This window comes from Jaculus jaculus, chromosome 3 (assembly GCF_020740685.1).
Source record: "Jaculus jaculus isolate mJacJac1 chromosome 3, mJacJac1.mat.Y.cur, whole genome shotgun sequence".
Taxonomy (NCBI): Eukaryota; Metazoa; Chordata; class Mammalia; order Rodentia; family Dipodidae; genus Jaculus; species Jaculus jaculus.
Genome location: NC_059104.1, coordinates 88,537,425 through 88,681,603, shown reverse-complemented (window position 1 = coordinate 88,681,603; position 144,179 = coordinate 88,537,425). Strand labels below are relative to the sequence as shown.

The 144,179-nt window shown below is 41.2% G+C and overlaps 4 protein-coding genes across 5 annotated transcripts; 3 read left to right on the top strand and 1 right to left on the bottom strand.

Annotated features, from left to right (window-relative positions):
- Positions 1-6,325: 6,325 nt before the first annotated feature.
- Panx3 (pannexin 3) lies at positions 6,326-18,094 on the top strand. Its single transcript, XM_004670603.2, has 4 exons — positions 6,326-6,701; positions 8,345-8,487; positions 14,425-14,639; positions 16,977-18,094. The coding sequence occupies exons 1-4, from the start codon at positions 6,521-6,523 to the stop codon at positions 17,614-17,616; spliced, it is 1,179 nt and encodes a 392-aa protein (XP_004670660.1). The 5' UTR covers positions 6,326-6,520; the 3' UTR covers positions 17,617-18,094.
- Positions 18,095-34,426: 16,332 nt separating this feature from the next.
- Positions 34,427-47,744, top strand: Tbrg1 (transforming growth factor beta regulator 1). The gene is made up of 9 exons (XM_004670604.3): positions 34,427-34,646; positions 36,899-36,969; positions 38,475-38,695; positions 39,537-39,673; positions 39,959-40,105; positions 41,136-41,233; positions 41,436-41,546; positions 46,322-46,464; positions 47,413-47,744. Exons 1-9 carry the CDS (start codon positions 34,500-34,502, stop codon positions 47,556-47,558), a joined length of 1,221 nt encoding a protein of 406 aa, XP_004670661.1. The 5' UTR covers positions 34,427-34,499; the 3' UTR covers positions 47,559-47,744.
- A 1,813-nt stretch (positions 47,745-49,557) lies between these two features.
- Positions 49,558-108,660, bottom strand: Siae (sialic acid acetylesterase). 2 transcript variants are annotated; one of them, XM_045146195.1, is made up of 10 exons: positions 108,537-108,660; positions 98,016-98,177; positions 81,220-81,395; positions 76,514-76,652; positions 68,348-68,525; positions 66,647-66,825; positions 65,954-66,087; positions 54,684-54,841; positions 53,433-53,625; positions 49,558-51,246 (listed from the first exon to the last, which is right to left on the bottom strand). In XM_045146195.1, exons 1-10 carry the CDS (start codon positions 108,598-108,600, stop codon positions 51,013-51,015), a joined length of 1,617 nt encoding a protein of 538 aa, XP_045002130.1. In that variant the 5' UTR covers positions 108,601-108,660; the 3' UTR covers positions 49,558-51,012. The 2 variants fall into 2 exon arrangements, with proteins under 2 accessions (XP_045002130.1, XP_045002131.1); XM_045146196.1 differs by having other exon boundaries at positions 66,647-66,756.
- Positions 108,661-108,751: 91 nt separating this feature from the next.
- Positions 108,752-125,645, top strand: Spa17 (sperm autoantigenic protein 17). The gene is made up of 5 exons (XM_004670570.2): positions 108,752-108,879; positions 110,013-110,193; positions 116,344-116,414; positions 121,088-121,171; positions 124,713-125,645. The coding sequence occupies exons 2-5, from the start codon at positions 110,040-110,042 to the stop codon at positions 124,860-124,862; spliced, it is 459 nt and encodes a 152-aa protein (XP_004670627.1). The 5' UTR covers positions 108,752-108,879; positions 110,013-110,039; the 3' UTR covers positions 124,863-125,645.
- Positions 125,646-144,179: the final 18,534 nt, after the last annotated feature.

Here is a 144,179-nt window from a genome sequence, read left to right as displayed (position 1 = left end):
GCAGTGGTGGTTTGATTCAGATGTCCCCCATAAACTTAGGTGTTCTGGATGCTAGGTTCCCCAGCTGATGGCAATTGGAAATTAAAGGCACTTGGAGGTGTGTTGTTGGGGGCGGGCTTATGGGTATTAAAGCCAGCTCCTCCTTGCTAGTATTTGGCACACTCTCCTGTTCCTGTTGCCTACCTGATGTTGGCTAGGGGGTGATGTCCACCCTCTGCACATGTCATCATTTTCCCCTGCCATAGTGGAGCTTCCCCTCAAGTCTGTAAGCCAAAATAAACCTCTTTTTCCCACAAGCTGAATTTGGCTGGGTGATTTCTGCCAGCAATGCAAACCTGACTATAACAAGTGCCATGGTATTCTGTTCATTCCTAAGCCATTTAAGCTATGTTCCTTTGCAGTCTGGAAGCTGGTTTGCAGGGGCAAGAAATCCTGTCTCAGAGAAGGTAGAGCAGGGCTTGGTGGCCAACACGTTTAATCCCAGCACTCTGGAGGCGGAGGTTGAAAGGTCATTGTGAGTTCAAGTCTAGCAGTGAAGTCTATGTCAGCCTGAGCTAGAGTAAAACCCCATCTCAAAAAGAAAAGAAGGAAGAAAGGAAGAAAGATGGTGCACAGACACCTTGAAGTTGCTCTCTGACCTATACATGTGTACCATTGTATGTGTGCCCGTACACCCAGAGAAAATAATAAATAAATAAAAATTTTAAAATACAGTGCACTACTTTTCCACACATTCATAAATAACTTTAATGGCTGGAGGGGTGGCTTAGCTGTTAAGGTGCTTGCCTGCAAAGCCAAAGGACTGAGGTTTGATTCCCCTGTTCCCACATAAGCCAGATGCACAAGGTGGTGCATGTGTCTGGAGTTCATTTGTAGTGGCTAGAGGCTCTGGTGTGCCCATTCTCTCTCTCTCTCTTTCTCTCAAATAAATAAACAAAATATTTTTAAATGACTTTAAACTTCAATTAGAAAAAAGTAATGGCAACAATGTGAGGCAACTAACCTTGTCATCAACTGTTGGTGAAGGAGATAGTGATATGTCCACTTAGGAAACCACACAGATGAACATATGCATGGTGTTATGCCTCAGGAATTCCCTGGGTACACATCCAGCACAAATGTATACATATAAAGACACATATTAGAATGTTAATAGCAACATTATTTTATTATAAATAAAAACTAAAAGCCAAATATCGATTTATTTGTGAAAAGGTTACACAAATTATTACATATCTCTGCAATTAAATAGAGTAGATGTCTGATTTAGATAATAGTACAGTTGAATCTCAAAAGTATTTTGAATTGAAAATCCAAACACATGAGAATACATGCTTATAATCCCATGTATATAAAGTACAAAAACACAGAACAAACTGGATAATTTTCATAAAAATAATGTACAGCCATAGAAGCTAGACACAAAAGAGTTCATACAGGCTATTCCATTTTTACAAAGTGGTTTTTAAAAAAAAAAAAAAAAAAAAAAAAAAGGCATAGCCAGGCCTTTAATCTCAGCACTTAAGACAGAGGTAGGAGGATTGCTGTATGTTCGAGGCCACCCTGAGACTACAGAGTGAATTCCAGGTCAGCCTGGGGCCAGAGTGAGACCCTACCTCAAAAAAACAAAAAACGTAGGGCTGGAGATATGGCTTAGCAGTTAAGGCACTTGCCTGCAAAGCCTAAGGACCCAGGTTCGATTCCCCAGGACCTATATAAACCAGATGCACAAGTGGCACATGCTTCTGGAGTTTGTTTGCAGTAGCTAGAGGCCTGGTGTGCCCATTTTCTCTCTCCTCCCTCTGCCTCTTTCTATCTCTGTCAAATAAATAGTTTTTTTTTTTAAGAAGGCAAAAATAGTCAACACTATTTGAATACAATACTATTAGAAGTTGAGGGGACAAATGCCAGTGGTGAAATGATAATTACTAGCAAGAAATTGAGATGGTTTCTGGGGAGCCAATAATGTTGTTTCTTGAGCCAATGAAGACTGAGCTGCCCACTTACCTATATTACGCTGCTTATGTATATTATACTGCAAAAATGTAGAGGGCTGGAGAGATAGGCTCAGCAGTAAAAGGTGCTCGCCTGCAAGCCTGCAAACTATAATCAGTAATCCCCAGCTCCCATGTAAAGACAGACACAAAATAAGACTACAGCTGTCATCCTGATGTACCTATAGCAATAGCAGGCAGAGCCAAGAGAATCCAGAAGCTCATGGGCCAGCTAGACTGGCCTATCCAGTAGCAAAACAACAAGAGAGACTCTGCCTCAGTAGAAGGTGGAAGGAGAGGCCTACTACCTCAAGATTGTCCTCTGACCTCCACATACACAATGCCCTTACACACACAAACACATATATATCCATACACATACAAATACACATAAAAAATAAATATATAAGCATTTTAAGAAACAATAAATGGGGGCTAGAGAGATGGTTTAGTAATTACGGCACTTGTCTGTGATGTCTAAGGATACAAGTTCAACTCCCCAGTACCCTGTGGTGGTTTGATTCAGGTGTCCCCCATAAACTTAGGTGATCTGAGTGCTAGGTCCCCAGCTCATGGAAATTTGAGAATTAAAGCCTCCTGAAGGCAGTGTATTGTCAGGGGGAGGCTTATGGGTGTTATAGCCAGCTTCTTCTTGCCAGTGTTTGGCACACTCTCCTGTTACTGTTGTCCACCTATGTCAGCCAGGAGGTGATGTCCACCCTCTGCTCATGCCATCATTTTCACCTGCCATCATGGAGCTTCCCTTTGAGTCTATAAGCCAAAACAAGCCTTTTTTTCCCCACCAGCTGCTCATAGTCAAGTGTTTTCTGCCAGCAATGTGAACCTGACTGCAACAGGATCTCAAATCATATATCTAAAAAATGGAAAATTAGAAACCAAGCTAAACAAATTGTTGTATAAAATATGTTCTTACACATACATACACACACCATAAGGATCAGAAATATCAGACTCCAATTTAACATCTTCACAGGATCCCAGAGCCCTGACAATTCCCTTCTCTTCCCAATCCAGCTAAGTCCCACATTGGAAAAAGAAAAAGAAAAAATAAATAAAACACTTCACAGTTGTTCATGTATACATTTCAGAACTTTTAAGTTTCATCCCAACCCTTATGCCCAGCCATTCCTTGGGTCCTGAGGTACATAACAGCAACACAATCTTCCCTTAAGAGGATATACATAAGGAAAAGGTGTGGCCATTCGAACAGGAATTTCAGATATTAGAATGCTACAAGAGCCACTTAGAATGCACAGGTTCTGCATAGGCTCAGAGTGAGTACATTCCATTGGCCCATAGACTCTTTTCTCTATGGGAAGAACAGGCAAAGGAAACCAAAGTGAAAGCCAAGCATGGACCTTTATTTCAAAATTGAAGGCCAGCACTAGAGACAAGACTACCTTACAATCCCACCCAACCCCACCAAATTGAACTAACCTGATACTTGCTGTGTTAGTCTTTCTTTTACTATGCCCAAATACCAGAGATAATCAACATAAAGCAAGGTAAAGTGGGGTTAGGTATTATAGCTCAGTGGTAGAGTACTTCACTAGTATACTTAAGGCCACAGCACAGCAAAAAAAAGGGAAAATGAAAAAAGATTATTTTGGATCATGGTTTCAGAGTCCATAATCACTTGGCCCTGTTGCTTTGGACATGTGGCAGCACAGAGCACTATCACTATCGTAGGATATGGAAAGATAGTTCTCATGCCAGGCATGGAAGCGCATGCCTTTAATCTCAGCACTCGGGAGGCAGAGGTAGGAGGATCACCATGTGTTTGAGGCCACCCTGAGACTCCATAGTGAAACCCTACCTCAATAATAATAATAATAATAATACACTCACCTCATAGCAGCCAGGAAGCAAAAAGTATAGACAGAGGGGAAGGAGTTATATTCCCTTCAAGGACATGCCCCCAGTGACCTAGCTTCCCCTCACTAGGACCCATCTCATAAATGTTTCACCACACCACCTCCCAACAATATCATAGGCATGCACAAGGCCTTTAAACACATAGGCCTTTGAGAACACATTCAAACTATAAGAATTGTCCTGTTCTTTATGTCTGTAGAGCTTGTTCTCTTGCAATGCATTCAATCCCCACAGTCTTGTAAGATTCTAACATACTACCACTTAGAAGATGAGAACAATGAGACAATGTGTCTTTCCTAAATCATACCATTGAAAAATGAGCAATAAACTGGGAGTGGTGTGTACACCTTTAATCACAGCACTCTGAGGGTAAGATAGGAGGATCTATGAGTTCAAGGCCAGCCTAGGGTTACAGGGTGTTGCAATCATGTTTGCATTACTGGCAGAAATCACTCAACCAAGAGCAGCTTGGGGGGGGGGGAGCTTATTTTGGCTTACAGGCTCAAGGGGGAATCTCCATGATGTCAGGGAAAATGATGGCATGAGCAGAGGGTGGACATCACCCCCTGGCCCACATAAGGTGGTTAATAGCAACAAGAGAGTGTGCCACCGCAAAGGACACAGTGAAAAAAGCAAAGAGGCAACCTACAGAATGGGAAAAAATCTTCGCCAGCTATATATCTGATAGAGGATTAATATCTAGGATATACAAAGAACTCAAAAAGTTAAATAATAAGGAATCAAACAAGCCAATCAAAAAATGGGCTATGGAGCTAAATAGAGAGTTCTCAAAGGAAGAAATACGAATGGCATATAAGCATCTAAAAAAATGTTCTACGTCACTAGTCATCAGGGAAATGCAGATTAAAACTACATTGAGATTCCATCTCACTCCTGTCAGATTGGCCACCATCATGAAAACAAATGATCATAAATGTTGGCAGGGATGTGGAAAAAAAGGAACCCTTCTTCACTGCTGGTGGGAATGCAATCTGGTCCAGCCATTGTGGAAAACAGTGTGGAGGTTCCTAAAACAGCTAGAGATTGATTTACCATATGACCCAGCTATAGCGCTCCTAGGCATATATCCAAAGGACTCATCTCATTTCCTTAGAAGTACATGCTCAACCATGTTTATTGCTGCTCAATTTATAATAGCTGGGAAATGGAACCAGCCTAGATGTCCCTCAACAGATGAGTGGATAATGAAGATGTGGTACATTTATACAATGGAGTTCTACTCAGCGGTAAGGAAAAATGAAGTTATGAAATTTGCAGAAAAATGGATGGACCTGGAAAGTATTATACTAAGTCAGGTAACCCAGGCCCAGAAAGCCAAGTGCCACATGTTCTCTCTCATATGTGGATCCTAGCTACAGATGACTGGGCTTCTGCGTGAGAATGAAAATACTTAGTAGCAGAGGCCAGTAAGTTGAAAAGGAGACATAAAGGGTGGAGAAAGGAAGAGAGGAGGATACTTAATAGGTTGATATTGTATATATGTAATTACAATGATTGTAATGGGGAGGTAATATGATGGAGAATGGAATTTCAAATGGGAAAGTGTGGGGGTGGGGAGGGAGGGAATTACCATGGGATATATTTTATAATCATGAAAAATGTTAATAAAAATTTAAAAAAAAAAAAGAGAGTGTGCCAAACACTGGCAAGGGGACACTGGCTATAACATCCATAAGCCAACCCCCAACAATACACTCCCTCCAGAAGGCTTCGATTTCCAATTCCCATCAGCTGGGGAACCTAGAATCCAGAACACCTAGGTTTATGGGGCCACCTGACTCAAACCACAAACCACCACATAGGGTGAGTTTCAAGTCATCCTGGGTGACAGTGAGACCCTACTTCAGGAGAGAAAAAAGGAGCACTGCCAAGTCTCCAGAAGACTCTTTCTTCCAAAGCTCAAAGACCATGCTCTTTCCTCTACTCAACACGGCCATACATTCCCTAGCTTTCTGTAGAAAGGACAGGGCTAAAAAGGATTTGGAAATTTTAAACATGTGGTTGAAATGTTTTGGAAGAAAACCAGAGTCAGGGAAGAAATCAAATATAGAGCAATTTCTGGGAAAGAGTTTAGACCCAAAGCAAATCTGCTCCCTGAGACAAAGCCTGCTTTATAGCAGTAGCAATTCTCCCTGAGGCCTAGGGGATCCATTCCCACTCTGGACCACAAAATGAGGACCTTCAACACATTTAAGCAAACTCCACCCAAATTCCACACCAATTATATGGGGAGGGGGCTGGCTCCACAACCCTCCTTCTCTCTACCACCCTGCTGAAAATACTGTATTAATGAAAGGGCAGCATAAAGCCACAGGACTTCATCTGTCCAGAGGTAATCCAGCCTTAAAGCTTGGCATCAGCCACACTTGAAGCCTAACCCTCCTTCAGCAAGGAACCACTGGGCCTACGCCTTCCTCTAATTACCAGGGGGCTTGGCTCAGGGCCTGTGCATTTATTTGTAGAACACGCCTGCTCCTATCACTATCCTGTATCCATGAGGCTGGAGCTGCAGTCCTCTCTGCACTAAACCAGCTGCCTGAAGCTGTCATCATCCTCACTTCACTGCCACTGGGCAACTGCAGTCCCCTCTGCACCCCCAGCACAGCATCATGTCGCTTGCACACACAGCTGCAGAGTACATGCTGTCCGATGCCCTGCTGCCTGATCGCAGGGGCTCCCGCCTCAAAGGACTGCGTCTAGAACTGCCCTTGGACCGGATGGTCAAGTTCACTGCTGTGGGCTTCCCCTTGTTGCTGATGTCGCTGGCATTTGCCCAGGAGTTCTCCTCAGGTAAGTTGCTTTGGAGATGTGGTGAGAAACTTCACTTAACTCTGTGTGGGCTCTAAAGTGAGATGGCTCCCACATTATGGTGGTTTCATGGCTGTGAGCTGGGCAGGATTACCAAGGAGCAGAGCATGCATGAGTTTCAGGCACTAGCAAAACAGAGGCACCAAAATCTTGTAAAAGTCACCTCTGACATTTTACAATAAAAAATAATTAGCTGTAACTTCAGTATTCATACATGTCAATTCATTAATTAACTTTTATTCTGGCTTCTGTACCTAAGAAAGGTTGGGAACCCCATAACCTTGTCGAAATTTGAAACCTCTTCCTTTCCCACTGTGAACAAGTTCCTTGTTTTTCCTGAGCACTCTTTTCAAGCCTGCCTAACCTATCCTTGTAGATGCCCATTAACCCCCACCCCCCACCCCACGCTTCACTCTCCACAAACTCCAGTAGTCAGCAGGCATTAACACATGTATGGATCCAGAGGTTTGGGCTAGGTCTGTTGAAGAGCAGGTGGACTTCCTGAGAGTGGGTGCTAAGGCTTTCTTCTCTATGATCATTAGCTTACCACGTTTCTTTTTAGTTTTTTTTTTTTTATTTGAGAGCAACAGACAGAGAGAGAAAGAGGCAGATAGATAGAGAATGGGCGCACCAGGGCCTCCAGCCACTGCAAACGAACTCCAGATGCACTTGCCACCCTGTGCATCTGGCTTACGTGGGTGCTGGGGAATTGAGCCTTGAACCGAGGTCCTGAGGCTTCACAGGCAAGCACTTAACCACAAAGCCATCTCTCCACCGGCCCAGATTATTACATTTCTTAATGGGGTGTCCAACATTCTTCTGCCTCTTCACAATTCTGTAAGAAGTAGAACCGCATTGGTTCCTAGGAACTCTGCCTATTTCTGGATACTGATGGGAAACAAAAAATCTAGACTCTCCTACAAGCCTGCTTTTCTTCCCAAATGAAAAGTCCAGGCTACTGGTCCTCTACATGTTGCAACTTAAAAACAGTTATACTCAACCTCAGGAGGCTGAGGCAAGAGGATCACAAGCCCAAGGCCAGCCTGAGCTAGTGAGAGTCTATCTCAAAAGAGAGAGAGAGAGAGAGAAAGAGAGAGAGAGAGCCAAACCTGGTGGCCTTTAATTTCAGCACTCAGGAGGCAGAGGTAGTAGGATTGCCCTGAGCTTGAGGCCAGCCTGAGACTACAAAGTGAATTCCAGGCCAGCCTGGGCTAAAGTGAGACCCACCTCAAAAAGAAAAAAAAATAATGTCATCTTCATTTCTTTCAGAAAGAAGAGACATCAAGGTAAAACTTTAAGTCCTCTGGTACCAAACCATGGACTACAGGGGTTCCTTCTGGTTCCCCATGTGGGAATTTGGGGGTACTCCTGGAAAGAAAGATCCCTGGACTCAAAATACATCAGGCGCCTGAGCCAAACACTGGGTGCTGTCCTGACATGCCCTGTCCTCCCATGACAGCTGTGCCCATTCCAAGAAACAGGCACAGAAAGAAGGCAGGGCCAGTCAGACACAAAAATTTGTCAATTATGAGGGCAATCTTGGAAAACTCTTGAATGAGCACTTGGGGTTTCAACCCTCCTCAGGGGATGCCTTGGAGCTTCCTCAAAGCCTATTCCTATTGCAGGCTCTCCCATCAGCTGTTTCTCTCCCAGTAACTTCAGCGTCCGCCAGGCTGCATATGTGGACAGCTCCTGCTGGGACTCACTGGTTCACCACGAGCAGGATGAGGCTGGCCAGTACAAAGTGAAATCTCTCTGGCCCCACAAGGTAAAGTAAACAGGGGCCCTTTCAGGCTGGCTTCTAAACTGAATGGGGTGGGGCAGAAGGATGTCACATGACTCCCTCTAACATCACTCTCACACTTGCCCGGTTCATTTTGGTCCCTGACTTTCATATTCAAGGAGTTCTTCAAATGACTGCCAATCTTTGGTTGCCACTTTTGTCTCATTGGAAGCTTTATACCTGAGGGTGGGTGGGGTAAGGCCTGTCTATAGGCAGCCTTTAGTAGGAGGTTATCCATATGGTGTATTTAATTGGAGGAAACTTTAAATATCATTACCTGAGATCCTTTCTATGGCTGATCTATCTTCTCAGAGAAGAATTATTCTATCCTTAAGTTGCAGGGAGGTGCTGGAATGAAGCCTAGCTGCTAGCCCTCTAGGAACACAGCCATGGATGTCACCATTTAGGATTTTTTCAGTTAACATATTTCCTTTCTGCCTCCACTTACCATCTTTGGATGCTTCCTCTTCTTACAGTGTACTCAAGTGCAGAGTTTAACCTGGCTGAGTCTCTCCAGAGATTAAACTTCAAGCCTCCATCAAGAGAAGGAAAAGGTTGTCACTTGAATACAGCAGAAAGACCTGAAAGTCTGCCTCTCACAAAGACTTTCCAGTATTCCTGTTTTCAACCCAGACTACCCTCTTGTTTTCTGAGGTCCTGCATACCCAACTCCTGAAGGTTCCTGGTTTGATGTGCAAATAGTTTTCTTGCTCCTGCCTCAGCCTTCCCCCATCCACATGCCTTCTTTACCTGCCAGTGTCTTCTCTCAGCTGCCCCTCCACTTTTAACCTTCATTGCTCTGGCCTCCTCTTGGTTCTCTTTGTCTTTAGAATACTCTTTTGCTCTTTATTGTCATCCTACTGTGGATTCTGGGGAAACAGTGATAGCACGCCTGTTCAGTTCACCTTTTCTTATGAGAAGGTACTCATGGCATCTTCTAGGGATAACCATTCACCAGCCTCAAAATACCCAAGTTCTAGGACTGAGACAAAACCAGAAATAATGGGAAAAGCCAAGGTGAGCTCTGTCACCAGCAGATCCAGCAGGACCTGCATAGTGACTAGTTCAAGAGAATCTCCTAAAGGAGATTCACAAGTTAGAAAAGGTAAAAGTGCCTGACCATCAAAGTAACCAGGAAGCTCTTGAAATCCAGATTATCTGGCTCCAACTAAAATGATAAAAAAAAAAAAAAAAAAACACTCTGTGGAAGTGAAGAAATATTTTTTCTTGAACAAGAGTCAAGGGTTTAATTTTCACTTGAAGTTTAGTTTACTTTCAGGAAACACACAAACACAGATAAATACACACACACACACACACACACACACACACAAGCTTTTGTCTTGAAGGTTACACAGATCAGATATACTGAAATATGTATCCTCCCTCTTTTCCTCCAAACTGTCCTTTCAGGAACAAAGAAGTTTTGTTTTAGGAGAAGCCACCAGTGAAGTAGTCATTAAGGGAATGCACTAAGTGCTACTTTTCTCACTGCAGTGATGAATTGCCTGACAAAGCAACTTAAGGGAGAAAGGGCTTATTTTGGCTTACAGTTCGAGGATGTACAGCTCATCATGATGGGAAAGGCATGAAACAGATGGTGGCATTGCATCAAATCAGGAAGCAGAGAGTCAACAAGAAGTGGAGCTTGTCTATTAAGCCATGGCCTTCCCACAGTAACAGTTCCTGCAGCAAGGTTCCGCCCCCACCCCTCCCAATGGTTCCACAACTTTTCAAAACAGCACCACCAGACACATGGACCAATGGGGGAACATTTCACATTCAAACCACATTAGAGAAAAAGTTCACAGATCCCCCCATTCCAGCTCCAAATTCCAGTTCTTCCACCTACCCAATGTGTAACCCTGTGAGGTTCTTAATTTTCTCATGCTTTAGCTATCTGTGAAATAGAGGCACTAATTGTATCTCACCAATAGAATCCTTCTGAAAATCAAATGAAATAATGCAGGTTATATGTCTAGCAAAAAATATACATTCAGGGCTGGAGAGATGGCTTAGCGGTTAAGCGCTTGCCTGTGAAGCCTAAGGACCCTGGTTCGAGGCTCGGTTCCCCAGGTCCCATGTTAGCCAGATGCACAAGGGGGCGCACGCGTCTGGAGTTCGTTTGCAGAGGCTGGAAGCCCTGGCACGCACATTCTCTCTCTCTCCCTCTATCTGTCTTTCTCTATGTCTGTCGCTCTCAAATAAATAAATAAATAATTTAAAAATATATTTATATATACATTCAAAAAGCCTGCACATATAGAGATTTTTACAGTTAACAAGATAATGCCCCCCATATGGGTTTGGAATGATAAGTCCAACAAGTCTACAACCATACCACCCTGAACACATTTGATCTCTCAGAAGCTAAACAGGGTCTGGCTTGGTTACTGCTTGGATGGGAGGAAGTTCAAGAAAAAGCACCTACATTACTTTGCTGGGGTTACCATAACAAGGTACCACAAACTGAGTGGATTAAATAGCAGAAACATATCATCTCACAGTTATAAAAGCAGAAGTCCCAAGATCAAGGTGTCAGTAGGGCTGGTTCCTATTTGGCTAACATCTACTGTATTCTGTATGTATGCATTTCTACCTCTTCATGTGTGTTTACTTAACATTTTATTGACATTTTTAATACATGAATGTACTTTAATTTGGTCATATTCCCATCCTTCCTAATGCCCTCCTTTGTCCCCAACCACCCATATTCCACTGAGTACCAAGTCATCCTTCTGTTTTGATGTCTTATTCTTTTTGTCCTCTATATCAAAATTGTGTGTGTGTGTGTGTGTGTGTGTGTGTGTGTGTGTGTTTAAGGGTACCAACTGTAATAGATTAGGGCCTAACCAATTCTGATCTAACCTTGTTCTAAATTACTAATAATTAGCTGTTTGGACTCTATTTCTATGTATGGTGGATCAGTTACTCTCTGAGGGCTGAGACTGAATATCGGACCAGGATTTATATTTGGCTTACATTTTAAATATTTTATTTATTTGAGAGAGAACAAATGAATAAGGCACCAGGGCCTACAAATGAACTCCAGACTCATGTGTGACTTTGTACATTTGGCTTTACATGGGTAATGGAGATTTGAACAAGGGACTGCAGGTTTTGCAGGCAAACACCATTAACTACTGAACTATCTCCCTGGCCCCTTAGCTTACAATTTGTTTCACTTTTTTATTTTATATATTGTATAACAGGTTATACTCTTTGTCCCCTCATCCCTGCTCATATTACCCTGGGGGCCCTCCTCAGTGGGGTTATGGTATTCACTGTGGGATCATGAAGGCCTTAGTTGGTCTCTGAGGGGCAGCAGGAGGATTATACCCCAGGATATTCCTACCTACTCTGTGGCTCTTACAATCTTCCCCAGCCCTTTTCTGCAATGTCCCTTGAGGCATGGAATGCCTGTTGCCAGTCTTATTTAGTGTTGAGTTCTCTGTACCCTCTGGATTTCTGGTTTGATAGGTTTTGATTGATCACCATGTCTGTCACTATCACATTGGAACTGGATGTCAGGCTAACAGTGTTCATGTCACTACTTCCTTTACAACTTCTCCTGGGCCCTGGCAGATGTAGTGGAGGTGGCACATCTCATGATAGGCAGTTGGCAATCTTCTGCATTATTGGTGAATCTTAGTTCTCCTCCATTTTATCTGCCATCTGTAAAATAAAGCAGATTCTCCAACCAAGAGTGAGAGCAGGTTGGGTTAAAAAGGGTGTGCAAAGTTATTTAAAAGGTTTTATTGGTGTGCAAGCCCATTCTTTGTCCCCAGAGAGCAGTGGGGGCTTCTTTCTGAAGTCTAAGTTTCCTGACCATGGGATTCTGACTTGGATTCCAGTACCAGATATAAGTTATCCCCTACTGAACAGACCTCATGTCCAATCAGAGAACAGTCGTTTACCTGCACAGGCTGTGTGCCACTCTTGCATAAGTGTGTACTTTTTCTTCATCTGGTTGATTTTGTAGTCTGTGGGATTTACTGCTTATTCATACTGTTGGTGGCCACTGCCCTCCAGCAACTCCCACAGGGCTCTCCATGTCTTTCATTTTTGAGGGGAAGTCAGTCATGGTGGGAAAAGCATGGCAGAAGCAAGAATCACAGTATCACATCAGCAGGGAGGAAACAGAAATGAATACTGAATGCTCAGCTAGCTTCCTGCTTCTTATATAGTTCAGGAATCCTACCCATGAGATGGTGCTGTCCACAGGTAGGGTAGGTCCTCCCACCTCAACTAAACTAATCTAGAAAATTCTTCACAGACATGACCAGAGATTTGTTTCCATGGTGATTCTAAATGCTGTCAAGTTGACAACCAAAGATTAACCATCACTTATGGTTTCATTCTAAGGTGCTGAGAATTAATGCTTCCGCATAGTGGGTGAGTGTGGGAAATATAAGCAATAATTCAGTTATCTCAATCTCTTATCTCCAATAGCTAGTAGTGTTGCTAATGAAACAATGCTTACATATTCCTACAAGTCAGCTCATTTAGCTCATTTGTCCATATACTTGAAATAACCCCCCCCCCAAAAAAAAGTCCAAAACAGTGTCTGGTGGTGAAACATGGTACTACTAAGAATTAAATACTAGAGAAGACAAGTGTATGCCACAGAAGTATGGGGAAGGCTACATGGAAGAAATGATGTTTTCTTTCCCCTAGGATGTCAAGGTCATTGTTGGCCATAGTCCTGGAATAACTATTCTTCTCTTTTCTCTTTCTGTCTATCTGTCTGTCTCTCTCTCTCTCTCTCTTTTTACTCTCCCACTTTTTTACTCTTGCTGTCATCTCCTTGGGGCCCCAAACAAATTATAGGTCAGAAAAACCACAGATGATGGATCTGGGGAATATGAACATTGTTGCAGTCAGGTCTACATTGCTGGTAGAAATCACCCAACCAAGAGCAGCCTGTGGGAAAAAGAGGTTTATTTTGTCTTACAGGCTCAAGGGGAAGCTCCACGATGACAGGGGAAAATGATGGCATGAGCAGAGGGTGGACATCACCCCCTGGCCAACATAAGGTAGACAATAGCAACAGAAGAATGTGCCAAACACTGGCAAGGGGAAACTGGCTACAATAGCCATAAACCTGCCACCAACAATACACTGCCTCCAGGAGGCATGAATTCCCAAATCTTCTTCAGCTGGGAACCTAGCATTCAAAGCACCTAAGTTTATGGGGGATACCTGAATCAAACAACCACAAACATCTTCCATACCTTTTCTACCAACCATACTCACATGTGTTCTTCCACATGAGCAGAAAACTTTAGGTGGCCTACTTCCCACACCAAGAGTCTTTTCTTCTAAGGTAGGTATAACAGGAGTGGTGAGCCCCTCTCTTAGCTTTCTCTTGAACCCCATGTATTAGTCAGGGTTCTCTAGAGGAACAGAACTGATAGAATGAATGTGTATTATAAGGGGAATTTATTTATTACCTTACAGGATATGAGGTGGGCAGCCCAATAATGGCTGTCTAAAGGCTTCAGTGTCAAAGAACCCAGTAGCTGCTCAGTCCACAAAGCTGAATGCCTCAGTATTCCCAATCTGGCACTGAAGGCCTGTACGATTCCTGGAGAGCCACTTGTCTTCAGTTCATGCTGGAAGGATGATGAAACTCAGTTCCAATGCCCATTAGGGATAGCTGAATCAGGGTAGGTGCACTCATAAGTGAGTGGCAAAAGCAGCCAGGCAAATGAGTTCCCTTGGAACTTCTTTATATATCTAGTCTACCACTGGAAGAGCTGCCCACTAAGGGAGAAGGTCATCCTCAATTAGTTAACCCTTTCTGGAAATAGCCTCACAGACCCACTCTTACTTGATTCCAAATCTGATCAATTTGACAACAAACTTCACCATAACAGTCCTTCACCCTGGGCTCCCTCCTCAGCCTGCTCTCCCCTACAGGCCCTCCCTTACTCCCTGCTGGCCCTGGCTGTGGCCATGTACCTGCCAGTGCTGCTGTGGCAGTATGCAGCTGTTCCAGCCCTCAGCTCAGACCTGCTGTTCATCATCAGTGAACTGGACAAGTCCTATAATCGCTCCATCCGCCTGGTGCAGCACATGCTTAAGATCCGGCAGAAGAGCTCAGACCCCCACATCTTCTGGGATGAGCTTGAGAAGTGAGTTGTATAGTCTACCTTTTCTTAAAGGCCTCTGTTGAGTATTAAAATGGTATCTGTGATAAACACCTTGAAATTTTTCTGTACCATCCTTCTCAAGACAGCAAAGTGCTCAATGCACTTTGTAAATGGAGAGGAGAAGGAACCCTAACCTCTAGTTTATGGATAAGTGCACTGAGCCACAGGGGATTGCGCTCTGCAGAACACCGCTGTGAACACCATGCTTCTGCTCAGAAAGTTCCATTGGCTCCTTTCTTGCTTACCAAAAATGCTGACATTCTCACATATTTATCTAAGACTTCAACATGTTTCCCACTACTTTTGCAAACTTCTAGCTATAGGTTGAGTATCCCTAATCTGAATGTCCAAAATGAACAATGTGCCAAAAAGTTCTCATTTATTTTCACATGTGCCAGGACCTGTTGCCACTGCACACAAGTGCCAGATATTTGAACCACTTTTTGCATCTGGCTTACATGAATGGCTTGGGAATGGAACCCAGGGGCAGTTGGCTTTCCAAGAAAATACCTTAACTGCTAAGATGTCTTCTCAACCCCCAAAATCCAAAAATTGTTAATGTCTTTATTAAGGTCTATACAGATATTCCACAATCAAATAAAAAACCCTCCAAAATGTGAAATTTCACATTTAAGTATTCAAGTATGGAATTTCAGGATTCAAGTATTTTAGATAAGGGACACATAACTACATGACTGAACACTTATGCTATGTCTGAGCAATTCTTTTCCTCTGAACAAATCAGTAATTAACTCAGTCATTTGTCCAGCTCAGTAACGGGCACTGCCGGGTGCTTGAGATGCATCATTGTTTGTGTGCTGGGGACAGAGAGCAACAAAGCTAGACCTTCCCAAGTAGAGTTTCTGTTGAGGGAAAACATGCATAATACACAAGTAAAATATATGTTAGATGATGAACTGTATGAAAAAGATAAAGTAGCAGAAGGAAAGGTTTTCTTGAACAATAGCAGATACAGAGTTGTGCCATTTTATATGGGGATAGGGAACAAGGGACCCCTTCCCCACAGACCCCACAATGAGAAGATAGTTGAGCTAAAATTTGAAATTGTACTCTGTCTCATGTTTATGTGCACACTATATACTCTCAAAAAGTCCCTCTCTGCCTTTTTGAAACCCAAATTAAAGCCCATTTCCAGAAAGGTTGTTGAACATTTCAGCCCACACTATTACTTCATCTTCTAGAGTTTGTACATCCTATGGCTTATATACATGAATTTAGCAATAAGTGTTCATTTTATTTCATATGTGCATATCTTATCTGTCACTGTCCCACAAACTGGACATTAAGCTTCTTCAGAACAAAGACTTGTTTACTTGTACCTCAGTCACAAAGACTTGTTAGCACATTTATTTATATAAAATTAAGAAATAGACCTCCAAATCCTACTTAGAACACAGAATGCACTTATTTAGATTACTAGTTTATTACTGTGTCAGGGTCCTACTTCCACTTGAGCTTTAGTCTGCCTTTCTGGACAGAAATCTAGTGCAACCAGGACCATTCACTATTTATTGGTCATACCCTGGGTATATCACAGTACATTCAGTATTTGGAGAACTGAGGTGTACTTACATACCTCCTTTTGAGGGAGGACAGTGATTATACTTGGAGAAGGCAAGTATTCATACATATTAAAAATGTCATGTTAGATGTACAGATCTGCTTGTTTCCCTCATGACTATAGGGGTATAATGAACACCCATAATTAAGAAAGGTGCTTACCTGTGAAGTGTAAGGTCCCAGGTTCGATTCTCCAGTACCCACATAAGCCAAATGCACATGGTGATGCATGCATCTGGAATTCATCTGCAGTGGCTAGAAGCCCTGGTGCACCTATACTTTCTCTCCCTTTCTCTTATGTCTCTGATTGCAAATAAATAAATAAAAATTTAAAGTAAGTTGCCATTTACAGTGGGGGTGTTCCTGTTTAAAAAAGTAAAAGAGAGCCGGGTGTGGTGGCGCACGCCTTTAATCCCAGCACTTGGGAGGCAGAGGTAGGAGGATTGCTGTGAGTTTGAGGCCACCCTGAGACTCCATAGTGAATTCCAGGTCAGCCTGGGCTAGAGTGAGACCCTCCTCGAAAAACCAAAAAATAAAAAAATAAATAAATAAATAAATAAATAAATAAATAAAAGAAACCATGGAGAGATTTATAGAAAGTATCTTGCCTTCTCCAGAAGCCACACAGAGTGTTAGACAAATGCCCACTTTGGAATGGCTAAACTTGGATTCAGCTGATTTATATATCATATATTTGAATGGTCCTTCCTAACCTTGCCTTCCTTCTTCCCCTGCCAGGGCACGGAAAGAACGATACTTTGAATTCCCTTTGCTAGAGCGGTACCTGGCATGCAAGCAGCGCTCACATTCACTAGTGGCCATCTACCTGCTGAGGAATTCCCTCTTGCTCCTCTTCACCTCAGCCACTTACCTATACCTTGGCCACTTCCATCTGGGTGTCTTCTTCCAAGAAGAATTCAGCTGCTCCATCAAAACAGGGCTGCTACATGATGAGCTCCATGTCCCTGATCTGATCACATGCAGGCTGACCTCCCTATCTGTTTTCCAGATCATTAGTCTCTCCAGTGTAGCAATATATAGCCTACTGGTTCCAGTGATAATATACAACCTTACACGGCTATGTCAGTGGGATAAACGACTCTTGTCCATCTATGAGATGCTCCCAGCTTTCGATCTCCTCAGTAGAAAGATGCTTGGGTGCCCCATCAATGATCTCAATGTGATCCTTCTTTTCCTCCGAGCTAACATCTCGGAACTCATCTCTTTTAGCTGGTTGAGTGTCTTGTGTGTATTGAAGGACACAACCACCCAGAAGCACACCATTGACACAGTGGTAGATTTCATGACTTTATTGGCTGGCTTAGAACCCTCAAAACCAAAACATCTCTCCCAACAGGTGTGTGATGAACACCCATAATTGAGAAAGAAATTATAAAGTGAGAGACTTGTGGAAAGTAAGTTTCTTGCCTCCTCCACAAGCCATGGAATACTAGACAAAATGTCTACTTTAGGATGGGTAAACTTAGATTCATCAGAGTTATGTAACTTATATTTGAAGAAAGATATAATCAAGACATAAAAATAAATACGAAATATGGAACTAAAGAGTCAAAGAACTCAAAAACTAGGTCTAGAGCATTCTAAAGATAATAAAATTAAAGCATAAATAGAAATAAAATGTAGACATTCTATAGTCTTTAGACTGTAAATAGACTTCAGCAAGTCTATTTAAACTTTAACTTATTTAGACTTTAAAAAGACTTTAATAGCTATTTATGGAACAACTTCTCATTAAGTTCATTTCATGTTCCATTTAGAATGGATACCTGGTTTACTCCAAAGAGTAAGTACAGCAATTTGATAAGAAATTAATAAAGATTTGAAAGCCCAGGAAACACTGTAGTGTGGCCTTAAATTCTGGAAATTTGCCCAGTTTACTTTATAGAAGTCATTAGTCTCACCAAGGTCTGCAAGGATATTGACGGCTTTAATTTGTAATCTGCTCTTGGGATCTAATGACAGATCCAAGGGCCATGGACAGCCATGAGTAGATTCTTGAGGTGTGTGATATACCTTTTATCATATAAATTAAGGATCCAATAAGGGCTCAAATTATGGGCTACAAAATCCTTCAATACTCTTAATGGGTCCAGATATGCTTGAAGTACCTCAGTGTTAGATCAGGACAAAATGGAGTCACCAAAGACAGCAAGAGGTTGACAGAGACATAAGGAAGGGTCATCCATATTCCTCAAGGAACCGCCCAGCCATTACCCCTTCCTTGCCCAACAATCCTCCAGGTCATGATTTCCTGCCCCCTTATCTCCCATGTTACCTAGTCACTCCTGGTCTCACACCCTAGCTATCTGAAATGTCTAGTAAAGAACAAAGGAGTTATTTTCCCTTCCTTACCTTCCCCCAACTGAAGAGCTCTACATAGCCCACTATCTGTAATCTCAAAGTTGATTTTGAGAGTCAGTCCTGGCAGCTCATGTTTTTCCCAAATAAAAGCTTTCATCTTTGCCTCAGAGTGCTCTCAGTAGTCTTGGTCACTCCCAAACCTTATACTCAGGGAATACTATGCCTTCACTTACAGCCAGCAATTAAAGATCACCCACTAATCAATAAACAGGATAAAGAGAAAGTACTACTGAACTCTTCTCCCTTTTCTCTGATTCACGACCCCATCCTTGCCTCTAACTCCCAAAGCCTTTATCTGTTTCTTAACATTATGCACAACCCACAACACCATGCTATCTTTCATTGCATATTTTTAAAGATGTGCATTATGTATTTCTTGAGAGTTTTGCACAGGCCATTTAGACTTCTCTTCATCTAGATAAGTAAAAAGGCCATGTTATGTCTGACAAATGCAGGTAAGTTTCCCTAAAACAAGCAAAGGAGAGGACATAAAGGTGCTCATCAATGACTTCCTACATCATTAATAAAAGCCCAACTCTTTAGTCAGGATACACCCTTTCAGGAACGAAACCTTGCCTACTACTTCAGTCTCCTCTTGCTTCCCTCTGCTAGGCATAAGACATACATGAAGGGTAGAGCTGGGAGAAGGGGTCCTTGAAGACATTCCAAGCCTGGTACTATTTGTACAACCTTACAACTTTCTGTGAAACCCTGGCCTCTGTTCTCATGATGAAGCCTCAATTTTAAAATTAACAGAATGGTTTAATCCTAGAAAAATAAATCTGTCTTAATGGACTGACAGTCATGAGATGAATCATGGTACCGATATACACTACAGAAAAAAAAAAAGATTTAAATATAAGTGAACCAGGAAAATGAGCATCTTCTGAAAGGCAGAATGCCCTTCTGTGATTAAACATCCTTGAGACTACAGATGGGTCATTCCTGCTACATCAAAAACTAAGACACCTCCAGGCATGGTGCCGCACCACCTTTAATCCCAGCACTCAGGAGACAGAGGTAGGAGGATCTAGTGAGTTCCAAGCCACCCTGAGACTACATAGTGAATTCCAGGTCAGCCTGGGGCATAGTGAGACCCTACCTCAAAAAAGCAAAAAAATTAAGACACCAGGGCACTCTTCCACACATGTACTATAGCAAAGGGCCTGTATCATCAAATGACCCCAGCTTCATTTTAATAAAATTTACATTGTGGTTTTGCCCCCCCCCTTGTGAGGTTTTCTGGAGGATCAAGGGAAGAAATATCGTAGAAGAAAGATATAGACCACCATGATTTGGGAGGGGAAAGAGGGTCACTTTATCCCATGAGTATCTCACCAATCTTATAAATATTCATAAAAACTTCTTTTTAAAAAAAAAAAAGTCCTTTTAGAGTTGGGCATGGTGGCACATGCCTTTAATCCCAGCACTTGGGAGGCAGAGGTAAGTGGATCGCTGTGAGTTCAAGGCCACCCTGAGACTACTAAGTGAGGTCCAGGTCAGCTTGAACTAGAGTGAGACCTTACCTCGAAAAAAAAAAAAAAAAAATTCTTTTAATCACCACAATGGGCAGCTCATTCTGATCTCTTTGAGGTGCTGGCTTCACTTTGTTTTGCTTTGCTTTGCATTGCTAAATAAACTACTGCTTAAACTGTTTGTCCCTTGACTGAATTGTTTCCTTCAAGAAAGTAAGACTCAAGAGGACCCCAATACCCATTCACAGATTTACACTTTAATCAACTACTTGCAGTTCCTGTGCTTCTCATGAAGTTGAGTCTCTTGAACATGCTGCCTCTACTGCCAGACTGCCCTCCTCAGTTCTTCACTGGACCAACAACTTCCTCACCTTCAAGTATGCTGGAATATTTCCTTCAGGAAGCCTAATTGTTATGTTTTCACATCTGGTTGCTGACATTCCAAATAAAACCTACCTCTGAAAAAAATTTAGTATACTGTACCAATATTGCCAATTTATATGTCTTCTCTCTTGAATTAAGTTTCCTAAAGGTTGTGTTATAGTAGACACTAACTTTTCTTCTGAAAATTAGTGAAAGAGCAAGTTGATCAGTAACATCACATGAGTTGGAACATGCAAAAAGACAATACAGGTGATGGGGAAATGGCTCAGTGCCTAAAGAGGTTTGTTTGCAAAGCCTGCCATCCCAGGTTCAATTCCCAAGAACCCATGTAGAGTTAGATGCACAAAGTGGCATATGCAGTTGGAGTTTGTAGCAACAAGAGGCCCTGGAACAACCATATTCATTCATTCATTCTCATTCATATTCTCTCTCTCTCTTTCTCCTTGAAAATAAATTTAAAGCCGGGAGTGGTGGCACACGCCTTTAATCCCAGCACTCGGGAGGCAGAGGTAGGAGGATCGCTGAGAGTTCGAGGCCACCCTGAGACTACATAGTGAATTCCAGGTCAGCCTGAGCCAGAGTGAGACCCTAACTCGAAAAACCAAAAAAAAAAAAAAAAAAAAAAAAAAAAGAAAGAAAATAAATTTAAGAATTTTTGTTTTAATTTTTTTTTAGGCAAGTCCAACAGACTGGCCTTTTTTATGTGAGAGAGTAAGAATGAGACCAAGAGAGAGAGAGAGAGAGAATTGGCACAACAGGGCCTCCAGCCACTGCAATAGAACTCCAGATGTGTGTGCAACCTTGTGCACATGTGCAACCTTCCTCACTTGCATCACCTTGCATGTCTGGCTTATGTGGGATCTGGAGAGTTGAGCATGGGTCCTTAGGCTTCACAGGTAAGTGCTTTAACCACTAAACTATCTCTCCAGACCCTAAATAAAAATACTTTTCTGTAGACAATATAGGATAGGAACATGGAATGTAGCTCAGTGACAATACATTTACCTAGCAAAGCTCTGGATTCAATCAGTTTGATGAGTCACGGTACCTTAACTCAAAAAGGATTTTTTTTTTATATTAAAAGGGAATTTATTGGGTTAGCAGTTATTTGCTGGGAGAATCAAGAAACCTAGTAACTGCTCAGTCCACATGGCTAGATGCCTCAGCAGTCCCAATCCAGCACTGAAGGTCTGTGGGCTTCCTAAGGAGCCACTGATCTTCAGTATGCACTGATCTTCAGTCCACTCTGGAAGGTAGCAAGCAGCTCAGGCAGCCAATCAAGAAGGATTTAAAACAGCATCTCTTGACAATCAGAATGCCCTTCTGCAGTTAGACATCCTTTAGACTGCAAATGGGTACTTCCTGATTTCTCAGATATATAAGAATACATTTGATATATCATCAAAAAATACATTGAAAAAACTATAGCCCCAGGGAGACCCAAGACCTATCAATATGACCAGAAAAGAAAGCCAACTGCCTAGCATGAGATGAGTCATCTCTATCATACCTGCCAGGACCCAGGATACATTACACAAGAAGTGGAGGATTAGATGTGGGTGTTGCTCTCTCTGCTAGCATGAGAACTTCCTCCAGGGAACACCAAGGAGACTCAAAATTCATTAAAGCAGAAAATCAGAGGATGCTGAGAGCTCAACACTAAAAGGAGACTAATAACATGCCAACCACAGCTCAGGGAACATTGCAGAAGAAAGTACAAAAAGAATGTAAGAGCCACTGGATGAGAAGGTGCATTCTGAGGCATTGTCCCCTTTTCCCCAACGAAGATTGACTAGTGCATTCATGACCCCATGGTGATTGTGGATGATCCCACTGAGGAGGCCCTCAGTGGAATTAGGGCAAGGAGAGGGAATATGAGAGTACAACCTAATGGAAATATGATCAATTTGCAATGTATTCATCAAATAAAGTTCTCAAAAAAAAAAAAACAAAAAAAAAACATATAGCCATCACTGTAATAGTAACAAAGCATTTAAAATTATGCTTTCAGGTTAAAGTGCCTGCCCAAAAAGCTAAAGGACTCAGGTTTGATTCCCCAGGACTCATATAAGCCAGTTGCACAAGGTGGCACACACTTCTGGAGTTTGTTTGCAATGGTCAGAGGCCTGGCATGCCCATTCTCTCCCTCTCTCTCTCTAAAATAAATAAATGAAAATAAGAATATATTAAAATTATGCCTACAAAGAAGTCACAAGACCATAAAATAAATAACAATGGTAAATGAACAAAAGGAAATATTATATGCAGTATGATCTAAACTATGTAAAAATACATGAAAATATCAAACATACACATGTATATATAAAATAAAGTGGTTCAAAGTGGCAGCATTGTGGGGTTTTTTTCTGGTATAATAAAAAAAAATTTTAACCAGAACATAATCAAGCCTCCTACAAAATGATGCAGGAAGGGGTGTTGTTGTTGTTTTCTTATTTATTCATGTATTTAGTGGTTCTTGGAATCAAACCCAAGGCTAACTCAGCGAGTATTCTATGACTGTACAATCATTAGCCCCATGGATTTGTTTGATGTTTTTAAACCTTTTATTGGCATTGTTCATACATATACATAAGTTTTTGGTTTTTTAAAATATTTACATGGGAAGAGCCAGATAGAAAAAGAGAGAATGGGCACACCAGGGTCTCTATCCATGGAAAAGGAACATCAGACACATGTGCCACCTTCTGCATCTGGCTTTAAGTGGGTACTAGAAAATCCAGTCCAGGTCCTTAGGCTTTTCAAGCAAATGCCTTAACCACTGAGCAATCTCCCCAGCCTGCATAATGTATTTGGATCATAATCCCCTTCCGTACTTTGTCTTCACCCTTCCCACCATCCCTCTTCCACTGAATCCCTTCTTTCCAACTAGTCCCTCATCTACTTTGACTTTTTCTCTCACTTCCTCCTGACATTGACAGAATTTTGATGGACCCAGTATAGTGAAGGTCTCATGAAGGTAACATAAGGGTTAGTAGACTTTTCTGATAACTAGAGGGAGGACTGAAAAGATAGCTTAGTGGTTAAGGTGTTTGCCTGCAAAGCCAAAGGACCCTGGTTTAATCCCCCAGGACCCACATTAGCCAGATGCACAAGGGGGCACACACATCTGGAGTTCATTTGCAATGGCTGGAGGCCCTGGCATGCCCATTCTCCCCCCCACCCTTTCTCTGTCAAATAAATAAATTAAATTAAAAAACAATAACTAGTCTTCTGGTTAAGATGGTGGTATAGGAACCACACCAAAGCAGCCAAGGAGAGAAAAAGCCAAAAAAAAAAAAAAAAAAAAAAAGCAGAATACACTCTTCTAGTAAAAAAGGAAGTGTATAAGAAATTGCCAATGGTAGGAGAGATCCAGAGCATCCACAGCCCATATAGGCAGGCAGAAGCAGCTCCAGCAGCAGCAGCCACACCAAGTCCAAAGGGCCACAGCTACAAGGCTCAGCTTGAGCCACAGGAAAAGCCAGGTGAGAGGATTTTCCACTCACACTAGAGGTGTTCGCAAACTCAGGAAAAGTGAAGGGAGAACCACAGCGAACAACAGAGGAGCAGAACATGAGGTAGAGGATCACGTGGACCAGCAGGAGAACTAGAGCCACCATCCACAGCCACCCCTCCCCCACTGCCAGCTCAAGCACCAGAGACCAGAGGAAGGAAGCTCACAGCACCCAACACCAGCAACCAGAGCATCGATCCAATGACCCAGCCAGCCTATGTGAACCCACAGTGCACCAAAGAGGAACCCAAGCAGGAGCACAGCATAACTGAGACCATAATCATCCCAAAAGGTAACTGGGATTACACCAGGTCAGTACCAGCCAAATAAGCGTGGTATATAGCCCTGAATCAGAAGTGCTAACTGCACCTTCCATATCAGGATAAATTATATGTTAAATCTGATGGTCAGATTTGCCATTCTTAAATAAGCTTTATTTTGGGCTTCTTATTTGTTGCTTCTTGATTTATAGTGGCTTTTTCCCCTCTTCTGTTATATATTAGGGAAGGGTCTCACTTGGTCACAAGCTAACTTGGAACCCTCAACAGACCAGAAATCTTCTCAACCTACTAGTTGACAGGATTAAGAGTGTGGAGCACCACACACCCTAAGGAACAGTGACTTTGTTAGAGGATCTGGTTGTCATGATACCTGCTCTTGCATAAATACTCTGTGCTGTTTTTCATTGAATGTGGACATTGTTTAGTTAAATTTTAGAATCTGCCTGTAGTATGTTCCACTCACTCTACACCGAAGTTCACTTTTGTAGCTATTCTGAGAGTTTTAAGAGTTTTAAGAGCCACACCTAGCAACTTAAGCTCCTACACTGAAGAGATATAATATCACATTGATTGATACATCTAATAATACTGCAGGTAACTAGAAAATCCAAGCATTAAGTTAATCCAAGATGCAAAAATATGTACATGATAATACAAGGAACACCAAAAATCAAGACAATGTAAATCCACCAAAAACTTAATGCATCAGAAATGGCTTCCAGTGAGAATGAGTTAGAGGAAATGCCTGAGAAAGATTTCAAAAGAATGATTATAAATATTCTCAAACAAGTCAAAGAGGAAATCAAACAAATCAAAAAAAGAAACAGGACACCAATTTAATGAAATAAAGAGGTCAATACAAGACATAAATAAGGGAATAGAAATAATAAATAAAAACTAGTCAGAATTACTAGCAATGAAGAACACAGTTAATGAAATAAAAAAAAACTCTGTAGAAAATCTCACCAGTAGAATGGATGAAGGAGAGGACAGAATATCTAAGCTAGAAGATCAGATGGCAGATCTAATACAGCCCAACAAAGAGCAAGACAAAGTAATAGGAAAGTATGAATGGGAATTTCAAGATATTTGGAACACTATGAAAAGACCAAACATAAGAATTCAGGGTATAGTAGGAGAAGGATTTCACTCCAAAGGCATAGTAGGTGTTTTCAACAAAATCACAGAAGAAAACTTACCACAAATTGTGAAAGAGGTGCCAATGCAGATACAGGAAGCCTTTAGAACACAAACCAGACAAGACCTGCAAAGAACCTCTCCTCATCATATTAGAAATAAACTACCAAACAAACCAAAGAAAATATATTGAAAGTAGTTAGACAGAAAAATCAAGTTACCTACAAAGGTAAGCCTATCAGGATCACAGCAGATTACTCAATACAAACTTTCAAAGCCAGAAGGGCTTGGAGTGATGTATTCCAAGTTCTGAAAGATAACAACTGTCAACCAAGGTTAATTTGTCCTACAAAGCTATCCATTCAAATAGACGGAGAAATAAGAACATTCTACAACAAAAACAGGCTAAAGGAATATTTGAAGACAAAACCAGCTCTACAGAAATACTTGAAAGAATCATCCATGCTGATGAGAAAGAAAAGCACACATAGAAGGAACCTGGAAAAAAAACAAATAATAGTCAAATACTAGTTAACACAAGAGAGCAAAGGTAAAACTGGAAGAACTACAAAAAAATGGCAAAAATAAATACACACCTTTCAATTTCTCTTAATATCAACAGCCTCAATGCCCCAATCAAAAGACATAGGTTTGCAGACTGGGTTAAAAAGCAGGATCCTTCAATTTATTGCCTCCAAGAAACTCACCTTTCTACAAATGATGGACACTATCTTAGGGTAGAAAGTTGGAAAACAGTGTTTTAAGCAAATGGGCCTAGAAAACAAGCAGGGATTGCTATCCTAGTATCTGACAAGGTAGACTTCACTCCAACATTAGTTAGGAAAGATAAGAAAGGTCACTTTATATTGATTACGGGCACACTCCAACAGGAAGACATTACAAGCCTAAACATATATACACCTAACAGGGTGCTCCCAACTTATCCAGCAAATGCTATTAGAACTGAGGTCACAGACAACACCAAACACAGTGGTAGTGGGTGACTTCAACACCCCACTCTCATCAATTGACAGGTCATCCTGGCAAAAAATAAACAGAGAGGCATCTAAATTATATGAGGTCATAGAAGGAATGGACCTAACAGATATCTACAGGACATTTCATCCAAATGCTGCAGAATACACATTCTATACAACAGCACATGGAATATTCTCTAAAATAGACCATACATAAGGACACAAAGCAAATCTTAACAATTACAGGAAAATTTAAAGAATTCTTTGCATTTTATCTGACCACAATGGAATTAAACTACAAATCAATAGCAAGAAAAGCTATACAGCATATACAAAGTCATGGAAACTAAACAATACACTATTAAATGATGAATGGATCAATGAAGAAATCAAGAAGGAAATCTGAAAATTCATAGAGTTAAATGATAATGAGAACACAACATACCAAAACCCTTGGGACACAATGAAGGCAGTCCTAAGAGAGAAATTTATAACTTTAACTGCCTATATTAAGAAATTATAAAGGTCAAAAGTAATTGACCTAATGCTTCACCTTAAAGCCGTAGAAAAAGAACAAGGCAAACTGAAAATCAGTAGATGGGAAGAAATAAGAAAGGTTAGGGCAGAAAATAATGAAATAGAAACCAAAAAAAAAAAACAATTCAAAGAATCAATGAAACAAAGAGTTTGTTCTTTGAAAGGATAAACAAGATTTATAAACCCTTAGCAAATCTGAACAAAAGAAAGAGAGAAGACACACAAACTAATAAAATTAGAGATAAAAAAGGCAACATCACAACAGATACCAAAGAAATTCAAAAAATTACAGGGACATACTCCACTAAGTATGAAAATCTGAAAGAAATGGATGCTTTCTTGATTTACATGACCTACCTAAATTAAATCAAGATGAGATTAATCATTTAAATAGACCTATAACAAGTATGGAGATCCAAGCAGTTATCAAAAATCTCCCAACTAAAAAAAAGTCAAGGCTCAGATGGATACTGTGGTAGTTTGATTCAGGTGTCCCCCATAAACTTAGGTGTTCTACATGCTAGGTTCCCTGCTGATGGATATTTGGGAATTAATGTATCCTGGAGGGAGTATATTGTTAGGGGCAGGCATATGGGTATTATAGCCAGTTTCCCCTTGCCAATGTTTGACACACCCTCCTGTTGCTATGGCCCACCTTATGTTGGCCAGGGGGTGATGTCCACTCTCTGCTCATGCCAGCATTTCCCCCTGCCATCGTGGAGCTTCCCCTTGAGTCTGTAAACCAAAATAAATCTCTTTTTCCCAGAAGTTGCTCTTGGTTGGGTGATTTCTACCAGCAATGCAAACCGGACTGCAACAGATACACTGTTGAATTTTACCAGACCTGCAGGGAAGAACTAACACCATTGCTTCTTAAGCTTTTCCATAAAATAGAAAAAGAAGGGGGACTGGAGAGATGGCTTAGCAGTTAAGCGCTTGCCTTAATTCTCCAGGACCCATGTTAGCCAGATGCACAGGGGGGCACATGTGTCTGGAGTTTGATTGCAGCAGCTGGAGGCTCTCGTGTGCCCATTCTCTCACTCTGTCTATCTGCCTCTTTCTCTCTGTGTCTGTCACTCTAAAATAAATAAATTAAAATAAACAAAAAAAAATTTAAAAAGAAGGAATCCTACCAAACTCCTTCTATGAAGCTAGCATCACCTTGATACCAAAACCAGGCAAAGATAGCACAAAATAAGAAAATTACAGGCCAATCTCCCTCATGAACATAGACACAAAAATTCTCAACAAAATTCTGGCAAACAGAATACAGGAAGATATCAGAAATATCATTCCTCCCTACCAAGTAGGTTTTATCCAGAGGGACAGGGATGGTTCAATATACACAAATCGATAAATGTAATACATTATATAAATGGACTGAAGGACAAAATTCAGCTGATCATCTTATTAGATGCACAGAAAGCATTTGACAAAATCCAACATCTTTCATGATAAAAGTCCACAGACACTGAGAAGAAAAGGAACATATCTCAATATAATAAAAGCTTGTTATGACAAGCCTACAGCCAACATATTAATACATGGGGGAAAACTGGAAGCTTTTTCACTAAAATCAGGAACAAGACAAGGGTGTCCACTGTCCCCTCTTTTATTTAATATAGTACTGGAAGTCTTAGCCATAGCAATAAGGCAAGAGATGCACATAAAGGGGATATAAATTGGAAAGGAAGAGATCAAGTTATCATTATTTGCAGATGACATGATTCTATACATAAAGGACCCTAAAGACTCTACCAGCAAACTGTTAGAGCTGATAAACATTACAGCCATGTAGCAGGATAAAAAATAAACACACAGAAATCAGTAGCCTTCATATATGCTAATAACAAACACACAGAGGATGAAATCAGACAATGACTCCCATTCACAATTGCATCAAAAAAAATAAAGTTCCTTGGAATAAACCTAACCAAGGAAGTGAAGGATCTCTACAATACAAACTTTAAAACACTCAAGCAAGAAATTGCAGAAACACTAGGAAATGGAAAAACATACCTTGTTCTTGGATTGGAAGAATCAATATTGTGAAAATGCTGATCTTATCAAAGCAAGCTACACAATGCAATTTCCATCAAAATTCCAATGGCATTCTTCATGGAAATAGAAAAACAATCCAAAAATTCATTTGGAATCACAAAAATCTGGAATATCTAAAACAATACTGAGCAACAAAAATAAGGCTGATGATATATTTTAAGCTATACTGCAGAGCCATAGTTAAAATAACAGCATGGTACTGGCACACAGCAGACATGTAGATCAATGGAACAGAATAGAAGACCCACATGTAAGTCTGGGTATCTATAGCCACCTGATATTTGATAAAAATGCCCAAAATACTCATTGGAGAAAAGATAGCCTCTTCAGCAAATGGTGCTGGGAAAACTGGATATGTATCTGTAGAAGGATGAAAATAGATTTTTCTCTCTCTCCATACACAAGAATTAAGTCCAAATGGATTAAACATCAGACCTGAAATTCTGAAACTGCTAGAGGAAAAACTAGGGAAAACTCTGCAATATATTGGTTTTGGCAAAGAATTTCTGAATATAACCCCAATTGTTCAGGCAATAAATCCACACATTTACTGCTGGGACCTCAAGAAATTATCAAGATTTTGTATGGCAAAGGACACTGTGAATAAAGCAAAGAGGCAACCTACAGAATGGAAAAAAATCTTTGCCAGCTATACATCTGATAGAGGATTAATATCTAAGATATACAAAGAACTCAAAAAAATTAAATAATAAGAAATCAAACAAGCCAATTATTTTATTTTATTTTTAATTTTTATTAACATTTTCCATGAATATAAAAGAATATCCAATGTAATTCCCACCCTCCCCACACCCACACTTTCCCCTTTGAAATTCCATTCTCTATCATATTACCTCCCCATTACAATCATTGTAATTACATATATACAATATCAACCTATTAAGTATCCTCCTCCCTTCCTTTCTCTTCCCTTTATGTCTCCTTTTTAACTTAATGGCCTCTGCTACTAAGTATTTTCCTTCTCATGCAGAAGCCCAATCATCTGTATCCACATATGAGAGAGAACATGTGGCACTTGGCTTTCTGGGCCTGGGTTACCTCACTTAGTAGAATCCTTTCCAGATCCATCCATTTTTCTGCAAATTTCATAACTTCATTTTTCCTTACCACTGAGTAGAACTCCATTGTATAAATGTGCCACATCTTCATTATCCACTCATCAGTTGAGGGACATCTAGGCTGGTTCCATTTCCCAGCTATTATAAATTGAGCAGCAATAAACGTGGTAGAGCCCATACTTCTAAGAAATGAGATGAGTCCTTTGGATATATGCATAAGAGTGCTATAGCTGGGTCATATGGTAGATCAATCTTTAGCTGTTTTAGGAACCTCCACACTGTTTTCCACAGTGGCTGGACCAGATTGCATTCCCACCAGCAGTGTAGAAGGATTCCTCTTTTTCCACATCCCCGCCAACATTTATGATCATTCAAACAAGCCAATTTTATGGAACTAAATAGAGAGTTCTAAAAGAAGAAATGCAAATGGCATATAAGCATCTTAAAAAATGTTCTACATCCCTAGTTATCAGGGAAATGCAGATTAAAACTACATTGAGATATCATTTTACTCCTGTCAGATTAGCTACCATCATGAAAACAAATGACCATAAATGCTGGCGAAGATGTGGAAAAAGAGTAATCCTTCTGCACTGTTGGTGGGAATGCATTCTGGTCCAGCCATTGTAGAAATCAATGTGGAGGTTCCTAAAATAGCTAAAAATAGATCTACCAATGACCCAGCTATAGCACTCATAGGCATATATCCTAAGAACTCATCTCATTACCTTAGAGATACTTGCTCCACCATGTTTATTGCCACTAAATTCACAATAGCTGAGAAATGGAACCAGCCTAGATGTCCCTCAACTGATGAGTGGATAATGAAGATGAGGTACATTTATGCAACGGAGTTCTACTTAGCACTAAAGAAAAATGAAGTTAGGAAATTTGCAGGGAAATGGATGGATCTGGAAAGGATTATACTAAGTGAGGTTACCCAGGCCCAGAAATCCCAACATCACATTTTCTCTCTCATGTGTGGATCCTAGCTACAGATGACTGGACTTCTGTGTGAGTTGGAAGAAAACTCAGTAGTAAAGGCCAGTAAGTCAGAAAAGAGATATAAAGGGAATAGAAAGAAGGGAGGGGGCACTTAAATGGATGGTATTGTATATATGTAAGCAGAAGAATAGATTAATGGGGGTGAAAAGGTCCAAGTGAGGTCAGGGGAAGAGAATGAGTAAAGGAAATGTTGGGGGAGGATCAAAATCTAAGAGGATTTAAATAAATCATATGGAAACCTGCTTTTTTAGACAATGGAAGACTCAGGAGCCATAGATTGTTGCTAGAAAATTTTCAATGCCAGGGGTGGGATACCTTCCAGTGAGTTGTTGGCCAGGGAGGTTCCTGATGCCCCCAAAACATTATAGGCCATTGGTTTCCCACCAGGAATCAATGGTAAGACCCTACTGCTGAAGACTCCACATACTTGGGCAGCAAGGCCACTGAGAAATCCTGCTGGAACTGAGCTGATAACCTCCTCCATGTAGACCAGCTGACAGAAAACTGGAAGAAGCCAGTCTGCATGCAGTTCAATGGGAGTGAGAAAAATCACCAGTGAAGGTACTGAACAGTGGACACTGCAAGCTTTATATTTGGCCAGCGAGGCCAAATGAGCCAACAGGTGCAATAGTGGCACGTCTACCATGGTGGAAACCAATTGCCTCCTAATTGGATTGGTAGACCACTCCATGGCAGGGAATACATCCCTGATACTGAAAACTTAAAACAAGGGTAGTCATGAGCCCTAGCAGTAATAATGTCTGCTGCTGTCTACCTAAATGTATATGCCATGCTTATCAAACTGCCCAGTAAGTGCTTCTCTTCATGTTCATACCCTTACATTAATGCTACTCTCGCTTTTGGTAGAGAATCTTCTCTTTTCAGATGGCAGTGACCTTGGGATGACTCAGAAAGCATCATGGTGCTGGAAAGAAGTGATAGGAGTGCTCAGCACTGCAATATCTCTATCACACCTTCCAAGGCTCAGGGTCTACTGTGGAAGAGGTGGAAGAATCAATGCAAGAGCCAAAGGAAGGGTAGGACTCCTTACAACGTGCTCCCTCCAGATACAAAATGGCCTGGATATCCATGACCTCACAGTGCCTGACACTACCTACACCAGACCATCATAATAGGAGGATATCAAAATAAGAGAGACTGATTGAGAGGGGGACCGGGATATGATGGAGAATGGAGTTTCAAAGGGGAAAGTGGATGGAGGGAGGGCATTACCATGGGATAGTGATTATAATCACAGAAGTTGTTAATTCAAAAAATTGAAAAGAAAAAAGAAACTAGAGGTAACTAAACAGTTAATAACTATCCCTAAGACCAGTAATTGGCCTTGACGGGCCTGTCTACTCCCAAATGATAAACTAAACTGCCCTTAGCTCAGAAAACCTTCAGGGTACAAAAACCGTCTGGTGGGTTATCCTCCCTAGACAATTTGGCTAAAAAAGCTTATTCTAAGCAAGGACACAAATAACTACAGTTCCTTATCTACTTCCTGTCGCGAGCACTCTCAAAGATGATTGGTTGAGAGGATTCCGCCGGAGAAGGTCAATGATACTCAGACACTGGTATACTCGCAAAGGAGTTTACTGGAATGAAAGTCACACACAAGCAAGTCCAAACTATCACAAATAATATTATAGCTAATATAATATATAACCAAGGTATATTCATCGCTACTAGCACAGGAATATTTCTAACGAGTCTAACATGTATACGACCTGACAACACGAGATTTGAGCTGCGACGCTTTATGATGTTTTACGGCCTGACAACGCGAAGTTCGAGCTGCGACGTTTTTCCGGTTCGCTGCACTTCCAGCCGAGTCGCGGTCCGCTGGTGTAAGCTAGTGCTTTAGCTTACGGATGATCATTTGGACAGCTTTCGGACAGAGTGTCAGGCTGATGAATTCGGATCGGTGATGTACTCACGGGGGTCTCAGTCAGGACTGCTGAGTAGCCTTTCAGTCAGTCATAGTGTCGGGAAGACTGAGATAATGGTTGTTGAGTAGCTGGGGCTTTTATACCTTTTAATGCTTATCTAATAGTCTCACACACACATGTTAATCTCTACTATGTACTGCACACAGAGTTTAGCTTACAAGGTTTGACTTTGCATTTTTACTCTCACAAAAAAAAACTTATTTATCTAAACTGGCTGGTCCTTACATGCTCATAACACTTCCCTTAGACCCGCAGCTGGTACAGTCTATTTTTGTTAGGATTGCTTTATATGCTTGCTCCCCAGCCTAACCCAGTGCTTCAGCCTTCAACCCGCTGGAAAGTTGAGGCCCCTTGCTATTTCTCTCAATAAACAGTCTATAGAATCAAGTCCCATGTTTTCTTTTGCTTTTCTCTTACACTTTTTTTTACAGTAATGACAAATGCTGTGAATGCAATGGCCACTTGCTGTCCGAAAGTCAGTATTTCATAGCACTCTTGCCCATCTTTTCATTCTGACCTTCCTTCCATTCCTCTTTCCACAATGTTCCCAGAACCTTGGAGGGTTAGAAATGTCTCATTTAGCAGAATAAGTCAACAGTCACTTATTCCCAGAACCTTTACGAGATTTGAGTCTCCCAGTACCACCAACTATCGTGATTTTTTTTTAAATAATGAACTTGGTTTTAAAGTTAAAACTACTACAAAGCATGGCTATGTGGACAGAAACACATAATTGATTTCACTGGAAAGATGGCCTACTTTGTAGTAGCTCTTTATTAAAACTGCTTGCTTTAAGACGCAAGGCTTTTTTTTTTTTTTTTGGTTTTTCAAGGTAAGGTCTCACTCTAGTTCAGGCTGACCTGGAATTCACTATGTAGTCTGGAACTCTTGGCAATCCTCCTACCTCTGATTCCCAAATGCTTGGATTAAAGGCATGCGCCACCACGTCCGGCCACAAGGCCCTGTTTCCTATTTATTGCAGTCCCAGCTCCAAGAAAGTACAGGTCACAGCATAATAAACGAATTGCACAAAAGGGAGGCAGAGTCCCAGCACCTGTATTCAAGGATCGCCCACAAACCAGAAAGGCCTGGACCAGTATGAAATGCAGGTTCTGAAACGCCCTGCCCCCCGCAGCCAGAGGAGCTCCCAGGGAAGCGTAGCCTTAGCCTGGGTTGGGGGCTGTCCTTCTCGGCCTCCGTCCCTCTCGGTGTCCCAGATCCACACCCACACCCAGCATCGCTCCTCCCAGGCCTCTTCCAAACCCTCTGCTCAGCAGCTCCCAGCCCACCGTGCCTTCCAAAACCGGAAGTTACACGTTGCGTACGTAACTTCCGGCGTCACTTACTTCCGCAGCAGACGCGGAAGCGTGGGGCAGCGCCTGTCGGACTCCGGCGGCGGCGAAAGTAGCTTCCACCGGCCGCGTCCGCCGCCCATGCGGGCTGCGTCCACGAGCCCCCGCCGAGGGGCCGCACCATGAGCCAGCCCGGCGGCCTGGCCTCGCCGCGGACCCCGCCGTCGTCCAGCAAGGCCAGGATGAAAAGGCTCCCGAAGAAGAACCAGAACGAGAAGTACCGGCTGAAGTACTTGCGGCTGCGCAAAGCGGCCAAGGCCACGGTGTTTGTGAGTCTCACGGTCCTGTGGCCGCTCTCCGCTTGGAGACGGCGTCCTCGCGAGATCTTTCCCCTCCTGTAACCCACCCCACAGCGACACTGTCCACCGAGTGTACATCACCTGTTAGCCGCGGGTCCTTGGATACATTACAGTTTCTCTAAACCTGTTTCCTCCTCTGTAATGGAGAGAGAGCAAAGTACTTGGCCAGTGAAATTCAGTCATGACCGTTATTACTGAGTTTGATTTTTTGTTTTTAGTTAATTTGAGAATTAGGATGATTTTCCCAAGAGAACAGTGTCAGAGCCCTGGCGGCAATTTATTATTTTTTTTAATTTTATTTATTTTTGGTTTTTCGAGGTAGGGTCTCACACTAGTCCTGGCTGACCTGGAATTCATTCTGTTGTCTCAGGGTGGCCTTGAACTCACGGCGATCCTCCTACCTCTGCCTCCCGAGTGCTGGGATTAAAGGCGTGTGCCACCAGGCCTGGCTCCTGGCGGCAATTTAAAAGGCACTCTAATTTCAGTTTATTTCCCAAGCACAGCCCAACCCTCATGGCTGACCCCTTGTTTAAACAGGTAAATACATCTTTAAATAATGTCACCTTTTAGCTCCCTTTGATGAGGCTTCCAAGTGTACTGGGATGAATCCAGAGCCTGTATCATCTAGGGAGTGTCCTGCCACTGAGATGTCCTCCAGTTCCTGCCTTAATTGTTGGGATGTTAGAATAATCCTGGCTTAATCAAAATTGTCCCAGTGCTTAGAAATAGGGTTCCAGTCCTCAAATGTCACCCCTCCGCACACACATCTGAATCAATTTTCTTCCCAAAGCACAAACATATCTTGGCCTTTGTAGATGCATAAAAGACGACTTTGGCATTAAATTATTCCTAAAGCATTCAACACTTGGTATGTGTGGAATTAAGAGGACTTGGCACCTGATTTACTGTTTTCTTTTATCACCTATCTAAGGTACCTAGCACTTAGAATCTGTGTTAAGGATGTTGGCTCCTTTAAATACAGGGAAAGCTTCCTGAAGAAAAGGGAGATGTTTTTAAACATTATGTTGGAAGTTCCAACTCTGGAACATCATTCAGGATTGGTGTTTAAGAGGTAGATTAAGCTGGGCATGGTGGTGCACGCCTTTAATCCCAGCACTCGGGAGGCAGAGGTAGGAGGAACGCCATGAGTTTTAGGCCACCCTGAGACTACATAGTAAATTCCAGGTCAGCCGGGGGCTAGAGCCAGACTCTACCTCAAAAGCAAAAAAAAAAAAAAAAAAAAAAAAAAGGTAGGTTGAGTTATCACTAAAGAACAGTGGTTCTTTATGTAGATAGATATGATTAAATGACATTTAAGAAATTTTTTTGTTTGTTTTTCGAGTTAGGGTCTTACTGTAGCCCAAGCTGACCTGGAATTCACTATGTAGTGTCAGGGTGGCCTTAAACTCAGTGATCCTCCTACTTCTGCCTCCCCTGTGTTGGGATTAAAGGTGGGCACCACCATACCTGGTGATCTTTCTTTGGGGGGGGGGGTCCTATGTAGGGTCTCACTCAGCAGGCTGACCTAGAATTAATTCACTATGTAGTCTCAGGGTGACCTCACACTCTCAGCAATCCTACCTGTGGCTCCGAATTGCCGGGATTAAAGATATGTGCCACCCCAGCCTGCTTAAATTTGTAGCCCAGGCTGGCTTCGAATTCCTGATCCTCCTGCCTCCACCTCTTTAGCAGTATCGTACCAGAATGGGCCACCACAATCAGCCCTGGAGACATTTAAAGATTTTTACACAGTTGACTTAATTTAGTTTGCTTCCATACAGTGTTTCTGTATAAGATACTTTGGATTAGTTGCTGTTTTTTTTTTTTTTTTGGTCAATAGTCAAGGTTCTTGAGTATAGGTAGAACTATGTAGCAGTGTGCACTTAAGTTCAAGTACTATGCCATTTCCTCTGCCAGTGGCTACCCTAATTGGGATATTCTTGCACCTTAATTTTTCCAGACAATCCTGGAAACCCTGTTGCTTCTGACATAATCATTGAGAATGCTGCCATGTCACCCAAAGATTTTCCATATTGGATAAGAAATTATAGAATACCCTGCCTGTGTTATTCCCTGACCATCCTTCCCCTCAGCTTTATTGATGGCAGGTTCTTATCCAGCAGCACTGATGTTCTTTAATCTCAAATATGGACCCTCTTCCAGATCACTATCTTGATCTTTTATACACTGTTTGTGATTTTGCTCAACCTTTTTTTCTTAAGGAAAGTGCTGCTATTTGTGATGAAATTGCTCGTCTTGAGGAAAAATTTCTTAAAGCAAAAGAAGAAAGAAGGTGAGCAAGCTTCATTTTGTGTTCAGAATCAAATTTGTATGTGTGGTGATTAATAATGGTGTTGCTGCTCTGGATATTTTTTCTCCAGTGAGTTTTATGTATTGCTTAGCCCTTGTGGCCACTTGAGCAAGTACAGAGAAACTCAAAACCTATAGTATTGTTTCCCACACTTTCAAGTCATGTTGTTGGCTATGATGACAAGATAGTTCTTCTAATTACCTTTTTAACAAGGCATTCTTGTCACATCTAATAAGTCTTCTCTATTTTTCTTTTTTGATACAAGGTTTCGTGTATCTCAAGTTGGTCAAGCATGATCTTGATCTTCAGATCCTCCAGCCTCCACCTCCCCAGTACTGAGATTATGGGCTTGCACCATTATGCTCAATTTATGCAATGTTGGGGGTTGAACCCAGGGCTTCATGCATATTAACCAAGCACTCTACCAACTAAGCCATATCCCAAGGCCCCTAAGCTATATAATCTTACTATACAACACCCCAGTTATGAAACCAAGAGATAATAGAAACTGCTTCCTATTGTACAAATACTCAGTTTGTACAGTTAACACAAAGCATGGCAGGTATATCTATCCCTCTCATTCATAATGTATACTCTTCAGACACCTAACGCTTTCCAATGTCAAGGTAGAAGAGCCTTCCATATGCAAGAGAGACAAGCTATATTGACTAGTTAAAGTGTTTATTATCCTCTAGGACTTGCTTCATTGTCCTCAGGGTCCCACAAGAACCTTGTTATTTTTTACATTTTTTTAACATTTTTTAAAAATTTTTATTAACATTTTCCATGATTACAAAATATATCCCACGGTAATTCCCTCCCTCCCCACCCCACACTTTCCCATTTGAAATTCCATTCTCCATCATATTACCTCCCCATTACAATCATTGTAATTACATATATACAATATCAACCTATTAAGTATCCTCCTCCCTTCCTTTCTCTTCCCTTTATGTCTCCTTTTTAACTTAATGGCCTCTGCTACTAAGTATTTTCATTTTCACACAGAAGCCCAGTCATCTGTAGCTAGGATCCACATATGAGGGAGAACATGTGGCACTTGGCTTTCTGGGCCTGGGTTACCTCACTTAGTATAATCCATTCCAGGTCCATCCATTTTTCTGCAAATTTCATAACTTCATTTTTCCTTACCACTGAGTAGAACTCCATTGTATAAATGTGCCACATCTTCATTATCCACTCATCAGTTGAGGGACATCTAGGCTGGTTCCATTTCCCGGCTATTATAAATTGAGCAGCAATAAACATGGTTGAGCACGTACTTCTAAGGAAATGAGATGAGTCCTTTGGATATATGCGTAGGAGTGCTATAGCTGGGTCATATGGTAGATCAATCTTTAGCTAAGAACCTTATTTTTGTGAGTCTAATCTGTATTAACCTGGCTTTTCCAAGCACTTGAGTAAAGATACTGAATTGAGACAAGAATGGAAATTCATACCTCTGCTCCTTTTTCCTTCCAACCTAGGTACTTGCTAAAGAAGCTCCTCCAACTTCAGGCTCTGACTGAAGGGGAACTACCCCCTGCAGCTCCTTCCCACAGCTCCACTTTGCCCTTGGCTTATGGTGTGGCCAGCTCTGTAGGAGCTATACAGGGAGCTGGGTCCAGCACTGGGCCCGAGGAACCATTTGGGAAAAAATCCAAGAAGGAGAAGAAAGAAAAAGGCAAAGAGAACAACAAGCTGGAAGGTACTTTGAGAACACAGTATATCAGTTGCTTCATTGGCTCAGCTCCTGATGAAAAAGACCTGTTACTAACTAGTAGACCCATGTGGCTACATGTGCTCCACAAAGTCCCTTGAGAAGCAGGTGTCTTATTGAAGCCACTTTGGGTGGAGAGAGTCTATTTAGACCGGGCAAATAGGAAGGGAGCCCATTGAGACTGTCCTGTTCCTCTTGTCCCTACACTCTGGGAGGCATTCATTTTTGTCTTTCCTAGAGGCAAGGAAAGGACTCAGTGGCCTTTTGAGCACACTACTAGCTTGGGAAATCCCCAGTGGTACAGTTGAAGAGGACCTTAAAGTATAAGACTTTTAGCAAATAAGTGCTAATACTAAAATTGGTTACTACTGGTAGGCAAGTGAAAAAGATCCTCAGGGCTCTGGATAAAAGCCCCATGCATATAGTTCATCATCTGTAGATGGTACTTGGCCTACAATGTTTCCACTGAGTGATTTTTCAACTTTAAAGTTGTGTGAAAACAGTATGCATTCAGGAGAAAATGCTTTAAATTTTGATCCTTTTCTGGTATAATGATATGCAGAATAATACTTTTATCAATACTTGATGATGGAAACACAGCACCATTCCTAGTCACAGTCAGTGTACTGTGTTGCTAACCTGTGTTGATGGTAGGTTAGGAATAGGTATAGTATAGGCATTTTTACTTATAGTATAATGGTGCACTTATCTGCATATGACCCCACTGTAAATCAAGCATCTGTATATAAAACCAAGATTGGCTTTCTGCCCTTGGCATTGGGGGCGGGGGAGGGGTCCTAAAGTGGGTGACCCCAGATTTGCGTTTCAGTTCTGAAGAAAACATCCAAGAAAAAGAAAATGGAGGGAGGTGCACGCAAGCTGGTCCAGCCCATTACCCTGGATCCCTCAGGATGGCCTGTGTTCCCCATCGGACTAGGGGGTCTAACAGTATATAGCCTAGGGGAGGTGAGTGAGACCAGCGGCATAGAGAAGAGAATCAGAAATATGGGAATGGGGTTGAGCCTTCCCTCCCTGTTCCCATTGACAATAGCCCCTTGCTGATTTATACCAAGCCCAGAAAAATGGGCAGTCCATACAAAACTAGGTCAGTTTTGTCTGCTCCATAGCCAGCACTCTTTCTATATGCTTGGTCACTTTGCAATTCTAAAGTGGTTCTGAAATCTACCACAATAAGCTGGCCTTCTACATCCTTCAGGGACCTCAACTCCAGGGTGGGGAATATCTTTGTAGATCATCACCGACCGGCCTGGCTTCCATGATGAGAGTGCCATCTACCCTGTGGGCTACTGCAGTACTCGGGTGTATGCGAGTATGAAGTGTCCAGACCAGAAATGTCTCTATACCTGTCAGATCAAGGATGGTGGTGTGCAACCTCAGGTACCAACTCCAAGCCACTGGAAATTTCTTCCTTTTTTTTTTGTTTCTGATTTGTCTTGTTTTGAGAAACTCCTCTATCCCAGGCATTTTAAATATCCTGCCTGTTGTGACACCTTACAAGATAGAAACTGTGTAACTACCATTTGGGCAACTCGTAAGTCACACTGTACTTAGAGATTGAGCTGGGATATAAACCTATATTTACTACTTCAACTGATGCCCTTCTCTTGAACCATCTCCTTCTACAGTCCACATTGTAACTGTGTGAGGTTTGGTTAAGCCAGCTTGTGTTAAACTCAGGCCTATACACAGATCAGTTTGATATATTTCATTTCATGTGAGACTAAAATATAGGTAGCAAGACGTTACATATTCATTGCTGGCTGCATATACTCAAGGACTTGGCAGGGTCTTAGGAGTAAGAGTAATCTTGCTCTTATTAAATATCTTTCTTCCTCCTCCTTGAAGCTAAGGGTCCTGAGAAATTGAACCTGGGTCCCCATAGGCTTTGAAAGCAAGTACCTTAACTACTAAACCATCTCTCCAGCCCCTGTCTCATTTAAAAAAAAAAAAAACTTTTTGTATTTATACTTCAGGACATAAGTAGATGAAAGGTATAGAAGTTGTTAAATGATGACCTCTGAAGAGCAGATAACCAAGAAGTAAAGATTTGAAAGTTAGAAAATTTCCTCTGTTTATGTAGATTTGAATTTTTTAACAGCACTCTAGGAATTTTACTTTTTTTTTTTCCTTTGGTTTTCCAAGATAGCCTCACTCTAGCCCAGGCTGACCTGGGATTCAATATGTAGTCTTAGGGTGGCCTTGAACTCATGGTGATCCTCCTGCCTCTGCCTTCCAAGTACCGGGATTAAAGGTGTACACCACCACACCTGGCTTCTAGGAAACTTTCACTCCCATCTTCTAGTGTGGTGTCCAGCAGCTTCAGTTCTAAAGACAAGTAATGCTTATGAGAGTATGGCTACTTCCCCCTTGCAGTTAGTTGATCTGACTGTTCCTCTGTCATTCTCAGTTTGAAATTGTTCCTGAAGAAGACCCCCAGAATACCATCATCAGTTCCTCAGCAGACGCTTGTCATGCTGAACTGCTCCGGCTCATCAGTGCCACAGCGTGAGTTAGTCACCATTAGTACACTTGAGGCCTTTTTCTTTTAGTGAGTGGAGATCCCCTGCTTTGTAGAAACCTGTGGTAGGTCCTTCAGACTTTTGGCTGTTTTCCAGTGGATTTGAGGTTAAGAAAGTTTCCATGTTGTGTATGTTCATACAGTCATCTCCTTCAAAACTCAAAAGCTAAAGTTCTCCCTCTCTTTTAGGGGGAAATTGATGCCTAACCTGCTTTTATCTGGAGCTGACTTTTTTGGATTTTCTCATCCAACCATCCAAAACCTGATCCAGAGTTGTCCAGAAGCTCAAAAATGCATCCAGTAAGTGTGGGCAAAACTGTCCATTGGTGGAAGCTCGGTGGCCGGTGAATCCTCAGCTGGCAGTTACTATTTTGATCACTCATGCATTTATTGAGCTACTCTGTCAAAGTCATGCTTGCTTCTTGTGGTAGACAGCTTCAGGTTCACTGAGAGGAACTCCAGCTAGGAACACTTTGCATATCTTTAGATTGAAATCTGAAACCCGCCACCACACCTTAAGTGATACTGCCTCCAGCCATGTGGCTACAGATGAAAACTACAAACAATAAAAAACTGAATATATTGGGAGGCCATCTATTCAAACTACCACACTTCTCCACCTGTATACTGCAGTATTGACCCTATTGGCCATCTAGACAGGTGAACAGCAGCCAGTAACCCAGTGTACTACATAATAACTTGAGTACCTCACATCCAAAATGCTTGGGACTAGAAGTGCTTCAGATTTGGAATTTTTGTTTAAATATTTAGAGACACATAATCAGGTACCTTGGGGATAAGACACAAGTCAAAGTAGTAAATTCATGTATGTTTCATATATACTTTATATATATATTATACATGTATCCTAAAGTTTTGTGTATACAATATTTTTAGTGCTCTCACATTTTAACTGGCCCACCATGAGGTGTGGCATTTCTCATATGTGGCATTATATGGATGCTAAAACGGTTTGGATTTTGGACTATTTTGAATTTTCAGACTAAAGTTGCTCAACCTGTACCATTTTCTGTGTGTGCCATAATAGCAAACCATGAATAAAAGGGTTAAGAAGGGCTGGAAAGATGGCTTAGTGGTTAAGGCACTTGCCTGCGAAGCCTAAGGACCCAGGTTCGATTCCCCAGTCCCAACAGAAGCCAGCTGCACAAAGGGGCACATGCATCTGGAGTTGATTTGCAGTGGCTAGAGGCCCTGGTGTGCCCATTCTCTCTCCCTTTCATAGTCTCTCTCTCTCTCTCTCTCTCTCTCTCTCTGTCTCTCTCACTCACTTGCTCAAAATAAGTAAGTAAATTTTTTTAAAGTGTTAAAAAGTCCAGCAGAATATGTCACTGAAGAGATTTGCCTTGTTTTAGTTTGGTTTTTGGTTCTGTTTTGTTTTATTCTTATCCAATGGTTGTTTTTGTTGGTTGGTTGGTTTTCAGCCTGACAGTGTTCTGTTTATTATTTATTATTTTTGACTCTGATACATGTATACAATGCATTTTGATCCTCCTCCTACACACTAAAATCCTTGTTCTTCCCTTTAGATTCCTATCTTGTTTTCATGCATTGCTCCCTTGTTTGTTGTTGGCCTACTGAGTTAAGTAGGGCTCACTTGCATGATTATGGGTGATAAGTTGTTTAGTGCCTTAACTGCTAAGCCATTTCTCCAGCCCAATCCCCATAGTTTTCATCAATCCCAGCAATGTTCAAACATCCCCATGGTCCAAGGGCTTTTAACTGAACTGTGATACCAAAAAAAAAACAAAAACAAAAAAAAAAAAAAACCAAACCATAATGACACAGAACAGAGTGTCACACTACAAAAGATAGCATTAGATAGCATTGGGTATAGCAAAGAAATACTCCAGCAATACAAGATTTAAACAGAACAAACATCAAACTATAGCTCCACATACAACAACTAACCAGTGGCGAGTCTCTGGAGTTGGAATTCAGCCCCTCCACCTAGGCCACTCATAGTCCTGGAAAACTTCATCCAGTGCTAGTAGCTTTCCTTGGCTATCCCATAGTCCTGGCATCTCCATTGGGTTTCTACTGCAACCCACAGTTCATGGCTCCACTGGGCCTCCATACAGGTAATCCAACAAACCTGCTTCACACAGCCAATGGCCATTTCAAAAATACAAAACCATGTTGCACATTCAACGGCCCTCCCCTTTCTGCATTTGTTATACTCCATAAAACCAGATGGGCTATCAGTTTGTTCATCCAGGGGGGAATAAAGCCAGCTCTGAAGATAGGACACTCCGTCAGCATTCACACCCCTTCAGAAGACTGCATTCTTCCCATTGTCCCAGTGCACATCAGCTGGCCCAATCTCAGTTGTTGTAGTCTCTCAAACATTGGAGATGAACTGGCAGCAGTTTGGGCCCAGAGATTTATTCTTTTTCTGTGCCATATCCCTCTGCTCACACCAGTCCATTTCTATACAATACAACACTGCACAAGTACCCAGGACACAGGCAAGCAGAACACAGCAAACCTCACACAAACTGCTTCTAACCTAGTCCAGGCAAAGCTCTTTCTCACCCTCACAACCAAACCTCACAGCATTCAGTCTTTCACCTCAGATCAGAATGGTCCATCTAGCTATATTTACAGCACAGCAAGGCATCTCTTAGGCCAAGGTTTCAAATTCGTCCACATTCCTACTACAAGTCAGTTTCAAAAAGCCAAAGGCCACACACAGTGATCCCACTTCTCAGCACCAGTTTTACTGTTGCAGTCAGCTTCTCATTGCTAGTAGAAAACACCTGATCAAAATCAGCCTGTGGGAGGAAAGGGTTTTTAGTTTTGGCTAACCAACTCAAGGGGATGATCCATGATGGCAGGAGAAAGTGATGGCATGCATAGAGAGTCAACATCACCTCCTGGCCAAAATCAGATGAACAGCAACAGGAGAGTGTAACAAATACTAGCAAGAGGAAGCTGGTTATAACACCCCTAAGCCCATCCCCAACAATACATTGCCTCAAGGAGGTTTTAATTGTCAAATTGCCACCAGCTGGAGACCTAAGCATTCAGAACACCTAAGTTTAGGGGTAACATCTGAATCAAACCACCACAGTTGGGATCCATTGTAATGTCACCCTTTCATTTCTAATTTTATTAATTTTGGCCTTCTCTTTTTTTGTTTGGTTACTTTGGCTAAGGGTTTGTCAGTCTTGTTTATTTTTCTAAAGAACCAATTCCTCATTTCATTGATTTTATTTTTGTATTTCTAGTTCATTAATTTCTGCCCTAATTCTTTTTAGAATTGGTTTACTGTTTTCCAAGGCCTTCAGGTATATCATTGTAGGCACTAAAGCTATGCAGTGTTCCCTCTTGAACTACCTTCAGTATATCCCATAGAAATTGATAAGTTGTATGCTTGTTTTCATTCAGTTCTATGTGTTTTGCTGTTTCCTTTTTGATTTTTTTTTTTTTAGTGACCTACTCATTTTCATTAGTGTAGTGTTTAGTCCACAGAAGTTCATAAAACTTCTGTAGGGTTTTTTGTTGTTGTTAATTTCTAGCTTTATTGCATTGTTGAATAAAATACATGGCATTATTTCTGTTTTCCTAAATTTGTTGAAACTTGCTTTGCATCCAAATGAGTGATTTATTTCAGAGTAAGTTCCGTGGACTGCTGAGAATGTGTTTTCTGTAGTTTTGGCGTGGGGTGTTCTGTATACATCTGTTGAGTCCATTTGCTATACAATATCATTTAGCACCAGAATTTTTCTGTTTATGTCTGGTTGACCTATTAGAGACAGTATGCATTGCAGTCACCTACTATAACTATGTTGAAGTTAATCTGAGACTTGTGTCTAGTAAGAGTTTTTTATGAAGTTGAGTGCCCCTGTGTTCAGTGCATATATAAGGCTATAATGTCCTCTTGGTGGATTGTCCTCTTGATCAATATGAAGGGTTCTTCTTTATCTCTTCTGACTAGTTTTGGTTTTAAGTATATTTTGTCAGATACTAGAACAGCAACACCACTTTTTTTTTGGTTCCATTTTCTTGGAATACCTATTTCCATCCTATCCCCTTTAAGGTAGTGTCTGGTTTTGAGGGTAAGGTGAGTTTCTTGAAGACAGCAAAAAGATGGATCCTGCTGGGCATGTGGCACACCTTTAATCCTAGTACTTGAGAGGCAGAGGTAGAGGAATTGCCATGAGTTCAGGGCCACACTGAAACTGCATAGTGAATTCTAGGTCAGCCTAGGCTACCTTGAGACCCTACCATGAGGTAGGGTTTCAATTCTCCAACCAAAAAGCATAGAGTAGCAGACTAGATCAGAAGCAAGAAAGGGAAAGAGGCAGAGTATGGTGAGACTGGGCCAGCAAAAGACATGAGATAGGCGCTGGGCAATGTTCAGCGTGGCAGGGAACTTAACCTACATCAATGTGACATACAGCCGTGTGGATTGACTGGGGTAGTGGGAAAGACTTAGTAGGCACTGGAGAGGTTTGCCAGGTTGTGAGGGCAAAGTAGCAGACTCATCCACAGCAAACGGAAGACTCTCGGAACCAGCAGTAAGGAAGGTACCCAGGGTTGTGGTGGACTCAGCCGCAGTGGTGTGATGTGAGTAGGCCAGTAGGAAGCAATGTTTTATACATATGCGCTTATATATTAATAAGATCTAATGAAAAGCCGGGCGTGGTGGCGCATGCCTTTAATCCCAGCATTTGGGAGGCAGAGGTAGGAGGATCGCCGAGAATTCGAGGCCACTCTGAGACTACATCGTTAATTCCAGCTCAGCCCGGACCAGAGTGAGACCCTACCTCGAAAAACCAAAAAAAAAACAAACTAATGAAATTAACTTAATTCTTTTTTTGGGAGGGTGGGTTTATGAGGTAGGGTCTCACTTTAGCTCAGGCTGACCTGGTATTCTCTATGCAGTCTCAGGGTGGCCTCGAACTCACAGCAATCCTCCTACCTCTGTCTCCTGAGTGCTGGGATCAAAGGCCTGCGCCACCACGCCCGACTTAACTTAATTCTTTACAGCTACGAATGGGTTACTGTGGTCCAGCAGACATGTTCACAAATAATTCCCTTTGGTCCTGTAGTTATCAATGGGTGGAATTTGATGCATGCAAGCCTGAAACGGGGCAGCTGCCCAACGAGCTGCCAGAGAATGATGCAGCTATGAATTTGGAAGCCTTTCAGAGACAGACCTTTGATGAAGAACACAGTGATCCCATTCTTCCAGGTACCTTTTAACTTTGCCTCTCTGGTTTGAAAATTACCATTTTTGGCTACTGTATCTCTTCACATATTGATGATCACTAACTACAAGGCTCACTGATCAGCTGTGGGCAGTGCTGAGTCAGGGCAGAGGAGGGCAGGGTAGTCTGTGTGGGGTGCCCATAATACTCACAGAAGTTAGGGGAGCACCTGAAGCACCAAAAAGCCACAGTATTTCAATTTTTTTGAGAGAATGGGGACACCAGGGCCTTCAGCTGCTGTGAACAAACTCCAGATGTATGCACACCCTTGTAGTGCATGTGCAACATTGCACACTTGTCACTGTGACTGGCTACATGAGACCTGGAGATTCGAACCTTAGTTCTTAGGCTTTGCAGGCAAGCACCTTAACTGCTAAAAGCCATCTCCTCAGCCCTCAATTTCTAACTTAAGTAAGATCTGGCTAGAAAACTGGGAAGGGCAGGAGGCTTACTATGCAGGGAGTAGGACTTCTAGGGAAGTCAGAGATCAAGTGGCAACCATGTCCCACAAATGGGAAGAGGAATAGAGGCTCAGGTTCATAAAGGGGTATGTACTATATTGTATAGTATAGTATATAACCATAAATAAATCATTGTAAAAAAAAAGTCTTTATGTTACCTATCAAGGGCAAAATTGGTTGACATAAGGAATTAAAACACTACTGAGAGGCTGGAGAAATAGCTTAGCAGTTAGTACTTGCCTGCAAAGCCAAAGGACCCAGGTTTGAATCCTCAGTATCCATGTAAGCCAGGTGCACAAGGTGGCACATATGTCTGGAGTTCGTTTGCAATAGCTAGCAGCCCTGGAACATCCATTCTGTCTATTTGCCTCTTTCCCTTTCTCTCTCTGAAATAAATAAATAAAAATGTATTTTAACAAAATACTAATGAGTCCCAAATAATAGTGAAACTTAAGGAATTGTTTTCTATAGGATCCTTGGACCTTCCTGAGCTTCAGCCTGCAGCCTTTGTGTCTTCTTACCAGCCTGAGTTCCTGACACATGAACCCTTGATAGACACTCACCTGGAGCACCTAAAGTCTCCATCACAATGTAGCCCAGTTCAGTCTTCAGACTGAAAAGAAGGGATCAGAACTCACTTCATTTTCATCTGAACTTTTTAACTTAAACTAAATCTCAATACATGTGGAAGGCAGCATTCAGAAGCAAAGATGATAGTGGCATTTAATTGTTGAGGTTCCTATGGTGACAGAAAAAAACACTAGAGTTGCTTTATTTTTCACAATAAATATCTCTTGACAATTCTTATTTTCCTCTTCTTACATGTAGTCAGGATATAATCATTGTTGCTTAGCTCTGCCTGAGGTAAAATTCAATCTTTTATAAGCCTGCTTAGTGTGTTTGGGCTACTGTACCCATATGCCATATAGCTTACAAACAAATTTGTTTCCATTTGGGAGGCTGGGAAGTCCAAGTTCAAGAAACTCTCAATGTCTTAAGGCCTGCTTCCTGTTTCTTAGGCAGCTGCCTTGTTACAACCACGTGGTAGAAGGGAACTCTAGATTTCCTTGAATAAGGACACTAAATTCCATGCAGAACCATTATGACTTAATCACCTCCCATGACCTTCAACCCATACCATCAAAGTTGCGGTTAGGATGTAATTTAAAAGTTTAAAACATTGATGCTGTATAGTTGGTAATTTATGATAGAGTAAGAGTATTATAACTGAATACACTTGATTTTGCAACCCAGGCGTTTGCTCTTATAACTCCTACACTGTTATTTTCTTCCACATTTTGCCCACCCTTCAAAGAGATTAAAAAAAAAAGTCCTCTTTACCCATTTCCTATTAGATGTATTATAATACTGTTTTAACCCAATGTGTTGAAACTACATGTTAATAACAAATTCAGATAGAGCATAGTTGAGGATTAGTTCTCCATAACAGACTTACCCTGTCATTTCATTTAACCAAGTAATAAAATCTCACATCCTATACAGGCTTGCTGCATCACCAAGTCTCCATCAGTATAGTGCCATGCCTGGTTCCCTATCCAACAAGTTCCCTCCGCTGGCCCGAGTGGGGTTAGTGTCTGACAGTATGACTCTGACCTGCAGAGGAAGGGACCAAAACGAGCAGTGATTTATGGAGACAAGTGTTGCCATGAGCCCAGACAAGCCTGGAACTCATGACTTTCGGACCTCAGCCTTTAGAATACTAGAATTACAACCATGCCCTTCCCAGCTTTTAATTATTCTTAACTATAGTCTGTAAATTTGTATAACTTTTATAGTGTAAAAGTAGCAACGTAAAAACTCAGATAATAGGTCTGGTGGGAAAGAGATCACCCAGTGCTGTTGGCATTAAATTGCTAGAGCACACTCCTTTTATCATAGAAAAATTCCATTCTGTTACAGCCTGAGTGGAAGTTTAGGCTAGAAAGACATTTTCAAGAATTTTACTGAGTTAGTACAAGTTCACTAGAATCTGAATTATAAATTTTAACCCATTGAATGCATAAACTGAAGGACTTGACACCTACATCATTTTAGAGTAAATGATTAGAATATAGTACATCACACTACAATATATCACATACAGAAATGTTGTAACTTTGGTCTTACTACTGTGTGCATATATGTATTATGGTATATAGTTGATTATATAACCCACACCAAGGAATATGGTGAGAGGGGTGTGTCTTGCTTAGTTTTCACTTTTCACATTGAAGATGACATTTGTGGGCTGGAGCAATGGCTTAGCAGTTAAGGCATTTGCCTGCAAAGCCTAGCACCGACATAAGCCAAATGCACAAGGTGGCACATGCATCTAGAGTTCACTTGCAGCATCTGGAGGCCCTGCCACACCCATTCTATTAAAGATGACATTTGTGTTCCTTTCCCATGTTCTAAGAAGAATTTGTTTTGTTTTTGAGGTAGGGTCTCACTCTAACCCAGGCTGACCTGGAATTCATTATGTAGTCTCAGGCTGGCCTCAAACTGACAGCAGTCCTTCTACCTCAGCCTCCCAGGTACTGGGCCTAAAGGTGCAAGCCATCACACCCAGCAGAGAGAGAATGGACATGCAAGGGCCTCTAGCCACTGCAAACAAACTCCAGATACATGTGCCACTTTGTGCACCTAGCTTTACATGGGTACTAGGGAAATGAACTTGGCTTGTTAGGCTTTGCAGACAAATGTCTTGGCCACTGAACCATCTCCCCAGCCCCCAAGGAGAATTTTAAGTCTGATGTGAATATAATTTTAACTAGTGTGATGGTCAGTACTGATTGTCAACAGGATCTAGAATCAGGAGACAAACCTCTAGGCATATCTAAGGGGGAGTCTCTAGGTAATTGAGGTGGTAAGGCCTGCTCTAAATGTGGGTAGGTGGCACAGTTTCATGGGCTGGGGTCTCAGACTGAATACAACAGGAGAAAATGAGCTGAACATCAGCATCCATCCCTCTCAACTTGATGAGTACAATCAATGTGACCAGCTGCCTCAGCTCCTTCCCACATGACTTGCCAGAAACAATGGCCTGTACTCTCAAACTCTGAAGCAAAATAAACCCTTTTCCTCCTTGAATCATTCTTGTCAGGTGTTTTGTCGCAACAACAAAAGTAACACAATTTGTAATAGAATTTTCAAGAGCTGTCAGCTATTTCTGATCAGCCAATAAGCTGCATTATGGTTCTTAAAAGTATACATAAAAACCCATTTCGCCTTTGTTCTGTAAGCTTATCATGTGGCCTCACTGTCTTTTTTTCTGTAGGGATTAACCTTAGTTAGACCCTTTGTCTCTAAACAGCCTAAGACTTCTGTCTGAAGACTTGTTTGCCTCAGTTACTTCTGTTTGCTTTCATGTGTTGTATGCCTGTGATTTCCCCACCCCTCACCTGAATGTGTGCCCTAGCTCCTGTGTCTTTATTCCCTAAGGCAGGTCTTTAGCACCCCAAATATGCCTGAATATGAGGCTGATATGTAATATGTTTGCCTTAAACATTCAAATTATCATTCAGTAGACTGAAATAACAATTGTTTGGGACTTAATGAGAATACAAATAAATCTGTCTTCAGTTGCCTGAGAGACTGTCATAAAGTAGTAAGGTTTCCTGAGGGAAAAAAAAATCAGTTCCATATAATGAAAGACTTGGAAACTTCATATAGAAACCACCAGGAGTTTGCGAAGGATACCATGAAATACCAGCCTCCACTGCCTTTGAAATTGCTTCCAGGCCTGAGATTCCACAGTTCTAGGGGAAAAGTGGGGGAAATAGGCACTTCACTCCCAGTGACACAAGGGGAGTGGCACTGGTACCCAATTTCATTGTAGTTCAGAGGCTTAGACTAAGGGACAAAGATGAGCATTTCAAGTTCCTGCAAGCCCTGGCTCATCTCATAACATTGGCACAATCACAAGCTATCTGGGAGTTGTGCAATGACACTTTCTGTTAATTTCCTTTAAAAGCAACAGTTATCATTTTAACTCTCAAGTGCACAATCTAAAGGACCCTCCCTTGTAGTTAAGATTGTACAATGCTGCAAATGCTATCTGGCAACCCTGGTCTAATGTCCAGGAGCCTGATCTGTAATGAAGGCAATGAAGGGAGGAGCTGGCAGGGTACTGCTGGAGTGGTAAACTGGGCACTTCTTGTATTCACAAGGCCATGTGGTCCAGGCATAACGAAGAGCAGCCACAGTGCCAGGACAAGAACTGATATCCAAGGTCAGAATGTGGATGGAGAACGTGTTCATGGGAGATGGCAGCCACTTGCACTGATGGTCACTGCAACAGGAGATCTAATAAGAGTCAGAACAAAAGGATGGTCAGTTCAGTAGAAGGGTACATTAAAAAGCTGGGAATTGCTCCTTCAGACACTAGGAGGGATGGAAGGGGGTCATTTTCAGCCAAGGACTCATTTCTGACAGTAACTAGGATCTGGGCCAGATTAGGTTTAATTGACAAAGCCACAAGTTGATAATGAATGCTCATGTTAGGTTGAGGGTAGAGTTCAGTGGCAGAGCACTTGCTTAGCAAGCATAAGGCCCTGGGTTTAATTTCGGCACCAAAACTAAAAAGCATGTTCAAGGAATTAAATTAAATTGCTAAGTAAAACATTAACTTACTGAGGGGATCCAGGAAATATAGTCATGCCAAGCATTCAGGAAAGGCCCCTGTAAGCATCCTCTGGTGGTCCCTCCCACAAGATGGCAAAGCTAAACAGCCACTCGCAATAGAGTGGGAAGAGAACAAAGAGAAACTGCTATGCCTTTCAGAGAAGACAAATCACCCAGAACCCAAAGTTAAATTCTGTCCTGACCCCAACTTTGATTCCAGGGCCAGATAATGGGCCAGCAGCCAATTAAGAGTTCAGAGTCTCCTTAAGTTCATCTGCATCCCATATGGGAAGAAGCAGAGTGGGCACTGACTGAGCATCTGAGGTGGACGGATACTATAGTGGAAATTTTTGAGAAGGTGCAGCTCTAAATCCTGTGCAGTCTGTCTTTATTATCCTCATCTCCATGCCCTTTTTTTATTATGTATTTGTTCTCTGAATTTTCAAGGTAGGGTTTTACTCTAGCTCAGGCTGACCTGGAATTCACTATGTAGTCTCAGGGTAGCCTCGAACTCATGGTGATCCTCCTGCCCCTGCCTCCCAAATGCTGGGATTAAAGGCATGCACCACTACACTCAGCTTCCATGCCCTCTTTTAAAATATTTTTTTTATGAATTTGAGAGAGAGAATGGGTGTGCCAGGCCTCTAGCCACTGCACATGAGCTCCAGACACTTGTGCCACCTTGTGGTTCAGCTTACATGGTGTGGTAATTTGAATGGATGTCCCCCAATATATTCAAGATTTTATTAAAGCTTGTAACTTAGATCTCCAACTGCTTGGCTGGAGATGTCACTAGGAAGATCCTAGGTTGAGCCCTTAGGTGTGGAGGTAGATTAGAATGCCAGTCTGAAATAGGCAAAGTGCCTGACCTTTGCCTGGAGTTCCTAAGTGTGCTTACCTGTGCTAATGGTGGTTGCTTTTCTTTCTGCTTAGAATTGTAAAAGGGGGCTAACTTCTCCTGCCATTAGGGAACTTCCCTTCTGTCTATAAGCTTCACTAAATTTCTTCCTCCTATAACTGTGTGGTTTGAAAGTTCATCCTCAGTGACCTGAAACTGCTACATGTGGATTCTGGGGAATTGAACCTGGGTCCTTAGGCTTTGCAGGCAAGTGCCTTAACCACTAAGCCATCTCTCCTGCTCCCATGCCCTCTCCCTACCTGGTGGCCTCAGAATTCCCAAAAACATGTCTTTAAACACTCTAGGAAAGCCTCTGCCCTCAACTATAAGAGACTCCTAATTAACCTCCTTAATCAGTGGCTCCAACTGCACAGGAATAATTACTGCTGAGTATTAGAAGAAAGTGACCTTGTTAAATTGATTTATGCACAGTTATAAATCATCAAGCTTGAGTCATTCAAAGGAGACACTAAACTCAGTATCAGATTTTAGCATAGTGTTTTTAAAAGGCACCCAAGCCAGGTGTGGCTGTGCACACCTTGAATCCCAGCACTCAGGAGGCACAGGTAGGAGGATCGCTGTGAGCTCCCTGGGGACTACATAATGAATTCCAGATCAGCCTGGGCTAGAGTGAGACCCCACCTTGAAAAACCAAAAAATATGAATAAAAAGAACTCAAGGTTGAGGGGTATAGCCTAGGCGATACTCTTTCAACTGGGAGCCTACAAACACAACCCTTCCCAGAGCAATGATGGGAATCCTAGCAGGAAAAATTCAAAAGGAATATTTAATGGCAGTTCATCTTCCCTTCTTTGCCTCAAACTTGTCTCTAATGAGGCTTACTTGTCCCTCTAGACAAGCTCACCCTACCCCCCTACTTCCTCATAACATCACAATGACTGAAGGGCTTAAGTGGGGATGAATTCCAACTCCTGCCCTGGGATGAAACCCCCCCCTTTTTTTTTCTCACCTCAAATATATTATCCTGCCCCTGCACCTGGATTTGCTGGTCATATGTAAGGTTGAGCAGCCCACTGGAAGTCAAGAGCTCTATCTTCTTAGGCAATGGTCCTTGGAAGGTCAAGTTCTTCTCACCATAAGCCACAGCACGGGCCCCCAAGTGCAGACGATAAGCCACAGTCTGTTTATCTCGAGGGTGAATGCTACCAGACAGAAACAAGTAGAGAACAATGGGTTCTAGCTCAAGAGCACCCACATGTTTTAAAGGTAAGGACAGTCATTAAGGAAAAGCTAGCTGGACATGGTGGCCCAGGCTGGTAAATACCAGAACTCAGAAGGAAGAGGTGGAAGGATTATGACAAGTTCAAGGCCAGGGAACATGACAAGTATCTAATGTACATGGTGAGACCCTATCTAAAAAAGAAAAAAGTGGGGTGGGCAAGGTTAAAGTTGCCTGACTTCTAATTACCTTGAAAGAAATGTGGTGGCCACAGATAGAGCTCTGGGCCTTTGATAAGTTTGGACTCAAAAAGCAACAGAGCTAGAAAGAAGAAATGATGGGAGAGAGAGAGCAAAGACATTAGAACAACCCTAAGACAGCTAACAAGTAAGACTATTCCCAACCACTAAAAGTCATGTTGCATCTGGGTCAGAGTTCACATATGTGTCTACCTAATTTTTGTTTGTTTATTCAATATTAACAAATTCCTCCTGCAATCTAAACTTCATGTGTTGGGTTCCATTTCATATTTGAAATATTGAGTCCTATAGTAAGTATGTGGTATTCACTGGCCCTCTTCATAAAAAGTCCCTGCTAGAATTCCATGGCCTGCACTCACTTGAAGGTGATGATGGCCACACGACTTGGTCTGGCTAATACAGGGTGAGCAGAAGTGACTTGTATTGCTTCCAGATGGAAGCACTTGCCTGACAGTATGAGGCTTTAAGGTCATCAGGAAAGGAAGATCATCGTAGAGACTTGTTCTGGGTCTGTGAATGACTATAATGAGCAAAGTCTCTGTTGACCTGCTTTGACAAAAGGTGAGTGAGCATGAAATTAGTTTGTGTTGTATCAAAGCACTGAGATACTGAAGGCTGTTTTTTGGTTGGTTGGTTGTTTTAACTTTTTATTATTGTAACTCACCCAGCAGAGACTGATATACAGTACAATTAACTCCAGCCCTTAGTCCAACCCACCCTGTAGGAAGGACTTCAGACAAGAACATGCACAGGTCAAGCAATGTCCATGAAGCAACCATACCTGCCAAAAGGTGAGTCCCTGTCACAGAGATCCATAGCAACGGCCATGAAAGCACCAGGCATCATCAGGTTGGGGACAGAGCCAAAGTCTGCTGTCTGATGCCAGCGGATCTCAGGAAACCCATAGTCAGACATGCTTACAGGCAAGTATGACGATAGCTAGAAAGGAAAGGTGATTTTTTTTTGTTTTTTTTTTTTGTTTGTTTGTTTTTTAATTTTTATTAACATTTTCCATGATTATAAAATATATCGAAAGGTGATGTTTTAATTGCATCCAAATCCTGCACTGAAGATTTCTTCTCTCCGTCCATTCAACAAGTGTTTACTGAGCACCTTCCTGTTATGCATGGTCTTTCCAGAGATGGCTGCAAGTCTCCATCAACCACGTGCCCACTCACAATGCAACCTGTCCAGCTATCTGTCTTACTCCTCCTCCCACTGAATCCCAGCTGGCCCCGGAATTCGCTGACCAACAGAATGCAATGGAATTCAGGTGCAGCTTCTGGTCTTTACCTACAGGCCCCAGCTTGCAATGTCACTCTCTTTGAACCATGCACTGGCCAGGAGGGGGAAAATGTCCACCTACTCTACTGTAAAACTACTAACAGAGGGAGCCTTAGAAACTGAAAAATCATGGAAAAACTAGCAATCCAAGCTGAGAGGTTAGTCATGTGACTTCCAGATCCTGCAGACTGCAGCCACATAAGTCAGTCCAGCTGACAGCACACAGGACAGGAATGAGTCAATCCATCTGAGACCCCTGGCCAGCTCATGAAATCATAAGCATATAAAATAGCTAACACCTGAAGCTACTCAACTTGGGTGGAGTTTGTTACAAAGCAATAGGGAATAGATATATCTGAGCACAACATAGGGCTGGACACTACAGGGCTATGGGAAGAATCTGCACTTATGTGTAGCAAACTGCATCATAGAGCCCAGTTCTGCACTCCTTCCCATATCCACCACTCTTGCCATGAAGCTTTCAGTTGGTTCCATGAGGAGAAAGTGTATTTCATTACCCCTAGATTCTGAACTCATCCATGATGATTGCTTAAGGCAGCACGTGGAAGCAGTTACAGTGTGTCCATGAGTAGCCTAGGCTTCAAGAGGAGTTCCCTGGTTCCTTCCACCTGTACTTCTGCCTTCACCCAAGGGAATGACGTGGCTGAGCTAGCCTACTGCTCTCTGGAAAATGATGAGAACCATGGAACAGAGATGCCTGTCTAACTAGTCCAGCCAGGCCCCACAGGAAGCAGAGACGCCACTGAGCCATGGAGACCCACAAGAGCCCAGCAGAACCTAGCCAAGATCACTCACAAGATCACTAGGATCATTCCTAGTTCTCTGGGTACATGAGCTATAACAATGCAGGTTATTGTGAGCCATGGGATCTGAAATGGCTTGTGACAAAGTAGCATCTACCTAGTTTAAGTACTTTACAGCTTTGCTTTATTTAGTAAAAAATAAGTAAGAGCTGGGCGTGGTGGCGCACGCCTTTAATCCCAGCACTGGGAGGCAGAGGAAGGAGGATCACTGTGAGTTCGAGGCCACCCTGAACCTCCATAGTGAATTCCAGGTCAGTCTGGGCTACAGTGAGACCCTACCTCGAAAAACCAAAAAATGAAATAAAAAATAAATAAGAAAATAAATAAGAATTGTAAGCCAGGTGTGGTGGCGCACACCTTTAATCCCAGCACTTGGGAGGCAGAAGTAGGAGGACCGCTGTGAGTTCGAGGCCACCCTGTGACTACATAATGAATTCCAGGTCGGCTTGGGCTAGAGCGAGACCCTACCTCGAAAAACAAAAAGTAAGAAATATTAAACAACCATAAAATTCTATGGACTAAATGCTAAATTGTTGACATAGCAATTTGAGTATACATTTCAAATAGATGAAGATTACTGCTGTAAGAAAACAAAACATGGCCTCAAATTTTTTTTTTTTTTTGGTGGGGGGATTTAAGGTAGTGTCTCACTATAGCTCATGCTGACCTGGAATTCACTATGTAGTCTCAGGGTGACCTCAAATTCACAGCAATCCTCATATCTCTGCCTCCCAAGGTCTTGGATTAAAGGCACCACACCCGGCTGGCCTCAATCTTTTTTTTTTTAATATTTTTGTTTTTATTTATTTATTTTATAGAGAAAGAGGGAGAGAGAGAGGATGGGTGCACCAAGGCCTCCAGCCACTGCAAATGAATTCCATACTCATGCATCCCCTTGTGCATCTGGCTAATATGGGTCCTGGGGAATAGAACTGGGTCCTTTGGCTTTGCAGGCAAGCACCTTAACCACTAAGCCACCCCTCTAGCCCTGGCCTCAATCTTTTTTAATGGATAGGCACAGAAAACACAAGAAGTCCCTGCAAGTGGCCCTGTTCATACATCACACAGTAGAACCTTGGGTGGAAGAAAAAGTGCCATTTTTAAAAGAGTGCAGTTTAGTTGGACTGTGTGATTTGTGAGGGAAAGACCATATTGGGAAGATGTGTGGAAAGAGTTGCTACTTGATTCTGTAAAGTATGGGAACCACTGAGGATGTAGTGGTTATGAAACTCTGAGTGTGCTCGACTATTACTGAATTCAGCACTTTAAAATGATTAACCTCACATGAAGTTCAGCCAGATTGCCACTGAAATTACTAACATGATACAAAGATGATTTTAAAAGATAATATAGTGATTATACAGAAAGACTGGTTAGTGAAAAGCTATTCTAATATGTATGTATGTATGTTTGTTTGTTTCAAGGTAGGGTCTCACTCTAGAACAAGCTGACCTGGAACTCACTCTGTAGTACCAGACTGACCTTAACTCACAGTGATTCTATCTCTGCTGGGATAAAGTGTATACCACCACACCAGACTTGCTATAATATTTACTATCTAGTTTATATCTTAAATATTCACAAAAGTGCATTTGCTCAGGGACTAGTTCCAGCCTGTGGTACTAGTAAGAGGTGATAAAAATCTTTAAGAGGCGGTACCAGTAGGAGGAAGTTAGGTCATTGGGGTGCTAATTTAAAATGGATATAGGATGCCAGCCTTCCTCTTCTTCTCCCTTCCCCTTGCCCTCCCTCTCCTAAGGTTAAACACAGACTAAGTGAGAGAAGAAGCAGGAAGCCATGTGGATGTCCTCTGGAGACATGTTAGGCAGAACTCTAAGATGACCCACAACCTTATATAATAATGCCCTGTCCTTTGTGGTGGGGACCTGCAACTGCTTCTGACAAACAGACTGTGGCAAAAGTAATGAGATTTTATTGCCATGAGCATGTCTATCACATGGCAAAAGATGAAGGAATTTTACAGATGTAAGTAAGGGCCCTTAATCAGGACTTGGAGATCACCAAAAGGGAAGCAATTCTGACAAGCCTGACCTCATCCAGGGCTTTCAATAAGGGTCTAGAAGCCAAGACTCTCCCTGCTGGTCTTCAAGAAATAAATTGCCATGAGTCTTACAGCTACAAAGAAATTGTTTATGCCAACAGTCCCATGAGCTTGGAAGAGAACCCCAGGTTTCAGAGAAGCCCTCAGTATGTCTGAACCATTACTGCAGCACCAAGCATGGGCTCTAGCTAAGCTCAGGCTCCACACCCTGAGGAACAACCAGACATTGGGTTTTGCATGGTTTTAAGCAGCTAAATATAGTGATTTTTTATGCACAATAGAAAATAAAGAGTAGGGCTGGAGAGATGGCTTAGCGGTTAAGCACTTGCCTGTGAAGCCTAAGGACCCCGGTTCAAGGCTCGGTTCCCCAGGTCCCACGTTATCCAGATGCACAAGGGGGCGCACGCGTCTGGAGTTTGTTTGCAGTGGCTGGAAGCCCTGGCACGCCCATTCTCTCTCCCTCTATCTGTCTTTCTCCCTGTGTCTGTCGCTCTCAAATAAATAAATAAAAAATGAACAAAAAAAAAAAAAAGAAAAGAAAGAGTAGATAAGCTGGGCATGGTGGTACACAACTTTAAACCTAGCACTTGGGAGACTGAGGTAGAAGGTATGCCATTGACTTTGTGGCCAGTCTGTGCAACAGAGTTCCAGGTCAGCCTGGACTAAAGTGAGACCCTACCTAAAAAAAAAAAAAAAAAAGAAAGAAAAGAAAAAGGAAAGGGAAGAAGGCAAGGTAAGGCCAGGAATCCAGGTATGCCTATGTGCTTAAAGAAAATCAGGCAGCCAGTCTGACTGAAATGGAGTCAATAGAAAGAACTAGGAAAAGAGATCAGGGTGACAGGGGCAGGTCATGCATGGCCTGCTGATCTCAGTCACAGTCACTGGAGTCTTGACTGATACATTGAGAAGATATAAGGTAGCAGCAAGAAGGAAGACCACTGAGGAGACAATAATTCAAGGGAGAGTCTCTGACCAGTGAAAGAGAAGTCAAGGTAAGGCAGAGTTGCTCCAGTGTTCATATACAGTGGGTGACAGGATTAACTATTTCATCTAGAGTTGATACATCCATACACTGGAAAGAGAAGAGGTCCCAGAAAAATGCCTTACAATTACTGTGATGTATATGGCCTCACTCTTTCTTTCTTACTTTTCTGTTACTAATAGCACCCTTTTCTCTAATTTAGATACAACTAAATCATTCTTAGCCCTAGCTCCAGCCAATAAAAAACATCACCTATCTCCTTGTGCACCTTCTCCCCTGCTTCTCTCTCTCTCTCTCACCCACACACCATGGTCTAACTGTGAGTCAGACTGCTGATTGGGGAGCAGTCTGGGCCAGCATCCAAACTGTCTTGACTTATTTAAATGTCTGATCCTATCAGAGGAGCTGCATCTTATAGAGTGTTCTATTCAGTTGTTTTAGTCACACAGCCCAGGAAATACCTGCCATTGTCCCTACAAACTTGGACCAATAATACTTGGAGGATGTTTTCTGCTTCCTGAGTGGCTTCAGAAAGACTAGCAAGATATTAGCAAAACATGGGGAGGTTGCACTGGTGACAAGGAGGAGCCTTGATTATGACTGGAACTAAGGGGTCACTGCTGCAACTTTCCTATTAAAAGTCTTTTATGTAAATATGCTTTAGCATATGAAATGATAAAAGATGCTGAAGGCTCACAATGGACTCTCACAAAATCTAAAATGTAATGATAAAATGATCCAAGGACTCACTCAACCACTACACAACATGTGAAGATTGAGAATGGCCCCACAGCCACCAACCAGTGGCATGATGAACCTCCTAGCAGAAAAGCCAGTGGAAAGAGCCTATGGGAAATACTAATCTGAAGTGCAACAGAAAGACCTGGTACTTACTATCAGCCCCTCCAGCCCAAGGCTTTTCCTCAAAATGGCAGGCTGCTAAGAATTCCTTCACTTGTCCATATTTCATTGACTGCACTATTACACACTGGCCACATGGGGGCACCAGCATACTCTATACCCAAATGAAATACACGTATTTTTTTCCTAATCCGAGACATGGTGGGGCATATTTATGTCTCTCGCATTGCTTCTCATAAATACTAAGGGTAAAGAAGGCAGATAACAGCCCAAAATTACAAAACTGGCCACATTCAGAAGATGTTTTATTAAACAGTACGATTTTCAGTCTGTCCTTCCAAGTCCCCTGTTAAAAAAAAAATACAGCCCTGGAAAGAATGTAATATCCAAAGAATGGGGAGGAGTGCTTTGGAATGCTGTCTTCTGGACAGGAAGTGGCTGATGCATTCATCATCTCACAGGATCTGCTATTACCTGCACAATATTGGGTTCATCAATATGTTGCTATGAGTGATGGAGGAGAGGGAAACAAATACATAAATAGGACTAGTTGGAAAGAAGAAGGGCTTCCTTGGAAAGGAGATGGAGAAAGGGGACAAAATAAAAATTATAAAAATACATTGTGTACATGTATGAAAGTTGTCAGTTAAAAAGTTAAACAGTCCACTTCCGGTTAAGATGGTGGCGTAGGTACCACGCCAAAGCAGCCTAGGGGGGAAAAAGACCCAAAAAACTCAGCAAAATACACACTTTTACTAAAAACTGAGGTGTATAGGAAATTGAAGCGGCAGTGGAGAAGTAGAAGAGTTATAGAGCATCCAGAGCCCGCACAGGCGGGAAAAGCGGCTCCGGCAGCTCGGCCAACCGCCACGGCCGCGGCGCAGCAGAAAACTGCCAGACTTGGCTCGAGCCGCAGGAAAAGCCAGGTGCGGGATTTTCCCCTCACACCGCGTTCTCCGCAACTCGGGACACGTGAGGGGAGAGCGGCAGCGAGCAGCGGAGGAGCAGACCGCGAGGTAGAAGAACACGTGGAGCAGCGAGACAACCAGAGCAGCCATGGCTCCCTCCCCTCCCCCACCGCCTGAGTCCAGCTCCAGCGAACACAGCAGCGGCCCGGGACCCGGCCACGCCAACTTGGGCTGACAGCGGGACCCAAGCAGGAGCAGAGTTCGGCAGCAACTTCAGCGGCTCCAGCACCGGTACCAGCGGCCCCAGCAGCAGCGGACCAAGGAGCAGCAGCGGCAGCAGATCCCGCAGCAGCGGCTTCGGGGGGAGCAGCAGCGGTGGGCACGGCAGCGGCAGCTTCAGCAGCGGTGGTGGCTCCGGTGGTGGCAGCTACAGCAGCAGCAGAGGCAGCAGCAGCGGCTCAGTTTGCCCCGTAGGAAAAGCAAGTGCCCAGCTCCAGAAATCAGAACAGCAGCCCGACGACCCAGGCAGCAACTTGACTGAGACCAAAATCACCCAAGGTAACTGGGATTACACCAGGGAAGGGTCTCACTTGGTCACAAGCTGACTTGGATCCCTCAACAGACCAGAAATCTAAACCTCTTTGTTGATAGAGGATCTGGTCATTATAATAACTACTCTTGCATACATACTCAGGGCTGTTTTTGATTGAATGTGTACAGTGTTTAGTTAAATTTTAGAATCTACCTGTATTTTATTCCACTCAGCCTGCTTGAATACTCCTATAGCAGGGAAACTCAACCCCTAAGAACATCTTTGTAGATACTCTGAGAGTCTTAAGAGCCACACCTAATACCTTAAGGTCCTACCCTGAAAATATATTACATCAAATCAATTGATACAACTAAGAATACACAGCTAGCTAGAAAATCCAAGCATTAACTTAATCCAAGATGCAAAAATATATACATTATAACACAAGAAACACTAAAAAGCAAGATGATATAAATCCACCTAAAAGTATTAATGCATCAGAAATGTCCTCCAGTGAGAAAGAGTTAGAGGAAATGCCTGAGAAAGAGTTCAAAAGAATAATTATAAATATGTTCAAAGAGGTCAAAGAACACATGAAAACAATCAAAGAAGAAATCAAAGAGGAAATCAAAGGAATCAAAGAAGAGGCAGGACACCAATTTAATGAAATAAAGAAGGCAATACAAGACATAAATAGGGAAATAGAAATAATAAAGAAAAACCAGTCAGAATTACTAGCAATGAAGAACACAGTTAATGAAATAAAAAACTCTGTAGAAAATCTCACCAGTAGGATGGATGAGGGAGAGGACAGAATATCTAAGCTAGAAGACCAGGTGGCAGACGTAATGAAGTCCAACAAAGAGAAAGACAAACTTATAGAAAAATATGAGTGGGAATTTCAAGATATTCGGGACACTATGAAAAGATCCAATATAAGAATTCAGGGCATAGGAGAAGGAGAAGAACTCCACTCCAGAGGCATAGTAGGCATCTTCAACAAAATCATAGAGGAAAATTTCCCCCAAATTGGGAAAGAGGTGCCAATACAGATACAGGAAGCCTTTAGAACCCCAGCCAGGCAAAACCCAGAAAGAACCTCTCCTCGCCATATTATAATCAAACTTCCAAACACACACACCAAAGAAAAATATTGAAAGCAGTTAGAGAGAAAAATCAAGTTACCTATAAAAGCAAGCCCATCAGGATTACAGCAGATTATTCAACACAAACTTTTAAAGCCAGAAGGGCTTGGAGTGATATATTCCAAGTTCTGAAAGATAACAACTGTCAACCAAGGTTACTTTATCCTGCAAAGTTATCCATTCAAATAGATGGAGAAATAAAGACATTCCATGACAAAAGCAGGTTAAAGGAGTATTTGAAGACAAAACCAGCTCTACAGAAAATACTTGATAGAATCCTCCATGCTGAACAAAAGGAAAAGCACACATATAAGGAACCTAGAAAAAACAAGCTATACTCAAATACCAGTTAACAGAAGAGAGCACAGGTAGAACCAGAAACACACACACACAAAAAAATGGCAAACATAAATACACACCTTTCAATAATATCTCTTAATATCAACGGTCTCAATGCCCCAACGAAAAGACATAGATTTGCAGACTGGGTTAAAAAGCAGGATCCTACAATTTGTTGTCTCCAAGGGATCCTACAATTTGTTGTCTCCAAGAAACTCACCTTTCTACAAAGGATAGACATTATCTTAGGGTGAAAGGTTGGAAGACGGTGTTTCAAGCAAATGGGCCTAGAAAACAAGCAGGGGTTGCTATCCTAATATCAGACAGGGTAGACTTTAGTCCGACGTTAGTCAAGAAAGATAAGGAAGGTCACTTTATATTGATTAAGGGCACACACCAACAGGAGGACATTACAATCCTAAACATATATGCACCTAACATGGGGGCTCCCAAATTCGTCAAACAAACACTATTAGAACTAAGGTCACAGATAACACCAAACACAGTGGTGGTGGGTGACTTTAACACCCCACTCTCATCAATTGACAGGGAAATCATCCAGGGAAAGAATAAACAGAGAGGCATCTGGACTAAATGAGGTCATAGAAGGAATGGACCTAACAGATATATACAGGACATTTCATCATCCAAAGGCTGCAGAATATACATTCTTTTCAGCAGCACATGGAACATTCTCTAAAATAGACCATATATTAGGACACAAAGCAAATCTTAAAAAGTTAAACAGTTGGAGAGATGGCTTAGCAGGTAAGGCATTTGCCTGCAAAACCTAAGGACCCAGGTTCAATTCCTCAGAACCATGTAAGCCAGAAGCACAAGGTAGTACATGTGTCTGAAGTTCATTTGCAGTGGCTGGAGACCCTGATGCATCCATTCCTCCCCTCTCTCTATCTGCCTATTTCTCTCTCAAAAAAATATTTTTAAGTTAATAAAAATGTTTACCCCTAAGGACTCCAGTCTATAACAAATTGTTCTTCCTTTTCTCAAGCTTCTGGCCACATTTCGAGCAATAACTTGTGGATACATACTTAACCAATCTCTCCACAGAACTCAAGTCCTACATCTCTACTTCTGCTCCCACTATTCCAGCCACCACTACAAACCCCACACTTCTATAAAGCCAATTGTTTTTCCTAACAACCATCTATCTCCTCCAGGTGTTCTGACTTCACTCAATAATAATAAATGCTAACACTGTCTGGAACATGCCAGTCTCTACATGGCAAGTTGTGTAATATTTAAAGTGAGTAGCTCGACAGTTTGCTCACAATCACTCAACAAATGCCACAGCCAGAATCAGAACCTGGCAGTCTAATTGCAGACCAGGCCCTGAACCACTATGTTGTCAAACTGTATTTGCTATTTCTCTTTGAAGCCATATACTTATGTAAATATATATATAATTATGTTGTCAGTTTTCTACAAGTAACCAACATATGTTGGTTGATGGTAAAGTTAAAGATAGAGATTAGGGGACTTCTACAAACTGTAAGGCATAGATGAAGGATGAGATTCCATGTTTATAAGTATTCACTGCATATGCTTCATTTGAAATGGATGAAACCACCTTCAACCACAAGTACAGTGGCTAAGCGAAAACAAAACAGTGTTACAGAAGCTACAATTTTAAAAGAATGAGCAGAATAATCTTACTTCAAAGTCAAAGCAAATATAAGAACAAGTCATAAAACCATATTCCATGAAAGAACATCTATAAAAAACCTTTCCTCAGAAAAGGGATATGGCAAAAGAGGTCAAGGTAGAGGGATGATGGGAAGAAAGTATCTGTGGTGTTTGTGAGCAGATATCTGAACCAACCCTGGCCCATCAAATGGTAAGCCTGCTGGGCCATTCCGTTGCAAGTTGAGGCTTGTTCTCATGACCTTTATCTGTTTAATAGGTGTTCTAGAAAGCAGAACTATCCTTCCACTGAAATGTCTAGGTCTCAGATAGGTTATACGAACATAAGAGGCAAGGCAATTTTGAACTTAGCCAAATATGTTTATACTTTTTATGCCAAGCAGAAAGCAGGATTTTTTTTGTTTTGTTTTTGTTTTTCAAGGTAGGGTCTTGCTCTAGACCTGGAATTAACTATGCAGGTTCACGCTGGCCTCAAACTCAGAGTGATCATCCTACCTCGATCTCCCAAGTGCCGGGATTAATGGCATGTGCCACTATGCCTGGCACTTGTTTTGTTATTGTCATTGTTTTCTTGTTTTTGGATGGGGGAAGTGGTACATATTTTATTTTTATTATTTGGGGGGGGGTGAGGTAGGGTCTCACTACTTTAGGCTGACCTAGAATGAGGTATATATTTTTAAACATATAGTTTCATTTCTGGAAATTTATCTTATGGAAAAATTAAACTACAAGCAACTTTTTGCAAGAAAAATAGCATGGTATAGTTTATGAAAGCAAAACACTGAAGTAAACCAAGAACCCAAACAATATGACTACATTTCAGAATATTCTGCATTCACTATAAATTTTGTTGAAATTTATAACATGAAAAAAATGTTCACAATACAGTATTAAGAGAAAAAGCAAATGAGCATGGGGGTTTGCCTTTTCTAGATTATAGAATTCTCAAGGGCCTTAGCTTCAGTTGTTATGTGGTGGTGGTTTAGTTTTCTTGTATACTGTGTTTTTGTCTGGGGGCTACTTAATTTTTTCATTTATTATTTTTTTGTGAACTTAGAATGCTTTTAAATATTTTTTATTTATTATTTATCTTCAAGGAGAGAGAGAATATGGGTGTGTCAGAGCCTCTTGCCACTGCAAACAAACTCCAGGCACATACACCATTTTGTACAACTGGCTTTACATGGGGACTAGAGGTTTGAACACAGGCCATCAAGTTTTGCGAGCAAGTTGCCCTTAATCACTGAACCATCTCTCTAGCTCCCTAATATGCTTTTATAAGAAGAAATACTAGTTGCTTATAATCTTTTTAAAAATATTTGTTATCAGTGAACTCATGAATTAAGCATAGATTAGCATACTCAAGAGACAAAACTTGTGAAACAAATTCCAGGAAAGAGATCTAAAGAGCACACACCCTCTACCATGAAGCATCTTCCTCTCAACACATACCTGAACAAATCCAAATGGAAAGAAGCGCTCAGTCTGCCCCTGGGAGCCACGGTGGAAGGTCTGGCGCCAATCTTCAATGAGTGCAGGGAAAGTGCAATTATACAGATCCCTGTTATAATCCATATTAGCTTCCCCTAAAAATCAAGTTGGGAGAGTAGTTTGAAGTACATTTCAAAAATGACATACATTCCTCTTCTCCATCCATACTCTGAGTGAGGCCTTCCTCACTTCTGGCCTAGTGGCTCACTCTGGCCAGAGGCATCAGCAAACATGATGCAACCAAGGACTTCGAAAGTGCCCCAGGCTTTGGCCTTGGCACTTTCCTGATGCTCTTGGAACCCTGAGACCATGATGTAAGCGAGAAAAATGAGTCTGAGACAAATTACTAAAGGAATAAAGGACACCTGAGAACTATGATGCCCCACAGAGTCCCAGTCAATGACACAAGGGACAGGACAGGACATCCTAGGTCCTCTAGCCACCAGACAACTTAGCAGGTAGCCAAAGACAGATAAAAGATCCTAGTAGAAATGAGCTGATGGAGCCCAGACAAAAGAGCCATCCCATTAACCCAGGGAACAGTGAACTAGTAAAAATTAAACTATCACTGAGTTTTGAAGCCAGAAACTTCTAGATGGTTTGTTATGATGCAAATGCTTGCTGGCATGATGGAGAAGCAAACTGAACACTCACCCTGGTACCACACCACTCCTTTCAGTGTCATATTCTGCAGTGGATGGATCATGGCATTCCAGAGAACAGAGTGCTCTCTTGGACCAGTTACTGAATCTGGTGGAATGGACCTGAAATCAGCAAGATCCACAGGTCTCACCAGATCACCTGCTCCATGATCCTCATTCCCTGGAACAAACCTCAGAGGAAAGCAGCACAGATGTAAACCAGTTCACTCTAGTTCTCTTGGAAACATGGGAACCATCCTGGACTCTCATCTCTAGGTTCTTTCCCAGTTAAATGTACTGGTCAAGCTTTCTGGGAGTTGCAGCAGGCCCTGACAGTTTGCAGATAAGGCTATTAAAGCCAGAGGGAGGAGTGATTTACTGTGAGTCACAAAGGAAATAAATTTACTGCTCAACAGATAAGACACTTAGATTGGTTTAAACTTTTTGCTTTTATAAGCAATGTCATGATTATCTTCCATATAATCAAATCATTGCTTACATGCTGAATTCTTTCCATAAGATAAATTCCCAACAATTTTATTACTGGGTTTAAAAAAATAGCTCTGAAATAAAATTAATTCAGGACATATTCCTAGATTTCTTTACAGAATGTTATTTTTCCATTAAGAAATCTAGGAGTGGGCTGGAGAGATGGCTTAGCGGTTAAGCGCTTGCCCGTGAAGCCTAAGGACCCCGGTTCGAGGCTCGGTTCCCCAGGTCCCTCGTTAGCCAGATGCACAAGGGGGCGCACGCGTCTGGAGGCCCTGGCGCGCCCATTCCCTCTCTCTCCCTCTATCTGTCTTTCTCTCTGTGTCTGTCGCTCTCAAATAAATAAATAAATAATTAAAAAAAACAAAAAAAAAAAAAAAGAAAAAGAAATCTAGGAGTATGTCCTCACAGTAGCTCTGCAGAAGAATTTTCACTTCTCCATACCTGTGATGTGCTTCAGTCCACCAACCAAAGCTCTGGGAATCTGGCTTTAAAACCCTCTCTATGTACTACATCTCACTCTCACCCTTACTCTAATATAGGCTGTTCTTTCTGTCCAAAGTCCTTCCTCCTCCCAGAATTCTTCCCAGAGTGAGTTGAAACAGTGCTCACAAAAGCAGGGCACATACTGTTAGTCTCCACTTCACATAAGACAGAATGGAGATTTAAACTAGTTGTTTTTATCTCCCCCTACACACATATTCTTTCCATCTAGCTTTTCTATATGGGCATTCATACTCAGCTTATGAATATATCTTTGAATGCATGTTTACATATGTTCTCCATTTGTTTATTCTTCAGGCAAAAGAGCACAGTGGGTAGGAGCCCATGTACTGGAGCCAAACTGGACCACTTACTAGTCTTGTCCATGAGGCAGCCGCTCAGCCTTTCTGGGATTCAGTGTCTTTAACCATGGGAAATTAGCATTATCTGTACTTAAAGGTACTAAGAGTACTATCTGAACTCTTGTATGAAAAGGGCTTAGAATAGTATCTGACAAATAGAAAACTTTTAGGAAACACTAGAATTATTATTACTAAGCAAAAATACCATATTTTCCTTATGATATGTTTCTGATGTTTTCAATGTTAATGACAGAAAAAATAATTACCTGTTCAGAAATAAATTCCATATATTCATCATTCTCCCCAATGAAGGCCAAGATACATCTCTCTTACATTCTTCTTTCATGGACTTGCTCCCAGAATGGAGAATGTTCTCTTACCGTCTCTTAAGGACTCCACAAACTTTCAGTGATCTTCCAGATGACCAGGCTTCAATGGGTGTCCCACCCCAGCTAGAGGAGATCAGCCCAACAGGATACTGCAGAGTGTCATACAGATAACGCCCAAAGAGCCAGCATACTGCTGACATGTATGTGAAATTTCCATGGCCTAGATTTTCTGTTCAGAGAAACAGTTAAAAGAAAAAACTGAGGGAAAGAAACATCAAGAAATACAAACCAGGGGCTGGAGATGGCTAAGTGGTTAGGGCACTTGCCTGCAAAGCCAAAGGACCCAGGTTCAATCCCAGGACCCATGTAAGCCAGATGTACGAGGTGGCGTACGTCTAGACTTCATTTGCAGTAGCTAGATGCCCTGGCATGCCCATTCCCTGTCTCTGTCTCTCCTCTCTATCTGCCTCCCCTCCCCAAATAAATAAAATCTATAAATAAATATTTTGGGGGGAAAAGAAAAAGAAATACAAACTGTGGCATTTAGATGAGAAGGATGGGTGAGAGTCGTCACTTTTCTCCTGAGACTTTCAGAAGTGGAATAAGAAGCAATGACAGGCTAGGGCACCAAGACCAAGCATTTCTTTCAAACTTTCCCTAAAGCAAATCTTTAATACAGGGGACATGATAGCCTTAGTGACAGTTTCCTTTTATCTGCCTGCAGAATTTTTAGTGGTTCAAAATGCTTGTTCTCCTAATAAAGAAATAGTGTTCTTGGGCTGGAGAGATGGCTTAGCGGTTAAGCACTTGCCTGTGAAGCCTAAGGACCCCGGTTCGAGGCTCGGTTCCCCAGGTCCCACGTTAGCCGGATGCACAAGGGAGCGCATGCGTCTGGAGTTCGTTTGCAGTGGCTGGAGGCCCTGGCACGCCCATTCTCTCTCTCTCTATCTCTGCCTCTTTCTCTCTGTCTGTCACTCTCAAATAAATAAATAAAAATAAACAAAAAGAAATAGTGTTCTTGTCTTGGCACTGAGGCAAATGGAAACAATTCTGCTCTCAATTTGAATATAAGTAATTCACTTACCTAAGTAGGGAGCCAAGACTCTCCAGCCAACCAAGCAGGTTTCCCCACACTTCCCTCACCCCTCCCCAAGAAACCTCAGAATCAAGGAATATTAGTCCTCAGCAGGCCATCAGGTTCCTATTCCTTCTTATCTGTCTTTCCTCTTGCCTGGTTACTCACTCCCTCTTAGCTCTGTAGAAGGAAAAAAGGCAAGCAGGCAGTATGTAGAGGGGGAAAAAAATGTGTTTTTTCCTTGATGCTTTGTGCCTGGTTCTATAGCCATAGTAATAGGGACATGGAAATGCAAGTGATGAGGAGTCCAGCAAAAAGGCGAAGCAACAAAACCCACAAATAGTATTTGACCTTTCAGTAGCAACAAAACCCACAAATAGTATTTGACCTTTCATTTTTTCTAAGAACCAGCAGAGATCAGGGTACCACAGTGTGTGATTTCCATGTTAGATGAAAGCTGATGCGGGGCGGAGGGGGTGCATATGCATACACATGGCTGATGGGGTTAATTTAACCTAATACCAAAAATCTACTACATATGAGTCACTGGCTTGGCACTACAAATGATCCAAACCCAAGACTTGATAGTGCGATAATAGAAATTAAATCAATTTCAAATGAATTAAAATTGAGTGATTCCTATGTGTCAGGAACTACACAGTGGTTGAGGTACAGTAATGAAGGAGGTAGACACAGATCTTGTAGGTCTTATAGCTTACAGAACAGGACAAGTAATTAGCTGAATAAAACCAATGACAAAAAAGTGTCCTAATAAGTACAAAGAAGTTATAAGGAATTTTAAAACAAAAAAAAAATATCAGGCTGGAAAGATGGCTCATCAGTTAAGGCACTTGCCTGCAATAGCTAAAGACTGGGGTTCAATTCCCTAGTACCCATCTAAAACCAGATGAACAAACTGGTGGACGCACTGGAGTTCATTTGCAGTGTCTACAGGCCCTGGCACACCCAATCAATTTCTCTCTCTCCCTCCCTCCTTCCTTGCAAATTAAAAATTAAAAAGAAACAAAATATCAGACCAAGTGTAGTGGTACACGCCTTTAATCCCAGCACTTGGGAGGCAGACGTAGGAGGATCACTGTGAGTTCAAAGCCAACCTGAGATTACATAGTGAATTCCAAGTCTGCCTGGGCTAGAACAAGACCCTACCTTGAAAAACCAAAAAAAAAAAAGAAAGAAAGAAAGAAAGAAAAAAGAAAAGAAAGAAAGAAAGAAAGAAAGAAAGAAAGAAAGAAAGAAAGAAAGAAAGAAAAAGAAATATCAAATGAAAGGAAGATCATAAAAAGCCTCATACAGACTGACTTCCTCCCCTGTGCTTTCATAGTCCTCGTCCTTTACCCCTTCTCTTTTCCCAACTTCCCTCTTCCACTCCCAAACCATGACTAGCTACCTGAAGGCAGGGACTCATCATGAATATCATGTCTATATCCCAATGTCTAGGACAAAATTAAGAGTCAACAACTATGTGTGGTGTTAGGCTGCTGTCAGTAGTCCCTAGTCTGAAAGGGAAGTAGCTTCTGACATGCCTGGTCAGAGCCCTTCTCAGACTTTCTCCAAATAAAGCCTACCTCTACTGTTGAGCTGAATCTTCCCTCTCATTTCTTTATCGCTTTTTTCCTAACATGGTGCTGAAACCAGGACAGGTGCTTGGAGGGGGAATGCTCCTGCAACCCAGGAAGCAATGGGCAGAGAGGCAGCTCATCCTGGGCTAACCCCTGGATTCTAAATGTATCCTCTATCTTCACCCTATCCTTCCTCCCTCCCTTTCCCTCCTTTTCTCTCTCCTTCTCCCCCCCTCCCTCCCTCCCTCCTTCCATCACTCTCTTTCACCATGATGAATTTCATGAGAATTGCAACTCCCCTGGACAGAACTGAGAGGCCAAAGCTAAGGCTACCCTCCAGTGGGCTTTCAAAACTCCAGGTGGCTGGAGAATTCTCCAACAGCCCAGTAGGGTAATTTGCCTGCCTTAAAGCTGTTCCTTCTCCCCTCTAGACATAGAGAGGCCATTCCCCGTATCCACTTGATCATCCAACACTGGACCATCTTTGGCCCAAGAAGGTGGTGAGTCAGCTTCCATCTGTCTTCCTAGTGTACCTGGGAGATATAGACCCTTGCTCCCTTGTTTTGTCTTCAGAGTACTGCCCTGGGAGCCTCCAGTCAGAAGCAATTGCTCAGGGTGCCTGTTTTCCTTCTGAACCCCTGTCCCTCTCCAGAAGGTTTCTGGCCTCACTTCCCACCCTCTGTGGGTTCCCAAATTTCCAAAACTCCACTGGTCTTTCTGTTGGACTGTCTCCTGTTTAACCTTTTTTTTTTTTTTTAACTTATTTGAAAGAAGAAAAGAGGCAAGTAGAGAGAGAAAGGGAGAGAGAGAATGGGTGCTTAGGGCATCCCAGCCACTGCAGATTCCACACACGAGCACCACCTTGTGCATCTAGCTTACATAGGTCCTAGGGAATTGAACCTGAGTCTTTTGGCTTTATAGGCAAGCACCTTGATCACTAAGCCATCTCTTCATCCCTTCCTGTCCAATCTTAAGTCTTCGATCTAAGAAACTGTCTGTTTTGGTTCCTCCAGTGTGAAACCAGGATAGATGTACTCCAAAACTGACTACCTTCTGAGGCTCCACTCCTTCCATTCCCTTCCCTCCCTCCACCTTTTGCTGGGGTTTTCCCTATAGTCAGTGGAGACTTATTCTCTGATGAATCAAGTGACTGGGACCAGATCCTTCCAGGCAGAGTTGGGGACCCCATTGCTCTCTTCCTGATTCATTTCCAGAGCTTACAGCCTACCACATTCCTCCCCAAACATTCCCCTTCTATCCTCCCCACTTGGCAGAGGTCCAGGACCTCCTTGCCCCAAATTTGCCCCTAGACCCTCAACCTAAAAGGAGACATAAAGTCTAAGCACCTCATTTTTTTAATTTCTCAGATGGTGGTGGTAGTGTTGACCATCTCATCTTTTATTGCAATATAGTCTGGTCACAATAAATTGAGCAATAATTCCCAACTGGCCTGAAAATAGCACGTTTGACTTCCAAATTATTAAAGATCTTACAACTTCATAAACCAGAATGGCTAATGGCAAGAAGTCCCCACTGTTCAGGCATTCTTCTATCTCTGAGCTCTTCCCTCTCTGTCAGCTCTGCTTTCCTACCCAGGTCCTCCTGGGGGAACAACTTTTCCTTCAAACCATTAAACAGTTCCTATTAGTCACCCACCTAGTTCCAACCCAAGAAGATGACCACAGCCCTCCTTCACTGTGCCACAGCAAATGACAGTCTTTCCCTCCTGCTCCCACATAGTACTAAACTGCAGTAAAATTTACTTAACCTGTTTCTGTTCAAAGTCCAGCTATAAAACTGGCTTTGAGAATGGCCTCTAGCCCATTCTCCAGATTCCACTGCTCTCCTCTTTGTACCTCTTGAGTTCTACTTTCAAGATTTCTAACACGTAACCTGATAACGAAACTTCAAAATTAATTTCTTAATTTTTATCATGTTTGAAACTGTTAAAGGTAGGAAGTATAATAAACTAGTGTTGAAGCAACATTTGAAAAACCAAAATAAAAAAATTTCAAATATTGCTTCAACACTAGTTTCATTCACTTCCTACCTTATCTAAGCCAAATCTTCATATTTCCAAAAATGTCAATTAGCTCATCTTATCCAACCTAACAGTTCCTTCTTCCTTACTTATACAGACAGCATTCCTTGTTTCCTTACCTACTGCCAATGTTATTGTTTTCAGTCACATACAAGAAAATTCATATATAGATATATAGTGACCAGATCATAATGGCAAAGAATTAATATGATCTAGGATTTTGTTTTGTTTTGTTTTTGTTTTTTGTAATGGCTCTGATAAGTAGCAATCTTCAGAACAGCTGTCTCCCTACCTATTAAGCATTATCTATAACTGACTCTAGGAGAAAGCCTCTTAGCCACATGGGACAACAGCCTGCCAGGTGCACAAAGTGCAAAATGGAGTTTAGCAAATGGGAAAGCAAATCAGAGGCTCCCAGAAGCCACACCTGTGTGACTATAACTTCACCAATGGGACTGCAGCAACTGTAAATGTTACCAGTTCAGAGCCAAAATAATTTGGGGCTATATGAGCCTTTTTATTTTTATTTTTTATTTTAGAGAGAGAGAGAGAGAAAGAATTGTTGCACCAGGGCCTCAGCCACTGAAATCGTACTCCAGATGCTTGTGCTACCTAGTGGGCATGTGCAACCTTGATCTTGCATTACCTTGTGCGTCTGGCTTACATGGGTTCTTAGGCTTCACAGGCAAGTGCCTTAACCGCTAAGCCATCTCTCCAGCCCTAAATGAGCCGTTTTTAAATATTTTTTTATTAGCATTTTCCATGATTATAAAAAAAATTCCGTGTTAATTCCCTCCCTCCCCTAAATGAGCCTTTTTAAATAGTCAGTTTATTATATCTTTTGTGTATGATTTGACATCTCTGTCATCAGCAAAGACACCTACTGTTCTGGGTTATAGTTTTTATAGACATATTCCTATTAAGCTAGACCTATACATGAGACCTTACTTATTTCTTCTGAGATAAAACTCATTCTCTTGTCTTCCAGGCCTCTCTCACATTTACTAAGATTTTTCTGCTTTCTAATAACATAAGTCCATCTTTCTTTTTAATTTTTTTTTTTTAAGGTAGGGTCTCACTCTAGCCAGGATGGCCTAGAATACAATCTGTAGTCTGAGGCTGGTTTTGAACTCATGGAGATCCTCCAGCCTCCCAAGTGCTGGGATTAAAGGTATGCATACCACACCTGGCCATGAGTCAATTTTTTATTTGCCTACCTATACAATTTGTTTCAGCATCTCCAATTCCAAATGGTTTCAGAAATACCAGTTGCTCCTTAGGATTCTGAAACTGCCCACCAATATGTTTTTACTTCCAGAGTTACCTCTTGGGACAAGATCAAATCCATGCTCCTGCTATAGTCTCACCAAACTACACATCCATCTCCACCCGAAAATATGTGAGCAGAACCAGCTTCTGTAACATTCCTACCCTGGTTTTCTACATAGCGACAGAGTTGGGAATGTTAGAACCAGAATGTCTCCATTTCTGGACTCTGACTACCATTTCATTGTAACTCTCTGTTTCTCAAGAGTGACCCAGCCACTCCTCCTATTTACCACCTTCCTGGAATGGCCCAAACCACCTGTCCAATTATCACTTCCCTGAAGTGGCCCAAGCCCTGAGGCAAGGTGGACCACTCAGCAACTGAAGAGTTCCAATGACTCCACCACCCCATAAGTATTCCTTAGTCTATAAGACAAGTGACTTCTGACCTGCCTGGCCAGAGCCCTTCTCAGGTTTTCCTTGAGTAAAGCCTGCCTCTGCTGTTGAGACAAGTCTTCCCTCTCATTTCTTTCCTGCTTTTTTTCTAACACCTATGATATCCAAATTTATTCTGTCTCTGTGTTCAGACACTAAAAGGGAATTCAGAGAGCAAAATACTATATATTATCCAAATCTGGTTTTGAGTTTAGGATGATGTGTACTAAGCGTCTTTGAGCAAAGGATTCATCCAGAGCTTCATCTGGGGCCACTCATCTCTAAAATACTCTTTTTTAATATATATTTTATTTTTTTTATTTATTTGACAGAGAAAAGAGAGGGAGGGAAAGAGACAGAGACCAAAAAGGAGCACACCAGGGACTCTAGCCACTGCAAACGAACTCCAGATGTGTGCACCCCCTTGTGCATCTGGCTAACATGGGTCCTGGGGAATCAAGCCTGGGTCCTATGACTTTGCAGGCAAACGCCTTAACAGCTAAGCCATCCCTCCAGCCCTAGAATACTCGTATAAGCAGAATTCTCATGCTGTGAGACTAAATGGCATCAGATATGTAGTATGTAATTTGCTAAGTATTCATATCCTGTAATTTCTCACAACAGACTATAAACATATGCAGCTAGGTGTTTTTGCTTTATCCACTGCTATCTCCCAGCACTTAGAAGAGGGCCTAGCATACAGTAGACACTCAGGTATTTGTTGAGTACACTAACACCTGAAAACACAGGAGCAGATAAGGTCAAAGCAAAAAGGAAAGAGCCTAGGAATAACAGAACACAGAGGGGTTTATTTGAACAAAGAACAGGCAGGGAGAACTGAAAATATAAAGCATCACCACTCAAGCTAGAAAGAGCATTCAGCTGCTAAAAATGGTGCTCAGCAGTGCTGGATGCAGTACATGCCCACAGAGTTTATGATGGCAGGTGAGTAGTCATCTTAAGCTAAACAAACTGTTGAGATAGAAACAGAACCAGATCACAAAGGACTAAATAAGGAATCCATATTAAGCTAATGAAAACAAAAAATGTCCTGGAAAGATGTAACAAAGCGGGAGAGGTGATGCTTCATGTTTGTTATATTTGGCTTTGTCTTATTTTGTAAAAGAAGGCTAAACCCTGCAAGCAGGGACTTTATGTCTGTCTTAGGCACTGCTGTGTCCTGTGAAGTAGCACAGAGTCTTGACACAGAAAAGGCAGAGGTATGAAATAAAGATTCTATATGAGTGGACAAAGGAGAAACTGAGGGATGAGACAAGATCCTAGAGGTAATTGGAACAGCATCCCAATTCACCCTGCAGGGATTTTAGTCAGTTGTTCTCAGATACAGAAAAAAAGGGAGAGAGGCAAGGAATACAGAGGGTTAAGGTGATGAAGAAAGAGGCTGGCTCACAGCCTCACTATGGTCACTGAAGTGGAAGGAAGTCATTTCCTCATTGAAAAGGGGAAGATTCATTGATGAGGTAGAGGGAATTGAGAAGACACATAGAAAGAGTGACAAGGAATGTGAGTCATTAAGAATGAAAGGACATGCTGGGCCTGGTGGTGCATGTCTTTAATCCCAGCACTAGAGAGGCAGAGGTAAGAGGACTGCTGTCAGTTCCAAGCCAGTCTGAGACTACGTAGTGAATTCCAGGTCAGCCTAGGCTGGAGCAAGACCCTACCTCGAAAAACAAAAACAACAAACATAATGAAAGGACAGATCCATAATAATAGTCAAGAACCAAATTAAGGCTTATAGAGTCCACTTAGGGCACAAACCCATTCCCTATGATATTGGAGTCACTGAAGCCCTCACATACCTGAAGTGGGCTTGGACCATGGCAAGTCAACTGCATCAAGGTCCTCCAGCTCCTGTCCTGCCTGCCTGAGAGCGACAGAGAAGATACGGATGGACTGGTAGGCAGCAGTGTTGGACAACTCCTGTGTGGCATTGAAGACCTAGGAAGAGAATTGGAAAGGTCACTTAACTGTGAAGTAACCTGTAGTTCATTAGTAAATGTTTCTTCCAACCCATTGAGCTCCTTCTGAGCCTTGAACATACTAAGATCAATGAACAACCAGAATTGGGAAGTGGCTGAACTGAGACACTTTGACCAATAATGACCATGATAAATAATGTCTTAAAAGAAGGTTCCAGCCAGGTGTGGTGGCGCATGCCTTTAATCCCAGCACTCGGGAGGCAGAGGTAGGAGGATTGCCGTGAGTTCTAGGCCACCCTGAGACTCCATAGTGAATTCCAGGTCAGCCTGGGCTAGAGTGAGACCCTACCTCAAAAAATAAAAAAAAAAAAAAAGAAGGTTCCAGTGGGACAGAAGCTGTGAGAAGAGGTGCTGTGCAGTGGTAAAGCTAAAGAACACTGGCAGCCCCATCACTACAATGTGTTGAGATGAGGACTTCTACTTTGGAAAAGTATCTGACAACACGAAGTGGAATTAATTTCTTTTACAAATGGTGCTTAGTGTATCTGTGGAGACAAAAAAAAAAAAATGTATGATTTGTTTTTCAATCTGTACCACACAAAAAGAAGTACCCCTGAAAAGTGGTTGTTGAAACCAGAATACTTATCTTCGCATCTCATGTCTGACAAGTCACCAAAGAAAAGCATGGGTAGCAAGGTAATCTGAAAGACAGTGCTCAGGGCAAGACTGAGGACAGTCCCCAAGCACTAAACAAAGAGGAGGATTTGTCCAAAGTCAAGTGCATATTCACAAACCACTTTATGAATCCTTAGTAGCTGCCAAGAGCATGACAGAAGTGGTATAGGGTTGCTCTGAACAAGAATGTGTGTACTATCCTGATTAATTGATTCATTAGTCCTATTAAGCCTCACTCCTGTATGAGTTTAGACACCAATGTAATTTCTTTTTTTTTTTTTTTTTTAGTTTTTTATTTTTATTTATTTGAAAGTGACAGACAGAGAAAGAGGCAGATAGAGAGAGAGAGCGAATGGGCGTGTCAGGGCCTCCAGCCACTGCAAACAAACTCCAGACACATGCACCCCCCTGTGCATCTGGCTAACGTGGGTCCTAGGGAATCAAGCCTTGAACCGGGGGTCCTTAGGCTTCACAGGCAAGCACTTAACCACTAAGCCATCTTTCCAGCCCAGTGTTATTTCTTTTCATCTTGATGTTTAAGTTTCTCCCTTCATTAAAGGAATAGACCGGCAATATCTCAGGTTGCTTTTTATTTGTGGGCATGTTCTATCTTAAGTCCTCTCTATCCCCCAGAGCTGGTCCATCTTCAACCAATACAAAGGGCTAACAGGCTCATGGGGAAGCCCTGTTACCCTTCGCCTCAGGGAACAGGCGCTCCAGCTGAGTCTGGCTGCCACAGCAAGGCACAGGAGGCTGGGATACTTTCCATTGGCCTCCAGCCACAGAGAGTGCAGCTGGCTTGCTTTCCCTCCCACCCACCACAGAGAACACAGCTGGCCCTCCAGCCCACAGTGGAAGGGAAGAGAAAGGATAAAGCAGCCAGGGTGCCCCCACAGAGCACTGCATTGAAACACGCTGCTCCTTGAATAGCCCTTGACTTGCCAGTGTGCCCATATGGCCAACCAGATAGCCAGATGCAAGTAAAATTCCTCACTGGTCATTATGGGAACCATAGCCTGAAGTGCCTGAGTAGCAGCAGCTTTGGCCTGTCAAGGTGACTGGTCTCTCCACATTCAGGACAGAGTTTACACATGGACTTGGACTTGGGAAAATTCCACTGGAAATCCAGACCCGTTTCTTCAGAACCTTGGCTGGGAAGTTGAATGTAAAACAAGAGCAAGAACAGGCTAATGCACTCACAGTGTACTCTGGCAAGGAAATTATTTTTCACCAGTTAAGTACCTGGAAAAAGTCAGCCTCCCTTGAAATTCAGTTCTGCACTAAGCACGAAGCATCGTATGTTGCTTCCATGGAAACAGTGGATAAAGCTGCTTTCTTTCTCTCCACCCACACTAGCTTCCGCAGTGCCTGGGAACGAAGGCACCTCATAGCAATGAGATGCCAGCTTGAGAAGGCAGGATGGGAGAACATGCCACTTGTCTCTCAGCCCCGTTGCTAATGCTGCTGAGAACTGCCAGGCCAATAGAGTCAGGATGGCTGGCAATCTCCTGTACTGACACCAGCACATAGACCCGATCAAAAACATTAGCTGGAAAACTTCCATCTTCACTCACTTGCCAGAACTTGAAAATCATGGTGTTAACAAAAATGGGGGTGGGTAAAATTCTTGCTGTACCTGGTGACATTATTTCTGAAATTAGTTTCCTTTCTCAATATCACTAGGCCTTTTTAATAGAAGCAAAGAAGCATGTCCCCTGGGCTATTGGCAGCAAACTTAGGAATAAAGAGATTTCTGGAAGATTTTCATTTAAATGACACTTGGTTTCCCTGCTGATGAAAGGGGAAGCCTTACTCCATCTGCTGAGATCAAATTTCATCTCATCAAACACCTCAGTGTAATTATTTCTCTACCAAGTATTTAAATGAGGATGTAAATGAATACCAAGGTATTTGAAGTCATTAATGCTGCTGAGGCTAAGGGAGTGCACTGCTGTCTCCCTAGGGACTAAACCATTCGCCATCAAAGCAGCTGCTCACCGGTGTTCATTTTATAACCTTTATGCCACATTCTTGAATTAATGAAGACACATCAAGAATCTATTTCCTCAGAGGATCTTAGCATGGAGTCTGCATGAGGGAGCAAGGCATGCATGTGTGCATACCCATATGTACGCACACAGTAAAAGAAACAGAGAAATACTGACATAAAATAATTTAGAGGTTTTCTAAATTGTCTTACCTTCTACATAGCATAATCAGTAGTCATAAAATTGAGGTAACAACTATAAATAAGCCAGCCACCATATCTGCTATGAATCTGTTATGGCATGGGGTACCAACCCCTCTTTTCTGTATTTTAATTTCTGTACAGAAAGAATGTACCACTATTGAAAACTGGGTTTTCTGTCTGACATTGGCCATCTTTGTCTGAGCCTCACTAGAAATAACCAAATCTTAAGACCTACCCTGACTTAGGAAGCGACAGATGAACATTTAGATTTTTCTCCATTTATAAACATCTCACTCAGTGTTATAAATAACACTCAATTTTAAAATTCCACTTTACCCTAACAACAAGATGGGCATACAATCTGCCATTTCCTTCTTTGAATGTGAAGAGTGGTAGGTTATAGTGAGAATCTTTCCTCCTGAGAAAAGCACAAGGAGGGAGGGAAGAAAAAGAGATAGGCTCTGTGTGTGTGTGTGTGTGTGTGTGTGTGTGTGAAAGAGAGAGAGAGAGAGAGAGGGGGAGAGAGATGGGAATGTGCTTGGTGAAAGGAGCAAAGAGAATAAAGGAGGAGTCATATAATGCATCCTTCTAGCCAAAAATAAAATTCTATAACTGTTAAAGGACTAGAAAATATGGTTTTTGGTATTATCAGCACCTAAAATGCTATCTTGCAAACTAAGTACATGACCTAAGGAAAAAAATAAAGAATTAATATGATGCTGTATGTTTCAGATAGAATCTTTTGTATACCTCTTCATCTGGGAGCTCTCAGCCCCAGCTTAATACTGAAGATGCTGAAGAATAAATTCTAGGCAGAAAGAATGTGTTTACTCTTAGCAATCAAAATCTGATTTCACTTGACAGAAAATGGAACAGGTTCCTTTGGCATAGACTGCTATTTAGAAAATGACTATATAGATACAAACAGATCTGGTCCATGCCTTATTGTGCAAACACAGCACTACAATTAAAACATTAAGGAAAGTATTGTTTTCCTACTGTGTTAACAGTGCTTTCACTTTTGTATAAAACCATGCTTCGAGATAAAAACCCTCATATGTGTGTCCACTCATTTATGCTAAAAAGAGATCAAAGTTCACTATAACAGCATTTCAATTTAAAAAGCTTCCATAAATTTAAGTACAGTGGGAAGTAAGAGTCCATAAAATGTGATTAGGAAGTAAATACAAGAATTTAGACTTTTAATTAGAAAACAATTGGTAACCTGAAATAGTTGTGTCAAAAATGAAATCTTTTTATACATTTTAGTAATGGGTTTTTGAAGGAGAAAAAGAAACTACAAAATAGAATCTATAGAAACAAAATAACAAATCCTAAAGTATGTCAAAGTACTCTATTTGATAAGTCTTTCAAAAAAAAACTAACTAATGGAGATCATGTCTAGTTGTAGAAATTTTTAAATTTCACATTTAAACATTTTTCAAAGATAATAAAGGCAAGTAACAAAAAAATGACTAAAGAAAAACTTAGTTTTGGAGAAAGCAGTAATCTTTCCTAGTTCTTAACAACTGTAAACAATGGTCCCAATTATTAACTACCTATTTAATCAATAACCTAAGGTTGTCAAATTACTTAATAGACCAGATCTTGGCACATGGTAGAAACATCCTTCTTTCTCCATGTTTCTCCTTTGTCCTCCTGCCTTTTCTTCTTTATCACTATCACCATCAGTTATTGTGGCTGACACTCTGCAAGTTACCTGTAAAACAGTCATCTGCATGTTACTCTGCCCACTGCAAAGCCAGACATCTCCAAACAAGACATCATGAACTTCCAAGGTGACATTCATTGTCCCCAAAGTCTGTTGTGCCATCACTTCATAAGGTCCCCCAGCCTTCATAGGATCCAGTACCACAATCCAGGAGTTAGAGGGCGCTGAAACAACAGGCCTCAGAGATTAATCAGTCAGTCACTTAGTATGAAATCAAAGCCCGACCACACTCATTTGTGGCTCTGCCCAGGCTGAGTGATAAACTACAACCAAAGCTACACAGCTAGCTAGATTTCAGACAAGGGAATGGGGCTGACAAGAGCACCAGTATTTTTATCCTTAATCTGTACCAATCCCTCCTTATTTTTAACTGAATCATGTAAAAAAAAAAAAAAGTTACCCAGTCATAATCCTAAACTAAGACAGACAAAAATATGCACAGATTAAAATTCAAGAAAGTTTAGTAAAAACATAAAATAGAAATTTTCATTGCACTATCCAACCATTAACATAATCTACTGTTTATGATTTACACAGCACCCCAAACTAACTTGCAATTATCCAATCAAATGTGAGCACAGGTTACAGAAAATTGTTTGTAATCCCAACCTCCCCCTTACTAGGCATGATCACCCTTGGCCTGGATCCCCACCTCTTCCCATGCTGATGAGAATTAGATTCATACTACCAGTGGTGCTGGATCCTCCTATCAACAGACAGGTATATGTAGAGATTTACACATCAACAAGTACTGGGAGGCAAGTAAATTAATCTCTGTGAAAAAGATGTTTAAATTTGTACAGTTAATTATTGTCAGAGTTATTGATAAGGCTTTAGGGTTTTTTATTGAACTACAGAGATATGAAGCTATCCAAGACCCTATTTCAGAAATTCATAGCTTGTTCCATAGAAACCACACTTTCCATCTTCTATCATTCAGACAATGAAGTGTGAATGTCAACATCATACTTAGAAATTCACAATAGCAAAGGATACATAAAAGAACTAAACAACATGAAAAAGGAAAAGAAGTAGAGAAATGAACATTTTAAAATAAAAATTTCTAAGAACATGTACTTATGATTTGTTCTCATCAGATCAATATAAATTCAAAGGGAAAAAAATTAGCAGACCTGGATACAGAACATTCTAAAGTTATTTTACCCAAAACATGAGAAGTAATGATTATAAAAGTATCACTCAAATACTATTATGTGCTAGATGTTGTACAAGGTTCTTTCTAGCAAGAAACATCCAGTAGAGCATGAAATGTCTAGGTGCACATTCTGACATTAGTAAAAACTGAAGTTACAAAAGGCTACTTTGCTTTTTCTGTGTCTGTCACTCTCAAATAAATAAATAAAAATAAACAAACAAAAAAATAGGGCTGGAGAGATGGCTTAGCCGTTAAGTGTTTGCCTGTGAAGCCTAAGAATGCTGGTTCCAGGCTCGATTCCCCAGGACCCATGTCAGCCAGATGTACAAGGGGGCATATGCATCTGGAGTTCATTTGCAGTGACTGGAAGCCCTGGCACACCCATTCTCCACCGCCCCCCCGCCTCTTTCTCTCCCTGTCACCTCAAATAAATAAATAAAAAGAAACAACAACAAAAGGCTACTTAGAATCCTGGAGGAAATGTCCAAGTGTATGCTTATCCAAGCATAATCAACTGCATTTGCTACTCCACTTTGAGGAGGTCAACTAAGCCCAAGACCAAATGCTTGCTATTTTCTAGCCCCAATAGCCAGACAACAACATATTAAATGTATAATTCACCTAAAGCAGAAAAATCACTGTTTTGGAAACAGTGGGCAGCTAGTGCAGATTGTGTCGCACAGGTGTGATGCGCTCCGTATGGCTCACACTTCTGAGCAGGCAGACGCTCCAATCTGTCCTAATACAGGCTTGCCAAGGTCTTTCCAGGCTTCCTGCACTGACACATCTTACTAAAGCTCTGTTCTTCTGCCACCAACATATTACTCATCTATGGTGATGAGGTCAACTCGCAGAAAATACAACACAGGACTATTTTTTTAACCTTCTCCTACTATTCAATGTATTCTTGTTCACTGCTGTTAATTAAAATTTTTCCTTAGCCTCATTCTAAGAAAACTACCCTCACTAGGACTTCTGAAAAGTACTGCTGCCCAGTAATTAAATGATAGGAAAGAGGACTGGTAAAACATGGCACTACCATCCTACCACAGCCAAAGAATAAGCTCCCAGAAAGGCCTAAAGCCTGAGGAAAACTGGACCTCAAGACAGAGCCTTGATCCAAATATTTCTCCTCCCAGAGAAATCTGCCTTTGGCTTCTCAAAGAGCTTTCCTCTGGGCTCACTAACCTTAAGTTCTTTGAAGTTCTTTGGATTCTAATATATTTCCTTTCCCACTTGACAAAAGAAAAGTGAGTCCTGACACAATGCTGCATTATCAGAGATCAGTTTTCCATTATAGCAGGAGAAACCTGACACAGTGCAGAGAGCTCGCTAATCTTCACACGAGCTCAGCGAAAACACATACAAAATCATTGGACTTTCTCCCATATGGGTACTTGCGAGAGGAGGTACTCGCAGCACCCTTGAAGATGTGTCTTAGACACTAAAGACAAGGTAGTATTCAAAAGCAAAAATCACTATGCTTCACAAGGAGAATTGAATAGTCCTTGGCTTGTCAAAACTGGTTGGTTGAGGGCCGGAGAGATGGCTTAGTGGTTAAGGCACTTGCCTACAAAGCCAAAGGACCTAGGTTTAATTCCCCAGTACCCACATAAGCCAGATGCACAAGATGGTGCATGCGTCTGGAGTTCGTTTGCACTGGCTAGATGCTCTGGTATGCCCATCCTTCTATCCTTCTCTCTCCCTCTGTATGACTCTGTCTCTCTCAAATAAATAAAATATTTTTTTAAAAAAACTGGTTGGTTGAAAAGGAGCTTGCCACAGGCCAGTTAGTAGCTTTAGAAAGTGTTTTGAACCATCAAGTCTCCAAGGTTGAGTCCAAGTAGTAGATGAGCCACCAAACACAAAACTCACCATCATTGGATTCTGGTCCAAAATCTAATAGGTTTTCTTTTGGTCCTGTGGCTTTCTGAGCCACAACACTCTTACCTTTCCTTCTGGACAACAGTTTCTTTTTTTCTTCTTTTTATTATTATATATGGACATATTTTGTATGTAAACATCACATGTTGGTATCATCCTCTCTCTCCTCCCTGCCCCTTTTCTGAAGAAGACTTCCTTATTAGGAATGCAGGTCAACCCCATGGGGATCGTGGGTCATGCCTTATGGGGATAGCAGTCAGTTACAGGGGAGAGGTAGTGTTGTCTGTGCATAATGTCCCAACTTGTAGCTCTAACAATCTTTCCACCCCCTCTTCTGTAAAAATTCCCTGAGCCATGCTGGGAGCATTTTAAGTCTATACTTCAGTGATGGGCATTTAGGAACATCTAGATCTCTGGTTTGGTAGGTGTTGAGTGTCCTGAATATCTTTCTCCATCACCCAAGAATCAGTTTCTGTACTATATCATTTGCCAATCCTGGTCCAGATCACTTTTTCCTTACATTCTTTCTCCTACCATCTGGGAAGATTCATTTCTTTCCTTAATTACACAGCTACTTAAGAGTATCACCATGTGCCAGGCATTTGACACAAATAAACTCCAAAGCCAAGCGTGATGGTGCATGCCTTTAATCCCAGCACTCAGGAGGCAGAGATAGGAGGATCACCATGAGTTCGAGGCCACCCTGAGACTACATAGTGAATTCCAGGTCAGCCTGGGCTAGAGCAAAACCCTGCCTTGAAAAACCAAAAAATAAATAAATAAATAAATAAATAAACTCCAACCCTGGACTACAATGCTAAGAAAGCCATGTAAACTGACTAGGACTTTTTTGTTTTCACATGTAACAGCATATCTGTTTCATACTGTTAGTCTTAAGCCAGATGCACAAAGTGGCATGTGCATCTAGAGTTCTTTTGCAGCAGCTGGAGGCTCTGGTGCACCCATTCTCTGTCTCTCTTCTATCTCTTTCTGCCTTCAAGTATATAAATAAAATATTTAGGGGAGAAAAAAGAACATTAATTCTGACTATGAGTGCAAGGATGCTATCAGGATGATTTTTCGATGATTATACTTTTCATTCATTTATTTTATTGTCAGTGAACATTAGTGGAGCATTTTTAAAATTAATTTGTTTATGAGAGAGAGAGAAAGGCAGATAAAGAGAATGGGCATACCAGAGCCTCTAGCCACTGCAAATGCATTCCAGATGCATGCACCTCTTTGTGCATCTGGCTTTCGTGGTTACTGGGGAGTCAAACCTGGGTCCTCAGGCTTTACAGACAAGTGCTTTAACCACTAAGCCATCTCCCCAGCTGCAGCAGTGAAGGATTAGGCAATAGATACAGACAGACCTTGAGAGCTATTCAAAATCTCTGTGCCTCACTTTCTTATTTGCTAAGTGGAGAATAACAGCCAAAGGCTTACATAAAGTAAGAACTTTCTACCTCTCCAAGTAATGTTCAACCTCAAAATGGAGACAAACAGCAAATACAGGGATAAACTGAAAATAGATTGTGTAGAGGCATGATTAGAAATAAAATATCTTCTTTGATTTTTATTTTATTATTCACATAAGATGTTAATTATTTTGCAAGCTATTGTGCTAAAATCTTAGCTACCAAGAAAAAGAGCCTGGCATGGTGACACATGCCTTTAATCCCAGCACTTGGGAGGTAGAGGTAGGAGGACCACCGTGAATTCAAGGCCACCCTGAGACTACATAGTGAATTCCATGTCAGCCTGGGCTAGAGTGAAACCCAACTTAAAAAAAAAATGAAAAACCGAAAGGAAGAGAAGGAAAAAAAAAAAAAAAAAAAAAGGAAGCCAGGCGTGGTGGTGCACACCTTTAATCCCTGCACTCGGGAGGCAGAGGTAGGAGGATCACTGTGAGTTGGAGGCCACCCTGAGACTACATAGTGAATTCCAGGTCAGCCTGTGCTAGCGTGAGACCCTACCTCAAAAAAAAAAAAAAAAAAAAAGCAAGAGGAGGAGAAAGAAGAAGAGGAGGAGGAGGAAAAGATACACTACTCATGAGGAATCTTTATCTTCCCAAGAGGAGAAATCCAGAGCAGAATAAGCAGCCCCATTCTCCTCTCCACAGAGAATCCCAGCTCTTCACCAGCTGCAATGTGACTCAATGGCTTTTGAAGGTGAAGAAGACTTTACTGCCTAAACCATCCTTTATTGACCTACATTAATTCTATAGCCTAAAAAAATAAATCTACCATACCAAAAGGTTTAAATAGGGCTGGAGAAATGGCCTAGCAGTTAAGATGCTTGCCTGCGAAGCCTAAGGACCCAGGTTTGACTCCCCAAAATCCACATAAGCTACATGCACAAGATGATGCATGTGCCCAAGGTCCCACATGCACACAAGATGGCACATATCTCTGAAACTTGTCTGTAGTGGCTGGAGGCCCTGGTGCACAAATTCTCTCCCTCCTCACCCCCCTCTCTCTCATAAAATAAATTTTTTAATTATTTTTTAAAAGCTTAAATACTTAAACATTTTCAGGTCAATAAAACTTCTCATGCAAATTATTTAAACCATAGCATGCTGTGGCAGGCACATCTTAGAGTGACCTCCAAAGTGATCATCTCCTCTCAAGAGCAAACAGAATCTATGATTTGCTTACAACCAACAGAAAAGTGGCAGAAATGGAGAGAGGTTGCTCTTATGATTAGATTTGGTTACAAGAAAAAAAGTGAAAGGATTTTGCATGTGATTAAAAACCCTCTTCCACTGGCTTTCAGAGAATAAAAAGGGAGGTTATTTGGGGGGTAGTCTGACCTAATGAGGTGAGCCTTTAATAAAGGGTCTAGATGTCAGAGAGCTGAAGCTGCCAATAACGTCTACTCTCCAGGGAATGAATTCAGCCAGCAACACCTTGAGTTCAGCATGGTGAGACCTGAGCTGAGCAGATGCAGCTACACCACAGCCAGACTTTGGACCTACAGAAGTCATAAGATGGTAAAGGTGTGCTAGTAGAAGCACCTGTTTGCAGTAACTTGCATTAAAAAACTTAATACAAGGCTGGAGAGATGGCTTAATGGTTAAGGTACTTGCCTTCAAAGCTTAGGGACTTAGGGTCAATTCCCCAGTAAGCCAGATGAACAAGGTGACACATGCATCTGGAGCTCATTTGGTGGCTAGAAGCCCTGGTGCACCCATATTCTCTCTTGCTCTCATAACAAATACTTTTAAAAAAGCTCAATACAGCTGGGTATGGTGGTGCATGCCTTTAATCCCAGCACTTGGGAGGCACAGGTAGGAAGATTGCAGTTCAAAGCCACCCTGAGACTCCAGGTTAGCCTGGGCTACAGTGAGATCCTACCTCAAAAAAAAAAAAAAAAAAAAAAGCCCAATACATGTGACCAGTGCAACCAGGAATAGGAACTTTTTTTTTTTTTTAAGTAGAAAGAATGACTCTCTTTACCCCAATCACAATGGCAACTACAAAGAGACACACCTTTGCCAGGTATATCAGAGTGACAGTACACACCTTATTTTCCCTGGCTTGATTTCCAGTATCTGAGGCATCTCCTTAGCACAGTAGGCAGCCCCTTGCATTAGTGTCATAATCTGATTGCCAGAATCTGAAGGAATCACCACTATCACTTGACAATATGGTCACAACAATTCAGTTCCTGACTGCATTTGCCATCTTCCTTCAGATTGAACTGTCCCCGTGCCAACCTTTCAGTCTGCTGGACATCAACTTTTAGGTTGTCAAATTCCATTTGATTTTGGATATCCAGGGAATTATAGTTGTAATAAGCTAAGCATTGTGAGAGGTATAGAAAATGAGAAACTGAAGTTCTGGATAGCTGAAAATACCAGAGTCCTTATGAAAATCTAAAGTGGAAGCCAATTAGCCAATATATCTCTACTAGTGCCTCTGGTAAAAGACATTTTCTTTCTTGTTCTAATGAATGTCTTACATATCTACCTTGTTTATTTCAAAGATTACTTCACCCATTTTGCTTCATGGGCAGAACAGAACAAGATACTGTAGTGGTTTGATTCAGGTGTCCCCCATAAAATTAGGTGCTCTGAGTCCTAGGTTTCCAGCTGATGCAGATTTGGGAATTAATGCCTTCTGGAGGCAGTGTATTGTTGGGGATGGGCTGATGGGTGTTATAGCCAGTTTCCCCTTGCCAATGTTTGGCATACTCTCCTGTTCCTGTTGTCTACCTTATGTTGACTATGGGGTGATGTCCACCCCCTACTCATGCCATCATTTCCCCTGCAGTTATGGAGCTTCCCCTTGAGTCTGTAAGCCAAAATAAACCTTTTTTCCCACAATCTGCTATTGGTGAGGTGATTTCTCCCAGCAATGCAAACCTGACTGCAACAGATACCCACAGAAGCAGGTTTACTAACCTCTATAAACTAAAATTTATAAAGTCTGAAGAATGGACCTACCCTCACTAATAACATTAACCCCTCTCCTGTGAAATTACCATCAACAGCCTATGAATCATTTGATTCCTCTATATTCTTCTGGCTATTGTAATTCCAATGGCATATTACTTGAACCTGTATTACTCAATGTGAGCCGAAAGCATACAGAATGACTATCTGAAGGGTGGGCCCTGTTTGTGTTCTTAGTATTTTCCTAGGGCTGTTGTTCAGAGTTTTATATGCTTATGGTTATAAACCTGAACTCAAGATAAATGAGCAGGTTCACCATCACTGTAAAGAAAAAAGGAAGTTCATTTCTTAATGATTATCTTTTATTCTTTCCTGGCACTAACTACCCTCCTGCCTCATCTCTGTCCACTTCAAGTATTAATCCTGAAACAGGCATGAAGGGGGCACTCTAAAAATAATACATATAACAATTTTTAAGCTGAAATGCTACATAATACAATGTGCCTTCCATAGCCATCTCTATAATACTATGTAGTATCTGTCTCCTAGATATTTAGTGATAACATTAGTACCAAGGAAATGGTATCTTTTATTGTTAAACCACAGCAGTTCTTTGTATTTCTAACAAATGTTGTTTACAGACATAGCCACTATTTGCAGGTAATGCTGCTCATTTCCAAGAGGGACACCACACAAAATGGAAGCACTACTCCAGTGAAGTGAGCTCACAGAAATGGAGAAAACCTTGCCAATTACACATCTGACAGGGGACTAACATATACAATAATCTAGAAAGGACTCAAAATTGATAAAGATGGGCTGGAGAGATGGCTTAGCAGTTAAGCACTTGCCTGTGAAGCCTAAGGAGCCCGGTTCAAGGCTCAATTCCACAGGACCCACATTAGCCAGATGCATAAGGGGCGCACACGTGTCTGGAGTTCATTTGCAGTGGCTAAGAATCCCTGGCTGCCCACTTTCCCCACCCCCCTCTCTCTCTGCCACTTTCTTTCTCTGTCTGTTGCTCTCAAATAAATAAATAAAAATAAACAACAAATTTTTTTTAATGATAAAGCAAACTATGCAATCAATAGATGAGCATATGAACTGAACAGACAGTTCACAAAGGAAGAAATAAAAATGACCAATAAATCTATATAAAAAATTACATGTATAGCTATGAGAGAAATGTAAATTAAAAATACATTAAAGCAGCAAGTGGAGAAAGTGGAAGACAAATCAAGAGTTCAAGGCCATCCTCGGAAATTTGAGGTCTGCCTATTTGAGGTTGGCCTGGGCTACATGAGACCCTGTCTAAAAAAGACAAAAATAAGGGGACTGGAGGGATGACTCAGCAGTTAAAAGGCACTTGCGTGCAAAGCCTGTTGGACTGAGTTCAATTCCTCAGTACCCACAATAAGGCCAGATGTGCACAAGGTGGCACACATGTCTGGAGTTCATTTGCAGTGGCAGGAGGCCCTGGCACACCCATGCTTTGTCTCTCTCCCTCTACCTATCTCAATATCTCTGTCTCAAATAAATAAAAAAATATATTTTTAAAAAGTAAAAAAGACCTGATATTCCATTCCATTTCACTCCAGTCAAAATGCCTGGTATCATCAACAATTTTTTCATAACTTCATTTTTCTTTACCGCTGAGTAGAACTCCATTGTATAAATGTGCCACATCTTCATTATCCACTCATCACTTGAGGGACATCTAGGCTGGTACAATTTCCCAGCTATTGTAAGTTGAGCAGCAATAAACATGGTTGAGCACGTACTTCTAAGGAAATGAGATGAGTCCTTAGGATATATTCCTAGGAGTGCTATAGCTGGGTCATATGGAAGATCAATCTTTAGCTGTTTTAGGAACCTCCACAATGATTTACACAATGGCTGGAAGAGATTGAATTCCCACCAGCAGTGTAGATGGGTTCCTTTTTTTCCACATCCCCGCCAACATTTATGATCATTTGTTTTCATGAGGGTTGCCAATCTGACAGGAGTGAGATGGAATCTCAATGTAGTTTTAATCTGCATTTCCCTGATGACTAGTGACGTAGAACATTTTTTTAGATGCTTATATGCCATTTCTATTTCTTCCTTTTTTTTTCCTCTCTATTTAGCTCTATAGCCCATTTTTTGATTGGCTTGTTTGATTCCTTATTATATAACTTTTTGAGTTCTTTGTATATCCTAGATATTAATCCTCTCTCAGCTATATAGCTGGTGAAGATTTTTTCCCATTCTGTAGGTTGCCTCTTTGCTTTTTTCACTGTGCCCTGTGCAGTGCAAAATCTTGGAAACTTCATGAGGTCCCAGTGAATAATCTGTGGTTTTATTGCCTGAGCCATTGGGGTTGTATTCAGAAAGTCTTTGCCAAGACCAATATGTTGAAGGGTTTCTCCTACTTTTTCCCCTAGCAGTTTCAGAGTTTCAGGTCTGATGTTAAGGTCTTTAATCCATTTGGACTTAATTCTTGTGCACGGTGAGAGAGAAGAATCTATTTTCATCCTTCTGCAGATACATATCCAGTTTTCCCAACACCATTTGCTGAAGAGGCTGTCTTTTCTCCAATGAGTACTTTTGGCATTTTTATCAAATATCAGGTGGCTATAGCTGCTTGGGCTTACATCTGGGTCCTCCTGTTCCACTGATCTACATGTCCGTTTTTGTGCCAGTACCATGCTGTTTTTGTTACTATGGCTCTGTAGTATAGGTTAAAATCAGGTATGGTGATACCACCAGCCTCTTTTTTGTTGCTCAGTATTATTTTAGATATTCAAGGTTTTTTGTGATTCCAAATGAATTTTTGGATTGTTTTTTCTATTTCCATGAAGAATGCCTTTGGAATTTTGATAGGGATTGCATTAAATGTGTAGATTGCTTTAGGTAAGATTGCCATTTTCACAATATTGATTCTTCCAATCCAGGAACAGGGGATGTTTCTCCACTTTCTAGTGTCTTCTGCAATTTCTTGCTTGAGTGTTTTAAAGTTCTCGTTGTAGAGATTCTTTACTCCCTTAGTTAGGTTTATTCCAAGGTACTTTATTATTTTTTGATGCAATTGTGAATGGGAGTGATTCTCTGATTTCATCCTCTGTGTGTTTGTTGTTAGCATATATGAAGGCTACTGATTTCTGTGTATTTATTTTGTATCCTGCTACATGGCTGTAGGTTTTGATCAGCTCTAACAGTTTGCTAGTAGTCTTTAGGGTCCTTTATGTATAGAATCATGTCATCTGCAAATAATGATAACTTGATCTCTTCCTTTCCAATTTGTATTCCTTTTATGTGTGTCTCTTGCCTTATTGTTATGGCTAAGACTTCCAAAACTATATTAAATGAAAGTGGGGACAGTGGACACCCTTGTCTTGTTCCTGATTTTAGTGGAAAAGATAACAGTTTTTCCCCATTTACTAATATGTTGGCTGTAGGCTTGTCATAAATAACTTTTATTATATTGAGATATGTTCCTTCTATTCCCAGTCTTTGTAGGACTTTTATCATGAAGGGATGTTGGATGTAGTCAAATGCTTTCTCTGCATCCAATGAGATGATCATGTGATTTTTGTCCTTCTACCCATTTATATAATGTATTACATTCATAGATTTGCATATATTGAATCATCCCTGCATCTCTGAGATAAAGCCTACTTGGTCAGGGTGAATGATCTTTCTGGTATATTCTTGTTCTGTTTGCCAATATTTTGTTGAGAATTTTTGCATCTATGGTCATGAGGGAGATTGGTCTGTAATATTCTTTTTTTGCTCTATCTTTGCCTGGTTTTGCTATCAGGGTGATGCTGGCTTTATAAAAGGAATTTGGTAGAATTCCTTCTTCTTCTATTTCCTGGAAAAGCTTAAGAAGCAATGATGTTAGCTCTTCCTTGAGGGTCTGGTAAAATTCAGCAGTGAATCCATCTGTACCTGGGCTTTTTTTAGGTGGGAGATTTTTGATAACTGTTCAAATCTCCATGCTTGTTATAGGTCTATTTAAGTGATTAATCTCATCGTGCTTTAATATAGCTAGGTCATATAAATCAAGGAAATCAGCCATTTCTTCCAGATTTTCATACTTTGTGGAGTATATTCTTTTATAGTAAGTCCCTATGATTTTTTGAATTTCTCTGGCATCTGTTGTGATGTTACCTTTTTCATCTCTGATTTTATTAATTTGTGTCTCTTCTCTCTTTCTTTTGGTCAGATTTGCTAAGGGTTTATCAATCTTGTTTATCCTTTCAAAGAACCAACTCTTTGTTTCATTAACTCTTCGGATTGTTTTTTTGTTTGATTGCTTGTTTGTTTCTATTTCATTAATTTCTGCCCAAATCTTTATTATTTCTTCCCGTCTACTGATTTTTGGTTTACCTTGTTCTTCTTTTTCCAAGGCTTTAAGGTGAAGCATTAGGTCATTTACTTACAAACTTTCTAGTTTCTTAATATAGGCACTTAAGGCTATAAATTTACCTCTTAGAACTGCCTTCATTGTCTCCCAGAGATTTTGGTATGTTGTGTTCTCATTATCGTTTGACTCTATACATTTTTTGATTTCCTTCTTGATTTCTTCATTGACCCATTCATCATTTAGTAGTGTATTGTTTAGTTTCCATGATTTTGTGTATGCTCTATAGTTTTTTTTGCTACTGATTTATAGTTTAATTCCATTGTGGTCAGATAGAATGCAAGGAATTATTTCAATTTTCCTGAATTTGTTAAGATTTGCTTTGTGTCCTAATATATGGTCTATTTTAGAGAATGTTCCATGTGATGCTGAAAAGAATGTATATTCTGCATTTCGATGAAATGTCTTGTATATATCTGTTAGGTCCATTCCTTCTATGACCTCATTTAGTCCAGATGCCGCTCTGTTTATTTTTTCTTGGTGTTATCTGTGACCTTAGTTCTAATAGCGTTTGTTTGATGAATTTGGGAGCCCCCATGTTAGGTGCATATATGTTTAGGTTTTAATGCCCTCCTGTTGGAGTGTGCCCTTAATCAATATAAAGTGACCTTCCTCATCTTTTTTGACTAACTTTGGGGTGAAGTCTACCTTGTCTGATATTAGGATAGCAACCTCTGCTTGTTTTCTAGGCCCATTTGCTTGAAACACCGTCTTCCAACCTTTCACCCTAAGATAATGTCTACCCTTTGTAGAAAGGTGAGTTTCTTGGAGACAACAAATTGTAGCATCCTGCTTTTTAACCCATTCTGCAAACCTATGTCTTTTCGTTGGGGCATTGAGGCCGTTGATATTAAGAGATATTATTGAAAGGTGTGTATTTATGTTTGCCTTTTTTTTTTTTTTTTTTTTTTTTGTGGTTCCGGTTCTACCTGTGCTCTCTTCAGTTAACTAGTATTTGAGTATTGCTTGTTTTTTCTAGGTTCCTTATATGTATGCTTTTCCTTTTCTTCAGCATGGAGAATTCTATCAAGTATTTTCTGTAGAGCTGGTTTTGTCTTCAAATACTCCTTTAACCTGCTTTTGTCATGAATGTCCGTATTTCTCTGCCTATTTGAATGGATAGCTTTGCAGGATAAAGTAACCTTGGTTGACAGTTGTTATCTTTCAGAACTTGGAATACATCACTCTAAGCCCTTCTGGCTTTTAATGTTTGTGTTGAATAATCTGCTGTAATCCTGATGGGCTTGTCTTTGTAGGTAACTTGATTTTTCTAACTGCTTTCAATATTTTTTATTTGGTTTGTGTGTTTGGAAGTTTGATTATAATATTGCGAGGAGAGGTTCTTTCTGGGTTTTGTCTGGCTGGTGTTCTAAAGGATTCCTGTATCTGCCAAAATTGGCACCTCTTTCCCAATTTGGGGGAAGTTTTCTTCTATGATTTTGTTGAAGACACCTACTATGCCTTTGGAGTGGAATTCTTCTCCTTCTACTATGCCCTGAATTCTTATATTGGATCTTTTCATAGTGTCCCAAATATCTTGAAATTCCCACTCATACTTTTCTGTAAGTTTGTCTTTCTCTTTGTTGACCTATAAGATCTGCCACCTGGTCTTCTAGCTTAGATATCTGTCCTCTCCTTCATCTATTCTACTGGTGAGCTTTTCTAGAGTTTTTTATTTCATTAACTTTGTTCTTCATTGCTAGTAATTCTGACTGGTTTTTCTTTATTATTTCTATTTCCTTATTTATGTCTTGTATTGCCTTCTTTATTTCATTAAATTGGTATCCTGCATCTTCTTTGATTCCTTTCATTTCCTCTTTGACTTCCTCATTGACTCCTTTGATTTGTTCTCTGACTTCTTTGAACATATTAACAATCATTCTTTTGAAATCTTTCTCAGGCATTTCCTCTAACTCGTTCTCACTGGAGGTCATTTTTGATGCATTAACACTGTTAGGTGGATTTATATTGTCTTGCTTTTTAGTGTTTCTTGTGTTATAATGTATATATTTTTGCATCTTGGATTAAGTTAATTCTTGGATTTTCTAGCTAGCTGGGTATTCTTAGCTCTATCAATTGAATTGATGTTATATATCTTCAGGATAGGAGCTTAAGGTATTAGGTGTGGCTCTTAAGGCTCTCAGAGTATCTCCAAAGGTGTTTCTAGGGGTTGAGTTTCCCTGCTATGGGAGTATTCAAGTAGGCTGAGTAGAATAAAATACAGGTAGATTCTAAAATTGAACTAAACACTGTGCACATTTAATCAAAATCATCACCGAATATTTATGTAAGAGTAGTTATTATAACAACCAGACCCTCTAGCCACAAAGAGGTTAAGATTTCTGGTCTTTTGAGGGATCCAAGTCAGCTTGTGACCAAGTGAGACCCTTCCCTGGTGCAATCAATCCCAGTTACCTTTTTGGATGATTTTTGTCTCAGTCAAGTTGCTATTATGTGCTGGGCACTGTTCCAACTACTTCATGTGTATTAATTTATTTAATTCTTACAATAATCCCATTAAGTATTATGACCATTTCCATTTCACACATGAAGAAACTGTGACAGGGAGATGTTTAATAATGTTAAACAGCCACTCTGTGACTTGCATCCAGAGAGAACATTTCAGAGCCAGAGTTTCTTACCAGATATCCAAACTGCCACTCCTATACAGATTTCTGCCCAAACATCACTTTCTGTGTGAAACCTACCACACCATCTGTGGTAGTTTGATTCAGATATTCCCCCATAAACTTAGGTGTTCTGAATGCTAGGTTCTCAGCTGGTGGAGGTTTGGGAATTATCACTTCCTGGAGGCAGTATATTGTTGGGGGCAAGCTTATGGGTGTTATAGCAAGTTTCCTCTTGCCAGGGTTTGGCATGCTGTCCTATACCTGTTGTCCACTTGAAATTGGTGAGGAGGTGATGTCTACCCTCTGTCCATGCCATTGTTTCCCCTGCCATTATGGAGCTCCCCCTGAGCCTTGTAAGCCAAAATAAACCCTTTTTTCCCACAAGTTGCTCTTGGTCAGATGCTTTCTGCCAGCAATATGAACCTGACTCCAACAGCAAAGTCAATACCAGGAGTGGGATCATTTGCTGCTAGATACCTGACTGTGTAACTTTGGCCTTCTGGAGCTGATTTTCAAGAGGAATGTGGACTGATTTGAAACCTTGTCCTAAGAGATACCTTGCAGTGCTGTAAGTATAGCTTGATAGACTATCCTGGGAAGAGTTAAAAGACCTAAATACAGTAAGAACTATGTACTGTGAGGTTTGGCTTATGAGGGTAAGAATGAGCTTTGTCTGGACTGGGCTAGAAGAAGTTTATGTGAGAGGCTTGCTGTTATGGCTGTGTCCTGAGAAGTTGTGCAGGATTGCATTGCATAGAAATGGACTGGTGTAAGCAGATGGATACAACACACACACACACAAAAAAAATCTTTAGGCTGAAACTTCTGCCTGTTCAGCTACAATTATATGAGAAATTACAACCATTGAGAATGGACCAGCTGACCTACAAAAACTTTGGACAACAGAAAAAAAATGCAATCTGTTGAAGGGGCCTGAATGCTAAAGTAGTATCCTGTTCTTCAAGGTCTGTTTTATTCCCCCCTAGATTAACAAGTTGGTACTTCACCTGGTATTATAGAGTATAAGTAGTGCAGGAAAGAGAGGGTCATTGACTTTGCAGCATGGTGTTATGGAAACAGCCATGGATGGTATGTAGCAAGTTTGCTGGATTTCTTGCATGGAAATGCAATGGAGCCATAAGGATGAATTGTGGGTTGCAGCAGAGACCCAGTGGAGATGCTGGGACCATGAGATGGCTGCTAAGGAGAGCTGCTGGCCCCATATGAAATTTTCCAGGACTGTGAATAGCCTAGCTGGAGAGGCAAAATTGGAACTCCAGAGTCTTGTTGCTGGTTAGAATTATAAGACTAGAAGATTTGTCACTGGTTAGAGTTGTTGGACTTGGAGATACAGAGTTTGATGTTTGCCCTGCTTAAATTCTTGTATTGGCTGGATTTTTTTTTCTATACCCAGTGCCAAGTTTTATAGTATGAATGTTTATTCTATTTCATTTGGGTTTTATGGGGATTTTTTTGGTATTATGGCCCAGTTGAAAGATCTCAGACTATGGAATGTTTGAACATCATTAGGATTGATAAAAACTATGGAGACTTTTAAAGTTGGACTGAATGCATTGTATAAATATCATGGATGGTTATCAGTTTATGGGGCCAGGGCCAGAATGTGGAGGTTTGATTCAGGTGTCTCCCATAAACTTAGGTGTTCTGAAAGCTAGGTCCCCAGCTGATGGAGGTTTGGGAATTAATGCCTCCTAGAGGTGGTGTATTGTTGGGGGTGGGCTTATGGGTATTACAGCCAGTTTCCCCATGCCAATTTTTGGCATGCTCTCCTGTCCCTGTTGTCCACCTGATGTTGGTGAGGAGGTGATGTCCACCCTAGTCTCATGCCATTGTTTTCCCTGCCATCATGGAGCTTCCCCTTCAGCTTGCAAGCCAAAATAAACCCTTTTTTTCCCACAAGCTGCTTTTGGTCAAGTGATTTCTGCCAGCAATGTGAACCTGACTGCACCACCACCTAATCTGGGTTGGATGTGTCTTTGCTGTATCCCATGGCATGCCACTGACACCTTCAGCATAGTGCTCCTCACACCACTGCATGACTCGGTATCTGTTCTGTTCAATGAGTCTCCTTGGAAAGAGGGACTTTTGAACATTATTCTTTGTAGTTTCCTTGGTGACTACCACATAGTAAATACTCAAATAACCTGGTTGGATTGGGTGGGTGGGTGGATAAGTGGGTGGGTGGGTGGATGGATGGATGGCTGACAGTGAAGTCATGAGCATTCATTTTCAAATAATCCAGCAGATGGCAGAAAAAGACAATGGTTGAGAGAGAATGATGAGCTGCCTTACCTTTCACATTGGTCACTTTCTTCATGATGATGTCCTGACCTTGGCACAAGGTCACTACCACTGTGGCTCCAGGTGTACCAAAGCCCCAGATTACTGCTCCTGCAGGCTCCTTCTGCAGCACCATGTAATTATTGATGTATGACGCAAAACGGAAATAGATACCTAAAAAAATTTAGCAAACAACTCAGGGGAGCATCATCAGGAAAGCCCAGTTCCAAGTATGTCAAGGGTATAGCTTTTACAAAAGATTTTAAGCACACTCAACCCTTCTAATCTTCAAAACTAGATCCTGTCACTTCTGTTAGTAAGCAGTGTAACAGGAACAGTTTCCAACAATATGAATCATAGTACAAGATGTCCACTAAATAAACCTAGAGCCTGGGGTAATTACACAACCTCTTTCCCTCCCCATCAGAGATTCTGGTCATCTCTTGTTCTGAAACATGGCCTTTAACAGTTGACTTTCTCCCCTTCCCAAATCACTGATGTGAACCTTCCATGCATGTCACAGATGGTGTTTATGACAAAAAGGAACCATTTCCTTCCCCAACTTTCCATTATCATACCCACTCCTGCTACTAGGAAGGTATAAAGAGGCATGGATGACTCCAACACAGATTCTGTAATATCCCCTACCCTTTATCTCCTTCTTTCCTTCCCATCAATGTTAATTTCCTTCAAGTCATTTCTCTTATGGTTTTTTGACTACCCTATAGACCATACTTATGATATCTTCAACAAGTCTCCTTCCTTCTCAGTTAAATTCCAATAAGCCAAAATACAAAAATAGGGTCAGGGAGAGACAGAAAGTCAAAATGTGTGAGGAAAGGTCTTTTGTCACAGCTTTACTCACTTCACAAGCACAGGAAAGAGGCAGAACACTTGAAACTGTGGCTTCTATGCAGAGTCACTAATAAGACTGAATAGCAATTCTCTTTAATAAGTTCATTCCTATTTTTAACTCCCAACCTATATCGAAGGATTCTTTTCTGAAGTATTTTTTTAATAATAAGCATCAATCCAAATGATCTCAGTGAGCTTCTCATCAACAGTTAACCAGGAAAACAATACATCTCATGTCCTGATTTGTCTGAATAAAATATGAAAAATCCACCAAAGAAAAAAAAACTTTACAAAATTAAGGGTTTTTAAAAGAGTTTTACATAAAAATGATAGGCAGGAAAGAGAATTAACAAGGCAGACATTTTCTTCCTTGGAAGCTACAAATGTTGACAGGCCCTCAGGCTATACTTAACAGAGCAGTACAGCTAATGGGCTTTCCTCACAAGCATGGTGGCCTATTTATACTGCTCTTGGACTAACATACCAGTCCCTAAAAATCCTCAGCTCTATCTCTCTTAGGAGCTAGTTTAATCATGAAAACTACATGACAATCAAAGATCACCCAGAAAGCCTAACAAGCTTGGAGATGCACAGGTGTTGTGAACAAAATACTCTGAAACATCACCCCAGAAGGTTGGCATCCTGGAGGGTCAGAGAGGCACATGTGTAGGATGGCCCCGTCTAGAGTATGTGCTTCTTCATATGGAACAAAAACCGAAAATCAAAGACATGAGTAACAGCTAAGTAAAGAGAAAATGGAAACGGAGGAATTGAGGGGAAAAAGCTAGCTGTGGCTTACATTACTGTGTGTCTGTCTCTAGCCCATAGGCTGGGTAGTGCCTTTTCAGGCTGGTCTGTGCTTGCTGACACACACTTACAGAACCTCTCTCTGTGTGGCTTTATGCTAAGCTAAAGAAATTTAGAGAGAAAGCTGTCATGGTGCCTTTAGTCCCAGCCCTTGGGTGGCAGAGGTAGGAGGATTGCTGTGAGTTTGAGGCCATCCTGAGACTACGTAAGTGAATTCCAAGTCAACCTGGATTAAAGTTGAGACCCTATCTCAAATAACCAAAGAAAAGAAAAAAATTTAAAGGTGGAGAGGATTTCTTTTATTATTATGAGAAAATATGAATATAGGCATGGCGGGGTCTCAAACTCCAAATGCATGCACCACTTTGTGCATCTGGCTTTACATGGGTACTGATGAATTGAACCTGGCCAGCAGGCTTTCCAAGCAAGCACCTTTAACTTCTGAGTCATCTTCCCAACCCAGGATTTTTATTATAATAATATAATACTTACTGATCAGAAGATATAATTATATTACCAATCAAAGGACTAAGACACAAATAGACTAAATAATTTTAAAAATAGATTGTATAGTTATTGATTAGACACATAGTTCTTTATTGATGCCTATTATGTGCTAAGTATTACTTTACATAGTGAGGCTATAACAGTGGAAAAACAAAACACTAGCAACAGACAAAAGTCCTTACTGGCAGGAAGCTACATTCTATCTACTAGGAGCTCACTCATGTGGAAGAGAGCTTGAGACACCACAGACATTAAATCAGAAGACTACTAATGATGGGATTAGAAACCATGTGAGGGCTGGAGAGATGGCTCAGCAATTAAAGTCATTTGCTTACAGAGCCTAACCACCTAGGTTCGATTCCTCAGTACCCACATAAAGCCAGATACCCAAAGTGGTACATGGATCTGGAGTTCATTTGCAGCAGCTGGAGACCCTGGCACACCCATAATCTCTCTCATCTCTCTTTGCTCACAAATATTTTTTTAAACATACAACCAAAAAAGATAAAAATACAGATACTGGACTTCTGGTTAAGATGGCGGCGTAGGTACCACACCAAAGCAACCTGGGGGGAAAAAAGACCAAAAAGACTCAGCAAAATATACACTTTTACTAAAAAGTGAGGTGTATAGGAAATTGAAGCAGCAGCAGAGAAGTAGAAGAGATCCAGAGCATCCAGAGCCTGCACAGGCCAGCAAAAGCGGCTCAGTCAGCTCGGCCAACCCAGGCGGCGGCGGTGCACCAGAAAGCCGCCAGGCTCGGCTTCAGCCGCAGGAAAAGCCAGGTGCGGGAGCTTCCCCTCACACGAGCGCTCTCCGCAGCTCAGGAAACGTGAAGAGAGAGCAGCAGCGAGCAATGGAGGAGCAGACTGCGAGGTAGAAGAACACGTGGAGCAGCGAGAGAACCAGAGCAGCTGTGGCTCCCTCCCCTCCCCCAATGCCTGAGCCCAGCTCCCGCGAACAGAGCAGCGGTCCCAGGACCCAGCCACAACAACTTGAGCCGACAGCAGGACCCAAGCAGGAGCAGAGTTCGGCAGCAACATCAGTGGTTCCGGCACCCGTAACAGTGGCCCCAGCAGTAGCAGCTCCAGTCGCAGCAGCAGCAGTGGCAGACCCAGAGGCAGCAGACACAGGAGCGGCAGCAGTGGCAGACCCAGCAGCAGCAGCTTCTGTGGGAGCAGTGGCAGTGGACCCAGCAGCAGCAGCTTCAGCAGCAGCGGCTACAAACCCAGCAGCGGCAGCTTGAGCAGCAGTTCCAGCAGCAGGGGTGCTGATCTGCAGGGCACACTTGCCAGGCTTGGTTTGCCCCGCAGGAAAAGCCAGTGCCCAGCTCCAAAAATCAGAAGAGCAGCCCGACGACCCATGCAGCAACTTGACTGAGCCCAAAATCATCCAAGGTAACTGGGATTGCACCAGGGAAGGGTCTCACTTGGTCACAAGCTGACTTGGATCCCTCAACAGACCTGAAATCTTACCCTCTTTGTTGATACAGGATCTGGTCATTATAATAATTATACTTGCATACATACTCGGGGCTGTTTTTGATTGAATGTGTACAGTGTTTAGTTAAACTTCAGAATCTACCTGTATTTTATTCCACTCAGCCTGCTTGAATACTGCTATAGCAGGGAAACTCAACCCCTAAGAACATTTTTGTAGATACTCTGAGAGTCTTAAGAGCCACACCTAACACCTTAAGCTCCTACCCTGAAAATATATTACATCAAATCAATTGATACAGCTAAGAATACCCAGCTAGCTAGAAAATCCAAGCATTAACTTAATCCAAGATGCAAAAATATATACATTATAACACAAGAAACACTAAAAAGCAAGACGATATAAATCCACCTAAAAGTATTAATGCATCAGAAATATCCTCCAGCAAGAACGAGTTAGAGGAAATGCCTGAGAAAGAGTTCAAGATAATGATTATAAATATGTTCAAAGAGGTCAAAGAACAAATCAAAAGAAACAAAGAAGAAATCAAAGAGGAAATCAAAGGAATCAAAGAAGATGCAGGACACCAATTTAATGAACTAAAGAAGGCAATACAAGACATAAATAAGGAAATAGAAATAATAAAGAAAAACCAGTCAGAATTACTAGCAATGAAGAACACAGTTAATGAAATAAAAAACTCTGTAGAAAATCTCACCAGTAGGATGGATGAGGGAGAGGAGAGAATGTCTAAGCTAGAAGACCAGGTGGCAGATCTAATACAGTCCAACAAAGAGAAAGACAAACTTATAGAAAAGTATGAGTGGGAATTTCAAGATATTTGGGACACTATGAAAAGATCCAATATAAGAATTCAGGGCATAGTAGAAGGAGAAGAAATCCACTCCAAAGGCAGAGTAGGCATCTTCAACAAAATCATAGAAGAAAATTTCCCCCAAATTGGGAAAGAGGTGCCAATGCAGATACAGGAAGCCTTTAGAACCCCAGCCAGTCAAAACCCAGAAAGAACCTCTCCTCGCCATATTATAATCAAACTTCCTACACACACACCAAAGAAAAGATATTGAAAGCAGTTAGAGAGAAAAATCAAGTTACCTACAAAAGTAAGCCCATCAGGATTACAGCAGATTATTCAACACAAACTTTTAAAGCCAGAAGGGCTTGGAGTGATATATTCCAAGTTCTGAAAGATAACAACTGTCAACCAAGGATACTTTATCCTGCAAACTTATCCATTCAAATACACAGAGAAATAAGGACATTCCATGAAAAAAGCAGATTAAAGGAGTATTTGAAGACAAAACCAGCTCTACAGAAAATACTTGATAGAATCCTCCATGCTGAAGAAAAGGAAAAGCATACATATAAGGAACCTAGAAAAAACAAGCAATACTCAAATACTAGTTAACTGAAGAGAGCACAGGTAGAACCGGAACCACAAATAAAAAAAAAAAAAGGCAAACATAAATACACACCTTTCAATAATATCTCTTAATATCAACGGCCTCAATGCCCCAACGAAAAGACATAGGTTTGCAGAATGGGTTAAAAAGCAATTTGTTGTCTCCAAGAAACTCACCTTTCTACAAAGGGTAGACATTATCTTAGGGTGAAAGTTTGGAAGACGGTGTTTCAAACAAATGGGCCTAGAAAACAAGCACGGGTTGCTATCCTAATATCAGACAAGGTAGACTTTAGTCCAATGTTAGTCAAGAAAGATAAGGAAGGTCACTTTATATTGATTAAGGGCACACTCCAACAGAAGGACATTACAATCCTAAACATATATGCACCTAACATGGGGGCTCCCAAATTCGTCAAACAAACACTATTAGAACTAAGGTCACAGATAACACCAAACACAGTGATGGTGGGTGACTTTAACACCCCACTCTCATGAATTGCCAGGTCATCCCGGGAAAAAAATAAACAGAGAGGCATCTGGACTAAATGAGGTCATAGAAGGAATGGACTTAACAGATATATACAGGACATTTCATCCAAAGGCTACAGAATATACATTCTTTTCAGCAGCACATGGAACATTCTCTAAAATACACCATATATTAGGACACAAAGCAAATCTTAACAAATTCAGGAAAATTGAAATAATTCCTTGCATTCTATCTGACCACAATGGAATTAAACTACAAATCAGTAGCAAGAAAGGCTATAGAGCATACACAAAACCATGGAAACTAAACAATACACTACTAAATGATAATTGGCCAATGAAGAAATCAAGAAGGAAATCAAAAAATTTATAGAGTCAAATGATAATGAGAACACAACATACCAAAATCTCTGGGACACAATGAAGGCAGTTCTAAGAGGTAAATTTATAGCCTTAAGTGCCTATATTAAGAAATTAGAGGGCTGGAGAGATGGCTTAGCGGTTAAACGCTTGCCTGTGAAGCCTAAGGACCCCGGTTCGAGGCTCGGTTCCCCAGGTCTCACGTTAGCCAGATGCACAAGGGGGCGCGCGCGTCTGGAGTTCGTTTGCAGAGGCTGGAAGCCCTGGCGCGCCCATTCTCTCTCTCTCCCTCTATCTGTCCTTCTCTCTGTGTCTGTCACTCTCAAATAAATAAATAAAAATTTAAAAAAAAAAAAAAGAAATTAGAAAGGTCGCAAGTAAACAACCTAATGCTTTGCCTTAAAGCCTTGGAAAAAGAAGAACAAGGCGAACCAAAAATCAGTAGACAGGAAGGAATAATAAAGATTAGGGCAAAAATTATTGAAATAGAAACAAAAAGAACAATCCAAAGAATTAATGAAACAAACAGTTGGTTCTTTGAAAGGATAAACAAGATTGATAAACCCTTAGCAAATCTTACCAAAAAAAGAGAGAAGAGACACAAATTAATAAAATCAGAGATAAACAAGGTAACATCACAACAGATGCCAGAGAAATTCAAAAAAATCATAGGGACATACTATAAAAGCATATACTCCACAACGTATGAAAATCTGAAAGAAATGGATGATTTCCTTGATCTATATGACCTACCTAAATTAAATAAAAAATGAGATTATTCAGTTAGACCTATAACAAACATGGAGATCCGAACAGTTATCAATAATCTCCCAACTAAAAAAAGCCCAGGCCCAGATGGATTCACTGCTGAATTTTACCAGACCCTCAAGGAAGAGCTAACATCATTGCTTCTTAAGCTTTTCCAGGAAATAGAAAAAGAAGGAATTCTACCAAACTCCTTCTATGAGGCCAACATCACCCTGATACCCAAACCAGGCAAAGATAGAACAAAAAAAGAAAATTACAGACCAATCTCCCTCATGAACATAGATGCAAAAATTCTCAACAAAATATTGGCAAACAGAATACAAGAGTATATCAAAAAGATCATTCACCCTGACCACGTAGGCTTTATCCCAGAGATGCAGGGACGGTTCAACATACGCAAATCTATAAATGTAATACATTAAATAAACGGGTTGAAGGACAAAAGTTACATGATCATCTCATTAGACGCAGAGAAAGCATTTGACAAAATCCAACATCCCCTCATGATAAAAGTCCTACAGAGACTGGGAATAGAAGGAACATATCTCAATATAATAAAGGCTATTTATGACAAGCCCACAGCCAACAAATTACTAAATGGGGAAAAACTGGAAGCTTTTCCACTAAAATCAGGAACAAGACAAGGGTGTCCACTGTCCCCACTTTTCTTTAATATCGTTTTGGAAGTCTTAGACATAGCAATAAGGCAAGAGACACACATAAAAGGGATACAAATTGGAAAGGAAGTGATCAAGTTATCATTATTTGCAGATGACATGATTCTATACATAAAGGACCCTAAAGACTCTACTAGCAAACTGTTAGAGCTGATCAAAACCTACAGCCATGTAGCAGGATACAAAATAAATACACAGAAATCAGTAGCCTTCATATATGCTAACAACAAACACACAGAGGATGAAATCAGAGAATCACTCCCATTCACAATTGCATCAAAAAATAATAAAGTACCTTGGAATAAACCTAACCAAGGAAGTAAAGAATCTCTACAATGAGAACTTTAAAACACTCATGTGAGAAATTGCAGAAGACACTAGAAAGTGGAGAAACATCCCTTGTTCCTGGATTAGAAGAAACAATATTGTGAACATGGCAATCTTACCTAAAGCAATCTACACATTTAATGCAATCCCTATCAAAATTCCAAAGGCTTTCTTCATGGAAATAGAAAAAAACAATCCAAAAATTCATTTGAAATCACAAAAAAACTCGAATATCTAAAATAATACTGAGCAACAAAAAAGAGGCTGGTGGTATCACCATACCTGATTTTAACCTATACTACAGAGCCATAGTAACAAAAACAGCATGGTACTGGCACAAAAACAGACATGTAGATCAGCGGAACAGAATAGAGGACCCAGATGTAAGCCCAAGTAGCTATAGCCACCTGAAATTCGATAAAAATGCCATAAATACTCATTGGAGAAGAGACAGCCTCTTCAGCAAATGTTGTTTTGAAAACTGGATATATATCTGCAGAAGGATGAAAATAGATTCTTCTCTCTCACCATGCACAAGAATTAAGTCCAAATGGATTAAAGACCTTAACATCAGACCTGAAACTCTGAAACTGCTAGGGGAAAAAGTAGGAGAAACCCTTCAACATATTGGTCTTGGCAAAGACTTTCTGAATACAACCCCAATTGCTCAGGCAATAAAACCACAGATTAATCACTGGGACCTCATGAAATTACAAAGATTTTGCACTGCAAAGGACACAGTGAAAAAAGCAAAGAGGCCACCTACAGAATGGGAAAAAATCTTCGCCAGCTATATATCTGATAGAGGATTAATATCTAGGATATACAAAGAACTCAAAAAGTTAAATAATAAGGAATCAAACAAGCCAATCAAAAAATGGGCTGTGGAGCTAAATAGAGCATTCTCAAAGGAAGAAATACGAATGGCATATAAGCATCTCAAAAAATGTTCTACGTCACTAGTCATCAGGGAAATGCAGATTAAAACTACATTGAGATTCCATCTCACTCCTGTCAGATTGGCCACCATCATGAAAACAAATGATCATAAATGTTGGCGGGGATGTGGAAAAAAAGGAACCCTTCTACACTGCTGGTGGGAATGCAATCTGGTCCAGCCATTGTGAAAACAGTGTGGAGGTTCCTAAAACAGCTAAAGATTGATCTACCATATGACCCAGTTATAGTACTCCTAGGCATATATCCAAAGGACTCATCTCATTTCCTCAGAAGTACATGCTCTACCATGTTTATTGTTGCTCAATTTATAATAGCCAGGAAATGGAACCAGCCTAGATGTCCCTCAAGTGATGAGTGGATAATGAAGATGTGGCACATTTATACAATGGAGTTCTACTCAGCGGTAAAGAAAAATGAAGTTATGAAATTTGCAGAAAAATGGATGGACCTGGAAAGTACTATGCTAAGTGAGGTAACCCCGGCCCAGAAAGCCAAGCGCCACATGTTCTCTCTCATATGTGGATCCTAGCTACAGATGATTGGGCTTCAGTGTGAGAATGAAAATGCTTAGTAGCAGAGGCCAGTAAGTTGAAAAGGAGACACAAAGGGAAGAGAAAGGAAGGGAGGAAGGTACTTAATAGGTTGATATTGCATATATGTAATTACAATGATTGTAATGGGGAGGTAATATGATGGAGAATGGAATTTCAAATGAGAAAGTGTGGGTGTGGGGAGGGAGGGAATTACCATGGGATATATTTTCTAATCATGGAAAATGTTAATAAAAATTAAAAAAATACAGATACTAAAGGTAACAGCTTTTAATAGAAAACCAAATAAAATAATGGTTCTACTGTCTTCATTGCCTTCTCCCCACCTATGATGTGCCCCAGGCAATGTTAAGCAGAGTACACTGATTGTACTTTGAAACTCTGAAAACTCATTTATGGGCTTTTACCAGTCTGTGGTTGGGTAGAATTTGAGGTTCAGTGTTTAGTTCTTCTTCTTTTGTTGTTGTTGTTGTTGGTTTATTGTGGTGGTGGTGGTGGCAACCCAGGTCTAGGCAACATGCTAGGCAATAGCTCTTCTACTGAGCTCCGCAACCAAACCCTCAAATTTCAATTGTATGATTTTTTTTTGCTTTGTTTTATTTTGTTTTTGTTTATTTCGAGGTAGGCCTGAGTACTAGGATTAAAGACATATGTCACCACGCCCAGGTCAAATTTCATTTCTTAACAGAGAGGTCTTTGTGATCCACTTTCAATGCTACAAAGAAGAAAAGGGAATGAGGTTGGGGGGGGGAAAGGAGTCCAGGGTTATCACTTTACATGAATGGCCCTGTCTTCTGGTCTCTCCATAGGGTCAGGCATTATCCAGCCCACGGTATGCAAATGATCTGCACAATGGACAGTGTCATACCCCTTGCCCAATGTGATGCATATAATCCCTTCACCAACATCTCTACTCTGTACCAGAAATCAAAGCTTAGCCTTGAATTATTCAGTTAGTGAGGGGGCTGTACTTCTTAGCCCTAATAACCACTTAAACTTGTAAAATTTAATTCTCTTAAGGAACCCATTCGGATACAAGCCTTCCCCAAGGGCACCAATGAGGGGGCAGGTGCTGAAATGTTTTGGATGACTCAGTCACCTGTTTCCAAATATTATGGAACTAGCTTCGTTTCCTTCTCTCTGAGCTCCCCCGAAAGCTTCGCTCTGGGTACATTCGCGCAACCCCACTCAGACAAGCCCTCTCGCCTTTTCCTGAGGCCCCGGGTGCGAGCGAAGGGCGCGAACGGGCCCAGCGGACGCCTGTATGCCAGGTCTGCGAGAAAGGAGACAGTCCCTGACCTGGAGAGGGTCGCAGGCTGAGAGCCGTAAAAGGATGAGGAACAAGGGTCCGGCAGAGCCGCCTCACCTGCACTTCTGCCGACCCAAAGAACTGTTAGCACCAGCCCAAACACAAACCCCAAAGCCACCATGCCTGCGTGGATCCGCGGCTCACGCGCGGGACTCCGGAAGCGCTCCTAGCCGGGGGCGGGGCCTGAAGGGTGGGGCGGGGCCTGGGCCGAGGTCGTGGGCGGGGCTGCTAGGTTGGGCGGGATCTGGGCGGGGCCACTCTCTCGGACCTCATTCCGCCAAACCATCCGAGGTCCTCCTCTCTCCTTTTCGGCCGCCGTAGTTTAGTTTAAAAAAACGGTTACTCAGCAACACGTAAAACAACAAGAACCGTTCGGCCTCTGCTGGGAGAGAAAGAAGAGGTGAGGTATTTCCCCCATTTCCTCCGCTAGGCCGAGGCCTCGCCTTCGTCCTCGCCTTCGTCCTCGCCTTCGTCCTTCGTGGGTTGTACTCCACTCCCTCGGCATCTGGTGACCCCCTGAGGACCGCGGAGCGGCTCGCAGCCGGAGCAGCTCTGTCCTCGGGCGGTTGGAGCCCTCGGTCCGCTCCGGCCCAAGGAGGGCCCGGCGCTCGGCCCTCGTCCCCGCTAGCCATGTGCCGGCTCCTGAATCCGCTGAGGACTCATTTTCCCTGAGGTCTCCTTAAGCTTCAGCCCTTCAGCGGGGACCCTCCAACTCACACAAGCAGGTCTCGGGGTACCGCAGCTGCTCTTTGCCAGCCCACCTTCATCTAACTCCTATATTTCCGAGCAGAACTAGAAAAATCCATCCCAAAACTTCGAAGGCTGCGAGATTTGAAAGCCATGACCACTTCCCTCCCCTTTCCAGCCGCATCCCACAGTACAGAGACACCCCAGGACAGGTCGTGTTCAGAAGTGGCGGCTAAGGAAAAAAATAAAATAAAATGTGAAATTTCATTTAACAAGTTAATTTCTAGACCCGAGACTAGATTAATAGGGGTTGGTTTTTTAAGATTTTAAACCGTTTTCTCAGCAATTTCCATTGAATTCAATGAGCTTAGCTCCTCAACATTCATTCTCTAAATGCTTGTGAAATAACAAAACTACCTCCACCTTTTAAGGACAGGAAATAAGGGAGAGAAAATAGAGTCATAGTGAAAACTCTTGTGGACTTAAAATTTTTAAAAATGTTTTTGGCCAATTAAATGAGTATGTTTGTAATATTGTGATTCATTATGGACAATTTAAAACTACGGAAAAAGTGGGTGCGTTTGGGTTGAATTTTTTTTTTCCAAGGTAGAATCTTGCTCTAGCCCAGGCTGACCTGGAGTTCACTATGTAATCTCAGGGTAGCCTTGAACTCACGGAGATCCTCCTACTTCTGCCTCCCAAGTGTTGGGAGGCGTGCACCTCTGTGCCTGGCAGGGTCAAAAATTTTTTTAATGAAGTCAGAAAAGGTGGGTCTTAGAAAAAATTTGAGTTGTGATTGTGAGTTTGACACATTAAAAAGTCCGTACTTTGTTAACGACTCTCTAGGTACCATAGGCAGTTCTTCCCAGGGAGATGTCTATTCCATTCTCCAACACCCACTGCCGAATTCCACAAGGATTCGGGAATCTGCTTGAAGGACTGACACGCGAGATTCTGAGGGAGCAACCGAACAATATTCCTGCTTTTGCTGCGGCGTATTTTGAGGACCTTCTAGAAAAAAGAGAGAGTAAGCTTTTTAAAATAAACTAAACATTTGGTGATGGTAAAACTTAAGATCAGAGCCTTTTAAGGCAGCTAGCTTTGAGTGAAGATTCTTGCTGTTTGAAACAATACGTGCCTCTTTGACAGCTTCTCTTGGGTCCTTCCACATTGTTCAAGATTATCAGTTTATGCCTCTGATGACCTTCATTGTACTTCTCATTGACACACAATGTGAAGACCTCCAAAGCTCATGCAGTATCTTTCCCCTTACCAGTAAGATGTTTGTATGCTTCCCTACCAGTTACTGCCTTTCCTCCTGAGGATAATTTGTACTTTTCTCTAAATTTTATTCTCATTTGAAAGTACTATAAGTGTCTTAAAAATAATGCAACCTTCCTTAGATTAAATAAATTGGTATTCACTGGAGTGTATGAAATTGTTCTTCAATAAAGGCACATAGGCAAACTGCTTTGAAAAATAAACTGCCAGCTTGGGAAGGTAATTTACATTCTTTATACTGTAATTCCTGTCTTGTACAGAGACTTAAGGTTCATGCTATCAGTAACTCTTTGAAAGCCAAAGCAAAATTCCTTCATTGCATAAATAACATTTTCAAAACCCCCTCCTTGAAAAGTATCAGGATCTGGACCAGTGATCAGAAAAGGGAATAATTGCAGTTATGTTTGTACCAACTAGAACAACCATTTTGTATATGTTTTGTTTTCATTACTTTTGATTCTAACAGAGTGGTACAGGAGACTAAAAATAATCCCAAGCAAAAGACTTTCCATTATAAATCATTCTACAGAGAGAGGAAAGCTAGCAGAAGATTTAGACTTGAATGTGAAAAGGTCCCAGGGCACACACAGCAGCTCCACCTTCTCACCTTACCAGCCTCGAAAAAGTCAGAATTTCTGCCAAGTTCCTGACCAACGAATGCTGGTCTTTTCCATGTCCAGTCTGGGTGAATGTTGTACAATCTGAGTCTTTAAGTTCCACTAAATAACATTTGAAAAACTATATGTAGGGGAGAAAGGTCATTGAAAGAAATCCTTTGGTAAAAGAAATGAATTTTCCTCAACATAAATTTGTTATAACATTAATTTTTTTCAAATTCATGCAATAAAAGGTTTTAGTCATTTGTTTACTTTTAGAATTCAGAAACATACCATTACAAAACATTTGAGTCATTGTTACCAGACCACAGTAAGAAAACAATTGATGATTTAGATAAATGACCTCGGGATATTAACTCTCTAACTAATTCACAATGGCTAAAACTAATGAAAACACTTTAGCCACCACATCCATTTGCACCTGTGCCAGCCAAAGGTGACTTATCAACCAATGCAAGTAAGAAAGTTATCTCTAAACAGACAAAAGAAATCCATTATGGACTCTAGTCCAGTCTCCCACATAGCACAGCAGTTCGCTTGCCATCATTCCTCATAGGTGGCTATTAGTCTTAACTTTTTGTGACATGAAACATCCTACTATACAATGCAAGTGGTTTCTCAAGTCACTAGGGCTTCCTAAATGATACTGAGATAAAAGTGGAGAAATAAACTTGGATTAATTTTGTACATAATATGCCAAGATAAAAAATACTGAGAATTATGGAGTGATTTCTCTATAACATAGGAATCCTAAGAAAGCATTTTTGCTAGCTAAGTTGCCTTCACTGCTTCAAAGCTCCAGATGCAACTAGGGAGCAGATTGATAGAATTGACAACATAAAAGTAAACTTTTACATGATCAAAAAAATCACCCTAAGGAAAATGAAATCCAAAGAACAAACAGAAAAAAAAAATTGTAATTTATATCCCAATGGATTAATAAACATAACAAATAAAGAGCTTGTAAAATAGTGTGCTCTAACATACTTATAACAACCCTATAGAAAAAATAGGCATGAGATATCAACAAACAATTTAAACAAAAGTAAATGCAAATAGCTCCTAATAGGAAAATTTACTCCAACTGACCCATAATAATAAAAGTCCAATCAAAATTATACAGAGTTGAGCTGGAGAGATGGCTTAGCAGTTAAGCACTTGCCTATGAAGCCTAATGACCATGGTTCGAGGCTCAATTCCTCAGGTCCCATGTAAGCCAGATGCACAAGATGGCACAGGCATCTGGAATTCGTTCACAGTGGCTGGAGGCCCTGGCATAACCATTTTCTCCCTCCCTTCCTCCCTCCCTCCCCCTCTCTCCATCCCTCCCTCCCTCCTCCCCCCCCCTTCTTCCCTCCCTCTTCCTCTGTCTCTGTGTCGCTCTCAAATAAATAAAAATAAGCAGAAAAATTTTTAAAAATTATACAGAGCTAACAAGCACTCCACCATCATATTGACAAAAAGACAAAAGTTTGACAGTAAACTCTGCAGATGAGGCCAAAGGAAATAAGCACTCAAATCCACTACTGGTAGAGCTGCAAAAATGGTACAACTTAAGAACTCTAAAATGTCTGCCAACATGACATGTGGATTTAACCTTTGACCAGGACGCCCAACCTATATACTTTTCATTGCATTGCACCATTATTTGTGTAAACAACCCAAATATACACAGTTGGAGATGATTGTTTGTTTTGTACAGGACCATACAACAAGGCCAAATGGTCTTATATAATAGAATAAAGCAGGTAACTAGCTGTGGTGGTGTTATTAGGAATAAGAGCTTCAGTGTAAGAAAAATTAGTTTACTAAAAAGATTAGGGCTGGGGAGATGGCTTAGCAGTTAAGGCGCTTGCCTACAAAGCCGAATAACCCAGGATCCATGTAAGCCAGATGCACAGAATAACGCATGTGTCTGAAGTTCATTGGCAGTGGCTAGAGGCCCTGGCTTGCACATTCTCTCTCTCTCCCTCTCTCTCTCTCTCTACCTCTTTCTCTCAAATAAATAAAAATAAAATATTTTTTTAAAAGATTGGTTTAGGGGCTGGAGAGATTGCTCAGTGGTTAAGGCACTTGCCTACAAAGCCTGAGGATCTGGGTTTGATTCCCCAGTACCCATGTACACCCAGATGCACAAAGTGGTGTATGCATCTGGAGTTCATTTGCAGCAGCTGGAAGCCCTTGAGTACCTATTCTCTGTCTCTTCTAACTCTCTCTGCTTGAAAATAAAGTAAAAATATTTTTTAAAAAAATAAGATTATTTTAATAAAATCCTGTAATCTTGAATTTGGATTGAAAAATATCCATGTGATCTCATGATAAGGAACCCTGAGAAAGAGGGAGCAGAAAAAAATGTAAGAACCAGAGTATGGGAAGACTTCTTTGGGACACTATCCTCCAGACCATGAAGTGACCATTGCACTCATAGCTACTGCTGTTACCTATATAAGACCTACACAATATTGATCTCATCAGCATTTCCACCGGGATGATGGAGCTCCTTCCCCACACAAAAGAAATCAAATTAGAAGAGGAACTAGTTAGAAAGAAGGGGTTCAGTGAAAGGACTAGGGGAGGGAGACAAAAGAAGGTAATAAGAGAGGATTGTGATCAAACTACATTATGTTCAGATATGAAATCTCTCAAAGTTTAAAAATGAAAGTAAGGCTTGAGAAATGTTTTAGTGGTTAAAATGCTTGCCTGCAAAGCCAAAGGACTCAGATTCAATTCCCCAGAACCCACGTAAGCCAGATGAACAAGGTGGCACATGTGTCGAGTTCATTTGCAACGGCTGGAGGCCCTAGTTTCCCATTCTCTATCTGCCTGTTTCTCTCCCTTTTATTCCTCTCTCATAAATAAAAGTAAAGTATTTTTTAAATGAAAGTAGTTCCTGACTTCATACATTACAAAACAATACCCAACGTGAGTTGTACACCTAGCCCTAGATAGCATCTCTGCACAGCATTTGCCAGGAACTTGGCTTCCAGCTAATTTCATAAACTGGCATAAAAGTATAAGATGAAGCTGACCATCTTTTCCTATCAGGAAACAAGAATACTCTTGAAGGTGTCTCAAGTTATTTCAAGGAACTGAATATCATCTGGGTGCTTAAATAAACTCCCTTTGGCCAAATCTTTGGCACACAGATCATCAAAAAGAACAACCATCCGGGTGTGGTGGCGCACACCTTTAATCCCAGAACTCGGAGGCAGAGGTAGGAGGATTGCCGTGAGTTCAAGGCCACCCTGAGACTACATAGTGAATTCCAAGTCAGCCTGGCCTACAGTGAGACCCTACCTTGAAAAATAAAAAAAAAAAAAGAACAATCAGCCAGGCATGGTGACACATACCAGCACTTTGGAAGGCTGAGGTAGGAGGATAGCTGTGAGTTAGAGGCCAGCCTGAGACTAAGACTACATAGTGAATTCCAGGTCAGCCTGGGTTAGAAGTGAGAACCTACCTCGGAAGAAAAAAAACAAAGAACAACCATTTCCATAGATTCCGTTTATCCAGATATTTGTGAACTCATAATGAGAGGATCCAAGGAAACCAACTGATTGTTTTGAACTGAAAAGGAAAGGAATCAAATCTTTAACCTTCCCTTTCTGTAAGAGCCATATTTCAGGGTGACCACACAGTTGATGAGGTTACCATTGAGTCTGCTTGAATATTAATACTGACAATTTAGAACATTACACTTCATACCTGCTAGAGAAATTATATAAGCAATAATCACTAGAGGCCATAAAATCATTTAAAAATAGAACCAGATACTACTTATCTCCTGACAGGATTGCAGAGTACTACCAATTAAGTATCCTTGCCAAAAAAAAGAAAACAAAAACCTAAATCAGATCAAATCTACAGATTTAACTACCAACCTACAGGAAAATCAAAAGCAAATGACCTTGTTAAAATCCACCATCGAGACAGAGTCAGAATATCTACACTGGAAAATTCCAAAAGAAAACTGGCCCAATTTCATCACCAAATAAATTGCAAGGAAAAATGAGGTGATGGGGGATTTTCCACTAAAAATGGTTTAAAAGACATAACACAAAGGAGTATATGCCCATTTGGAGGGAGCCTAATGTAACCCAGGGTAAATATATCATACAATGAGAAAAATTTGGATAGTCAACAAAAGGATATATGATGATATTCAGGTATTATTAATATTTTAGATGTAATCATGGTATGCTTACATTTTAAGTTTATATTTTAGAGATACACAGTGAAGCATTTGTATATAAATTAAAAGGATGTATTGGATTGGCTTGCAAATAATCAAAAGACAGAAAAAGTTATCAGAAGAGGTTCTAAATAAGGCAAACCATAAGCTGGTGATGGGAAAATCTAAGTAATATGCTCATGGAGGTCATTATACTATTCTATCTCTCTTAAGTTTGAAATTTTTCATAATAAAAAGTTTCAAAATAAGTCTGCAGCTGGATAAATGACTCAGCAGTTGGGGCACTTGCCTGCAAAGCCTGATGACCTGGGTTTGATTCCCCAGTACACTCACTTGAAGCCAGATGCATAAAGTGGTACATGCATCTGGGGTTCATTTGCAGTGGCTGTAGGCCCTGGCATACCATTCTCCCTGTCTCTTTTCTATCTCTCTGTCTGCTTGCAAATAAATAAATAAAAGATAAAGGGGAAAAGTCTGTTTAAATGTAAATACTTTTTCCTCTCTATCAACTGTCTATATAATATACTTCATTTTTTTTGTTTGTTTATTTTGTTTTTCTGAGGTAGGGCCTTGATCTAGCCCAGGCTGACCTGGGATTCACTATGTAGTCTCAGGTTGGCCTTGAACTCAAATGGATCCTCCTACACTAACTGCCAAGTGTTGGGATTAAAGTCATGTGCTACCACACCTGGCTAAGGTGCCTTATGGGAAACGCCTTCTCCTACTCTTCACTTTTCTAAACTTCCTGACTAAAGCTAAAGCGTCTATTTTTGTATATGTTTTTATATTTACTGGTACATGTTTTTAAGTGTCTATATTTATTTTTACATGTAACATTTGTTCTGTCTCTCCCACTTTGTTATGAATTTTACAGAGATTTAAATTATATTTTTAGCCAATGTTTAGTTGGTCATCAAATATTTAATAATCATTGGTTATGTCTGCAGACTAAGCTATGTTCACTTTCAATTTCAACTGTCAGTAAAGAGCCTATGCTTTGAAGCAAGGATTTGTTTTCTGTTATTTTTCTAGATTCACTTTAATGAACTCAAAATAAGTCTGAAATTATTATATTTTTACTATGTAGAAAACAACTTTGATCCAGCCGAATGGGGGGCTAAGCTGGAAGACCGCTTCTATAACATCCATGCATTCCAGGTATAGTCCTATCAAGCTAATGGATTTGACTTTATTTTTTCTTTGTATAAAACAGTTTGTTATAATATTAACAAAAGTGTGGGATATGTGTGGTATTATAAATAGCTTATTAAAACTTCTTAAATGTGCTGTTTTCCCCATGAGGAATTATTTTCTAAAGTATCTTAACTGAGTACAGATACTTAGCTTGAGGTTAAAGATGAGAAAGAAGGGGCTTGATCATTAAACAGTAATTAGTCCATCTTTGAGTCTTTAACCTTTATTTAATATTGCTAGCAAAAGCAGGTACTGAAGAAATAATTTTTATAAATGATACTTCATAATAATAGTCTAATTATTTCATTTTATTTACATGTTACAAAAGACTTGCTCAAATTAAAGACAATAGAGATTTCTCTACAAAGTTAATCTGTTTAGCTAATCTAATGTTTCTGATTAATAGTGGTCTTTTTAAATTTTTTATTGTATTTATTTATTTATCAGAGAGAGGCAGATACAGAGAGAGAATGGGCATGCCAGGGCCTCCAGCCATTGCAAAGGAACTTCAGATATGTGCCACCTTGTGCATTTGGTTTACGTGGGTACTGGGGAATCAATCCTGGGTCCTTAGGCCTCATAGGCAAGTACCTTAACCATTAAGCCATCTCTTCAGCCCTGATTAGTAGTATTCTTAAAGATGTCCTTTCTCAACTAAAGTTCCTTAGCTGAAGGCATACATTGGATATAAGAAAATAGTGTCCTGCCTTTGTGCCTACTATGATTCTAGTTGTTTTATTTTAACTATTCTTAGTAAAACTGAGAAAAATCACCACTCAAAGTTTTCTCTTTGGGTCGGGGATATGGTTCAGAGGTTAAAGGTGTTTGCTCCACAAGCACCCACATAATGCTGGATGCAAAGTGGTGCATACATCTGTAATCCCAACATGCCTAGGGCATTGGGAGATTGAGCTAGGAGAATCCAAAAGCTCTCGGACCACATAGACTAGCCTATCCAGCAGCAAAACAAGAAGAGAGACCTTGTCTCCAAAGGTCAAAACATAGAAGATTGACATTGCCACACATGCACCATGGCATACACCTGCACAAATGTTTAAAAAAAAAAAAATCTAAGAGCTAATAAAAAGAAAAGTAGTCTCTGGCCTATACCCTGAAAAAGAAAATAAAGAAAAGGAAAACAAAAAACTTTTCTCTGTTCTGTGGTTTGAATGGAGAAGACTGGTTGAAGAAGGCTGTGTCGGGCCAGAATCACTGAGAACCTGATAGAAATTAGAGCATCAGCCCCCTATCCCAGATTCACAAATCAAAAGTTTTATTTTAGCAAGATCCCCAAGATGAGTCTCACTCAAGCTCAGGCTGACCTGGAATCCATTATGTAGTCTCAGGGTGGCCTCAGACTCACAGCAATCCTCCTACCTCTGCCTCCAGAGTGCTAAAATTAAAGTCATGTGCCACCACATCCAGCTCCCAAAGCACATTTTAAAATATCTTATTTATTTATTATTTGTGAGAAGAGAGAGGTAAAGAGAGAAATGCATGCCAGGACCTCTTGCTACTGCAAATGAACTCAAGACACATGGGCCACTTTGTATATCTGGCTTTACATGGGTACTAGGGAATCAAATCTAGGCTCACAGGCTTTGCAAACAAGTGCTTTTAATTTAAACTTTGAGCAATCACCCCAGTCCCAGAGTACTTTTTAGGTGCATTAAAAATTAGAGAAGGGGATTTGAGAGATGGTTTAGCAGTTAAGGTGCCTTGCTTGCAAAGCCTGTGACCTGGGTTTGATTCCTCATCACCCCCATAAAGCCAGATGTACAGGTAGTACAACCATATGGATTTCATTTGCAATGGCCAGAGGCCCTGGTACACCCATTTTGTTTCTTTCTCTCTCTGCTTGCAAGTAAATAAATAAGTAAATAATATTAATTTAAAATTAGAGAGGACTAGCTGGGCTTGTTGGCATGCCATTATAGTCCCAGCTACTCAAGAGGCTGAGGCAGGATTATTTAAGCCCAGAGAGTCAGGACCAGCATGGGCCCATAATAAGACCAATAGCAAAATAATAAGGACTAAAGTGATGCCTTAGTGGTTAAGGTGCTTGCTTGGGAAGCCTAAGGACCCAGATTTGATTCCCCAGTACATATCTTAGGCAGATGCACAGCATGGCACATGTGTGGATTTTGTTTGCAGTAGCTAGAGGCCCTAACATGCCCATTCTGTCTATCTTCCTCTTTCTCTATCTATCAAATAAATAAAATGTTTTTTTAAAAAATAATAAATTGAAATTTTGTGAACACTGCTTTAGACAACTAAGAAAACAGGGTTAGCTACAAAACAAGAGATTTTTGAATTAAGAGAAATTAACAAAATTCAAGTTTTGATGTTCTCCAGTAGGTTTGGGAAATGTTCCTGTAGAAGTAACTATAACTCTGTGAGTTTAAAAGTGAAGGGACTGGGGAGATGGCTCAGGGGTTAAGAGTGCTTGCTATGCAAGCATAAAGGCCTGAGAAGAATGGAGACTACCTGAATTCTATTCTCTAGGACTAACACAAACAGCCTGACATGGCCACCCATACCTGTGACCCCAGAATTGCTGAGGCTCCCAGTTCCAAGTTTAGGGAGAAACTAGAGAATTCTTATTATTCACAAGGAAATACATAGATGAGTCATAGAGGAGGACATCTGACCTTCTCTGCCCTCCTCATGGGCATGCATCTGCACATGTGCATGTGCACCACACACATACCACACCACACATAATACACATGTGAGACAGGCCTGGAGGAGCACACCTTTAATTCCAGCACTCAGGAAACAGAGGTAGGAGGATCATTGTGAGTTTGAGGCCAGCCTAGGGCTACAGAGTGACCTCCAGGTCAACCTAGAGTACAGTGAGACCCTACTTCCAAAAAAAAAAAGCAAGGGTCTGTAGTGATAGCTTTGTGGTTAAGGCACTTGCTGGCAAAGCCAAAGGACCCAGGTTCAATTGTTCAGGACCCACATAAGCCAGATACACTAGGGCACACACGTGTCTGGAGTTCATTTGCAATGGCTAGAGGCCCTGGCATGCCCATTATTCCAGTCTCTCTCTCTCTCTTGAATAGATAAAAATATATTTAAAAAGCAAATTTCCATCCATTTATTACCTGAATGTATAAAAAGTATTCTACTTATTACTACTTTACTAGATTCGCTGGGCTCATATTATTTGTCCTCATTTTTATTGAAACCAAATAGATAATATTGAATAATGTGATATCTGTGTGTCACATGGAAAATTCAGAGATTTTTTTTTTAATTCTAAAGACTTGATTGATTCACTTATATGTCCTTAACTTTTCTTTTTATGAGTTAAAGAAGCTCTTCCCATACATGGTAAATTAGCAGAGCCTCTGTTTTGGAGGAAGATTTGCATAGCTATATCAAAATGGACAGGCTTAGTTCCTGTTTTTGTATTTAAATTACTCTCCACAGCAAAACTTTCTTCCTTGCCTTAACATATTAGTGTATTTTAACTGTACAAGATAATAAGTTTCAATGTGACATTTTCATACACATAGTATACTTTGATACTATTCACCCTACATTGCCCTCTCTCCATCCACCCCCTTTTAGTCTGCAACTTTCATTAAAAAGTCAATTTGAAGCCAGGAGTGGTGGCGTACACCTTTAATCCCAGCACTCTGGAGGCAGAGGTAGGATCACTGTGGGATTAAGGCCACTCTGAGACTACATAGTTAATTCCAGGTCAGCCTGGACCACAGTGACACCCTACCTTGAAAAACCACAAAAAAAAAAAGTCATCTTGAGCCAGGCATGGTGGTGTGCGCCTTTAATCCCAGCACTAGGGAGGCAGAGGTAGGAGGATCACTGAGTTTGAGGTCACCCTGAGACTACATATTGAATTCCAGGTCAGCCTGGGCCAGAGTGAGACCCTACCTCAAAAAACCAAAAAAAAAAAGGAAAAATAAGTTAACTTGAAACCAGGCATGGTAGCACATGCCTTTAATCCTAGCACTTGGGAGGCAGAGGTAGGAGAATCACCAAGAATTTGAGGTCACCCTGAGACTACTTAGTGAATTCCAGGTCAGTCTGAGCTAGAGTGAAACCCTACCTCAAAAAAACAAAACAACAACAACAAAAAAAAAAATCAATTTGAAACCGGGCGTGGTGACACACACCTTAATGCTAGTACTTAGGAGGCAGTGATAAGAAGATCCATGTAAATTCTAGGCTAATCCAGGACTATAGAGTCAGGTCAGCCTGGGCTAGAGTAAGACCCTACCTCAAAAAAAAAAAAAAAAAAAAAACTTGATTTCACAATATGAAACACAGGGCACTTATTTTATTACTGTTTTGAAACTGCTAACACTTCTTTTCCATCCTTCATTTGACCATGTTCTAGTATGATTTATTATTAATGTAAAACAATGACACACAGTCCAAAAGCAGGAGATAAACATTTTTACCAACTCCTTGGTTGTTTATATTTGTTAGTCCCTTGAGTTTTCATTTATTTTATCTTTTTCTCACATATTTTCCTTGTCAAAGGGCAAACGTATCTTTAATTTCCTCTACTCCTCAATAACTTGATTTCCAATTACCCTTAAACAGGTTGGTCTAACACTGCTATTTGAAAACAATGGCCATTTGGCCCTCTCCCTTCTCTCTAGGACCAAGAACAATCTGAGATATGTGAACTTAAACAAGAAATGTCCCAGTCATCTGTGAAAGAAGAAACACCAGTGACTGCCCTAGTATGTAGTTTTCCAAATACTTTCAGATTCCTGTAAGAAATGGTATTTATTTAAATTCATATTTCAAATATTAACATGTTTTCTATATTATTAAAATTATACTTTTGCTTTTTAAATAATTAACACTAGTGATAAACAGTGAATCATTTTCAAAACCTCATTCTTTTATTAAAAATATTATTTTTCAAGATTCTTAGTAGATAGAAAAATCTCCCAACCAACAAAGGCAGACAGAAGAACTTAAAGTCCCAGTCTTGATTATCAGATTTGGAGTGGTTTGCTTGAGGTGTCCCCCATAAACTTAGGTATTCTGAATGCTAAAGCCCCAGCTGATGACAATTTGTGAATTAAAGCCACCTGGAGGCAATGTATTGTTGGGGGTAGGATTATGGGTGTTATGCCAAGCTTCCTCTTGCCAGTGTTTGGCACACACTGCTGTGGCTGCTGTCCATCTGATGTTGGCCAGGAAGTGATGTCCACCCCTCTGCTCATGTCATTGTTTTGTCCTGCCATCATGGAGCTTCCCCTCAAGTCTGTAAGACAAAATAAACCCTTTTCCCCATAATCTGTTCTTGGTCAGGTGTTTTCTGCCAGCAGTGTGAACCTGACTGCAAGAGTAAAGTTGGTACCAACAGTGGGATCATGACTACTAGAAACCTGAGTCTGTGGCTTTGGCCTCTTGGAAATGCTTTGCAGGAGGAATATGGAAAAATTTGAAACCTTAGCCTAAGAGACACCTTGCAGTGCTATAAGTACAGCTTTTTTTTTTTTTTTTTTCTTAATGGACCATTATGGTCAGAGTTGGAAGACCTGAATGAAGTAAGAACTAAGGACTGTGAGGTTTGGCTTATGGGGGATGAGAAAGAGTTTTGCCTGGACTGAGCTAGAAGCAGTTTGTGTGAGAGGCTTGATGATATGCCCCTGTCCTGAGAACTTGTACAGGCTTGCACTGTGTAGAAATGGACTGGTATGAGCAGAGGGATATGGCACAGAAATTAAATCTTTGTACCAAAATTTCTGCCTCTTCATTGGCAATTGTATGAGAGATTACAACCATTGAAATTGGGCCAGCTGACCTGCACTGGGACAACAGAAAGAATGCAGATTCTTTTTTTTTTTTTTTTTTTTGGCTTTTCAAGGTAGGGTCTCACTCTGGTTCAGGCTGACCTGGAATTCACTATGTAGTCTCAGGGTGGCCTCGAACTCACAGTGATCCTCCTACCTCTGCCTCCAGAGTGCTGGGATTAAAGGCATGCGCCACCACGCCCGGCTGTGTGAATGCAGATTCTTTTGAAGGGGCTCAATGCTGAAGGAATGTCCTATTCTTCAAAGTCTACCTTATTTCCACATGGATTAACAAATTGAAAGCTCACCTGGTATTATGGAATATAAGAGATGACAGCCAGGTATGGTGTCTTTAATCCCAGCACTCGGGAGGCAGAGGAAGGATTACCATGAGTTCCAGGCCACCGTGAGAGACCCCACCTCGAAAAACCAATAAAGAAAAAAAGAAAAAGAAATGCAAGAAAGAGAGAGTTATTGAATTTGTAGTTTTGTACTTTGGAAATGGCCATGGGCATTGTAAAGCAGGATTGTAGGATTACCTGCCTGGAAGACCCTATGGAGCCATGAGGATGAACCATGAGTTACAGCAGAGACCCAATGGAGATCCCAGGACTGTGGGGTGGCTGCCAAGGAGAGCTGCCAGCACCAGATGAAGTTTTCTGTGAGTAGCCTAGCTGGAGGGAAGGAATTGGAACTCCAGAGACTTGTCACTGGTTAGAATGATCAGACTTGGAGACTTATCACTGACTAGTTATTTACTTGGAGCTACAGAGTTTGATGTTTTCCCTGTTTAAATCTTGTTTTGGTTGAGTATTTCTTTGATGTGCCCAATGCCATCTTTTGCAGTGTGATTATTTATTCTGTGCCATTATGGGTTCTGGGAGACTTTTTTGTATTATGACTCAGTTAAAAGACCTTGGATTATGGGAATGTTTGAATATCAGTAGGATTGATAAAAAACTGTGGTGACTTTTAAAGTTGGACTTAATTCATTGGATTTTATTTCATCAATGGTTATCAGTTTATTGGCCCAGGGAGTGGAATGTTGTGGTTTGTTTGGGTGTCTCCCATAAACTTAAATGTTCTGAATGCTAGGTTCCCAGTTGATGACAATTTGGAAATTAAAGCGTACTGGAGGCAGTGTATTATTGGGAGTGGGTTTATGGGTGTTATAGCCAGCTTCCTCTTGCCAGTGTTTGGCACACTATTCTGTTGCTGTTGTCCATCTGATGTTGGCCAGGGGATGATGTCCACCCTTTGCCCATGTCATCATTTCCCCCTACCATCATGGAGCTTCCCCTCGAGTCTGTAAGTCAAGATAACCCCCCCCCTTTTCCCCCCATAATCTGTTCTTTGTCAGGTATTTTCTGCCAGCATTGTGAACTTGACTGCAACAAGTTTCATCTTCTACCTTGAGAAATTTTTAGTTATTACAAAGGTTCAGCAATATCAAAGGGGAAAATAGAATTATATACAGCCAAATAACATGCTTTACCCAGTATGGTTTACTTCTCTTTCATGCATGGTCCTCTACACAAAAAATGCCTATCTGTCTGACAAGCCACCCCAGACCTAGGGACATCCACTCTCAAAAATCTCTGCTTACATTTAGATGTAGCTATGTCTTCATATAAATATGACCATCTAGAGAAATTTTGGGAAGATATATATGTAGATAGATGAATAGTTGACAGATAGATAGATGATAGATAGATAGACAGACAGACACACACACACACAATCCACAATAATAGTTACTTCTTAGGAATAGCATTTGGGAAAGGGAAGAAAACTTTACATCTTTCCATTAAAAGTGATAATTCAAGTTTATAGTTTAAAAATATGTATTGAAAGCCATGTGTGTGTTCAGTTGTGTCCTTAGGATTCATTATGATTTATATATTTTTTAAAAAGATGAAACTGTATGCCCAAATTCACCCAATCTTCTTAAAACTGACATGAGCAGAGCGTGAAGACACACACCCTTAGTCCCAGCACTGGGGAGGCAGAAGTAGGAGGATCGCCATGAATTTGAGTCCACCCTGAAACTATATAGTGAATTCCAGGTCAGCCTGAACTAGCAAGACCTTACCTCGGAAAACCAAAAAAGTAACCCTGACATCACTGGAGTAAATGAGTTTGTCTTTGATGCTCTGCCCTTAGATGTAGGATTCTGATTAATCATTTAGAAATTAAGAATTTAACATTTTTAATCTATCTTACATAATTTTAAGATTTACACTGTGCTTCAAGTATTCTTTCTTGCCCAGACTTCTGCCCCCCCCCAAAATGTTATTTCTCTGGAAACTGTTAAATATGACCTATTTTAGAACAAAAAATCTGATAATGATCATTTATTATATGAATATATATATAGTAGAGAGTGACAAAGCAAAATGTATATGTTTATTTTCATTGCATTAAAAATATGCAATGCTAGTGGAGCAATCTTTCATGTTTTCTCTTTTCAATTAAGGAGCTCCCTACTGATGAAAAAGCAAAAGAGGAGTTGGAAGTTGCTGCTGTCAAAATACAGTCAGCCTTCCGAGGACATGTGGCCAGAGAAGAAGTTAAGAAAATGAAATCAGATAAAGGTGAAGATAAGGAAGAAGTGGAAAAAGAGTGAGGAACACTGGTTTTGCCCCCCCCCCCAGAAAACATGAAAAAAAATTCCATCAATCTTGTGATTGTCTTTTTTTTTTTTTTTCTCTTTTTGCTTTCTAACAGAAATTTGGTATTATGGAGTAACATTTGATACCATTGTGGAAATCTGTCCAGAACATTTGTTTAATAAACATGCAATTGATGCACAGCACAAGATTTCCCTGAGACATTGAGGCTGGGCTGTACTTACCCCAGTCCATGTATAGATTCCCTTGGATTCAGCTACAGAGCTGGAATATCTGATGTTTCAGAGATCTCAAGAGGTTACGTGCTCTAACCATTATCTAGTGAGCAAAACCTCTCTAACACATTCCTGAAAAATAGTCCTTTGGCTCTTGTTTAGCTTATAGTAATAGTAAATTTTACTGCCTTTCCAAGGATACTCTTCTTTAGGATTTGTTTTGTTTTGTTTTGTTTTGTTTTGTTTTGTTTTATGGTGCTGGGGAAGAAACCCAGGGTTCTGGGCATGCTGGACCAATGCTTTTCCTTTGCCACTACTGAGCCACATCCTGAGTCCCTAACTTTTAAATAGCTTGAATTATTAGAAAGATAGTAAAACTCCTGATCTTGTAAATGTTACCCATTGATTTTCATTTGTCATAACATGCATTCAAACACTCATTGAGCACAATTCACATGCAAGATTCAGTGGTGAACATCCACTCAGCTTACAGAGCCACACAGAATAAGACTAATAGTATTATATTTGAAAAAAATAAAATTTCTATAGCATTTATACTCAAAACTTTCCAAGTCTTATTTGCTTGTTTGTTTATTTCTTCAAAGTAGGGTCTCACTCTAGTCCAGGCTAATCTGGAATTCACTCTGTATTCCCAGGCAAACCTGGCTGCAACAGTGACTTACAGGATTATATTAGTGAGAGGTTACTTGCAGGAGTATGGGTGAGGGTTACTTACAGGATTGTGGGTGAGGGTGGCTTACAGGAGTATGAGTGAAAGGTGACTTACAGGAATATTGGTGAGGGGTTACTTATAGGAGTATGGGTGAAGGTGGCTTGCAGGAATATGGGTGAGGGTTTACTTATAGGAGTATTGGTGAGGATGACTTACAGGAATCTTAGTAAAGGTGACTTATAGGACTGTTGGTGAGGGTGACTTACAGGAATATGGGTGAAGGTTTACTTATAGAAGCATGGGCATTGCAGTGAGGTTTGCATTGCTGCAGAAAACACCCAACCAAGAGCAGCTTGTGGAACAAAAGGATTTATTTTGGCTTATAGATGTGAGGGGAAGCTCCATGATAGCAGGGGGAAATGATGGTATGACCAGAGGGTGGACATCAACTCCTGGCCAACATCAGATGAACAACAACAATAGGAGAGTGTGCCAAACACTGACAAGAGGAAGCTGGCTATAACACCCATAAGCCCACCCCCAACAATACATTGCCTCCAGGAGGCTGTAATTCCCAAATTGACATCAACTGGGGACAGCATTCACGACACCTAAGTTTGTGGGAGATACTTGATTCAAACCACAACATTCCACTCCTGGGCCGATAAGCTGATAACCATCTATGATGTAAAATGCAATATATTACTTCTAACTTTAAAAGTCACCATAGCTTAATTAATCCTAACAATAATCAAACATCACCAAAATCCAAGGTCTTTTAACTGAGCCATAATAGCAAAATTTCTCCCAAAACCCATAATGGCATACATAGGTCATAACAAAGAAACGTTCAACCAATTCAAGTTTTAATACAACCAGGGCAGACATCAAACTCTGTAACTCCAAATCCAATAACTTTAACCAGTGACAAGTCTCCAAGTCTGATCATTTTAACCAGTGACAAGTCTCTGGAGTTCCAATTCTTTCCCTCCATCTAGGCTACTCACAGTCCCAGAAAACTTTATCCAGTGCCAGCAGCTCTCCTTAGCAGTCACCCTATAGTCCTGGGATCTCCATTTGGTCTCTGCTGTAACTCACAGTTCATCTTCATGGCTCCATAGGGTTTCCATGCAGGTAATCCAACAATCCTACTTTATGATGCCCTTGGCCATTTCCAAGATACAAAACTGTTACAAATTCAATGACTCATTCCTGTATTTCTTACTCTCCATAATACCAGGTAAGATATCAATTTGTTAATCCAGGGGGAAATAAAGGAGACTTTGAAGAATGGGACATTCCTTTAGCATTTAGGCTCCTTCAAAAGAGTCTGCATTCTTCCTGTTGTCCCACTGCAGGTCAGCTGGCCCAATTTCAATGGTTGTAATCTCTCATACAATTGCCAATGCACAGGCAGAAGTTTTAGTCCAAAGATTTCATTTCTATGCCATATCCCTCTGCTCACACCAGTCCATTTCTACACAGTGCAAGCCTGTACAAGTTCTCAGGACAGGGGCATATCATCAAGCCTCTCACACAAACTGCTTCTAGCCCAGTCCAGGCAAAGTTCTTTTGCACCCTCATAAACCAAACCTCACAGTCCTTAGTTCTTACTGCATTTAGGTCTTCCAACCTTGACCAGAATAGCCCATCAAGCTGTATTTGCAATACCGCAAGGCATCTATAAGGCCAAGGTTTCAGATCCTTCCACATAGCACTCAAAAGCTAGCTTCCAAAGGTCAAAAGCCACACAATCAGGTTTCTAGCAGTATCAACTCCACACCTAGTACCAATTTAACTGTTGCAGTTAAGTTAGCATTGCTTTCAGAAAACACAAGACCAAAAACAGCTTGTGGGATAAAGGGGTTTATTTTGGCTTATAGACTCGAGGGGCAGCTCTATGATTGGAGGGGGAAATGATGGCATGAGCAGAGGGTAGACATAAGCTCCTGGCCAACATCTGATAGACAATAGCAACAGGAGTATATGCCAAACACTAGCAAGGGAAAGCTGGCTATTAACACCCATAAGCCCACCCCCAACAAGAGACTGCCTCCAGGAGGCTTTAATTCCCAAATTGCCATCACCTGGGGACCTAACATTTAGAACACATAAGTTTATGAGGGACACCTGAATCAAACTACCACAATGGGTAAGTGTTTAATTACAGGAGTATGGGTGAGGGTGGCTTATGGTATCATGTGACCCAGGCATCACTGAATAGCCCCTCGCAGCATGTATGAACATTCATGAAGTATGAATCACTAAAACCCCCTGGACAACTTATCTGCTGCTACACTACTCTTCTAAGTAATTATTTACCAGTGATAATCTTAGGAAGGGAGGGTCTTATGACATTTGAAAACCTTCCTTCCACATGGGAGTGTTACTAGTCCAATCTGTCAATATCATGATGGCATCCTATAGATGATCACAGCTACTCTGACTCACTTCTCACAATTTACACTGTTACCACCTTAGTCCTAGTTCCTATCTCTCTCATCAATTATTGCAATGTCTTTTATATTGAATGTCATCATGTCATCACCACATTACCGATGCACAGTCTAAGTCAGTGATTTAAATCACTTTTTTTCTCATCCATATTTGTGTTAGTAGCAATTTAGATGAAGTAGGCTGTGCTCTACTGTACAGGTAAGGTTCAGATCTGTAGATTTGTATGTTGACCAGGAAAGGCCTGCCTCAGAATATGGGTCAAGGGTCAGCTTCCTTGACTCAGCTTCAGTATACTTATTTAGAAGCCATGCTGAAAGATGCAACCCAGGACCAACTCTTCTCAATGTCCCAGAAGCAAAAGCAGGAAAAACCCACCTGCAAAAGTATTTCAAGTTTTTCTTCTTATTTTCATAGGATTTGAAGCAATGAAGCCTCTTTGGGCCTGGATGGCTTAGAAAACCACATGGTAACTTGTATCAGGTCTTTTTTATAAATTAGACATCCAATTGGGATGAGCCTCATTGCCAGATTCAAATTTATATGAAGGACCATGATTGGTTGTTGGGGCAGGAAAGTAAATGTAGACTTAGGAAGGGCCTACCAATAGGGAAAAAGACAACAAAACAAATAATAAATAAATAAATGGAAGAATCAGAAAACTACATGTTATCTCTATCTTGAACCAGACTGGAGTTCTTTTAGTTTCACCAGGCAAGGTAGCTTCTATGTTTTGCGGGGGCCTATGTCCCTAACTGACTACCCACAAAGAAAATTACTTTGATACTAGTACATTGTTATCTCACTGATGAAAGACAATCAGATGAGGAAATCCACTATTCATATGCCCTGTGCAAAATACTAGGTTCAAGGAAGGAAGGAATTAGAATCAAGACCACAGTCTCCTGATGGTGATCATTATTCATCTGCACATGTGAAATACATCCATTCCTATCCCCAAACTCCTAAAAGTCCCATCAAGCCTTGGAAGTCCAGGAGCTCATAATCTATCTCATATCCAGATCTATCTCTTCTTATTATAGAAATCTAATAGCTAAAAAAAAAAAAAGGCAAATATTAGTCACAATTTTGAAATCCCACTGAGTCAGTTTCTTATATTAGATGAGAGGCAAAACAATGTTCTATGATTAGGCATCCCAGTCTGTCCTCTGCACCTGAAGGGTTTTTTTTCCCCCATTGTCCCATTCTTTTCCTATCATCTCTCTTAGACATTTGAAAAGGACAATAGAGTATATGTCCCTCTGGTGAATAAGTGAGTTTCTCATCCAGCTTCCTGGCTATAGACAATGGAAAGCTCAAGGCTCTGTTGATATCTTGTACTACTTCACTGTCTTCAAGCTGGTGGGGATATGTTTGCTAATAGCGTTCTCTTTAAAATTAGTTTTTTTGGGCTAGAGAGATGGCTTATCAGTTAAGGTGCTTGCCTGCAAAGCCAAAGGACCTCAGTTCGATTCCCCATGTAAGCCAGATGCACAGGTGGCATATGTGTCTGGAGTTCATTTGCAGTGGCTGGAGGACCTGGTGTACCCATTCTCTCTTCTTCTTCTTCTTCTTCTTCTTCTTCTTCTTCTTCTTCTCTCTCTCTCTCTCTCTCTCTCTCTCTCTCTTCCTCTGCCTCCTTCTCTCTCATAAATAAATAAATAAATAATAGATTCTCAGGCTGGAGAGTTGGCTTATCAGTTAAAGCATTTGTCAGTAAGCCTGTGGACCCAGGCTGGATTCCTGTTGCAGTCTGGTTCGCATTGCTGTTAGAAATCACCCAACCAAGAGCAGCTTCTTGGAAAAAGAGATTTATTTTGGCTTACAGGCTTGAGGGGAAGCTCCATGATGGCAGGGGAAAACGATGGCATGAGCAGAGGGTGGACATCACCCCCTGGCCAACATAAGGTGGACCACAGCAACAGGAGGGTGTGCCAAACACTGGCAAGGGGAAACTGGCTTTAATACCCATAAGCCGGCCCCCAACAATACACTCCCTCCAGGAGGCATTAATTCCCAAATCTCCATCAGCTGGGAACCTAGCATTCAGAACACCTAAGTTTATGGGGGACACCTGAATCAAACCACCACATTCCGCCCCTGGCCCCCATAAACTGATATCCATACATGATGTAAAATACAATGTGTTCATCTAACTTTAAAAGTCCCATAGTTTTATCAATTCCAATGATGTTCATACATCCCCATAGTCCAGGATCTTTTAACTGAGCCATAATACCAAAAAATAACCTCAAAAAACCCATAATGGCACAGAATAAATATTCACACTGCAAAAGATGGTATTGGGCATAGCAAAGAAACATTCAAGCAATATAAGATTTAAAACAACCAGGGCAAACATCAAACTCTGTAGCTTCAAGTCCAGCAACTCTAGCCAGTGACAAATCTTCAAGTCCAATAATTCTAACCAGCAACAAGTCTCTGGCATTCCAATTCCGCCCCTCCAGCTAGGCTACTCACAGTCCTGGGAAACTTCATCGGGGCCGGCAGCTCCTCGGCAGCCATCTCATGGTCCCAGCATCTCCACTGGGTCTCCACTGCAAGCCACGGTTTGTCCTCATGGCCCCATGGGGTCTCTATGCAGGCAACCAGCAAACCTGCTTCACACTGCCCATGGCCATTTCCAAAACACAAGACCGTGTTGCAAACTCAATGACCCTCTTTCCAGCATTTCTTATACTCCACAATACCAGGTAGGGTGCCAATTTGTTAATCCAGGGGGGAATAAAGCAGACTTTGAAGAATAGGACACTCCTTGAGAACTCAGGCCCCTTCAAGAGTCGACATTCTTCTTGTTGCCCCAGCACAGGTCAGCTAGCCCAGTTTCAAAGGTTGTAATCTCTCAGTTGCAGCTGAACAGGCAACAGTTCACCCAAAGATTTTTCTTTCTGTGCCATATTCCTCTGCTCACACCAGTTCATTTCTATGCAAAGCAACCCTGCACAACTTCTCAGGACACGGGCATAAGAGCAAGCTTCTCACACAAACTGTTAGCCCAGTCCAAGCAAAGCTCTTTCTCACCCTCATAAGCCAAACCTCACAGTCCATAGTTCTTACTGCCTTCGGGTCTTTCAGCTCTGACCAGAATAGTCCATCAAGCTGTACTTACAGCACTGCAAAGCATCTCTTAGGCCAAGGTTTCAACTCCTTCCACATTCCTCTTGAAAATCAGCTCCAAAAAGGCTGATGCCACACAATCAGGTGTCTAGCAGCAACCCCACTCCTCGGTACCACTTTACTGTTGCAGTCCGGTTCGCACTGCTGTTAGAAATCACCCAACCAAGAGCAGCTTCTGGGAAAAAGAGATTTATTTTGGCTTACAGGCTCGAGGGGAAGCTCCACGATGGCAGGGGGAAACGATGGCATGAGCAGAGGGTGGACATCACCCCCTGGCCAACATAAGGTGGACCACAGCAACAGGAGGGTGTGCCAAACACTGGCAAGGGGAAACTGGCTTTAATACCCAAAGCCGGCCCCCAATAATACACTCCCTCCAGGAGGCATTAATTCCCAAATCTCCATCAGCTGGGAACCTAGCATTCAGAACACCTAAGTTTATGGGGGACACCTGAATCAAACCACCACAATTCCCCAGTACCCAGTTAAGCCAGTTGCACAAGATGGCACATGCATCTGGAGTTCATTTGCAGTGGCTAGAGGCCCTGGTGTGCCCATTATTTCATTCACTCTCTCACTCTGTCTTTCTCTCTCAAGTAAATAAAATATTTTAAAATTAGCAGATTTTCTACACAGTCAGCTTCACATGTTGTTGATGCAAAACAGATAGGTATCACCTCAAAGTTTATTCTGGACCCAAATATTAGTGACTGTGGTCCAGGAACACATATTTGAGTTAAGCCAAATTCTGTGTTCCAATGTATTAATAATTTCATGAACGTTTTATAGTTACAGAACAAAAGAAAGTCATAAACCAAGACACTTTTCAAATACACTGGTAGAAACTTCAGGCAGGTAGTCAGGTTACAACAAAGCAGGGAAATCTCTGTTATAGGCTTCAGATGTTGCCTAATGACATTCTTAGCCTTTGGGTTGATGGAAGCTGGTGGTCTTTTAGTATATTCAACAAGGTTTCACCTAATAGAAAGATGTTGGCCAGATATAGAGGTGGACAATAAATCACTAATAAGGGCTAAAGGTAGCCCAAAGTAATTTGGCTCTGTTTCTGTAACAATATTATCTCTCCATGCTCACAGGAATTCTGTGATTCTATTCAGCCTTGTTCTTTGTAGATGCAGGGCTTTTCAGGAACTTTAGTTCACATGCTAAAAGCTGGACCCTTGCATAAATTCCACTTTCAATATTACAGCAAGAAGATCTAGTTATATCATGCTTAAACCCCTCAATGAATTCCCACTTCACTGAGATGAATAGTTAAAGTCTCTAGTAGTCTACAGAGCCCTTTTCAGAACTTTCATCATGTTACCTCGAACTCCATCTTGCTGACTCACAGGCTTCTAGGAACACTAGTGTCAAAGTTCCTCAGATATTCCAGGCATGCTTTCACCTTGGTCTTTTTTCTGTGTTCCCTGCATTTCTACCTAGGGTGAATTTTGACAGATGTCTCATTCCTTCAGGTCTATACCTAATGAACAAAAGCCAGTGAGACCTTCTCTGGAAGTCCCTACCTAAAATAACTTTTAAAAACTCCCTCTTTGGGAGGGGACATGATGGAGAGTGGAGTTTAAAAGGGGAAAGTGGGAGGAAGGATGGAATTACCATGGAATATTGTTTACATTTATAGAAGTTGCCAATAAAAATTTAATAATTAAAAATTTCTAATAGGATATGAAAAGTCATATAGAAACCTACTCTTTTTGGACAATGAAACACTCAGAAGCCATAGATTGTTACTAGAAAACTTTCAGTGACAGGGATGGGATACTTTCCAGTGAGTTGTTGGCCAGGGAGGTCACTGATACCCCCAAAACATTACAGGCCATTGCCAAGACTCTTGGTTTCCCACCAGGAATACATGGTAAGACCATATTGCTAAAGATTCTACATACTTTGGCTGCAAGGACACTGAGAAATCCTATTGGAGCTGAGCTAAAAGCCTCCTCCATGTAGACCAGCTGACAGCTGGGGAAAAAAGCTATGCTGCATGCAGTTCAATGTCAGAGAGAGAAATCACTAATGAGGATACTCAACAGTAGACACTGCAAGCCTTAAATTTGACCAGCCAGGCCAAATGAGCCAATGGGTGCAATCTGTTATGGGGGAACCAACTGCTCTCTAATTGGACTAGAAGCCTGCTCCATGGGAGAGAATACATCTCTGATAAAAGATTTTTTAAAAATTTAAGCCAGGAAAAAAAAACTCTTCCTTCACTTTCCCTTCTCACGCATAATATACAAACACACACACACACACACTTTTCCTTTCCCTTCTCATTTCTATTTTTTTTTTTTCTTGGTTCTGAACACCAGTCTTGTTCAAAGCCTATGTCCCCCTGGTAGAATCTATGCCCCATAAGGATAGAGATGTGTTATTTTGTTCACTATATACTACTTTTATTTTTTTACATGAAGTAGGAAAGAGTGAATCATCTTTATTCCCTTACACAGAAGATATGTCTAGCAAATCTATATTTTCTTCGACTTCAATTTTACTGAATTATACTTGTATACCTAAATCAAACATTAGAGACACACAGAAGAAAAACTGCTGCCTTGCTTGGGCTTATCACCATCAGAACCTGTCACTGGAGCAGAGGAGGTCAGTTCTGGTGGAATAAATCTGGCTAAAAATAGAATAAATTCAAACTCCCCTGTGGGAAGTCATCATGTTTTCAGGAATAAGTGAAAGTAGATGCTCAGCAGGCAACCAACAAGTACAAACCATAATACTCACCATTTGGCTTCTCATTACTCTGTGTTATTTAGTAAGTTGCTAAAATGAATGCTTAAATAAATACTAGGAATTAAATTAAATGAAAATGTTAAAATGTTAAAGGGTTAATAAGATATGTGAATATGGAACTATGGATAGCCTACTACATAAATGGGATTGCTGATGGTGTCTATAGGAGTTATGCCTTGTATCCCAAAGAACCTCTCAAAAGAAAGAAATTTGGAAACTGGAGAAATTGCTCAGGAGTTAAAAGGCACTTGCTTGCAAAAAGCTTGCTGGCTTGGGTTCAATCCCCCAGTACCCACATAAAGCCAAATGCAAAGTGGAGCATGCATCTAGAGTTTGTTCACAGCATCAAGAAATACTAGTGCACCCATACTTTCTCTCTCTCTCCCATACTGTCTCAAATAAATAAAAATACTTTTTTAAAAATAAAACCGATTTAGAGCTAGAAGAAAATGAAAAGCTTGCACTGTTTTAGAAATAACACAAAATTTTGCTGTTTGGGAAGGTAAATTCAGAGTTGGTTATCATGAATACTTTTATAAAACATTATGAACACTGTACCAAAATGAATGGAGTCTTCTGCCATGATTGTTGTGGTGGCTTGGTTCAGGTGTCCCCCATAAACTTAGGTGTTCTAAATGCTTAGGTTCCCAGTTGGTGGCAATTTGGGAACTAGAGCAACCTGGAGGCAGTGTATTGGTGGGGGCTGGCTTATGGGTATTATAGCCAGCTTCCCCTTGGTGGTGTCCACCACACTCTCCTGCAGTTGTTGACCATCTTAGGTTGGCCAGGAGGTGATGTCCACCCTCTACTCATGCCACCATTTTCCCCTGTGTAGCCGACAGCTTTAGGTTCTCTGAGATAAACTTCCAGATCAGGCATAGTTATGGAGAAAGGGATTTATTGAAGCTTACAGATCCAGGAGAAGTTCCATAATGGAAGAAGAAGCTGCCTGCTTTCACAAGACCAAACACAGACAGAGAAGCACAAGCCAAAAAACCAAAAGCCACATAGCACAGCACACTTCAGGAACTCCAGCTTGGCATACTTTGCATGTCTTTAGATTGAAATCTCAAACCCATCACCACACCTTGAGATCCACCCAGTGACACTGCCTCCAGCCAGGTGGCTGCAGATGCAACCTACAAACTAATAAAACACTGATTATACTGGGGGCCATCTATTCAAACTACCACACCCTGCCATCATTGGGCTTCTCCTTGAGACTGTAAACCAAAATAAACTCTGTTCTCCCAGAAGTGTTCTTGGTCTGGTATTTTCTGCCAACAATGCAAACCTGGCTACAACAGTAAAACTTTACCAAGAAGTGGGATCATTGTTCCTAGAAACTTGACTGTGTGGCTTTTGACCTTTTGATTTGCAGGAGATTCAAATCCTGTGGAAGGATTTGAAACCTTGGCCTAAGAGATGCCTTGTCATGCTATAAGTACAGCTTAATTGACCATTCTGGTCAGAATTGAAATATCTGAATGCAGTAAGAACTACAGACTGAAGGTTTGGTTGTGAGGGTGAGAAAGAGCTTTGCCTGGACTGGGCTAGAAGCAGTTTGTGTGAGAGGCTTGCTGTGTTCTTCTTGCCTATGTCCTAGGAACTTGTACAGGGTTGCATTACCTAGAAATGGACTTGTGTGAGCCGAGGGATATGGCACAGAAATAAATCTCTGGGCTTCTTCCTGTTCAGTTGCAGTTTTATGAGAGATTACAACCATTGATACTGGGCCAGCTGACCTGCATTGGGACAACAGGAAAAATACACTCTTTTGAAGTGGACTGAATGCTGAAGGAGTGTCCCATTCTTCAAAGTCTGCTTTACTCCCCCCTTCTGGATTAACAAATTGGCAGCCCATCTGGTATTATGGAATATAACAAATGTGGAAAAGAGAGGGTCATTGAATTTGCAACACAGTTTTGTATTTTGGAAATGTCATGGGCAGGGTGTAGCAGGCTTGTTGGATTACCTGCATGGAAACCCAATTGAGCCATGAGGATAAAACAGTGAGTTGCAATGGAGACCCTAAGAAGATGACAGGACTATGGGATGGCTGCCAAGGAGAGCTGCTGGCACCAGATGAAGTTTTCCAGGACTGTGAGTAACCTAACTGGAAGGGAGGAATTGGAAATTCAGAGATTGGTCACTGGTTAGACTTGGAGACTTGTCACTAACTATAGTTGTTGGACTTGGAGCTACAGAGTTTGTAGTTTGCCCTGTTTAAATCTTGTATTGGTTGACTATTTCTTTGCTATGCCCAATGCCATCTTTTGCAGTGTGAACATTCTGTGTCATTATGAGTTTGTGGGGGTTTTGATAGAATTTTGGGGTTGTTTTTTTGTTTGTTTGTTTTTTGTTTTTGTTATTGTGCCTCAGTTAAAACAATAAGGCCTTGGACTATGGGGATGTTTGAACATCATTGGGATTGATTAAAAACTATGAGGACTTTTAAAGTTGGACTGAATGCATTGCATTTTACATCAGGCATGATTCAGTTTATTGGGGCCAGAGGCAGAATGTGGTGGTTTGATTTAGTTGTCCCTCATAAACTTAGGTGTTCTGAATTCTGGGTTCCGGGCTGATGGCCATCTGTGAATTAAACCCTCCTTGAGGCAATGTATTATTTGGGGTGGGCTTATGGGTTTTATAGCCAGCTTACTCCTGCCAGTGTTTGGCACATACTCCTGTTGCTGTTGTCACCTGATGGTGGCCAGGAGGTGATGACCACCTTCTGCTCATGCCATCATTTTCTCTGCCATCATGGAGCTTCCCCTCAAGTCTGCAAGCCAAAATAAACCCTTTTCTCCCACTAGCTGCTCTTGGCCTGGTGTTTTCTGCCAGAAATGCAAACCTGACTTCAACAGTTGTCAATCAAACCTTTTCAGTAATCCAGGGCAGCCTGCTCTCTGTTGCACTGTGATGTCAGTGTCTCTGTGACTCAGATGTGAACCCAGGATGAGGCCGTGATTCTGCCTCTGGATATATCACAGTAGGCACTTTTGTTTTCCTTCTAAAGCAAACAAAACACTGATTTGCCCAATTCCCCATAAAATTAACTCAGCAGTTTTTCTCTATGCCTCAAAATAATAAGCTGTAACATATTTTCTTTAAAATTTTATTTTTCTTCCATGAAATCATCCCTATATTCAGAGATGGGGAGAAGTCTGTTATTGGTTGGTTGCATGATTGGTTAGTTTTGGTAGAGGGTAAAAATAGGTGCTAATTACCTACATGCTCGTCTAGGTTTCAAGAAATATCTAAATATAAGATTCCAAATGTTGAACTAGCACTTTTCTATTTACTTCAATTCCTATTTTCCCACTTGTATATTTGTAATTAGCATATGATGATAATGTAGTTGTATCCATTTATGATGTTGATAAGTCATTTTCAATCTAAAGTGCTTTATACAAATATTTTAACTTGGATTAGCAATTATTTATGCCTTTTAAGCTCTAAGAAGAGTCTGTACATGTAAAATACAATATTTCAGAATGTTAAAGGATATTCATGAATGAAATATGCTTGGGAGCAAGTGCCCGCTGTTGTGCAGAGCCAAAAAACTAAAGCTCTCTGGGTACTGGTATTATTGTAACTAAAATATCAAGAAGCTCCACGCTAATTACCACATCCCTTGCCAGAGGATTGTCACCATTCTGGGACCAGTAAATCAACATAGGAAGCACATAAATGTATTATCCCAAGAAAATCAGATATGGGAAAGTGAGAATTTGACATCATTCCACCCTTGAGGACATAAGGCTTCTGACCAAAAGTACCTTATACCACTGATTTTTATTGTTGTTGTTTTTATACTCTTTACTACATCATAAATGGTGAGATACAGCCATGTTTCCTTGGACTTGAAATAACCACAATGTATATTATGTTGGCATTTATTCCAGCCACCATTGTACCCACATGAGTCTCTGACATTTTATTTATTCTTTTTTAAATTACTATGGACATATTCAGTATGTAAAAAGTACATGTTGGTACCATCCTTACCCTTATCGCTGCCCCCACCTCTGAAGGTACCCTCCTCATTGGGGATGCCCATTATCCCCATGGGGATTGCAGGTCATGCATTGTGAGAGTAACCTTCAGTTATGGAAAGAGGCAATGTCTCTGTGCAGAATGTCCCAACTTGTGGCTCTAACAATCTTTTTTCCCCTCTTCCACAAATTCCCTGAGCCATGCTGGGTTCGTTTTAGGTCTACTTCAGTCATTAGCTCTTGGGAACCTTTCTATCTTTGGGTCTCTGGTTCGGTAGGAGTTGAATGTCCTCTGTGTCTATCTCCTTCACCCTTGTGCTGACATCAGGTTCACCAAGAAAGTATCACTCTGTTCATTTCCCCAATTCCTTTATGGTTTCAGCTGGGGCCCCGGTGAAGTAAGATGGGCTGTTTCTCTCCTTAGGTCCTGTGTCCATCTGAAAAAGAGAAGCATATTATCTAATGGAGAGTGAAGTCAGCACAGGTTAAATGAGATAACCATTGTTAGTTTAGAACGAATTTAATCAGTGTAGGTCCTCTTTTAGCCCAAGATTGGTGGGAGCTTGACACCTTATCTGGATATGATTCTGACTTGTTTCCCAGTTCCAGATATGGGTTCCTTTCCATTGAGTAGATCTGTTAGCCAATCCAACAGCAGTCGGTTACCCACCATGGCTGTGTGCCACTATTGCACTTGTGTAAACATCACATCAATTTGTTTGCTTCTGAACAGCTCAGACCTCAAGTTGCTCAGATAGATGTTGGCCAGTTTACCCCAGTAGCTCATGTAGCACCTTCTGGCACTAGATGGGTTAACTGTATGGGGGCTGGCTCTATACCCGATTCCAGTCAGTTCTCTCAGTGTTATGTACTGACAGCATATAGTGTCTTTGGCAGTAGGGTCTTACTATTAGCCTCTGGTGGGTAATCAATTACTCTGACAGAAGTCTATCTTCTTTTGGGAGACCTTGTAAGTTTCTCTGATCAACAGCTCATTGTGGGTGTTAACCACATCTTGATATTGTAAGTTACAGGCCAGGGCCAAGGGAAAAGTAAGAAGAAAAAGAAAGAAAACATAAAAGAGAGAGAAATGGGATAAAATTAAGGTTAGGCTTCATCTCACCCTCTTTGGGATCACTGTTATGAAGGCATTTAGTGCTACAAATTTTCTCCTAAGGGCTGCCTTCATTGTGTCCCATAAGTTTTAGTGCAATGTGTTTTCATTATCATTCAATTCCTGAAATCTTGCAATTTCATTTTTTATTTCATCCACTACCCATTTATTGTTTAAAAGTGTGTTGTTCAGTCTCCAGAAGCTGATGGAGTTCCTGGTGTAACTCTTGTTGTTAATCTCTAGCTTTACAGCATTGTGATTTGATATCACGCAGGCAATTATGTCAATTTTCCTAAATATATGGAGGCAGGCTTTATTGCTCAGTATATGATCTATTTTGGAGAAGGTTCCATGGGCTACTGAGAAGAATGTGTATTCTGTAGATTTTGGGTATAATGTTCTGTAGATGTGTGTTAGGTATAGGTGATCTGTGGTGTTGGATGATCTATTTATTGCTGATAGTGGAGTATTGAAGTCCCCATCTATGATGGTGTTGGTATTTATTTCTGTTTTGTTGTCAAGTAAGTTTTGTTTTATGTTTGTTTGTTTTTTGGTGGGGTTTTTTTTTGGTGTTGTGGTTTTTTTTTTTTTGGTTTTTCAAGGTAGGGTCTCACTCTAGCCCAGGCTGACCTGGAATTCACTATGGAGTCTCAGGGTGGCCTCGAACTCATAGCAATCCTCCTACCTCTGCCTCCCAATTGCTGGGATTAAAGGCATGCACCACCACGCCCGGCTAAATTTTGTTTTATGAATTGTAGTGCACCTGTGTTTGGTGCATGAAGATTGATGATTGTGATATCCTCTTGTTGGATCATTCCCTTGATGAGTAAGAAGTGGCCTTCTTTGTCCTTTTTGATTACTTGTGGTTTGAAGTCTATTTTATCTACAACTCTAAGAAAAAAAAAATGTGTCTGTTGTGATTAAACACTCCAGTTAGTGATATTTTGTTATGGAAGCCCAAAGGGACCGAGGAAAGTAATAATTGTTGAGTGTCTGATATGTTTAAAACTTAATGACTGGGCTGGAGAGAAGACTCAGCAGTTAAGGTACATGCCTAAAAAGCATAACAACCTGGGTTCAATTTCCCAGTACCCACATAAAAACCAGATGCACAAAGTGGCTCATGCATCAAGTTCATTTGCAGTGGTTGGAGGCCCTAGTGTACCCATTCTCACCCCTCTTGCAAATAAATTTGAAAAATATTTGCTGGGCAAGGTGGCACACACCTTTAATCCCAGTGCTCAGGAGGCCAAGGCAGGAGGATCACTGTGAGTTTGAGGCCAGCATGAGACTAGTGAATTCCAAGTCAGCCTAGGCTAGAGTAAGACCCTACCTTGAATAAAAGAGCAAAACAAAACAAAACAAAAACAACACACTTTGGGCTGGAGAAATGGCTCAACGGTTAAGGCACTTGCCTGTGAAGCCTAAGGATCCCATGCAAGTCAGATGCACAAGGTGATGCATGTGCAAGGTCACACATTCACACAAGATGACCCACACATTAGGAGTTGGACTATAGTGACTTAGGCCCTGATGTGTCAATTCCCTCCCTCTCTCTCTCTCTCTTTTTCCTTCTCTCTCATATAAAAGGCCAGCCTGTTAGGCTTGCCATAAAAAATTAAGTAAAAAAATCCTTAGTGACATAGCAGTGTACACGGCCTTTCCTCACCATTGATACAGTTATTTCTTTCTACTACAACATGCATATCTGAATCAAGAAAGGATGAGAAAATGAGTGGAAGGACTTATAGTGAGTACTTAGGTTGATTATTGGATACTAAAATAGGCAAAGAGTGGTAACAGTCATCTGCCACCTTGCTACTTTGGACCTCTGATGAGATTCTTCTGGCGCTATCCAACTAATCCACCATCATGTCCACTTTCTCCCCTCCTACTAGTACCTAGCTTTTTCATTTTGGTTTCCACTGTTCATTACCACAGAGCCAACTTTGAAGATAAACCCAGGTTGGCTTAAGCCAATCAGCACCTTTGATCCCTCAGCAGACTCTTCTTGTTTCAATGATAGGCATGTGATTTAGGCCTAATTGGGATGGTAACAGCTATGGTTTGAATGCATTTGTTACCCAGACTAATGTTGAGGCTCAATTCCTCAAGGTGGCAGTATTGAGACCTAGTACAAGGGGTTTGGGTCATAGGGCTGCCTTTTAGGAGCAAGTTTTTATTATTTCACAGAACTGGGTAAATTACAGCCCCCCCCCCATGAAAAAAGTGGGTTCTTTCTCTTTCTTTTTAAATTTTATTTATTTATTTAAGCGAGAGAGAGAATGGGCATCACAGGGTCTCTAGCCACTGCAACCAAACTCCAGACACCTGCACCACCTTGTACATCTAGATTACATGGGTCCTGGGGAATCGAACCTGGGTCCTTTGGCTTTGCAGACAAAGGTCTTAATCACTATAGGCATCTCTCCAGCCCAAAAGTGGTTTCTTAAAGAGCAAAGTTACCTTCATGTTGTGTCTCTTCACATGCACTGTCCTTTTACCTTTACACTCTCTGGCATGCAGGGTACTGGGCCCTCACTAGAAACTGGACAGATCAGATACATCCAGCTCTAGGCTTCCAGCCTCTAGAATTATAAGCTAAATAAGTCATAAATTATCCAGTCTCAATAGTCTAAAAACGGAAAATGGACTAACCAGGGGTTTCCTAATACCTCAGAAAATATCCGGCAAAGTCTGGAGACATTTCCAATTATCACATCTCAAGGTAGAAAGGAGAAAATGTTGTGGGTATCTATAGGTAGAGACCCAGCCTACTGCTTGATATCCTACAACACTCAGGTCAGATGCCCAGCACCACAAATTACAAATGCCTCTAGTATCAAAATTTGAAAACCCTGCACTGGGTTTAAAAACATCATGTAGGACTTCTGGTTAAGATGGCGGATTAGGTACCACGCCAAAGCAGCCGGGGGGGAAAAAAGACCAAAAAAACTCAGCAAAATACACACTTTTACTAAAAAGTGAGGTGTATAGGAAATTGAAGCAGCAGCGGAGAAGTAGGAAAGATCCAGAGCCCACACAGGCCGGCAAAAGCGGCCCCGGCAGCTCCGCCAACCGCGGCAGCGGCGGGGAGCACCAGAGAGCCACCAAGCTCTGCTCCAGCCGCATGAAAAGCCAGGTGTGGGAGCTTCCCAAAACACCAGCACTCTGCACAACTCAGGAAACGTGAAGGGAGAGCGGCAGTGAGCAGTGGAGGAGCAGACCACGAGGTAGAAGAACACATAGAACAGCGAGAGAACTAGAGCAGCTGCGGCTCCCTCCCCTCCCCCACCGCCTGAGCCCAGCTCCGGCAAACAGAGCAGTGGTCCAGGACGCGGCCACACCAACTTGAGCCAACAGCGGGACCCAAGCAGGAGCAGAGTTCGGCAGCAACATCAGCAGCTCCGGAACCAGTACCAGCGGCCCCAGCAGCAGCAGACCCAGGAGCAGCAGCAGCAGCAGACCCAGGAGCGGCAACAACAGCAGACCCAGCAGCAGCAGCTTCAGCAACAGCAGTGGCTCCAGAAGTGGCAGCTACAGCAGCAGCAGCAGCAGAGGCAACAGCAGCAGTGGGCCCAGCAGCAGCAGCTTCAGCTACTGACAGACCCACCAGAGGCAGCTTTCGCAGCAGCAGTTCCAGCAGTGGGGGTGCTGATCTGCAGGGCCACAGTTGCCAGGCTTGGTTTGTCCCACAGGAAAAGCCAGTGCCCAGCTCCAGAAATCAGAACAGCAGCCCGATGACCCAGGCAGCAACTTGACTAAGACCAAACTCATCCAAGGTAACTGGATTTGCACCAGGGAAGGGTCTCACTTGGTCACAAGCTGACTGGGATCCCTCAACAGACCAGAAATCTTAACCTCTATGTTGATAAAGGATCTGGTTGTTATAATAACTACTCTGGCATACATGCTTGGGGCTGTTTTTGACTGAATGGGTACAGTGTTTAGTTAACTTCTAGAATCTACCGGTGTTTTCTTCCACTCAGTCTACTTGAATACTTCCATAGCAGGGAAACTCAACTCCTAGGAGCACCTTTGTAGATACTCTTAGAGTCTTAAGAGCCACATCTAACACCTTAAGCTCCTACCCTGAAAATATATAACATCAAATCAATTGATACAGCTAAGAATACCCAGCTAGCTAGAAAATCCAAGCATTAACTTAATCCAAGATGCAAAAATATATACATTATAACACAAGAAACACTAAAAAGCAAGACGATATAAATCCACCTAAAAGTATTAATGCATCAGAAATGACCTCCAGTGAGAACGAGTTAGAGGAAATGCCTGAAAAAGATTTCAAAAGAATGATTGTAAATATGTTCAAAGAAGTCAGAGAACAAATCAAAGGTGTCAAAGAGGAACTTAAAGAAGGTATCAAAGGAATCAAAGAAGATGCAGGACACCAATTTAATGAACTAAAGAAGGCAATACAAGACATAAATAAGGAAATAGAAATAATAAAGAAAAACCAGTCAGAATTACTAGCAATGAAGAACACAGTTAATGAAATAAAAAACTCTGTAGAAAATCTCACCAATAGCATGGATGAAGGAGAAGACAGATTTTCTAAGCTAGAAGACCAGGTTGCAGATCTAATACAGGCCAACAAACAGAAAGACAAACTTATAGAAAAGTATGAGTGGGAATTTCAAGATATTCGGGACACTATGAAAAGATCAAATATTAGAATTCAGGGCATAGTAGAAGGAGAAGAATTTCACTCCAAAGGCATAGTAGGTATCTTCAACAAAATCATAGAAGAAAATTTCCCCCAAATTGGGAAAGAGGTGCCAATACAGATACAGGAAGCCTTTAGAACCCCAGCCAGACAAAACCTGGAAAGAACCTCTCCTTGCCATATTGTAATCAAACTTCCAAACACACACACCAAAGAAAAAATATTGAAAGCAGTTAGAGAGAAAAATCAAGTTACCTACAAAAGTAAG

Bases quoted from the DNA above. Each gene is read 5' to 3' on its own strand.
- Siae (XM_045146195.1), bottom strand. From the start codon at position 108,600: ATGGTGGCTTTGGGGTTTGTGTTTGGGCTGGTGCTAACAGTTCTTTGG. The intron at 98,178-108,536 runs GTGAGGCGGCTC...AAATTTTTTTAG, and splicing joins TTGGGTCGGCAGAAGTGCAG to GTATCTATTTCCGTTTTGCG. The intron at 54,842-65,953 runs GTATGTGTTGAG...TTTCCTTTCTAG, and splicing joins TTCCATTTGGATTTGTTCAG to CTATCGTCATACTTGCCTGT.
- Tbrg1 (XM_004670604.3), top strand. From the start codon at position 34,500: ATGAGCCAGCCCGGCGGCCTGGCCTCGCCGCGGACCCCGCCGTCGTCC. The intron at 38,696-39,536 runs GTACTTTGAGAA...TTTGCGTTTCAG, and splicing joins AGAGAACAACAAGCTGGAAG to TTCTGAAGAAAACATCCAAG. The intron at 40,106-41,135 runs GTACCAACTCCA...TGTCATTCTCAG, and splicing joins ATGGTGGTGTGCAACCTCAG to TTTGAAATTGTTCCTGAAGA.
- Spa17 (XM_004670570.2), top strand. From the start codon at position 110,040: ATGTCTATTCCATTCTCCAACACCCACTGCCGAATTCCACAAGGATTC. The intron at 110,194-116,343 runs GTAAGCTTTTTA...TTTACTATGTAG, and splicing joins CCTTCTAGAAAAAAGAGAGA to AAAACAACTTTGATCCAGCC. The intron at 116,415-121,087 runs GTATAGTCCTAT...CCTTCTCTCTAG, and splicing joins ATAACATCCATGCATTCCAG to GACCAAGAACAATCTGAGAT.
- Panx3 (XM_004670603.2), top strand. From the start codon at position 6,521: ATGTCGCTTGCACACACAGCTGCAGAGTACATGCTGTCCGATGCCCTG. The intron at 6,702-8,344 runs GTAAGTTGCTTT...TTCCTATTGCAG, and splicing joins TGCCCAGGAGTTCTCCTCAG to GCTCTCCCATCAGCTGTTTC. The intron at 8,488-14,424 runs GTAAAGTAAACA...TCTCCCCTACAG, and splicing joins AATCTCTCTGGCCCCACAAG to GCCCTCCCTTACTCCCTGCT.